The sequence below is a fragment of the Colias philodice genome, chromosome 2, assembly GCF_061535455.1.
Source record: "Colias philodice isolate Cphi_HAF_F1 chromosome 2, ilColPhil1 Martin Lab GWU primary, whole genome shotgun sequence".
NCBI lineage: Eukaryota > Metazoa > Arthropoda > Insecta > Lepidoptera > Pieridae > Colias > Colias philodice.
The window spans coordinates 7,615,910-7,728,453 of record NC_143087.1 but is presented as its reverse complement, the minus strand read 5'-3'; the positions used below and the strand labels follow the sequence as shown (position 1 = coordinate 7,728,453).

Sequence of the window (112,544 nt, the reverse complement as noted above, 5' to 3'; positions counted from 1 at the left end):
TGGTAACTTTAAAATTATGCTTTTATTTTCTTTAATATCTGTGATGTATGACGTTGCTTTTTACCGAATTTACAGATGCTTATAGATAAATCTAAAGATAATCTTATCCAATAATAATTCAATTCAGAGAAGAGTAGAAGGAAAATAATAAAATTACGAAGTCCATGGTTCTCTACTTTCGGATCGCAGAAAAAAAAGAGTCCAAGCACGGGTTCGAGAAGGACCACAGGCCACGGCAGTGGCAACAAATGAAGGAGTGCGCCAAAGTTCTCAACTCTGATAATTGGAACTCCGTCTTTCATAACATTTTTCATTCTAACAATCACTCTTCTTACTTTATTTCTTATATTCATCATTATGAATGCTTCAACACAAAATATTTAAAAAAACAACAGTACAGATGTTTAAATATTTTTTCCATAGTGATATGATATTTTTCGTAACCCAGACTGTTATGAACATCTTTGGTAGAAGGTACTATAATTTTTACATTTGAATGCAAAGTTTAGGAAGTAAAATTTCAGGAAGAGTCATTGGGATAAAAGTTGTAGTCGAGCCACTATAGTACCCAAATATGGGATAATGGCGATGATGATGAATTTTTCGAAATAGTCTCAGGCTTTGATTGAAAAACAACAGTTACAAAAACCTAAGATCAACTCACTAAAGAGTTACGTTAGGTTTCTGGAAATAGAGGAAACATCCATATTATAAAATACATACCTATATGAATCATGCAATAATTTTATCTCTACTTTGATAGGCAATTTGATATTAATTATGAGCGCTTAAAAATGTTGTATTAATATATCATCAAAGACATACCTATCTTGTTGGTTCAAACAGGCTCATAATGAACCAGTAAATATAAACCCACCCCAAGCAAATGGTTCGTTTAATTGATCTTCCTTCGTATTGCATGTTTTTACGAGTAGGTAATATAAGCATTATGCCCTCAATCTTCACCCATCATATTTTATATAAATGATTCTTTAAGAATATTACCAATGTTTACGTAATCCACTTTAAACAGACGGGAACTCGGCCCATATTGTAAACACATGCAATGTAAACAATTCTTGAATATTTGATTGTAGCAAAACTGATTACAATAATGAAACATAAAATAGATAATGCAAATATATGCGTAATAAAAAAAACTAAAGAATTCCATTGACAATATATTTATTTTAATGTTTATAAATATCATAATATTATTACATTTCATAATGTATTTAGAAAATTACATATCATACACCGTAAATACTCTTCAATAATGGTGATAGGTTATAAATTTGTTCTGATATTTTGGATCATTTAAGTACTTACCTACTTAAGAAAAATAAAAAAAATAGTATCATGCTTATCTGTTGAGCTTTTCCTCTTATTGTGCAGAAACTAAGAACTATTTTGCGTATTCATAAAAATTGTATGCTGCGTTGAATAGATACAGTACCGTACATAATATTTATCTACAATCACAGTCAAATATATAGTAAGTATAATTATATAAGTAGATAACAAACAAGCTCCAAATTAAGCTGCACTAAAAAAAATTTGCTTTAAAAAATAAAAGTTTACCCAAAAATTATAATAATTTCAACGAATTTGTTTTACACACTAAATTTTTTAGAAAATGTATTTAATCGTCAACTCTGGAGGTTTTTATAAGATTGTCTGATACACACTATAATGGAAATATTGTGCAAATCTTTTAATTTGCAACTTGTTAAGTTCTTTTCATAACCTATTTCTAGGTTTTATAGCAAAAGAACACTTCTTAAACTATAGGTACTCTTATATAACTTAACTCTATGTGTCATTTTTTATATATTTGACTTAAAATAAGTACGTATAAACGTTTAATATTTAGTTGATAGTATACTATTAAACAAAATCATTTCATGAATCTAAGGAGCGACAAAATAGAAACTACACTACTAGATACTAACAACATTCAAATCAAGTACATAAAAATAAAACTTACTTAAACTATCTAAAAAATACAGTTGATATCATACACACGATGACGCAGTTAAAATTGTATCGATTACAAACATCTAACATACGTGGAACTAAATAGCTAAAAATGACTAGAGCCATAACCTAAATTGTATGGAACAACGCTTTATTCACAGTAAAATTTATAATTAATTACATACGTAACTTGATCCGTTTGAGATTAATACAAATCGGATTTTTCTATATTTAAAGAGTCATTAGGCACATTTTTGTACACTTTTGTCTCGCTGAGTCATTGCCACAACAAATGATAACATTATTCAAATAGGTATTGTATCTGTGATTTTATGATATCTATAAATAACTACTAATAGGATTTTGTACAAACATATTTTATATGAAAGCTGCATTTTAAATGAAAAAAGAAGCTCAAACTCGCTCTTTACAAAGTATAAAGTAAGAAAGCAAAAATCAAAACACTGAATTAATAATTGTCGCTGCACATTAATACATCAACTTTTATTACCTATATTTTATAGGTACCTATATTTTATACTTAGACAATGTTACTGAATTTTTCAATAAGTTCACAAGCAAAGAATTGGGCATCATGGAGTTTATTTCCGATCTGTTCATTAATTAACGAAACATAAATTGCAATTTCCATATGAATAAGAATACCTGCTCTAATATTTATAATAATTTCTATAATTGGATGCAGATTCATTTCAGAACCACAAGTATTATTCTAATAGGAGATAAACAAGTATTTGATTTTTATTTTTATGTGTCTGAATAACAAGCCTTTTATTTTTAAGCGAACAATCCTCTCCATTTTTAGATGACAAATGTCGGTTATAAAAATCTTATATATTATGAAGAAGATTTTAACGGCCATAATGCTAATTCAAATTTAATGAATGTGTATTAGCATTATGGCCTTATTAGCATATTATATGATTATACTGAAGTATTTTTAGACATTTAAAACTTATTAATAAAAGATTTTAAACGTGATTTATAAATATTATTCATCATGGCAAGCTGTCCCTTTGACCACGCTCCCTATAAAGTATAAGTGTCGAACACACAACGTCGGATTAAATACCAAATTTCTGAATTTGAATGGACTTTAATAACGTCATGAAAACGGTGGTTCAATACTGACTAGTTTTTTGGTTGCATTTGAGTTGTTAAAAGCAATTACAAAAACTAAGTAAACTGTAACAATAATACCTAATAGCTTAATATGATGCTATTTTAATTTTAATTATTACACATTCCTACATCTTAACTATATCTTCTTATATATAAAAATGAATCGCAAAATGTGTTGGTAAGCGCATAACTCGAGAACGGCTGAACCGATTTCGATAATTCTTTTTTTATTATATTCCTTGAAGTACGAAGATGGTTTTTATGTAGATAAAACGTAAATTTATTTGCCACGGGCGAAGCCGGGGTGGACCGCTAGTTGTACATAAAATTTAATCGGTCCATAACATAATATTTAATTTATTCTATTTAATACTCTGCGGTGCACTTATCCTAAGGTTAGCTCTTTCGTCGGAACTTATTGTTCTTGAGAGGAAGGTGGATGATGTTCGTCCCGAAGATGATGTGGCATTTTTCTGAGCATCCGGTTTCTCCAACCCTGTTCATATTAGTTCAAGTTAGTCAACATTCAATAAACCAATCGATGCCATTATGAAAATAAAATAAATGTTCTAAAAACCATTAATCACTCTGATATTAAGTAGTATGTATATGAGGTTAACGCACAAATGTACATATTATTGCTGTAATCTATTGCGAAAGACCCTTTTCACACGGACGTAATTAGTAATTTGTTAAAATATAAATATATAAGCCATCAATCACACCGATAACGTTAGTATATAGATTAGGGCATTATCACTAAACATTGTTATGAAAAAGTTGTAACCAATTATTACTATCTTGAGTGCTTTAAGTGCTAATGTGCGTATAAAATTCGTTACAATTTGCGAAATGCGAAGAGGAAAAGATGTAAAAATAATAACATCAAAAGTCAGCAAATTAAAAACAAAGCTACGCCAAATGTAGCGTTAACAAAATGACTACGACAAATGTAGTGTTAAGGGTTAACTGAATTATACAACATCTAAAAACATCAACATGTACTTGTATTTATTGGAGTCCGTGATAAACCTGTAAAAGATGAGGTAACACACTTTTATTGTGAAAATTAGTTTTGTTTGCAAACCAGTTAAAAATACTTTTGGTTTAAAAATATCAGTTTTAATTTATTTTTGTATCAGCTTCAAGGACTAATGCACCGCTTGTTTCATTTGTAGACAGAAGTCTAAATATTTACTTAACACAAACAGTTTTTTAAAGATTTCCTTGCAATTACAAGGAAAATATAAAATAATGTACCACATAATTCTTAAATTAATAGCTTTCAATGTCTTATTGGTAGCTCAATAATGAAAAAATAAAAAAAGCTCTTACCTAATCGTTTCCTTATGACGTAGTACAGCTTCGGTTTAACCACAAGTATTAAGAAAATAAACACTCCTTGCAATTGATTTATGAGATCTACGATGTTCCAAAGCCACTGGGGATCAGACACAATCGTGGAGAGCAACTCGGACACCCATCCCGCTCCCATTACAACCCACAGCTTTCCGGTCAAAATGTACCTAAAATTGTAACACATTTTTATTTCACTGGAACTCAGTGAAAGTCATTCTTTATAGTAATGAATTAAAGGAGGAAGCATTTAATTAACTTTTGACAATTGAAGTGACCTCAAATGCAATTTAATGCAATAATTATTGCATGACCTCTGTAAACTATAACCTAATGTTTTAGTCGCATAAAGCTACATAGTCTACAACTAGTAATGCATGGTTAAGTTTATTTGATACAATTATGCATACCGAAACATCAATGTGATTGATTTTTCATTAAAGCCAACGAAGTAGTACCTAGTTACCCAACATAAGCAAATAAATTTCGCATCCGAACCCGGAAATGGCATATAGTATACGAATTACTACATTGTATACAAAAGTGCTCCACATTCATGTCGCAAAACACAAATGCACACCAATACTTTAAGTACGCTCTAGTAAACAAACGCCCCAATACGAGGAAAACTCAAATCGTTACATGTTTCACTCCCACGACTGATGGGTATATTTAAAGATTCGCTGATAAATCTTTACAAAAAATAATCGCTGTTATAGTAGGCATGTGTACGTACTTAGCTCTGTCTATACGGAATCGTTTCTTTACTCGTTCACCAACTGATCCCGCTTGTAGGCGATGAACTTCCGACTTCACTTTGGCGCAGTATCGAGCCGTCAGCATCCAGAGTATGAAGTTTGTACATGTCACAATGCCCATAGGTACGACGAAGAAGATATAGTGAGGCCAGTCCGTCTCCGTATTTTGAACTATAAGAAATAATCAAATTTTTCATCGAAATACTCAATACTAAAATAATACAGCAGTAGCGATCACATATAATTTACACAAGTCTTCCTGAAAACCGGTAAGCTTTTCCGACCGGATGATTCACGATTCATTCAAAAAAAATAATCTCATTGAAGATTCCGCGAGGAATGATTTACAGAACAGTTTATTACTTTTACAGTTACTTTATTAATAGTCGACAAGTAAGCCGACAACTATATTTTAATTGTGTTAGATACCAATTTGCATGAACGATGGTAAGTATAATTTATTTTAATCGAAACCATTACGATACAATGGTAATAAAACTGAAACAATATTAGATTTAATCAAAAATAACATGTTAATGAAATATTAATGTAATGAAAGTTATTCTTTTATGAGTTCTAGCTCAATAAGTTTTCTTTGGAAATTGTTAAAGTTTTATTGTATTTTTTCATGTATTTGAAGTAATTTTTATTCTTAAGGCTGCAGTCTAGCAAAATTGCGTTTTCAGCAAGTTATTTGACAATTTTTTCCCGGCTAATGAAATGATAAACTGAATTTTTTTTTCTTGTTTATCAATTAGTGTTATATACGCAATGCGCGTGAATTTTTTCACATTTGTAAAGTTACTTTGTGTTACCTTAATCAGGCCTTCAAGATAAGTCTCTTTCCCCCAAAGACATTTCGAGCTAAGTTTGTGCACTCACTACGTTGCAACCGATTACAATTTACACAATCTGATCAGCGCATTATTATCCTTATATAGTCGTTATTAAAAACTGCTGAATACAATTGCCGAAAAACTTATGATTTTCTTAATTAGAACGTTATAAATTCATTAAATTTCCCATTTTTTGCCTTACAAAATCTATTGATAAATACTGCTAAAAGTTATTTTTTCCATTAATTTATTCGAGTTGGTTGAAGACCAATGAGTATTAATCCTTTAAAAAAAATTTTTTTTTAATTTTGATAATTCTTTAAATATTAAAAAAATATTTAAAATAATTAGGAAAAATCCTAGCGAATTTCTTTAGTCGCGCTCCTTGGGCCGGAGCGTTCTGACGTGTGCTCTACGCTCGATTTTCCTTCATACCGAAGTGAAAGTTGCTCTACTTCATTAAATTTAATATTTTTGTTAATTGATTATTTTTATCTTAGTTTTGTGCAAATATTCGTATTTTAAACATTTGATTTCGATATGGAAAATAAACGAAAAAAATACGCGTGTAACTACTAGAAAAAAAAAATTATCTTCGAACATAAAGTTAATGAAACCAAATAGATTGCAAAGGTGGTTGGCAACAATTTCTTTATTTTACGGGGTGTCAGTAAAGGGATGTATATTTCTTTAAAACTAAAGTAAGCTCATAAATTTTCTTATAATATAATTTTTTTGAAGTTCCAAAAATGTTTATTTTTCGTTTGAGAAATACGAAATATAATATAAACTTGTATTGAGAACTTGAACTTCCCAAGTTCATCCGGGGAAATCCCCATACGGGGAAAATGATTTGTTTACTCCAAAATTTTTTAATTTTATCTTCTAGTCATTTTCAACGTTAATAAAGTTACAAAATTAATAATCAAACAACATGCCGCTAATGTTGTTTGATTATTAATTTTGTAACTTAAATACAGGATGTTGGTTTTATATTCTGATCTTACAGACGCGCTGACAAATTTAGTCCGCCATTTCTAGTTTAGTCTACCAACTCTAAGTACCAATATTAAAACGAATGGATTATCATCACATCATCAAAACTCAGATGTAATGGAAGATCACAATAACATAGAAAATTCAGTGGGTGTTGAGAACTAAACAAACAGAAGTAACAGAGACGCGAAGAATAAAAAAAGAGGACGAAAACGATAATTCGTTGATACTTTCCCTTTTCGACGTATTGTTAGGGTACATCACCAATTTGCAAAAAACAAAACTGATGATTCCCAATTGCTGATTAAAAATGAAAACAAATAATCGACAACAGGGGTGAAAATTTGCTGATCACAATTAAACATCCTTCAGTGGTAGCAGATTTACTCATTTCAAATGTATCGGTGAACAGCGTAAAGGAGAGGAGGACAGGAAAACATTATGAATGTGGATGGTGGATTGTATACAGGGTGTAATCGATAAGTATGTGCAGGCGATTATGACGTTATTATTGCAGGTATCAAAAAACTTAAAACTGATATAGAAATTACTTTACCTAATGAGCAAAATGACAATAATAACTTTTTAAAAGTATAACGAGAAATATCTAAAAAATTTACTTTATACACTCCCATATCAAAAAGGGAAAATGGGACTAGTAGAAGTTAAATGTCTAATTCCGGCAAAAGACATGAATGCGGAAGATGCGGTTAAAAAAAATTTAATATTTGAAATACCATGCAAAAAATAACACTTTTGTCATAGATAAGATTTCTATTTTTTCTAAATTCAGGGACAACTAAACGTTGCAGAAGCAGAAGTCTGCTTATTTGCTGTTTGGACTGGAGTGAATAATTCGTTAAAAATAGAATATATAAAAAAGTATGTAACGTTTAGGCAAAATAATATGATGGACCATTATCAAGATTTTACATAAATTGCCTACTGTCAGAATTGATTGATTCGAGACTTCAGCATTCGATGCCCATCAAGGACCCATCCTATATCATTCAAGCGATTGAAAAAAAAGAGATAAATCCAGTGCAACCGATAAACCATTAGAATGCTAGCAAAAGATTTATTAGGTTTATCAATATAAATCTATATATTACACATAATATAATAAATCTGTAGAAGACGCGAAGACTGACATCCGCGCGGACGGAGTCGCGGGCGGAAGCTAGTCAGAAATAAATATCTTTTGTTTTCATTTAACACAAACATTACATTTTTTTTATTATATACAAAATTTGTTTATTCGTTTTATTAGTTAAACTGAACAACTTTCACTAAGAAACTTAGGTCGAAAAAAATGTATTGAGTTCTGCATTTTGTATGGAAAGCTTATTTTTTTTATATTTCGTCCAAATTTCTTTGTAAAAGTTGATCAGTTATATAAACATGAAGTTGAAGATATCAATAGAAAGTATTCGCAAATTTTGTGTACTGATAAAAAAAAATCACCCGGTGTAATTTTCACGAAAATTGTTTCAAATTGTCATTTTTGGTACTTATTACGAATATTAAATTATGCATACGAATGATTTAATTTTTAAAAATTAAGTGGAGCAACTTTCCCTTAGTACATTTGTATTATTTACATATAGGATGACAGGATGCATTTGTTTGCACTACTAGACCAAGCCCTTAATATACTAGCTTGATAGATATAAAGGCGAATCACTATACCCTGCAACTCTATATTATCGGACATATATTCAAGAAAAGTTGATGTCTCAACTACTTACCAGCGCCAAACCAACAGGCCCCACTCCCAATATTAGCGTCCAAATAGATCGACACAGGATATCTGTCCAGCAAGAACATGGTCAATGTAAGAAGAACTGTGATTCCCCATGCATATAACGAATACCAAATAAATCGGCGCCGCTCTGACGCTGATTTGCGCAACGGTTTCACTGTTCGGACACTCCTGCAACAAACAAATGTTATATTTACTTACACCTATGTAGTCATCCTCATAAGCACATATTGCAAACAAATTTTCGAGCACATATTTTAAATTGCATTATTGTCATCTATTAGCATATTATTTTCTGCATAAAGTCAATAAATTATGACGTATTATCGAATAGCTTGTAATGCTTGTATTTATAACGCTTAAGTTACAGTTCATATACACGATAATTAATTTCATAAAAGAACTGCCAGTCACACTTATAATTAACTTCACACCTATAATAATTGGTGTTCTGCTGCTCATTAGATACACCCATCTACATTTAAGTAATATGAACTCACGATATTGAATAGTTAGGTCAAATGTGTGATGTATATGAAAAAAAAAATCCCTAATAATTGGCATGTTCTCCGTATATAAATTGTAATTTTTAATGTGTAACGTACATGTTACGTGTTATGTAGAGTCAAATAAAATTAGTTCAAAGCTTGATCTTCGATTACCCATAATATGTTTTAATGTATCGACTTCGCATGTGGCGTACACTTCAATGTAATTACATTTTTCAACTTTGTAACCTTTTACAAAGTTGAATGAATACTGTATCAGTACCTGATACGAAAATTTGCAGAAATAACCAGAAAATTTAGTTATAATTTACTTATTATAAAAGCTCGACCGATTCGATGTAAAAGCTCCTTAATTTTTTCAAAGTTGATAAATTGCAAAGATCCTGTTATGTTTATAAATTAGCGATTATCTTAGAATTTGTTAGAGATTCTTGAAATCATAACATTGTGTTATTAATGAATCATAATATCTATTTTGACAGCGCGTATGTTGCTCGCCTCACGTAGACTGTTCAACGTTGGTTTTGTTCTTTTTAGTTAAAGTTAACAACAATGAACAATCTTTTTACCCAAAAATTTCTAGTCATTCGTATATACAGACTTGCTAAAAATAGCATTATTTAGGTAAATAATAACAAAGGAATAGTTCACATGGTATTTAACTGTAACTCATTTACCTAAGAAAAGCTATAGATCATATAGAAATTCGTGTTCCGGGGTTTGTATCAAACGCGACCTATTTAAGCTGATGCTAATGGTGCTTCTAATTCTATAGACTATAAAGTATATTATTTGGATTTGCAACACAATGTGTTCAGACGTAAACAAACTACCTATATGCTCGTATATGAACACTCCGCGAATGTAGCTATATGCAACTTAATATGAAAGTAATTAATTAAGTATAAAAATATTTACGCAATTATATTCACATGTTCTAGTTTATATTAGTTTAATTAAAATAAATACTGTTGCATGAATTAATTAATACTGATAGGATCGAAATATATTGGTATGAGTTGGCATGTCATGTGTTTAATGCCACGCAGCGGGCGATTAAACGCTAATAAACTTTTACTTAGCTGGCTGCGGTCACACTGATTGAGTCACCGACAACAAAAGCGCTAATAATATGATAACAAATATATACTCATTTTGGATAAGTTTAGCTTTTAGTTAAACAATCGTTCATTCCGCACGATTTAGGTCAAAGTACACGTAATGAAATAGGTGAACTGAGGTGTTTTTACTTTTTATACTATGCTAGTCGTAGGTTTGGATAAATTTGTTTGGGGGATTTAGTTAGGTTCCCTTTTTTTTATTACCCAAAAATATAATTATTAATAATGGCCGGTCCTTATTAATAAAGCCCTGTTAATCACGTTGCCCTTAACATACATGGAATATAAAACTAAAATTAATTGTATCAATTTTATAGTGTATAAATAAGTAATACAGGAACTATGACAGACTTTTTATATCCGGCTCGTCGACTTTTCAGCCTACACAAAGCACTATTAAGCTCCCCACAGACATTGAAGCTAGTTAATTACGGCCCCGCCTTTCATGACGCGTAATAAAAGAACATTTTGTGTCCTGTTAAATGTTATTAACATCAATCATGTATTGGGCTGTATTAAGTTATTGACAGATCCGGTAACGATGGTTATTTAATAATTATAGCTTCTGATTGTTTGTAGTAATAGACTTCACTTAATCTTTATGGGTTTTAAAACCTTTAAAAATTATGCTCTGTCTCTATTTCCTCTAACCCAAATTCCCCCTTCTACAGTTCTTATATTTTTTCAATTACATAAGTACATAGTAGTCTCTACTCATAAATAAAATAACGCTAATAAGCCAATAATACGAGTACCTACGGCTTACATAATTATCTAACATGTGTCATCCACACCCCTCAACATGGAATATAAATGTTTATTAAATGGAACTGATTAGTTGGCATTGCCTATTTCTATCACAATTATTTTTGGTCACTATTTAAAACTTAAAGTTAAAGTTAAATAATTTGGGATTAACTAATCATAAAATTGTTACATATTTAACTAATAATTTATTTTTCCGTTTGTGCTTAGGTACCTTCTTAGGTACTCATTATTTCTTCAAAAATTTAAAATGATACAGATCCTTATACTGAACGGTGTTTGATTTAAAAAGTTTAACATTTTCTGTATTTTTGATTATACATAATATGTAGATATATAGGTAATTAGCGAAAGAAATGGAATGAAGAAAATAAGTTTATCGGATTTTCCTTTATCGCTAACATTATATTAAGATATTTTTTTGTATTTAAATAGTAGTTAATGTTAATTTTTAGATTCAATAAATCATAATTTATTGAATTTAAATCAGTACAAGAATTTTGATCTTACCCAAATGTCCACCATATGTCGAAGCACATGACGTTAAGCCAAGCAAACGCTGCCACAAAGCCGAAGTAAATTCCATACCCTGAACAAACAATAAATATACTTTGACATACATCTTTTCTCATATTTTAACTCGCACTGATCGACACACGGTCAAACAATACACATTTGCTCTTAAATAATAATCTTTGTACCAAGTTAACATTGTTATCTTTTCCCATTTGCTCATAGCCATTTATATTCTTAAATAAATAAATATCCGTTTTAATATGTTGATATATTTGAGCACATGCAAATCTTGAGGTAACTCATATGTACCAAATACGTTTTTTCGAACATGTTTTTCCTATTTAATTTATTTACTGATAGTTATAGCATGTACACGTTACATGACGCAAGAGGATCAATTCTTCTTCTTCCTCATTTAAAATATTTCGTAGCGTAAATATTTGCTACGTATTCAAATTGTCTGGGAACGCTATTTAAAGATAAATTACTCATTAATTTTGAGCTTATTACAATTTATAAGAGTTGAGATGAAATCTCTAAAATTCGTAACTAAAGAAAATCCTGGTCCTTATTTATCGACTTGTCTTTATCAGATTACAGTTCTTAATACTTCTCTTCAATCTTCATGAACCAACAACAAATAATTTCAATACTTAAGTATACAAAATAACAGGATACAAATTTTATAATCCTTCCATTTAACCTATAAAATTACCATTTTAAAAATAAGCAGTTTCGGGAATGTTTAAAGTATACTCACCAAGGAAAGTGCAAAGGTGGAAGTTCGCAACCGCGCTGTGTTGTACCCGAGCGAGGCAAGAGAACGCTAACAGCATCATGCTAACATGGCAGATCAGGTTTCGGCCATTGAGGTTCCTCAGCTCGGGCAAAGCACAGTACACTATGAGAGTCAGCCCCAGGCAAACGCTCGATATCGTAATAATCTGCACAATACAATATATTCTATTGTACCTATAAATTTAATACATGGTGTACCTATTTGAATAACCACTAACCGCGCCGGTGTGTCGCCTTATTTTATTAGAATAGATTTCTAAATTACCATATATTAGAAGCAAAAGTTTTTATGATGTCATAAAATAAGAATAAAATAAAATGATAACACTTATCATACACGATTAAGTGTATTGAACAATGCAAAACAAATAGTCTGAGCGTGAAAGTATTATGTTTATTTTTAGACTAATCTTTTGTAAAACCAACTATTTATCATAAATGACGTATCAGATTAAGAACATCAGGGGCAGTCTTCTTCTCATAATTTCAGACATTTTCGTTTCCAAACACGCTATCTTACGAACGCTGAATCTTACTGAAAAGACTCGGATCTTCGTTTAGGAACGTAGTGACGATGTTGCAGATGTTTTTATTATCCCTATCCCATATTCACTGATGTCGGATGAACATTGTGTTCTGCTGACTTATTGAAAAGCTCTTAGCATAAAAGCTTTGAGCATAAACTCAGATCATACGGCTATGTACCTTAACTTGGACTAATATAAAGTGCACATATTTGTCACCTATTACACCTATTTTATGTAATGCTGTAACAAGCTACAGCAATACGGTTTCCATTTATCAATTCACTCAATTTTGATATTACCAAATATAATGTACCAACCTGTTATAGAAGAATGACTGATTTTAAATTCAATTGTGATATTTTTTTATTGTAACCGAATTGTAACAGCACTAATGGCTAGACTAAATATATTGTATTATTTATTGACACAAGAACATAGATTATTATCTGTGTATATCACTGACGTCAACAATAAATTGGTGAATATAAACAGATTTGCAGTATTATTTACCAAATGTATGCATTTACTCCAAACCTATTCCTAAGTACCTATATTTTGTATAAAATATAAATACTTATATATCATTGTTTTATACTCAATCATTATTTTCATTGAGTAATAAAATACCCGATACCGAGTCATCTTTTCTACGATATCAAAACTATGACACATAATTATTCGATCCAAAAACTTTAGAGGAATTAAATAGACGTTGTAATACAGATGTTATCGATGATCATATTTTCTTTAATTATTTGCATTCAACTAACGAGCCTCTCTCAAGATTGGTAGTAAGATTACATACCACAGACCTATCGAATGATACATAGATAGTATATACCCTTCGTCTGACCCATCGCAATAAGAAGATGAACTAATGAAATGTATTATTATTATTTGCACAAGATGTTAGGGGAAAAACCAATAACCTAAATCAAATTTGTTTTATGGCATCATATTCACACTTATCCGATTTGTTTGTAATCACTTTTGTATGTAAATAAAAGATAAAAAAAAATCTTACCACAGAGGAAATGCGATAATCTTTTCTTTGACTTTGGTCAGGCGCTGGTTGAAAACAAAGAACGGCAGTTATGGTGACGTCATTTGTCGGGCAATCCCGACGATCGAACATTTCAAGGCAATAAGTATTTGTTAGAATCCATCCAGATTCCAGGTGTGCGTCCGGCCTGAGTCGATGTTGATCTTGAGGTATGGACGTGTCCAGACCAAACCTTCCAGTTGGGCAAGTCAGGCCAATGCGGATACCCATGACATCTAAATCGTACATTAACAGTTGATACAAACTTTCATACAGAAGCATGCACTGTATTATTATCTTATCTATGCAAGTAGCCCACCTGAGTAACTATAAATTTACTCCTAGAAGCTCTATTTTCAAAATTCGAAACATATAAAATACCTAATCTATAAAGTAAAATATGTTTAATTGTCATCACTGTGTACAGGTTACTGTACACTTTTCACTTAGGGATATAATAAACTGCTAAACATATCATATTTCATAAAAATCGGTCAAGTCATTTCCGAGGAGTGTCCTCATTTTCTTGACATAAAATCTTGTATCTTTATGTAGGTAATAATGTAAAGATATAAATAATAATAAAAATATAGATGATTTCAATTAATTCAAGTTGTTTGACTCCTAAAGTGCTGAGCCGATTTTAATAAAATTTAACTGCAATTTTAACCAACTAGTGCGTTATATAATAGTCCATCGAATGAGTCCCTCCAAGGGGGGTCTAGAGTGCGTGAGTTAGTAACGTAAGATGTTTCTTCGGAAACATGTCAAGAGTCCCTAGGTAATAAACATACTAAAACCCCGGGACACTAGGAGGAGCCCCGGAGTGGGGGGAGGGGGGAAATGGGACCATTTTTTCATTTTTCGCTTAAATATCAAAAACGGTACATGTTAGAGAAAAACTTTCAAGGAAAAGTTGAAAGGCCATAAAATTATCTACAAGTTGTACCTCAATCATTGTTCCTATATCCTACCGTTTCTGAGTTATACGCAGTAAAAGATGATTTTGGCTCAAACAATTTCCCCATACTACACATCAATCGATCAAAAAATATTTATTTCTTCCAAAAAACACAAATGTGCAACTTGTGACCGGTACTGATAGATTGCTCATAATTAGGTCTATAATCGGTAAAATAAACACATTCCTCCATGGAAGCCTTTAGGAGGAATCGATTGTCAAAATATTATATTAGGGTAGTTTGAGTTACTGAACTTGATCTTTTTATTTTTTTCTTCCAAAAAACTCAAAAGTGCAACTTGTGACCGGTACAGATAAATTGCTCATAATTAGGTCTATCATTGATAAAAATACTAGATTCCACCACGGAGGCGTTTACGGGGAATTGAATTTTATTAGGGTAGTTACGATACTTGAACTTTTTTTTTTTTTTCTTCGAAAAAACTCAAAAGTGCAACTTGTGACCGACACCGATAGATTGCTCATAATTAGGTCTATCATTGATAAAAAAACCAGATTCCACCATGGAGGCGTTTAGGAGGTATTGAATTTTATTAGGGTAGTTACGATACTTGAACTTTTTAACTAACTACACTAATAAAATTCAATTCCCCGTAAACGCCTCCATGGTGGAATCTGGTTTTTTTATCAATGATAGACCTAATTATGAGCAATCTATCGGTACTGGTCACAAGTTGCACTTTTGAGTTGTTTGGAAGAAAAAAAATAAAAAGTTCAAGTATCGTAACTACCCTAATAAAATTCAATTCCCCGTAAACGCCTCCGTGGTGGAATCTAGTATTTTTATCAATGATAGACCTAATTATGGGCAATCTATCTGTAACGGTCACAAGTTGCACTTTTGAGTTTTTTGGAAGAAAAAAATAAACAGATCAAGTTCAGTAACTCAAACTGCCCTAATATAATATTTTGACAATCGATTCCTCCTAAAGGCTTCCATGGAGGAATATGTTTATTTTACCAATTATAGACCTAATTAAGAGCAATCTATCAGTACCGGTCACAAGTTGCACTTTTGAGTTTTTTGGAAGAAAAAAATAAAAAGATCAAGTTCAGTAACTCAAACTACCCTAATATAATATTTTAACCATCGATTCCTCCTAAAGGCTTCCATGGAGGAATGTGTTTATTTTACCAATTATAGACCTAATTAAGAGTAATCTATCAGTACCGGTCACAAGTTGCACTTTTGAGTTTTTTGGAAGAAAAAAATAAAAAGATCAAGTTCAGTAACTACCCTAATCAAAATTCAATTCCCCGTAAACGCCTCCGTTGTGGAATCTGGTATTTTTATCAATGATAGACCTAATTATGAGCAATCTATCTGTACCGGTCACAAGTTGCACTTTTGAGTTTTTTGGAAGAAAAAAATAAAAAGATCAAGTTCAGTAACTCAAACTACCCTAATATAATATTTTGACAATCGATTCCTCCTAAAGACTTCCATGGAGGAATGTGTTTATTTTACCAATTATAGACCTAATTAAAAGCAATCTATCAGTACTGGTCACAAGTTACACATTTGAGTTTTTTGGAAGAAAGAAATATTTTTTGATAGATTGATGTGTAGTATGGGGAAATTGTTTGAGCCAAAATCATTTTTTACTGCGTATAACTCAGAAACGGTAGGATATAGGAAAAAATGATTGAGGTACAACTTGTAGATAATTTTATGGCCTTTCAACTTTTCCTTGAAAGTTTTTCTCTAACATGTACCGTTTTTGAGATTTAAGTGAAAAATGAAAAAATGGTCCCATTTCCCCCCTCCCCCCACTCCGGGGCTCCTCCTAGTGTCCCGGGGTTTTAGTATGTTTATTACCTAGGGACTCTTGACATGTTTCCGAAAAAACATCTTACGTTACTAACTCACGCACTCTAGAACTTTTTATTCAATGGACTATAATAAGAAATAGGGAAAATCCGGGGCGACAAGCTGAAAGGGCTATATTGTTGTGTCTGTTTATGAACTTCAACAATATTCATGTTATTATTTAACAAATTAAGTAAATACATATATGTACATATATAACCGAGTGTAGGTTTATCTAAATTTCATTTAATATCAAGCGGAAGTATGTTATTATCTCATAAATTATAAATATACCATATATACCATAAATAATGAATAAACGCATCAGGCCAGTGATAAAAACAACGGATAAAACACTTGTCGTTTTTAGATAGGAATTGACGGATTAATATTTTATGTAAATTTTTAGCAAAATGTGATCAAAACTGGTTTAAATTTTGAATGTAGTGAAACACGGGAAATACCCATATGGTAAAGCAGCACAATATTTAGATTGTTGATCAAATTCATGTGAATGCAATATTACGCAAATCTTTATTCATATACATTCAAAAGCATAGAAACTCATCGCACCGAACATATGTAGGAAAATACACGTAAGTACCTACATCGGAAATAATTGTAATTAGTTTAGATGAGTGTTATATTTTGTTCTCTGCGTTCCAGGACATTTGAAAAGAGGATTTGAAAAATCTAAACCATAATCCTTAAAATGGTGATCTTTTTTTGTTTTGCGAAAAATATTTCACTTGTGTTAATATAAAATATATGATCAAATAAAAAATAAGCTACTTACCAAATAAATCATGATAATTACTTCGTAGAGGATCCGTGTAAGTAGAAATATTAAATAGGGTACTATCATCCTGATCTGGAACACATTCGCTTATGAAACTTCCACATCTGAGAACTCTGAAATGATGTCCTTGTGGACAGCATTTTCTTAAGCAATAAGCTCCAAAGCCTTTACAGTCTTGAGAGCACGTTTGAGCTATCAACCCCTTGCCATTATATTGTCGATCCACGCACCATTCTCCTGACAAGAATGTTTTTTCTTCTTTGTCACTCTTATTAACTACTAATAGGCTACTATTCATAACGGTCATTGAAAAGAAGTTTTCTGTTAGCTCCAAAGCATATTCATCGAATTTGCAACGTAATCCATATCCTACTTCATAAATATAATTCGCTTCACTTATATTTAAATCTTTAAAAAGCGAGTCGTCCTCATAATTTTCGAAACTCTCCCTACAAACGTGATATTCTGTATCGAACTGTTGTCCAATAGGGCAGCACTTTCTCAGTTGATTCAGTTTTAATGTAGATCGAGTAATATTAGCATCTTCGCTTTTATTACAACTTAATTCTATTGTCTTAGGAATGTTTTCTACAAAACTACCATTTACTATCTCAATAACAAGTCTATCATAACATGTATTCTCTGAGGAATAAAGCTCTGTTTCTGGATTACTTATTGTCCTAGCTGCAAAACTTTCGCAATCACTAGGCATACCATACTGCACAGCGACACCTTTATTCATGAAAAGCGGAGAAATAGAGACGTTATATTTTTCTTTTGCGTAGCCCAGTTCCACACACTCATAATATTCGAGCATTGTTAAATTTTGCTCCGTAATTTTTTTAAGAATTTGATTTCTGTCACAACATTTTCGGAAATGATCACTGTTATCACTATCGCTATTTATCCAAACTGCTGCACTGATATCCACACACAAAAGAATAAGTAGCCACATTTTGATAAGTTTCGTTCGAGAGCTTTATCGTCAATATAATAATATGTAAAAAATTATAACAGGTGTTGGACGTCGATCGTCATGGAATGCATTGTTTATTGTATAAGCCGCGTGAAGTGGTCTGCCGGCAGTGACTGAGTGCTGCCAATTGCCCACGCCGCGGCGGCTTCGCTCACTGCTATTCGCCTTAGCGTTTCGCAGCTCACTGGAGGCTGTTATGCCCTTGAAACTGTTAACGCGATTTTCCGCGATCTCACTGTGTTACTGAAATGTGGGTTTCGTTCACACTAATGTTCCGTTTTCACAATACATGTGTTTAAAAAATCCATCGCGTAACGCACGTAGGTGAGTAAAATTCCCGCGTCACTGGTATCATGTAAATAAAGTAGTGAACTAAATAACAAATAATACGATAGTGATAGAGAATATCTGATAGCGCTACAACGACGCTGATTGAAATCTATATCAAGAATTATTATTATTGATAAGTGTGATATGAATCATTCCTGATCCAATTCAAGGAATAAAATCTTTGCGATTGTAAATATTAACAAAAATATCTACAGTTGGTACAGTCAACAATATTGTAACGATCTGCATCTACGGATATTTCAAGATATCATAAAATAAATTACTATAAGTCAGACAATAGACATGTAACTCTACATACGTTCCTTACTGATTTACAACCGGTGCTTGTTAAAATATTTTGCACATAGTACAAGGCAAAACTGCTTTCGCATAACGCAATAAATTATTTTTAAATGGTTTTATACTCTCCTAATATTCATAATCGAAAGGACCGGACGACGCGACGCCCCCTTCCTTCTCTCGTTCGCTTCTTGTTTAGGTAGTTTTTAGGATGCGCGTAGAGTTTATAATATTCAAACGGAAAATTAAATGAATATGTATTTATTTTTGTATGAAAATAAAATCTACAAATTATCAAAAGTCGTAGAACAAATGTTGTAACAATTATGATGTTAACTATCTTGTCCTGCGAGGTTGCTGGTGTTTTAAAAGTACCTAACCCTGTAAGTTAAACTTTAAATCAGCGCCTGTTATATTATGTTACTGTAGATACTGTGTATGTTACTTAATATGCAACTTTTTACGGAAATCTTAACTTTTACCAAAGCATTTAAAGTTACTATAAAATCCGATCAAACTATACGTTTACAACAATTAGGTATTTAGGTGAGTTCGTCAAAATTTTAAATTTTACGTTATTTTCCTTATTTTTTAGTATACATATATTCAAACTTTTACTCGAGAAATATTGTAAAATACAGTTACATAGGACTCATACTACTTGTATGATATAACTAAATATTTATATTTTGTAACATTTTAATACAATCCTAGGAAAATGAAACAAATAGTTAAAAAATTATGTATATTTCACATTCTCTTCTAAATTATACTCGTAAAAATTAAAGCTAAAATTGTTTGACTGAATTAATTGGCACATAAATTATTAATTAAATTCGACGCTTACCTATAATATAATTACATTAAAATAATAATGATAATAACACTTGTATTTATATTCAAAGTAAGTATACAGAACAACAAATTAAGGCGCCAATTTTTTTTTTGCAATTTTGAAACGACCCAAACATTTTACAACATTTATTTTTCTTTTATTATATTACAACAAAAGTGTAGCATTAAATTTATTGAGATTCAATTTCATTCCTAAATATTCCATATTATCGTAAGCATTAGAAGAGTTCTATTGAATTCAATAAATTATTTGACATTCGGATTCATTACCACAAAATGTTACTTAAGTAAGATTACTGGATGGATTACAGACTAGTGTTTCATATAAGTGTTACGTATATTAATGGCAACCACAGCTTTTGACAACCATGTTTTTGTATTTGCGCAATATTACATTAGAATCGTCTGTGTAATACAACACGGATATTGGAGACAATTTGATCGGAGCACAGGACGGTTTCGGTACCTAAAACAAAACAAGTTAACGATAAAGATCACATCATTTTAAATGTTTTAAATTAATATTTGACATAAGGACTCTGTTAATAAAGGAATATTGTATGCGAATAAAGGTAGGTATCTAATATGTATTTTAATTCGCAGTAACGCGATATTATGCGAAAGTTAATTATGCTTTTTTAAAGTTTATTTTAACTCAAACCGCAAGATAAGATAGGTAATTAATTGAACTCCTATTACTCACTATAATAATAAAATAGTAATTTTTAAACGATTTCATTTGCTATGATAAAAACTATTTTCATACCTGAGTTGGATTAAGTAAGTGCACCAATGTCTGCACGATGGCATGATTCGTCGCGTTTTTATGTGCATTTAAGGGAAAATTACATTCCCCGCTACAGTAAAACGCACCGTATCCCTCGGGTGCTATGATCCAATCCTAAAACATTTGTTTTACTTAGTTAACGTAACACTTTTTATTAGTTATATGAACGTATTTATTACAACTGTAGAATAATTAAATTCATACATTGAATACTTAGCTATAATCTCTAGAGATATTCATTACAAACACAAGACATACAAAATCATTTTGCAATGAATGTTCGTCTGTTGTCCGGCTTTAACAAAAAACAAACTAGCCAGATTTTTTTTTTAAATATTTAATTATTATTCCTCGACAACACATCTCAACACATAGGTTATATTTTATTTTGAAGAATTTAATTTGAACTTAACGCACGCGCGAACGAAGTCGCTGACACAGCTACTCTAATATAAAAAACACTGCAAACAAATTTAAATGAAATATATTATGATATATAAGACATACCTGCCATTCCAAATCTTTGAAGCTAACGTACAAAGTTTGTATTTCGCAGCTTCGTGTCGTCCAATGTGATGTATCTAAAACAAAAGTTATTTATTTGATTAAAATAATATCTACATCTTTATAAAAGACCAAGTTTCTGTTCTTCTAGGTGACATGCACACGCTTCCATTACAGTAAGAAAACAGACAATAGACGAGTACCTAAATAAGATAAAAATGTTGTGTGGTTTTATGAAACCACGGTAAAAGTGAAACTGTTCGAACGGTTCCGAACACTGCTTTGTGTAGCGCATGTCGCGTGTATCGCGGCTGCAGAGTAGGTATACTTACCTACTCGGCAGCCGCGATACACGCGACATGCGCTACACAGACCAAAAAGTTTGAGACGATGTAATAAAAGTTTCACTTTAATAATAAATTATGAGCGTTACTTATTGGAATTAATAATATGTACCTCCCTTTTTACGATCCTCTAAGGGTGATCGTTGAATAACATAAAAAAGGGCTTTAATTATTAGAAATAACCGCAAACAGTTTTTTGAGGATTTATATAACCATTCGTAGGCTAGTTGTGGAAAACACAAAATACGCAGTATATATTTTTATTGTCTACTTTTGTATAAATCGCAAAATATTATTTAAATGAAGAATAGATTTTAATATGCATGTTAAATGGTGGTATTACTACGAAAAGAAAACGTAAGTATTTTACGACAAATAAATATAAATAATTACAATATCAAGATATGCACTGGGTCTTTTCCATAAAACACAAATCAGAATACCTATACTCGTATGGCGTAGTATATGCGTCGAAATGCTATTAATTATTCAATTACCGTCTAGACTTCTTGACCGTGTTAGTCATACCGCACGCACAGTGTGAACGAATCAAAAGAAACTGTAGATTACGACGATTCTGATAATTCTACAAGAATGTTCTATTCTCTTTGAAGTTTCATAAGCTCTTATAATAATTAATAACATCTCTAGATCAGATTTAATTATTTATTAAGTATAATACGAACAAAAAATCATTACGATAGATCTATAATTAATAAAATAGGACATATTGCATTAGATGCCATTAATATATCCACATTATTTTGATAAAAACTGCCTAAAAACTGATGACCAAAAATGACGGCAGATGCTGGTTCGAATCCCGCCTCATGATCGATTTTTTTTCTATAATATTGATATTATGTACAAAAACTATTAAGAAATATTACCGGTTAAAGGGTTCTTCAAATAATTTTCCGAGTACCCGTGTGTTCGCCACCGCCTCGCTTCTCGCTTTCGCCTCGCTCCGGCATCCGCGCTGCCAAGTTTAGGACCATTTTTGAAAAACGCTACCAAAAATGGTTGCTTTCCTTCTGAGTTCGGTGCGTGATTTTCTTCTAAACCTATCTCTTCAGGTTTCACATGTCGTTCTGTAATTAAGGTATTTGTATGAAATAGCTGCTCCTCCCGGCTCCACCCGCCTAGATGTTTTTCTAATTTTGACAGTTATTGTCCTGACAAATCCATTAAATTCCGTTCAGCCGTTCTTGAGTAATAAGTTGTGTAACTAACAAGACTTTCTTTTATATTTTAAGGTATCTCATTTTAACATACATCTGAATCATATTGGCAAAACATAAAGGTTCGGAATGAATTGTAGATCCATTATTGATTTACCATAAAGAGCTATAAATATATTTTACCGTGTACACTTTACTTAGTTGGTTCCTCATTCATATTTAATGATCGTTTATTTTGTAGAGCTGTTACAGGATGTGTACACAGCTTATTATTATTAATTATAATATACCCTTCTCAACAACAAAGCTTTTCCATTTTTAGATATATATTTTTTTTATTTTGAATACAAGAATAAATATAATTTGTTTGGCAGTAATTACAAAGAAAAGCTCTTAAAAGAACAATGAAAGGACAGAATATACAAAACATTGATGTTGTATGTATACTGTATAGGTAGTCAGATCAGGTAGGTGACATTGTTTCACGGTACTTGGTCATGGTTATTTGCACAGTATTTATATACAGTTACTTAGTATTCACTGTATTTATTTAAGAATCACAAATTCGATTTATAAACTTCTATAACAAAAGAAGAACACATTGTTTACGATTTTACAAAACTTTCATCCCGGGCGGGGCTTTTATTATGGGACAAGTGCCTAGTTAGGTATTATATATTATACCACATTCCTTATACATTCTGTCTAACTAAAAGAGTAAGTATTTTAAGGTATTTATTGAATTTATAAATAAGTTCGTAACCTACTTAGAACTTTACGTCGCGTCGTATCAAATCAAACTGTTCCAAACGTCATACCAAATCAAATAAGAAAAGTGCAGGCAGCACTTATGTATAAGACGCCTTTAAATATTAATCAAAAATGTTATTAACTGCCTATATTTTCATGTTAAATTTACCAGGTTGTGTATGAGGGTGTAAGGTGATGAAAAAGCCCCGGTTGTCCGCTGGTGCTCCAAGCCAAGTCGCCAAAGCGCCCGTCACATTGAGTTCCAACCAGCCCTCTGCACCAGCGCTAGTGTTAACAGCGGCTACTTGCTCCATTTGCATGCTTCTGTAAACAATACGAGTAGTGACTCAGTTATGTATTAATCTATAATGTAATTTTGTTATCTTTGTACACACATTATGCAAATAAAGATATTTATTTATTTATGTTTGAAAACAGTACCTAGACCTTTTTGAGACGTATAATGTGAATGAAAATAAAAATTATTATCTAATTGTTCATAAAAAATAAATTTATAGATTAAATGATCATTTTCATCCTGTGTTTTCGTCAATTTAAAAAAGTAACAGAAAAATATAGCTACATGTTGACGAAGATATAATTACGACGAAAAGGCCATGGGCTCAGCATGTAGCCACCAATTATGCTAATATTAATTGGTGAAAAATTATTGAGTACAAAGATCAAGAGTTATCAAGTTTTGGACAGTTCAAAATATACCTACGAAATTGGAGGAAAATATATAATACAAAAGTCTAAATGGTATATAACAAAAGTCTAAATGGTATATAACAAAATCTGCTACATATTTTCCTTCACTAACTGCAATTTTAAACACTGAAACGTATTTAAAAAGTGCTTAATTATTAATATTTTTTTGGGAATGAAGGCTGAAGTATGGAATACAAAAAAAATGGAATGAATTTCGTAATGAAGTCGTCAAATATAATGGATTCTATTAATCGACGACGATGACGATTAAAAGAATCCGACAACGAACGACAAGAGAAAAATATAGATCATAGGGTGTCATAGGAAAATAGATAGATATTCAATAGACATAAAAAAATATACACCGTGACTTGGTAATCTAATAAAGATACAGTACGCGATTTAATCTCTCGTCGCTACAATTACTAGATATTATTATAGTTTTACTAAGAAAAGTCAAATAGCAAACCTAATCCTACTAATATTATAAATGCGAAAGTTTGTATGGATGTTTGTTACTCTTTCACCTAAAAACTACTGAACCGATTACAATGAAATTTAGCACACATATAGAGGGCAACTTGGAATAACACATAGGATAGGTTTTATCCCGGAAATCCCACGGGAACGGGAATTATGCGAGTTTTTCTTTGAAAACGCGGGGGAAGTCGCGGGCGGAAATCTAGTACATAATATTGCAAATCAGTACGTAAAATAGTAGAATACCTTGCTGATTTTATATACATTTATTTGTATTATTACCCTTAACAACATACTTATACAAAAAACTCAACGGCATTATCTTTATATATATAAAATTCTCGTGTCACAATGTTAGTCTGCATACTCCTCCGAAACGGGTGGACCGATTCTCATGAAATTTTCTGTGCATATCGAATAAGTCTGAGAATCTCTTTATATATATAAAATTCTCGTGTCACAATGTTAGTCTGCATACTCCTCCGAAACGGGTGGACCGATTCTCATGAAATTTTCTGTGCATATCGGGTAAGTCTGAGAATCGGCCAACATCTATTTTTCATATGTACCACGGGCGAAGCCGGGGCGGGCCGCTAGTATTTTATAATATCAACCAAAGGAATGTCGTAGATACTACCACAAATCCTAAAAAATATTATTAATCGTCTTCAACAACATGAGTGGTCAAAAAGTTCCATCATGTTTTTCATTTGATTTTGCTAATTATATCAAAACAAACCGACCGCTCCTGTTATGGCAACATATTATTTTATTGGACACACACGTCACAGAGCTTGTAAATAACCGAAAAAAATAGGGGCCTGTCTATAAACAATTTATTAACGTAAGTACTTAAAATATATTAATAAAAATTTACGAAATACTGACCCCAAGTTATCGACGCTGATGACTCGATGGGCTACAACTGTATACAGTGCTGTGGGGTCTACTGTGTGGGATGCAGCCTGATGCAGTCTTAGTTCAGCGGTTAAAAGAGACGACGCATCACCTGGTGCTCCTGTGACTTCGAACCATATGTGCCTTCCGTGGCCGTGGCGCAAAACGCCTAAATGATGCTCTGAAATTATCATTCACCTAAATAAAAAATATAGCCGACATAATCTAAATTGTAGAAAAATTGTGAAACAATCCTTTTCTTGAATGATCACTTTTTTAACGAACCCTTAGAAACAAACAGAAATAGAAACGACGGACAAAATTATTTGATAAATTAAACGCATAGTAAGAACAAGGTAGTAATATAATACCTTAATTGATTAAATATAAAAAATAGAATGAATGATGGAACAGATAGTATTTGATATAGGTACTGTGAAGTACTTCATTCTGTAAGGGCCGCCGCGCCATATTGGTTAACGCGAGAGCTTAGAAGTTAGAACTGAGAAGTCCTGGATCTGGATTCGAGAACTGAACAGAAAAATTGCTTCAGACTGACAGGACACAGCTGATTACCTACATGTCAATAAGGAAAATCGATCAATGAAAAAGAATGGATCTACCGACAGCTCCTGCCTAATTCCAGGGGTGTAAAAAAATCGGTTAAGTCTCAGTTATAGGGTCCCGTTTTACTCTTTTGGTACGGAACCCTAATATGCTCGATGCAAAGAAATCCCAATAAAGTTAACGTCCTTTAAACGTTAACCAACTTATCGACAATACGAAGAATTTATAAATGAAATACCTAAATAGATATCCTTACATTATTAGTATGCAAATTGATTGTGTCATCTTAACAGATGACAACAGGTGTTGAGGATATTATCAAAACTTGATGTAACTAAACACGCACTGCACGTGTGTATTAATTAAACGAAGTAAATGCTAACAACACCATATTATATGAAAAAAATGTCTAATTAACTCTGAAATACTTAGTATGTTCCAGGGTTCAAGTACATTGTTCTGAAGTTTGCGCCACAATGCTTATCATCTTACAAAAATATATTATAAATGCGAATTATGTTTGTCACTTCTTCACGCAAAAACTGCTCAACCGATTTGGTTTAAATTTCGTACAGAGATAGCTTGAGGCCTGTGAAAAATATAGGATAAGTTTTGTCTCGGAAATCCCACGGGAACGGGAACTTTACGGATTTTTCTTTGAATACCGATAATTTTATTATCTTTAATTAAAATAAAAAGTCCCTTTAGTCAATAACTTATAAACAACAATATCCGGACGGATCCGTGGCAGATAACAGTGTATTAACTAAACTCAGTCACAATTAATTTTAAGCCTTCGAGGAGATACTCGAAGGATTAAAATATTTTTTTTATTGTAGCGAAAACTTGAAGGATACAGGGGAATTACATATTTTATATGAAGATAAAATATTTTAAGTGGACGAGAGCGAAACCGCGGCAGACGGTAACTAACAATTTTATTAGTATGTAATAATAAACTCTAGATTCCAAATTTACCAGTGTAAGTGTGTAACGTGCGTTTGCAGACAAAATTTGAATTAAAAAGTAAGATGTAAGAATTCGATTTGAGTCATGAAGACAAACGTACTTTAACATTAAATTTGTTTTTCTTAAGTATTTCTACTTAATAGACATTAAAAAATTGTCTGCTGAGTGCTGGATAAAGAGAAAGAAGGTAGGAGAAAGTAAGTAGAGCTACTCTTCCTATACTAGAAAAAGCCAAAGGGTAAGTATTCTTTTATTATATTTGACTGCATATTTGAGGCGCCACTGTAAACAAGACAAATAAAACAAAAGCTTTAGATGGACGTCAATGAATCATTGCTACCTGAGAATTGATAAGTTTTCTCCGAAAACCCGCCTCTGTCTGAGGGGACCGGTAATTTGGCAATCAAAAGGTAGAGCACTTTTTACCTGTTTAGTGAATTATTATTTATCACCAATAAAAGCACTTCCCACGATTTAGTGTAATTTAACTAGGTAGGTATACCTATGTACATTGTACAAATTATAAAACGATCCAATACAACAGTTTTAAAAAAAACTCAACTGATGAATACTACTAGGAATAATAACTATCGCATTATGTATACATTGTGGATAAAATGTTTTATTATAAATGAACTTACATTAACTAAAAATAGGTAACGTATTTGTTTACTGATAGCAATGCATGTATATTGTATATTTATACTTCTAGGAAAATAAGGAATTCAGAGAAATAACATGCATGCCTAACGATAACAGAGAAATTGCTATTGATTTCATATCACAATATGTACTTACTTTTGCTTTGAAAGGTCATAATAAGATCGCTTTCGTCTATAGCTTGCTGTTCCTCGCCGCTAAGAGCCATCTCAGAACTCCGAGTAGGACGGGCTTGTTCATGTTCTTCAGCTAGCTGTTTATACACATCTAGCAAAAAACTTGGCGCTGACCGATCCAGAGGCGGTGATTGAGAACGCCGCGGTCTTTCGCCGAGTCCCAAAAGCTCTAGAATTTCATGTTCAACAACTTGTCTTTCGTGACGTGTCATAGAATGATGTATGATCGTTTGATCTATTCCATTATCGATGTAAAGTCCAGAGAGCGCAGCTTCAGTTATAACAGTAAACAAAAACAAACAAGCGCACTGCCACACCGTTTTCGATCCAGCCATTTTACGGTGCCTCGTTGTGCACGCTATCATAGCGCTCACACGACTGGCGAATGCCGAGTAGCAACTGGCAACTCCGACGCACGATAGGAACACCGAACGCAGACGCTGATGACTGAACCTGCCAACTCAAGGTGGGCCGCTACGCCGACCGCGCTCGCCACAACTTCCCTTCCCGCGACCGCATCTCATCGTAATCATGTAAACATTATACGCCGCACTCCGCAGTCCTAACAGCATTCCACTGCGCATACATATTACGTTATTCAATCAGCGAGAATATCGACTGTTCTTAAAATTTACGGCTTCATTTCCTAATTTGAAAATTATCCGTTTGTATAAAATTTTATGTAAGCAAAAGGTATGTAGGCATTTTATCACTTAATCCAAATTGAATATCTAATATAATTCACACGCGAGACGGTGCAAATGAGATGTTTGTAGTTTGTTATTATTATAATATATATATTTGTTGATTTGCTGATTACCCAAATGATACCTCCGCAGTCTGCGTTACATAAAGTAAGTTTATTAGATGAAGTCGCCACTGGGAGTCGCATAATATGAATATGAGTTAAAGCACTGCTCTCTAACGAAATTAATTCTGATGATAAATTTATAGAAGCAAAAGATAAAAGAGGTCTCTAGTACCCTTCCAAAGAACTATTTACTTATCTGAAAAAATACCGAAGCGAATACAGATTCACACCGACAATCTTCTGAATAAGATAATAAAAATATTGTTGACCACAAATATTTTGCACTACTCTGTCGGAGTGACCGCTTCCTTGGTACAGTGGTTGACGCGTGAGCGTAGAACCGAGGGTTCGATTCCCGGTGGAGACGAAAAATGGTTTGGTCTGGCAGGACACAGAAGGCTGATCACCTACTTGTCCCTAAAGAAAGTCGATCAGTGAAACAGATGTATAACGCATCTGCCCCTTATCTACTAGGGGTCGAGACGGGACTTCACACACTCTTCACAACTCTGTCGGAGTCGGAAAAGAAAAATTTAAGGACATTAGTGATCATCAGTTTGGATACCTAATGTCCTCCTGCAAGCGATGTTTTAGGCCTAACTAAATCCATTAACGGAAAATATATTAATGCCTAATAGATATACCCACCCAGTGGCGGATTTACCAGCAGGCTGAGTAGGCTGGAGCCTAGGGCGGCAAATTTTAAGGGGCGGCAAATTTAGTTCATACATTTATTATTTCGGTTTAGAAATTAAAAAAAAAATATTATACACACACATAATACGAATTTAGAAAATTGGAGAGAAATTAAAATATGTATTTAACAAAAATGTAAATATTCTCATTTACAGTGCTAATTAATAAATATTTCAACATCTGCATGAACAATTCCTAAACGCTTTATAGTCCACTCATTTCGTAGGAAAAAAAGGCAAATAAAAGAAAGTGAATTTGTGCATCTAATTTTTTTATATGTTGTAGGGGATACCTAGAAAAGCTTAACTTGAGTTTTTCGACCAAGATTTCCTATCAGCTTTCGTCGCCATCTTGAAAAAAGGGGAAAAATTTGTTTTTCGGCAATAACCCGGCTATCCGATGAAATTCGGAAATCACATAAAAGACACTTTTTGTTCCTTTTTTTATGCTCTACAATAAAGTCTCGACCATTTTTTCCGTATCATGCATCGTTATCGAGATATTGATCGATAATGTAAAAAAATCAGGACACATTTTTCGTCGTGTTTTTCTCGAAAACTGTAAATTTTATAAAAAAAGACCTCAGACCAAAGTTATAGATCTTATAATTCTCCACAAAAAAGGTTTCTATGATTTCTTTACCAAGAGTTACTATTTCTGAGATATCGCGATTTGAAGAGATACATTATACATTTTGGTGACGACGACGATGATAGGGAACGTACCCATACTACGTGACCTAGTTTGTAAGATTTTTCAACCCCTACCTCCCCTCGGTAACCACTTGTTGTATATGCAAGGACCCCCCCTCTCAAGTTTTTAACGTAGTAGTGACAAGTATGATTTTCAATCATTTCACAGGCAGAAAGTGTAACAAAAAAAAAATAATTTGAGTCAAATTTGCGTTTATTAATACACCGTCTATCACATAAGACTGCTTCATGCTTATAGTAATATGTCAGCGCCACTAGCTGTGAGTTTGAGAAGCACGCAAAATTGCGAGCCATATTCGACTATAGTCCGAAATTTCTAGTGACGAAATCGACTACCACAAAAATTCCCTCCACAAAATATGAAGTGAGACAATTTGCTCATTAGAAAATTGATACATTTTAATAGTTAATTATTTTATTTGCATTAAGAAAAAGTTTGGAAAATCCAAATGAGCAGGCCTTAAGCGCTCATGTACACGAATTATTTAAATTAAATGTTTACATCAGTAGATTTGATAACTTGTTGATTTGAGAACAGATAACTTTTTCGCAAAGCCAACTTTTTCAGAAAATGCCAATCGGAATGAATTAATTATAATAAGATAAAACAATACTCAGCTGCAATTTTTTATTCAACGGCTTCTCTCCAGTTAAACAAGTATACTTATTAAAAAAAAATTGAAGTGAAAAATTATTTTTTCGAAAGTTACTTATCGTGTTTACTGTGAACACGATCATCCAAAATCCATACGATATGGCATTAAAATTATTTCCTTTTAAATAAAAAATAATTTATCATAACCGAAAAAATGATTTTTATAAGCTCAGCGATCATTTTTCTTTCCGATAAGTTGCTTTTTAAATAATATTCATGTAGGTACATCATATCTGTTAGTTACGGTTTCATGTGAGAAAACATCGGATTTCGATTTTTAGGCAAGAGTAAAGCATACCTACTACGCGCTTCGCACTTAAGGCATGCATGTGGTATACGATTGAGATATTTTTTCCTTAAAATAATGTTTTTTGTTAATTCTTTGCTGTAAAAATAATCAAGGATCTAACACGGTAGGTACCATAATTCTCAATAATAATAACTATTTGGGAAAAGTTGATGTAACGAGGATGATGGAGCACAAATTATAAAGTTGAAATTTTATTGATAGAAAATTGATATGATTGTGGACTAAGATATAAAAATTTAGAGGCGGCAAAAATTTAATAGCCTACGGGCGGCAAATCTATAAATCCGCCACTGTACCTACCTACATTTTCTTTCAAGAACCATATAATATATTATTTTCAATCAGGGATGTTATGGGTGGTAGGGTTCTGAATACGAATACGGATATTGTAATACAAAAAAAACGGCCAATCGTGAGTAGCACTTGCGCACCGAGGGTTCCGTACAAACCTGTATTTTTTATACGTTGTAAGTTGTAACTGTAAAATATTTTTCACAGTTTTTCCTATATCTGTTCTATATGTCGTTGAAACCGTGATACGTACCAAATTTCAAAATTATTTGTTGATTATAACTTTGATTTTTCACAGCTTTACCCCTAAAGATCCACCGTTACAGGTATGTACATTGTACAGGCACGCATTTTGTAAAAATCGAGATACATATCGATACCAAACAAAAATTGTCTCTATTGCGCGAGGACATCCAATCTTAACCAATATTAATCATGACTTCAATGATTACAATATTGTATGGAAGGAACGCGGCCATTGTCGAATTGTAGGATAAAATAGAAAAAGTTGAAGAAATTCGATTGATGCTAGGCGGTATGATGGGAAGACTAGGCCCTGCCTAATGCCCTGGTTTGACAAAAAAACGCGGGTTCGATTTCCGACTCGTGATGGATTTTTTCCATTCTTTAAAATTGTCTGTGTCTGCGAAATTTTACAATAACAAAATAGATGACGAGAATGTTAATTAGTATCAAATAAAACGTTAATTGTGGATACAAAACAAATCTTTATTAGCCTTTTACATTAATTTAGATATACACTATTCAAATTACTTAACATATTTTTCCATAAACTTTTTATGAAACTCTGATCTGAGGGAATCATTTATAAAGGTGATACCCTTCTTGTCAGGTTCGGATCGAGCACAGTTTTTGAATACCACATCGTCATCCCAACGCCGTTTTACCTGAAATAAATAATTTACAATATTGTCATACAAAATAATCACTGAAGATTATATTCTATACATTGAATGATAATAGTTATTAACATAATATTTATATGTATACGAACAGAATTACACCTTTAAAGTAACAGTAAATAAATATATTCAGTAATTAATCTTGATAATAAGGCATTTAAATGCTTTATAAATACAATTTTTTTAAAGAATAGAAAAATCGAAAAGAATATATATTTTCTATTCTTTAAAATGTATAACTAAATAATTGTGTAAATATTTTATATTATTAATTTTTTTAATTTTTTTGTCAAAACATATCCAGGACTCACCTTCAGATCATTTTTTTGACCTGCCGCAGAATAATTTAACAATGGGTTTCCTGATAAAATATTTTCCATTCTAATTCTCTCTTCTTCTTGTTTCTTTTCAGCATCCTAAAATAAATGTTTGAATGGTAATTAGTGGGTAAATAAAGGGTTGATCAAAATAACAAAAGTAGAAAGAAATTAAAAATCATGAACTAACGCTAACACAGCCATAATAAAGTTGAATATCGCGTGCGCTCTTTGATCGCTTTTGATTGTATGTGTGACTGTTTCAGAATATTAATGCAAATTCACATAAAATTTAGGGATCATCCTCTTAAACAATTCTCTTGTCTTTCTTTTTGTATAATTACAATATCTTCTTGCATTTCATTGCATATTATGGTGTTATTAAAATGTAGTACCCATAAAATGGAATTGTTTTAACTTTAAGAATTTCCATAATATATCACATACATATTTTTTATATCACTACATAGTACATAGTATAAAACAAAGTCGCTTTCTCTGTCCCTATGTCCCTTTGTACGCTTAAATCTTTAAAACTACGCAACGGATTTTGATGCGGTTTTTTTTAATAGATAGAGTGATTCAAGAGGAAGGTTTTAGTATATAATTTATTAGGTTTTAGAAAAAGCGGGCGAAGCCGCGGGCGGTAAGCTAGTTAAATATATATTTCGGTTTTGAAGTAAGTACCATAGTCAAGAGCTTTCTTTAATGTATAGTGCAAGTTCTACCACAAATAAAAAAAAAAACTTTGACAAATAAATCGTAAAAATAATTAAGTAAATTCTAAAAATAACAATTTTATTTTTTATGCACTTGTCCACATTGTTACATTGTCCCTTGTGAGGAATGGTACAGATGCACTTGCCATATTATCCTTATAGACCTACTTACTAAAATCACACTTCATTCAAAAAAAATTTAAGTTTTAGTCTATGGGCGGCGCACTTAGCTTACCACCAAGCAAGGCGTCGGCTAGTTTGCCTTCTTATTCCATTAAAAAAATCGAAGTGTCTAGTCGTCCGCTAAACGGATGAATAAAATAAATTAGTCGTCCGATTACCGGATGAATAAAATAATTTAATCGTCCGATTACCGGATGAATAAAATAATTTAATCGTCCGATTATTCGGATTAATAGATAACCTTTTAACACTAAAGCTAGTTGGGTTGGTCTAAAGCAAAGGGGGCGCAGGACTTAGAAAATTTTTGATGGAGTTGGTGTCATTATAACACCTATTTATTATTGTTTTATCGTAAAGATTACGCTAATATAAGCATGTTTTATAGGAACAACTTTTCTCTAAAATCAAAAATGGCCGAGATATTCGCCCTTAATTCGTTAGGTTAGGTTTAGGTTAGGTTAGCCTTTAGGTTAGGTTAGGTTAGGTTTCTTAAAAAAAAACTACACAGAAATAGGAGCCCCGCTTCGCGGGGCTCCGTCGACGCGCAAAAAAAAAATCAAGTTTAGGTTAGGTTAGCCGTTAGGTTAGGTTAGGTTAGGTTTCTTAAAATAAAAACTACACAGAAATAGGAGACCCGCGAAGCGGGGCTCCGTTGACGCGCAAAAAAATAATCAAGTTTAGGTTAGGTTAGCCGTTAGGTTACGTTAGGTTAGGTTTCTTAAAAAAAAAACTAAACAGAAATAGGAGCCCCGCGAAGCGGGGCTCCGTCGACGCGCAAAAAAAAATCAAGTTTAGGTTAGGTTAGGTTTCTTAAAAAAAAACTACACAGAAATAGGAGCCCCGCGAAGCGGGGCTCCGTTGACGCGCAAAAAAAAAATCAAGTTTAGGTTAGGTTAGCCGTTAGGTTAGGTTAGGTTAGGTTTCTTAAAAAAAAAACTACACAGAAATAGGAGCCCCGCGAAGCGGGGCTCCGTCGACGCGCAAAAAAAAAATCAAATACCAACGTGTGCCCTCCTCCCCCCTCCTCCCCCCACAAAAAACCTATAATACGTGCGGCAGTTCTCTAAAGAAACCCCAATAACCTAACTATATAGATAAATAGATGTTATCGGACGATTAAATTATTTTATTCATCCGGTAATCGGACAACTAATTTATTTTATTCATCCGTTTAGCGGACGACTAGCTTTGTCCTAAAAAAATAAATAAATAAATTTAGTATAAATGGTGCCAGCTTTCATTAGTCCTAAACAAGTCTCTTTGATTAAAGCTTTCAAAAGATATATTTCATATGTAAAAAAGATATATTTCAAAATGAAGTATTTCACTAGCAACCAAGTCAGAAATTAAGCAATTTCTTGACTTTAATCCTATGTTGTTGTAGTGAGTTCAAGTTGTGTGGGACCAAAACCGTTGTAAATCAAAATGTAACATATAGTTTTCAATGTGCAATATTTTCATATAATCAAGTTGTTGTATTTCATGAATATCATGATAAACTAGAAATTACATTTTATAAATAGCAATGAACTACCTTCTTAGCTTGCTCAATAGCTCGCTCTTTCTTTATTTTATTCAATTCAGCCAATAAGGCTGCAGTGTCATCGTCCGAGTCATCTGAATCAGATGAGTCTCCTTCTAGAGGGTCATCAGCATCTAAACTTGCAGCAGGCACCTGATCTGCTTTTGTCTTCTTTGCGGGAGGCTCATTTTGGCGTCTAGCTGGAACCTTAACCTCCTTTTCTCTCTCATCTAATTCTTTACGGAAATCTCTTGAACGAAGTTCATCTGTTGTGCTTTGTCCCTGCTCTCTATAATATAAAATTGTTATTTGTTAATAAAACATACGTGATACGTCTTAAACTTAAATCATAATCATCACAAGTTAAAAACACTCCTTACCTGTACTTAAGTTTCGTATGTCCTGGTAAATCTCGACTAGAGTACTGTCGTGATATAGCGCTTAAATCTTTCTCACCGCGGCCTTGGCCACCTCTAGCAGGATCAAACGTTGGCCTTGCGGCCGTAGTCATTATTAATTCGTGTTGGTAGTTGGTGCAGACTTAAATTTCTCAACTGTTTATGTACGGACAAATACAAAATAGGATAGACAATGAAAATACGAGGATTTTACCGTAGATACTATACTAAATTACGATTGTATGAAACAGGAATAGCTGTAGATAGTCCACTTTTGTAAGGAAATGTTTCTGTTTTTTGAGGTCGTATTGAAAAATGAAAAGTGAAAACATGGATAGGACAGATAGGTACTTTGAAGCACTCAAGCCACAGACATATAAAAAAAAGGTACTCTGTGGCCAGTGGCCACAGACTCAAGGCTCAAGCCAAGCACCTTTGAAAGTTTGATCGATCCATAGACTAAATAAGACAGACTTGTGCACAAAGATAATTTTAACGATTGGGAAAAAATCTGAATATTTGATTGAAAAATTGAATAATAATTATATAATAGGTATTTATTGTATCTGAATTAATGTTATGAATATTTAAAGCAGCTATTTTTTTCAGAATATAATAAAATTTTATCATAAGAATAACTTTCCCGTTTTCTTTTAATTTTTATTTAATACGAAGAAAAAGGAGTTCATTGATTTAATACCACGACATATTATATTTATTTATTATATAATATCTTAGAGTATATATATTACAATAGTATAGAGCGCGTGTATTGCACAAATTGCTTAGTGCGCATCGTAGGCAGACTCAGAACAAAGAATCCTATGGAACTGCCGTAATTGTTCAATTTGACGCGGAAATAATAATGATATACCCATCTCTTTCTCACAACAGTGGTTTTACCTTAGAAAAAGCATCTACACTCTTTTTATTAGCGCCCTCTTCATTGGCATCGATGTACCTTTGCTGCCACGGACGCCATCTTAGTATACGGTTTTGTTTACATGTGAGAAGATGTCATTGTGAAATTTTTATGATTTTCCAGTGTTTTTCGACCATAATCGAGTGTAATAAGTATAATTGAAAATAATAATAGGTACCATGAAGTGTTCTATAGTAGGTTGTGGCCTATGCCAAAGCAAAAACAGGCCGAATCTAACCTTTCAACGGTAAGTGGCTAACATTTTGTTAAATTGTTGCTTATATTAAAGTGTATTTATTATCAAGTGTATAGAACTCTTTTAATCATTTTACATTTAATCATCTTAGTTATTATGAGCTGTAGAAACAACAAGTGAACTGTAGAACTGTAGAACTGTAGAACAAGTGAACGTCCCTAGCCCGCCATGTTTGTACCCCGATTTGTTTACTTAGGTATGCAGGAAAAGTACATGCATATGGCAGTTCCATATGATCGTTGTTCAGAGTAGGCAGATGAGCTATAGATACTATATATATGTGTGTGTGACAAATAGGGATGGATAGGTATCAATTGCGTGTTGAACTATCGATAAGTTATGTAAATTATAAATATGTATCATAAGTAAATTTTATTTTCAATATTATACAGGGTTACAGGTTAAGTCGACCTATTCCTTTTAAGAGCGTGTAGTAGGGGTCAAAACAAACTGATTTGATCTTATAACCCCGATTTCTTGGAATCTACGAATGCTACCTGAGGTTATCATACCTTTTTACATAGCTAAGAACATGCACATGTTTTTAAAAACATCTGCAGACACATTTTCATAGAGATTTTTTTCAATATCTTTGTTTAAAACGAGTTAACTTAATTATTTTAATGTTATTATTTTTAGTTTAAAAGCCATTTCTTTGAATTGTTTGCAGCGATATGGATTTTTATTGCTGAGAATTATTGTTTAACTTAACCTTTACTTAAAAACTCAAAAAAACCCAGACCAAATAAGTAAAATAAAAAATTAAACGCTAAATGCGAAGATAAAGTGGCATTTTAAAGAAAAAAATTAAAATTGCAATAACTCTTCAACGGCTAACTTTTGGATATGGTATTATATGATCAAATCAGTTTGTTTTGACCCCTACTACACGCTCTTAACAGGAATAGGTCGACTTAACCTGTAACCCTGTATATTAAAGGAAAAATATATGAATAAAGTATAAATATGTAATTTTAAATTTGTTTACCAACTGAATAAAGTTTGTTTATTCCATTTGAATATTTCTTGTATTAATTATAAGTACTGTAAAAAAATATGTTTAATTGGAATATCAGAAAAACGTGAGTACTTTTTAAATAATAATGTTAATAAAATAAAAGATCGGGTTTAGTGCTATTTCTTTAATAATAAATCAAACAATAAAAATAATGTTTTAAAAATGTTAAATAACAATAAGAAATAATTAATAATTTAAAATGATAATATAATAAATATTAATAATTTTTTTATTTAATTTTATTCATTCTACTATCAAAATCTTCAAAATCAACTTAGTGGTTCAGAAAATATATCGTAACATTACATACTTTACATTTACACGATAATACATTCGCATTCATAATATGAGAAAGTGTATCGTACAAAACACACCACAAATTTATTTATAATACATTTTTAAAAGAGGAAAACTCTTTTTAAAGTTAAATAAATAATTTGTTAAAATATAGTTCTTCTAGTAAACTTTATATCGAGTACAGCGTTGGTCAGGTCACATCACTACGATCACGTGGAAGCAGTGAGGCGCGCGAGCGAGCCTGCGCGTGTCCGCCTTCCACCTCCCCCACAGAGTACCTTTTTATATACTGGACCTCCCCTTCACCACCGCGATGCTAGATTTATTTTCATAAAAATAAGTATAACAATCGACTTACTGATGAAATGTGATACTGGATTTCAATTTTGTGCATTTTCTAGTATCGTTTTTGCAAGATAGAACTGCACATTTCACCATGTTTATTTGTAAATATGAAAAAAATTCCAGAGCAACGCACTTCGACAGCACTCAACCACGACTACAAGCGCTCGCGGCGGGAACGTCGTGTTGTTCCCACCTGAGCGTACTGTTCCCACTTGGTTGTTATCACTCTATAGATAGTATATATACTCTAAGTATAATATAATATATTATATTCTCTTGAACAAGTTAAAAAAAAAGCACTGTATTCTCTGGTTATTGTGAATATAATGTAATCTGTGAATGTAACCTACCGATTGGCAACACTGACCATAAATCCAAATTACCTATTCACATCATTGAGATAATATTACTACGTATGGAGGAGACACCACGAACAAAATCTGTGCGCCATTTTTTTGCTCTAACTAAGTTTTAAAAATTATTATTTAGTTAGGTAATTAACGATGAAAGTTATTCCTTTGCACTTTTCCGTATTATTTGTATTATTTGTGCAATATCGTAACACACACGAAGGCATGTTTGATGCGTTTCACTTTAAAACCATTAAAAAATACCGCTCAACATACGTCACATGACGTATGTTGAGTGGAACATAAGTGATGTAGGCGGTGTCGTCTCCTATTAATATTATCTCAATGATTCACATTTCGATTTTATGATTCCGGAAACAGAAAGAGTGACATGAGACATCAACTATCAAGATTCAAGTGACATCAATGTAAGGTAGCTGAAGCTTACAAAATATTATAGTGGTGAAAAAAAGGTTCAACGCTTACAAGCTAAAAATATCATCATTATTCATTGTTATTTGCAAACTCCCATCAAAAGGTAAATATTTTTTTAGATCAACATTTCTTTTTCTACTTAACCCACTTGTAAAACGACAGAAAAATCTAGTGTTCGCCATTTTGTTACAGTATTTGAGTAATGCATGCTATTTAAATCGCTGTTATTTCTATAGTACCTACATTATATTATATTAATTGTCTGCCGAGTACTCGTGTTATTTATTTTTCTTCATGTAATTCACCAATATTTTTGTTACAACCTTTTTAGTCTGATATAAAAGTATTAATAGTGTCATAATGGAAGCGCCCATTTAAGTCATAAAGACTTGAGTAATTTAGGTACTTATGTGGATTGTGGTCACGCTTATAATACCCATCGCGTTTAAACCGTACAATATAAGAGTATTTAGGCGTGCTTAATATAATAAGTATGCTGTATGATAAGTTACTGTTGTATCTTATAACCTAAGACATACTTACAAGCTAGGTCACTTATATTTTTGAAGTGGTACCCGTATTTAATTCATTACAAATTACTAGGTTTATGCCTGAGGCTTCGCGCACAAAGTGAATTCATTTTTATATACAGACAGATATCTATGTAAAATTGTATGATAAATTTTGTTTTGGTTGAGCATTCTGTTGTTTGTATGAGTGAATTAAAATTAATATAACTACTTACTAATAATTTTAGCTTTGTTAGAGTTCAAAAAAATATATGTCAATAGCTTAATAACTTGACTTTTTACTTTGTTCAGGATGGCAGAAGATTTAGACGTTGAAGCTATGCTTGAAGCCCCTTACATAAAATCGGTAAGTTTTATGTTATATTGTTTTTCATTTGTTATTGTGATATAGTTAAAATCATGCTCACTGACTACAATTTTTTTATCAATCAGTCATTTAATTCAATAATCTTATGGCTTTAAATGCCTAATGCTCCTATGGTTTAAATCTTAGAAAACCATTTGAATGCTTTGCATTGTAGCAAAATACATAAATTTATAGTACAAACTAAATTAATAGAGAATATCACTTATAATTTAATTATAGAGTAAATATATTTATATTCACTTTATCATTCATAATATTGTATTGTTACAATAGAAAAAAATCAAATACTCCCTCCAAGAACTGAAATTGTATTTGTATATAATGAACATGTTAATGTGGTCCTCATATTATATGAGAATACTGTTTAAAGATGTTTTAACATTTTTTTGTTAAATAAATTAAAATTACATGTAATACTGTTTTATTAGTATTTGAATTCTGTTTTATAAGCACATCTTTGGACAGTACAACAAGATATGGAACAAAATTACATTTGAGAATCATTTCTTGTATTTATAGAACTTTGTGGTAATTGTCGAGCATACTTCACCGACCTGAACGCTATGAGGTATCCACTACTATACTTAATTATTTTTCTTTTACGCATCCTGTTAATAAATGGTGTCAATTTGTTTTTTAAAAATATTTAAAGTATACATATTTAGAAACATTTTCAACAAGACCATGAGTTTATGGGTCATAAATCTTTTGCAGAAGTATCCGTGTGTGATGTTAGCGCTGTGTACAACTTTAGTCAGTGGTTATCGCAACGGTAAGTGTAGAACTGGAGAAAGCTCAACCACCAGCATTGGACAAATGGTCCTGAAACAGACTGCTGTAGTATAGGAATTTGCGAAAACCAGTATCTTGTGCATTTCCTTGGTACTGCATCGAAATTCGTTGTATCAATGGAATGTCACAAATTGTGCCAAATAATCAATTCTCTTTAACTAATGCATATCTTATTTATTCACTCGGCGTGTGTTGCTGTGGCGCTGCTTCTACCTTGTGCTTTGTGTGACAGGATAACACGTCTTCGAAGCATCGGTCGGACAAGCATAACGATAAGCACAGAGACAGAGAAAAGGAAAGCAGTAGAAGGTGGGTTGCATATGAAAATAAATAAAAATTAAATGCTTTTTTTATAACTTTCAAATACTTTACTATTATATTTTTTATATAGACGCAGCCGATCAAGAGAAAAGAGAAAATCACGCGATAGGGATGTTCGACGGTCTAAAGACAAAGATGACAAAAGGGACAGAGATCGAGATAAGGATCGTAGGGATCGGGACCGGGACCGAGATCGGGATAAAGAACGTGGAGGTCACAGGGAAAAGGATCGAGAGAGGGAACGCGACAGAGACAAGGAACGCGATAGAGATAGGGGACGTGAAAGGGATAAAGAAAAAAGGCGTAGCAAGGAAAGGGAAAGGAGTCGCGATAGAGAAAGAAGTGCACACCCTGATAAGAGGGAGAAAAGTCGAGATAAGGAACCCAGAACTGAATATCGTTCCAAATCAAGAGGAGTAGAACCGAAACTCGAAGATTTGCCGCCTGAAGAACGCGATTTGCGAACTGTATTTTGTATGCAATTATCACAACGTATTAGGGCTAAAGATTTAGAAGAGTTCTTCTCATCTGTAGGAAAAGTTAGAGATGTTAGATTAATAACATGCAATAAAACGCGACGATTTAAAGGGATTGCATACATAGAGTTCAAAGATGCTGAATCAGTACCACTGGTAAGTATTTACATATAAAATATTTGATAAATAATAGTTCATTCTTAGATATGTTTGTAATTTCATCAACATCAATTTTGTTTTTTAGGCATTAGGATTGACTGGGCAAAAATTACTTGGTGTTCCCATTATTGTGCAGCACACACAAGCAGAAAAGAATAGAGTTGGAAATACACTGCCTAATTTAGCACCAAAGACATGCAATGGACCAACAAGATTATATGTGGGTTCATTACATTTTAATATAACGGAAGATATGTTACGAGGGATATTTGAACCATTTGGAAAAATTGATCACATACAACTTATGACCGATCCAGATACAGGAAAAAGTAAAGGATATGGATTCCTTACAGTAAGTATTATTAGTCATTTGATTCAAATTGTTTAACCTTGATACCATACTAGAAGTTGTCAAAATGATTTACTAAAGTAACATTTTAAGGGGTTCTTTTCGAATTTATGTTTTAAAATGTAAATTGTTGGAAATTTTCCCTTGTTTAGTATTAGACTCGAAAGGTAATATCGTCAAAGAAATATTATGTGACGGAATTTTTCTGATATAGCGAAAAAGATACAAAAATAGAATCACTCATTTTGAAAACCAGATTACTGCACTATAGTTTTAATCTCTTATTTATTATCGCTATACGATTTCCAGTCTTCTTCAATATTATTTGTTATTTTGTGCGGTTATTCGTAACTAATTCCCGCTGACTTCCAGTTCCTTTTTGATGGCGGGTTATAAACAAACTAGCGACCCGCCCCGGCTTCGCACGGGTGCAATGCTGATACTAAATACACTACAGAAAAACTGTGAAGGTTGTATATAAAAACATAGCGGCCCGCTTCGGCTTCGCACGGGTATAAAATACTAGCTGCTCCGCGCGGTTTCACCCCCGTGGCTCCACTCCTGTTGGTCGTAACGTGATGATATATAGCCTATTACCTTCCTCGATAAATGAGCTATCTAACACCGAAAGAATTTTTCAAATCGGACCAGTAGTTCCCGAGATTAGCGCGTTCAAACAAACAAACAAACAAACTCTTCAGCTTTATAATATAAGTAAACAAATAAAAACGTTGCAGTTCCACCACGCGACGGACGCGAAGAAGGCGATGGAGCAGCTGAACGGGTTCGAGCTGGCGGGGCGGCCGATGAAGGTGGGCAACGTGACGGAGCGCGCGGACGGCGGCGCCAACACGCGCTTCGACGCGGACGAGCTGGACCGCGCGGGCGTCGACCTCGGCGCTACCGGCCGCCTGCAGCTTATGTTCAAGCTCGCTGAGGGCACCGGCTTGCAGGTACATATTTACTTAATACCCGACCCGACAGACATTGTCTTGTCCTCGCGAAATTGTGAAACCCGTAAAGCTGTTGGCTGTAATTTTTTTTTGCATTTTCTACATATATTTTTTTCTTTTTAATAAGATCCTTCTCCTGCCAATAACAAACACATTAAAATAAGAATTATGTGATGCTGTGACCAACGGAAACAGGAATTCATTTTTTAAATAGAGATATAAAATGCTCCTGTTGCAACTTGACCGAGTCTTATGAATTTTTTTAACAACATCTATTTTTCATATCCCTAAGTGATAAGAGTAAGGCAAAATAATGCTTGCCAGGACAACTTGTTTTATGTATAGTTACCATAACGCAAGTTGAGAAGATATTGACAGAGGAGCAACAACATTAAAAAAAATTCAGTTGTAGATATATCAACTTTTGCTCTAAATAATTATTATAAATACGATTGTCGAATGTATTTTAGATCCTTTGTGAAGAGAAAATTATGAAACTAGTTGCTCCCACAGGCTTAAACTGCGATCAATATAAAAATGTCACTATTTCATGCAGAAATAATTCAGCGTTCTGAGCTTTCTGAATTAGATTAAAATCTATTTTTTAATTTTTACTTTTCATACTGTAGACTAGCTGTTCCGCGTGGTTTAACCCAAGAACGATCAAAAAATAATGTATTATTCCCGTATATAAGTGCTGTAGCACTGCCCAGCATCATCAAAATTAATTTATTGGTTAAAAAATTAAATTGATAATAAAAGTAAGAATTTAATTTTACACCTTATTTCACAGTACTTATTAATAGTGTTTTTCAGTCTTGGCTGACTCCAAATAATGAGGTAATTATTGAAACAGACAAACTCAGATCGAATTTACATCTAAGAGTCATAAGGGCTTATGCATTTAAAAATTATGATGAATTAATAAGAACTCATATTCATTAGAACATATTCAAGTATATAATTTCATATTCATACACATGAAAGAGAGTTTTTTATATGATTTTTCTGAAAACTTTAATAACTAGTGGTTTGCCTCAGCTTTGCTTGTGGTACATATCACTCAGGGATTGTGTACATATCCTATGTTGAAAGAATTTTTAGAAATCGGTCCAGAAGTTTCTTAGATTAGCGTGTGAAACACTCTTCAGCTTTCTATTATGTATTAAGTTTAGAAATATAGCGCAGTTACGAAACAATATATTCCATGTTATGAATTGTATAAAAAAATTATCCAATTGATTGAGACACTTACACATTACCTTATTTTTTAAGCTTTCTTTTAATTGTTAATGCCTAGTAATTGTTATGGAAGAGAAGCGCCTTCTAACACAAGTGAAATTTATCACTTAAATGAAGGCACTTGCCTCCAACCCAAGATGAAAACTTGTTTAAAAGAAATAAACAATTTTTATTTATTTATTTAACTCTAGCAAAAAATATTTTCAGATTCCCCCGGCGGCAGCATCGGTTCTAATGGGAGCTGGATCAACGTTAACGGCTCAACCCCAAGTTGCGCCACCGATCGCAACGCAATGCTTTATGCTAAATAACATGTTCGACCCAGCCACGTGAGTTTATCGAAATATTTTATCTTATGTCATATTTTGTTTTAGTAACAACGCCTCTCAATTTTTGTTATTTAATGTGCAATAAGAATAAGTCTTAAATTCATTTACACTATTTTTTTACTCCTCTTTATTTATTAAATACAATAAGGCCTCGCTCCGATAAACTTAGTAGGTGACAATAGTAATAACGTCAATATTTGCCTCTCATAATCACCGCTCTTATCTGTTACAGAGAAACGAATCCGAGCTGGGACATTGAGATTCGCGATGACGTTATCGGCGAATGCAACAAACACGGCGGCGTTTTGCACGTCTACGTCGATAAAGCTTCACCTCAAGGGAACGTGTACTGCAAGTGCCCCACGATAGCCACGGCGGTGGCGTCAGTGAACTCGCTGCACGGCCGCTGGTTCGCGGGGCGCGTGATCACGGCGGCCTACGTGCCCCTCGTCAATTATCATTCCTTGTTCCCCGACGCCATGACGGCGCTTACACTGCTCCTGCCCACGCGCCAGAAATAGAACGCGAGAACGATTACTCGATCAAATGCCCCGATTTATATATAAATATAGTGTGTTGGCTTAATTATTTAGAATAAAATATTAATTTTAATTTTTGTTTTACTGGTTTTACAACACCCTATAACAGTTTATACTGCTATCAATTTTTTACATTATTTTAAGGTCAATAGTTAATCGCGATAAGTCACCTCTGGGATAACGATTTCTGACTTATAAATTAATCTAGATCGATTTTTACACAAACAAAAGTTTATTATAACGATAAGACAACTATGACAAATGAACCAATAATTAAATCCGTCCTCAGTAAATAAAAATATTAGTTTTTTTTTTTTTTTTTTTTATTATTATATCTGCGATCAGTCGCTAGACTATAAGCGGATATGTTGAAGGCGCGTATGGCAGGAAGGATGCTGCTCCCATTGGAGTCCACCCTTTATTTTATCGGGCTTGGTAGCCGGCAGTGTTGACTAGTCAAAAATGTCTCGTCGCTTTTTGAGTCGACGCACGTTTTCAGGGTCAAGCAGTTTTGTAGCAAGTGGGTTTGGATGTTTTCCCAATCGCACTTTGTATGAAAAATGTTGCGTACATATTTCCTCTTTGATGGTTGGTATATTCAATAGAGTGTGGACCTCTTCTGTTCTGATGAACCAGGGAGCACCTGATAATTGCTTGAGAATATAGTTTTGAACTCGTTGCATTATCATTATATTAGAGTTACAGCTTGCACCCCAAAGTTGCAGTCCGTATGTCCATATTGGTTTAAGAACTGTTTTATAAATGAGGAGTTTGTTGTTCATGGACAATTTTGAGTTTCGACCTAGAAGCCAGTGGAGTCCTCTGTATTTTAAATTTATTTCGTCCCTTTTTTTTTTTAATGTGTTCTTTCCAGGTAAGCCGACGATCTAGATGCATGCCCAAGTACTTGACAGTATCACAGTGGGGAAGTTGAGTACCGTTTAGTGTTACAGGAGCACAGTTATCTTTGCGAAGAGTAAAGGTCACGTGTACTGATTTAGTGACACTGGCAGTAATTTTCCATTTTTTCATCCAGGATTCTATTTCATTCAGTGCCTTTTGTAGATTTTGGGATGCTTGCATCGGACATTTGTGTGATGCAAGTAACGCTGTATCGTCTGCAAACGTCGCAACTACTATATCTGAGTTTCTTGGAATATCGGATGTGTATAGGGTGTACAAAACTGGTCCAAGTACTGATCCCTGTGGTACTCCAGCAAGGATATTGTAGAAGCCTGATGTACATTCGTTTTCTGTTACTTGAAATATTCTATTGGATATATAAGATGCCAAAACTCCATAGAAGGTATGTGGTAATAAATTTTTGATTTTGTACAATAGACCTTTATGCCAAACTTTGTCAAAAGCCTGCTGTATGTCAAGAAATGCAGATGAACAATATTCTTTCTTTTCAAAGGACTTTCTTATGCTTCTACAAACTCTGTGGACCTGTTCCAATGTGGCATGTTCACTACGGAATCCAAATTGATGGTCAGGGATAATTGATTTTTGTTTAAGGATGTCATTAAGTCTATGGAGCAGAGATTTCTCGAATAATTTAGATGTAGTTGGCAGAAGACTGATCGGTCGGTATGAGGTTAATTCATGAGCAGGCTTTCCAGGTTTAAGTATCATTATGACCTGCGAGACTTTCCATAAATCAGGAAAGTGCCCTATTCGCAGTATAGCATTAAATAATGAGGTAAGAAATACTATTCCCTTTCGTGGCAATTCCTTCAGGACCTTTCCATCAATGAGGTCAAACCCTGGTGCTTTGTTACCGTCCATGATTGTAATGTTCCTACGGATTTCTTTAGGAGTTACTAGTTTTAGAGGAAGATCGAGTTGGTAGTCCTGCATGAGAACTGAATCAATATACGTTTCATCATCGTCATATTCTGTTCGGTTTGACTGGAAAACTTGACTAAGATGATTTGCGAAAGCTGTAGCTTTGTCTTGCGGGGATTTAGCCCAGTTCCCGCCTTGAGTTCGAATTGGTGGTTTGTGATGAAGTGGCCGGTCAAAGTTTTTGCATGCCTTCCAAAGTGAGTAATTTGTGGCTTTGGTGTTTGTTAGATTTTCCAGATAAGCTTGCATCGATGCATCATTGGCTTCGGATAAAAGAGCTTTCAGGTCCTTGGCGGCTTTATTCAGTTTCTTTTTATCGTTTGGGTGTCTACTTGTATGCCATACTCGCCTCAGTCTCCTTTTTTCCAATATTTTTGTATTTATGGATTCTGAGATAAGCTTGTCCTGAGGTAGGCGGTTCGGTAAGTTGGGAGTACATGTCCAGCAGCATTCCTGTATTGTTGTGGTAAAAATTCTTGTAGCTTCATCTATATCTGTCTCAGTCTTCAGGGGTATTTTCAGATCAAGCCTATCGTTAACCAGTTTGTGGAACCTTTTCCAATTAGTGCGTGTATTATAAAGTTTTATACTTTTTGAAACTTTAATAGCATTTATGCCAATGGTTAGTATAACTGGGACATGATTCGAGTCAACGTCCAGGCATGTTTGTATGTGATGGAATAGGCTTGATAAACCCTTCATTATAAAAAAGTCAATAACATCAGGCAATCTTTTCGAATCACTTGGCCAGTTGGTAGGATCTGATGTAGAGATGGTTCCTAACATATTTTTGTCAATACTCTTCTTGAGTTCTCTCCCCCTAGTGTTAGTGAGTCTTGAAGCCCAATGAACATTTTTTGCATTCCAGTCCCCGCCGGCAAAAAAATATTAGTAACTACAATATATTATTATAGTCAAAAATATGTTTCAATTTTATTTTAAGATTACAAAGGGATATTAGAAACATATATCCTAATACCATATTCAGAAAAATTATCTCTAGACCTACCAGAAAAAAGGAATTCATTTCAAGTACTAAAAGTCTGTAAAATGAAGAGGTGCTATCAGGTTGAATAAAATAACGTCATTGACCCATAATATTTTTTTATTAAACAGCTCTTATCCAATCCACTTCTAAAGTAGCCGGACCTTTTTGTTTCACCGGTTGGTAAACACCTCCATACATTTGAATGCCAATACTTGTTATTTGTGAAACATCTAGGGTCTCGTTGTTGTTCACTCTTTTACCTCTGTAATATGCTTTGAATTCTGAAAACGGTAGACTTCGCACAGCGAATTCATCTTTGGGCGCCTGAAATTAATTGTTGTTAGAAAATTATCATTATTATTTAAAAAAATATTAGTTTTAGATACGATTTTAAAATAATTAACATATTTTAGCAACATCATTAACAAAAAGAAGTCTTGGATAAACAATTAGTACAAACAAACAAATAACAAATTCTGATGTAAGTCAAGTTGAACGATTTTATTATAAACTAGCGGTCCGCCCCGGCTTCGCCCGTGGTACATGTTGACGTTTTCTCTCCATAAGAACGATCCTCGTACTTCATGGAATATTATAAAAAAAGAATTAACGAAATCGGATCAACCGTTCTCGAGTTATGCGCTTACCAACACATTTTGCGATTCATTTTTATAGTATAGATGAAACCTATCGATTCGAGTTGATTGTGCTAGGCTGTGCTAGGTAATTTAATACATCAACAATTTTTAAGGGTAATATATTAAATGTTAAGTATACAATGTACCTACCTGGAAATATTGTTCAAATGAATAATTAGGCTCATCGTTTAAATCTTTATGCCTCAGGACTATTTTAAATCCATTAAACTGCCCTTGACCCCGACACATGATTTGAAGTTTAGTATGGCCAGAAAGATCATAAAATCCAAGCGCACGTATTCCAGCAAATCCAGCTCCATTCAATTGAGGATTCAACAGTGCGAAAAATATAGCTCTTCTAAACTGAGTATTCTGGTGTAATACAAAAACAGCCTTAGACATCCCCACACTTCGAACTGTGTCCGATTGTTCTTGCCAGTCGTATACATCGTCATGTTTTGTGAAGTCGAATAAATATTGTCCTTCATCTGGTGACGTGATATTGCTGGAAATAAGAGTGGATTTAATGAATTTAATATGAAATAACTTATGTTTCGTATGATTACCTACATGAATTCATCGAGATAGGAAAAGTAGAAACTATACACATAACACAATGTTTTGTATATTAATACAAGTAATAGGTATTGAACAACGATCGATCAAATCGCTAGACGTATTATGTATAATTTAGAATTTGATGAGTGATTTGGGCAATGTGAAGAATCAATTAACAATTTATTCCACCGTGCATGATCTACAGTCTCGAAAAGTCAAGGAACTTTTCCGGTCCTAACCACTATACCAACACTGTCTCTTTATTAAAGCGAAAAAGTTTGAATATTATGTAGTTCGTTTATCAATTAATATTATTGGTATGGTTATGGAATTGTAGGTATCCATTACCATTTACCACCTCAGATGATCGCCCTTCACGTTCTTTTTCAATGGATACGAAATCAAATAAAAAAGACCACACTAAACATGACACTACCCACTAGTAGTTAGTAAAAGGAATAGTTAAAAGCATTCAAATATGATCAAGCAAAAATGATTTATTTGTTTAAAAAAAATACCAAATGTGGTGCAGGAAATGAATTCTTAACAAATTATTTCTTATAAAATCAATAGATATTATATTATTAATATGAGTTTTCAAAATATACGATCTATACTTTATTTATACATAACATACCATAAGTATATAACGCGAAATACCTATAAAACATCTAAAAAAATAAAGGTCATGAAGACATTTAACATACATATTATGGACTTGTTTACTTTCAAGTTTCATTTAATTGCACAACGAGAAGTCATACGTATAGGAAATAGGTAGGTAGGTACAGGTATTGAACTAACCATTCTAGTAGGTAGTAGGTACATAAGTGCCTATTTATTCTCTCTATGGCATCAACGTTATTCATTTTAATTTAAAATAAGGATTTAAATTAAAATGTATATCAACATATTTCGAATAGCTACTGGAGCTATTGCTATGGCAGTAATTGATACTTAGCCTTATTGATTAAACACAGGATGATAGTAAGTAGTTAGGTACTGTAACAACTAACAAGTAGGTAATATAAGTTTATAACCAATTGTAATCGCACAGTAGGTATTACAAATATATTGTAATACTGTGCAGTGTGCTAATAGTCCTAATTTTAATTAATAATAGAACGCGCCTGTGCACAATTGATTTGAGAATTAGACTGAAATTTTCAGTATAATTTCAGTATAATCATCAGTAGTCAGTAGGTAGTTATTATAATAATTATCTGACATCTGTGCCTACATTAATAATTTACGTTGGTTCTATGACCTACAATCTATATCTATTATATTCTTTGTCTCACTAATAGAGCCATTTCTCGTTTGTCATATTATTTTAGGCTCACGGTACTATTTCATAACTTACTAGTTACTAGCTTTCGGCCAACGGCTTCGCTCGCGTATTCGCAGAAAAACCCGCATAGTTCCCGTTCCCGTGGGATTTCCAGGTCTCAAGCGTCTCTATCTCTGTACGTTTGAAGTAAATCCATGCAGTACTTTTTGAGTTAAGCCCGGACATACATCCAGACCAACAGACAAAAATTCTAAAATCTATATTGTTTGTTTCGATATCGAGTGTATTCTTAAATATTCAATGTAAGTACCATGTAAGTACTTAACTACAGTTTTGACTTTCCTACGATTTTATTATATACCGTATGTACAGTTTATAGCAATCTATAGGTACCGTCTCAGTATTAACTATATTTTAATAAGAGTTTTCTATATATACATAGATATTAAAATAAAAAAATAATAATTAATAATACAAAATAACATACCTTGTGTCACACAAAACACTCACACCCTTATGAAAAACCAGGGCATATAATAAGTAGACAATATATTTATACATGATTTAATGATAAAAAGTTAACTGACAACTATCACATTAATAATACGCAACTACACTGAACCGATGTAAAAATTATCCGTTTATCTACACAAAACACATGAGATGAAAGACATTTACTTTACAAATATTTTGTTACTCAAGTTGTATTGCTTATCTATAATTATTATTGTGTTGACGTCTTACGATATCACATACTAACTTGGCACCGAACATGAATATCAAATTCATTTAATTAGGTACGTTAGCGCACATAATATAGAGTACTCCACATGTGGGTTACAAAGATACGCAACTAGCAGCCAGTGACCCGGCAATCGGCGAACAAAGGATCGAAATTAGCTTATTTGATGTTGTTATATTATTACGCGATTAAATAGAAATCTTTGTTTCTATCGCTTTATATATGGTTTTAATTGGTGGTCAAGTAATTATATCATAAATGTAAAAAACATGTAAGTAACTAACTATGATGAAGTTGTATAAAAACAGAATAATATAAAAAGTATACCGATGTGCTAAAAGGTAGCAATAACTGCCTACGTAATATTTTTATTAATATCAAATCAACATATTTTTTTTTTTTAAATGAGATAACGTTGTAACTAGTGTGTAGATTGTTCGCTATCATATAAACATACATATTATTATGGATTTATATCATAACTCACGTACTTAATACCTTCAACCTAGATGTTGCCCGCAGTTTCGCCCACTTGGGCATAATAAATTTCATATAAATTTATAAGGAATAGACAAAAATTGATCACGAGGCGGGATTCGAAATCGCACCCTTCATGCAAATCCAATTACTTTTGACTAATTTGCAGTACTTACTTACTTACCTAAATCATTATCTTACTAGAGCTATCTAGGTATGTAATTAGTTCTATGCTTTCACTTTTATGTTCATTAGGGACACACCGATTATAATAATTTATAAATTTATATTTATAAAGCATTTAAATGCCATAAAGGCCATAAAAAATTTCGTCCCTATGTTTTTCTCTTGGGGGTTGAATTTATCAAAATCTTTACTGAGTGAATGACTACATCATATTGACTCTCAACTCCTCTGTACTATAATAATAAAAATCATCAATATCGGTTCACCCTGTCTAGAACCCTGTCTAGGTATGTAGTGACAAAGTTTCTTCTTGTGTTTTTGTAGTTCAGAATCCATCGCCCATTTTTGCACTTGATTACTATCAAGCTAATTTGCGACGGATCCAGAACTATTGTATTTACGCGAGTATTATTGTATTATACTAGCTGAGCTCCGCGGTTTCACCCGCGTGGCTCCGCTCCTGTTGGTCTTAGCGCGATCGTTATGATATATAGCCTAGGTAGTTAGGTACTAGATTTCCGCCAGCGGCTTCGCCCGCGTTTTCAAAGGAAAACCCGCATTGTTCCCGTTCCCGTGGGATTTCCGGGATGAAACCTATCCTATGTGTTAATCCAAGTTACCCTCTATATGTGTGCTAAATTTCATTGTAATCGGTTCAGTAGTTTTTGCGTGAAAGAGTAACAAACATCCATACAAACTTTAACTAACACCGAAATAATTTTTCAAATCGGACCTGAGATTAGCGACAAACAAACAAACTCATCAGCTTTATAATATTAAAATATAGATTCACGGGCTGGTCAAGTGGTCAGTGGTCACCCTGTGGTGTGGTACGCGACGCTCAATGTAAGATCGAAACGCCTGCGTCGGCGTCGGGTTAAATTATACATAAGTAATATAAAGGTGAATAAATCGCGTTTAAAATCCGTAAAAGTTCTAAATGGTGAAAAACATACAAAAATATAGAGATGAGAAGTTGCTCCTTTATTAGAAGTCTTTAATTAAGCTAGTTATTGAAACACACTGCGTAGTTTATGGTTTAATAAATTGCATTGGAGTCCCGTCAGTTTATTGAACTCTACCTACTTTAATCATTTGAGGAACTGACTGAACCTAGGTACACCTCACCACTGTTTATATACTATAATGGATACAGTATATAGCCTACCTCTTTAGCCGTATAGGTACTAGCCACTACTCACTAGGCACTATAAGATATTTAATACCTATCTCACAGTTCATAGCATAGGTATAATACAATGTAAAGTACCTATGTACTTAATCATTCGACTTGAAATATTTATACGCGTTTATTATTGCACGCCTCATAAGCGAAGCGTTGAGGTGGGTACTACTGTCACTTCGCGCAAAACATCTGATTTTTCAAACTTAAAATGTCTTTATGTATCATACATTGCACTTGTAAGATAATACATACACACACATATTAAGAAAAAACACTATTTTTAACGTTCATGATATTTTTGATGTCATTTTTGTTATTTAAACTAGTTAAAAAACAGTTTAAAAAAGTTCTGTCTTGGACGTCCGTGTGTCTGTATGTGCGGATCCTTTTTCTTGTTAACACGATAGCGACCGAAATACTTTACTAATCGAGTCTTTTTTTTTCTCTTACGCTTGAGTATGCTCAGGAATAGAACCCTTTCATTTTTCAGGGTCTGATTCGATGTGGTTTAATTGCTATTAAATAAACAAAAATAATAATTAATAAATATTTATTAAAAAAAAATTATGAGGCGTGCACTTTTGGATTTTCCAAATTATTTATGTCTGTGGACTTTAACATTACTAACTATAGTATTTATTTACAATGCCACGTACCTAGATTATAAGTATACTTTCTTGCGCATTGGGCCTATTGGAATACGATGAGTAAACTTACCAGTCGTTTAAACAGGAAGCCAGTACTTGCTGATCTTGATCAACGTTTGTTAATGCTGCCATACTTATTTTATGTATATCTATAACAATAATTTACATTGTGCATTACAAAATACGTAGGTCGTAGAGATAATTACTAGTAGAAACCTAGTCGTATTATAACAACCAAGGCTGTATTATTCAAATGGATGTATGCTCGCGTTTTTTTCATCCTTCTATAACTATTATTCTCTAATAAAATAATTATTGATAGGTAATCTAAGATATGCAGTATGTCACAAATTAAGATGTTAAATCAATGTTATTTTCCTATGTATGTTCTTCTTACAATTATTAGAGTTAAAAATTGAAAAGTAGTTTTATATTATTTCGTATTCTCAAAGTATTTCATGGGAATGACCTTTAGACTCTAGCCAAATAGAAGGCAGACCTGTTTCTTACTTGTTTACCTACTATCCAATGTCCAGTTATAAAATACACCACATATACATAATACATATATGCAAATTTACTAGATGACGAATTTAAAGAAACAGTTACAGTTATTTGGCCTATAAAATAATATTTTACAGCTATACATTAGATTAAAATTAAGAATACCTATCTACTTAATCTGAGGTTAAAACTTAAAACTATGTTTTTTACTAAAAGTTTCAGAGATGTTAAAAAAAATTACTATGAGGGCACTTGCTTATAGAAGTTTATAAAGTATGTAGGCTGTAAACTTCACTACTGTGATAGGTATATAAGAAAATATATTTTTGTTTCTTCTGAAAGCTTGTGATCATATTGTAAGTGTAAGTAAAAACATTTGTAGGTTTGAATAGAAATGGGCAATTATGGTTTGAATAGAAAAGCAAGTTAAATTAAATATTTTTATTAAATATTCAAAATGAAAAATATGTAAGTATGTATACAAAAAATATATCCTAAGATTTAAACTACATCTATACATAGAAATAAAGAATATCTTGTACACTGTTTACAGTAATAACATGTGTATGATCATACATTTAAGTTATAAAGTAACCCATAACTTTCCCCTCTATAATCTAAAATATTAAAACATAAAATCACAATTAATTTCCACCACCTGAATTGATATTATGTTTCAAAATGCCTTTGTTCCTTAAGTATCTCACTATGAATGGGGTTGCAGTTAGTGTGATTCCTATTCGAGCTGGTGCTAAAACTTTATGAATAGCATACGCTATCACAAAAGTCCCAGCATTAGATGTGATCATGTTAGATAGTTTCCCCTCTCCAAAATTAAAATATTTCAGAACTGCTACAAGATCTACCCCACTGAAAAAAATGGTAAATAATTATAGCTTGTTATATGCATGAATGATAAAATTATCTTACACAATTTATTTTTCCATACCTTGATACAAGTACATAACAGATTCCCAGAGACATGATTGAGATGGAAACATGAAATACAATGACAGTTGCACCATAATCTTTCACAGCTTTTTTTAATTTTTCTTTTGCACTCATGGGATTATTAGCAGTATCTGTACTCATGTTTCTTGTTCCAATGGCTATGCTTTGTAAAAATAATGATTAAATATGAATAAAGATAATATTAAAATAACTTTCATAAAATAACATAAATTGTAATAAATAACCATTTAATTTTTCATACCTCCTGTAAATAACCTATCACGGTATTCGTTTCTTAGCGTAAGATAATGAGCTCCTTGAAGATGGTCAGATAAGTATTTGTATCCTTGGCCCCACTGTGAGCCTGGCATATTCAAATGTGTGTGATTTCCACTGAAGGGGCTGGGCACATTGCTCTGCATAGATGAAGACAAACTTACAGCACCACGACAATCATATTTATGAGCATATGGATCTGATTGAACGGTTATATCTATTTTCATAACATTCTTATCATGATAAGCATTGATAACTGGTCCAGATATGTCTCTTTCTCTCATTGGTGAAAATCTTCCCATTTCAGTTGCATAAATATTAACAACATTAGTTGGTAACTTCAGAGCAGTGGCTTGAGGAAACTTTAGTATCGGCGAATTATGAAGAGATATACCAAATTTATCTCTACCGCCTATATAATAAAATGAAAGATGTTATTTTTAATACTCCAATAATTAATTATATTGAAATCTATCTATTTACAAATATACTTACCGAAATGAACATTTGTCAATTGCTTTTGACAACAATAATTATTGAATCTGGAGTAAACTTTATGCATTTTTGTAGAAAATAATTGTGACCTTTAAAAAAAATAAACTCAAATAAAAAAAACATTCATGGCATTATAGTAAAACACTTAATATTGTTTAGCGAACAAACCTACGTTCTTTTTATTCACTACGTTATAAGTTAGTCACTTGCCGAAGTCTCTGATATAGCTCCATCAGAATCTATTACACTTACAAGTTACACCTTACTTATTCGATATGTCACTTTCATAACTGGTTCATAGTCACAAAAGTACGATTGGTATATAATACGAAACAATAGATGGGTATTTATCAATAGATGTTATGAATATAGATCAGTAAATACATACATACCTTTACAATAACAATGTACTATTTGTAATTTGACTATAATTCCTAAAATAGATCACTGACTGGTGACATCAATGACAAATGACAATTATTGACAATCGTATGATGTGTGACCACCACAGATCTACTACCCTATATATATAAAAGTACTCTGTGTCTACTACGTGACCACAGATTAAGAGAGTTTTCACATTATCCGATCCGATATCGGATATCGGACGCCGATAGCCGATATCGGAGGTAAGTAAAATGTATGAAAGATGATATAATATATTATGTCGCAGGCAAATTGTCCCACTGCCCACTCTAGTTAATAAATAATAGTTTTTCGTCTCAGTCTATTTAGTTAAATAATATTGACCTCAAGAAGTGAATTAATAGGAAAACCACAGATTGTATTATTTTGCCGTTTACAAACGCTCAGCATATTGTAATAAGAAGAAGACAAGAAGTCGGTCGCGAGCCGATGGAGTACTGCTTTGCGGGGCTCCTATTTCTGTTTAGTAAAAAAAAACCCGAACCTAACCTAGCCCACCCCCTACTTAACCCCCTAATATCCAAACCAAAAAATTTCTGAATACGAATTTTCGACATAATATCATAACAACATGCCGAGCGTTTGTAAACGGCGAAATAATACAATTTGCCTGCGTTAAGATACATAAAGACCATTATACTATTTAGCATGTATTTAGCAATCTGTGGTTATCCTATTAATTCACTTCTTGAGGTCAATATTATTTAACTAAATAGACTGAGACGAAAAACTATTATTTATTAACTAGAGTGGGCAGTGGGCACCATCAACCATTCAACCATGGCACAAAAACCGGTCCGAGAGCGTTTTTCGTTTCAACTTGTTTCTTTCTAAATAGGTGATAATCGTACAACAAAATAAGAGACAAATTCCTTAAAAAGCGATCGGGTAAATGACATTACGATAAAAAAGTAGTATTCAGCTATGTATGAAAATAATAACTTATTGTGTTTGCACTTTTACGTACTTACTTAAACTATGGTTCAGCTTATTTTTTAATACATTAAATTAGGTAGTGTATCATCAATATAATATGTACAGGACATTTATTCGCTCGCTTTTCAAGCAATTTGTTCCTTATTTTGCTAAGCGATGGTCACCTAATTAGAAAGAGACAAGTGTTTCTATTTCTATTTCTTTTAGGAAAATAAATGAAGTATAAAGTAAAAAAGTTGAATATTTACATCTACATACTTTATTTCTCATCTACAATATTTTTTTATATCTTAAAGATTTTATAGTGGTTTAAATTTTATATCAGAAACAACAGCTATATGATCTGATGGGAACACTATGCTAGGTAAGGCTGTATGCGCTTTCAATTCTTCCACACTTGGAAAAGGCACTACCTGTAAATAAAATAATTCATTTTAATAATACAGACACATACTTGTTTGACCCACGAATATGTTGCAATATTCCATGAAGGCGGAACACGAATTAATCTAACGAATGGTTTGAAACATGAAATCTATTAAAATTTGCATCAACCAATATTCATTTGAATGGATATTGGTTGATGCAAATTTTAATCTACGATATGGCCACGACTGATATAAAATACACTTGCCACTTTATATTCTTTATACATGAATACTACTGACCTGTTCTACTTCAAGATTACTTTTATCGTAATAAATGTAATCTAGGCAATCTGCAAATCCCTCTGTAAAATTTGTATACTGAGGTGTTCCACAAGCACTACCTAGCTGAATATCTTGTGAGAGACTTAAATCACTAACAGCTTCCTCAGGATCTGTAAATTATTAACAGTATATAAAATATTTATTAAAATTATATTGTGATAAGAAAATATCAGGATAAGTGCAAAAAACTTCTTACTTGATTTCCAGTCTGGTAAAGTACTAGGAGCTTTGCCAGTTGTATATAACTTGTAAATGCCAGAAGATGGGTCACTGTTAAAGTCACCACATAGAATGATGGATATTCGTTTGTCCGTATACTGAAAATGTATGAAATATTTTTTTATCAACCTCTACCTTTACCTATGTTACCTCTACACTACTATAATATGTTACTTCCAGTTCTATAATTTAAATATTTTTATATATTATAGTAATTTTTTTTTTCGGCAGGGGTTTGATATTAATTTTTTTAATTGTGTAACTATTAAATTGTAGATCAATACTGTTTCCATTTCAAAAGCAATATAAAAATTTACCTCTGCTTGTAATAATTTAAGAATATTTTGCAGCCAATGTATAACAATCCCTCCTTGAATGAGTCGAATGTGATCTGCGTCAGGATGAAAGTATAAATGTGTGTTACCAACAATAAGAATTTCCTTTTCATTTTCCAAAGAATGTAAAATTGTTGCACTTGCAACTGAAGATCTATTTAGCAATCTTTCTTTTAATCGTTCACATTTTTCTATAGCATCCCAAATTGGTTTTAAATATGATTCAGTTTTAATTGCATCTGCTAATAATATTTTCTCATCCCCAATGCACCTACAAAAATAAAAATGTTTACTTAAGTATTTTTAATAACAAGTATGTACTCACTTGTGAATGTTTTTATTATACCTAAATCTGTTTTCTCTGTAGAAACATGACAAGCCCTCTGCTACAGTTTTTCCTTTCTTGTAAAATAATCCTTTTAAGCCTTCATTTTCTAAAAAGCAGCTGAGTGAATAATCAAAAACTTTTTTATCAACCTCTTGCAGACATATTATATCAGCATTGTATCCTAAAATTAAAATAAATATTTTTTTTATTTTCACTCTATAATAGGAAAATAATCAATTATAAACAGCATGGAAATAGGTATTAAAAATTACAAAAATAGACTTTTAATTTAATAACTGTTTATGCTAGTTAGCTGTGACATTTGTATTATAAAATACTAGCGACCCGCCCCGGCTTCGCACAGGTGCAATACTGGTACTAAATACACTACAGAAAAACTGTGAACGTTGTATATAAAAACACTAGCTTTCCGCCCGCGGCTCCGCCCGCGTTTTCAAAGAAAATCCCGTTCCCGTAGGATTTCCGGGATAAAACCTATCCTATGTCCTTTCTCGGTTAACAAAATATCTCTGTACCAAATTTCATGCAAATTGGTTCAGTAGTTAAGGCGTGATTTAGTAACAGACAGACAGACAGAGTTACTTTCGCATTTATAATATTAAGTATGGATTTAAAATACATACTTACCCAATAACTCTTTTAGTATAAGTTGCTTTCTGTAGTCTATTTCTAAGGCATAAGGAGGACAATATGGATGCAGAACTGCCCTTGTATAATCTGAATCACAATATAAATCTGCCAATATATTGTATGTCACACATCGAAAACTGAAATACTTTAAAAATATTAGCAATTATTTAATAAAAGTAATATATAAGCAAAAGTAATATACATATAAGCTAAATTCATATATTTCATCTCTTTTACAGTCAAATATTAGAATATTATTATTAGGACAATTTAACTATTTTTTTAATTGCTATTTCAATAATGCGAAGTCCTATGTCCCCTAGTGGAGTAAGGGGCAAATGCATCAGTTTCACCCATTGATTTTCTTTAAGGACAAGTAGGTGATCAACCTTGCCCTGCCAGACCAAGACATGTTTTTTTTCTTCATCTCCACCGGGAATGGAACCAAGGACCACTAGGTGCTATGCTCAAGAGTTAATGACTGTACCAAGGAGGTGGTCAATTGTTATTTCAATATGTTTCTTTAAATTTTTGTAAGAAATTCCTGTTGTTTTCCAATCAACTTCAATATAAATATTATAAAACAAACCTTTCATTTTTCAACTTATTTTTAGTAAACAGATGTCTAGTTTCAAATGGGCAAGGGCCTGGACCTGCTTCAACACAACTTTTTGATATCACTTCAACACTAGGTCCTGTGGTGTTAATATTTTCTAAAAAAATAAGAACAAAATTAATAGGGGTATTCCTATAAGCACACAAAGCTAAGAGATTAGAAATAAATTGATAGAGAAGGTGACAAAATGACAAAAAAAAAAAAAAATTTTCTATAAAGCATAGAATAAAAATAACAATTATTTATTTAATTATTTAAACAACTTTTACATTACCTATGTAAACATATAACAAACATAACAGTACTGTATAGTAAAAAACAAAGTCACTTTCAGCTGTTGTCTGTAGATATGTATGCTTAGATCTTTAAACGTATGCATTGGATTTTGACACATTTTTGTAAAGATTCCTGAGGAAAGTTTCAGTATATAATTTACAAGTTTAAGACAAAGTGGCCAGAGCTGCAGGCGGACAGCTATTTTAATAATAAAATAAAGAAATCAAATATTTGTATATTATAAAAAAAAATACTTACTTGGAATACATTCTAGTTTCAGTTTCATTCCTATATCTTTTAGGGTAGGGGTATAGTAAAATGTGTTCGCAACAAATTCCCAGTTAATATGATTTTCCATAATAGGATTCCCATTTTCATTGACATCTTTGGCTCGATACCAATTAAATATACTTATAGACTTATCTGCATATTTTGTTTCTAAATTCTCAGGATAAACGGGAAATCCGATCAAAATACACTTGGGTAAATTGAAATTTATAACCCAAGGCGCATTAAATACTAAATCATAGAATTGGTCTGAAATTTTTATTTTTAATGGACCTAACTGGAATAGTTGAATGCAAGTATACATATCAGGAACAGCATTATGCTTTTCATCTAAAATTTGTACAGGTATATTTGATTCTTCGCTTTGAGTTTTCTTTTTAACCTTCTTGTTAACCACTTTTTGTACATTCGTTCCAATACGCGTACATAAACTTTGAACACCTTCACTTGATTTTCTGCTTAAATTGAATTGTCTAAGTGTATTTTTAACATTGAATAGAAACGCAATATCAACTTTGTCTTCATTTTCAATGTGCCTAAAATAGCATTTATTTATATTCATAGTTTTTGTTTTAGATAGACTTAATATAGAATGGACGAAACGAATGCATTGATTAAATCCATATATCATAGCGATATCACATTAATAAAATATAGCATGTGATTAACTCAAACAATAGGGAAAAGTAATATTTATTCTTGTAAATTAAAATTAAAATTTAAAAAATAGGTTATGATAAACGTTAATATTTTGCAAAATGTCAATTCAATTGTCAAATGTCATGTTAGTCGAACAAGGTAGATAATACAAAATTTCCTAATTTTGTAAGAAACTTCATTTTTTAGAAAAATAAATATTTAGATAGTTAAAAAAAGGACAATACACAGGTGAGCTCATGAATTTTGATTGTTTTGTCACCGATCCTTAATAACTGATAAGTGTACATAAATGTTTAAAGCGAGTCAAAATCGAGCCATATAGGAGTCGATTGTACAGCATACTTTTTCTTACTTGTGAGCAGGTTCAGAAGCGTATAAGCTAATTAAATATTTAATTTGCTGATAAATATAGTAACAGGTGAAGCTAATAAAAGTGTCATACAAAATAGTAGTACTCTTTATTTTATTATTTTTTAGTGTTCTCAAGACGTGGTTTCTACTTTCTGGCAAGAATATTGACAACGCAATGACAACGTGTCAAGTTTTGTGTACGTGTAGCACAATTCCCGTTCGCCCAGTTGACGTATATTGGTAGTCCAAGATATTTCATTGCAGATATCTCTGTAAAATATACCGTGTAACGTGTAAAAAGTGAATTAAAACTAATTTTTCTAAAATGGTATACATCACAAACATAAAATTGCGATACATAAGAGTTAAATTAATTGTATAAATAATTATAAAACCTATTTATTTCAGCCAGCTGCTCCGAGTTCTACATCGGTGGGATCAGGGAGTCGGTCTCCAAGTAAAGCATCGATTGCTCCTAGAGCATCTAGCGGCGGTACTGTAAGGCAACGTAAATCAACAACCACGACAACAGCTGCAAGAAGCCGTACTACTGGCGCTGGCTCTGGTGGCATGTGGCGTTTCTACACCGATGACTCCCCTGGTGTTAAAGTGTGAGTAGCTTAAATACTGATTCATTCAAAACATTAAATGTTGGTAAAGTAATTTTTAAATATTGTTTTATTTTTCAGAGGTCCTGTACCAGTGTTAGTGATGTCTCTTCTCTTCATTGCCTCTGTTTTTATGCTGCACATCTGGGGAAAATACACTAGGGCTTAGAGATCGTAATGAGACTGTTTAAGGAACTTTCAATTAATGGGGAGAGAGTGAATATTTAAGTTATGAGTGATTAAATATTTGGTGAATTTACTATAAATATTTTTATGTTGTATGTTACTTTGATCTTAACTTTTATTCTAGATTTAAGATTATGTCATAAATGAATAAATACATTTTAAATATGAGTCTTTTTCAATTTTTGCATGAATAAATTTAAACTAAATGTCAACAGTACATTTAAATGGAAAGGAACTAGAAAAATTTTCTTTCAATTATTTTAAAGCACTAAGGTTTACAAAACTATGATACAAAAAGGTCTTCAGATCTTTAAATTTTGTATATGAAATTAATGCAGTTTTAATTTTGGAATTATTGTGATTTGATACTTTCCCAGTTTTTTCATTCTTTAGTATTAAACAATATGATCATATTTAGTTATCATATTGCTATGGTTGTATTATGATTTATTCTTGAATAACACAGTATTTTCAACTTGGTTGGGGTACCCCTATAACCAAAGCTGCATTAGGTGATTATTTGTATATTTCATACTAGCTGTGCTTTCACCCGCACTGCTCTGCTCCTGTTAGTCTTAGCGTGATGATATAGCCTTCCTCTGTAATTTGTCAATGGGCTATCTAACAAAATCGGACAAGTAGTTCCTGAGATGATGAGCACATTCATACAAACAAATTCTTCAGCTTTACAATATAAGTATAGATTAATTAATTAGGTGTGTACATATTAAAACATGTATAAAAATAAAATAAAGTACATTTGAAAAAATATTTTTCTTTATTTAGAGGTAAGTACATTTAGCACTGGTTCATAAGTTTAAAAATACATGTAAAAATAATAGAAAATAATATTTACATACACTAAACATCAGCCTTATATTTAATCTCAACTTATTCTAAGTAGTTGCCTGTTATGAACAAATCCATATTTAAATTAAAAAGCTAAAAATATTAATTAAAAATAATACTTCATATTACTAAATACTTTCATCAAAAATAGCAGTTATTAAAATAGAGAGCGACAATCTTTTTTATTTTAAGATTCTGTATGTAAATACAACAACATTATTAGGTGAACACCATGTTAGATTAAAAACTTATATAAAAGAAAATAATGGACCATTTTAAGTACACAGATAATTAAATAAACAATCACTGTCTCTTGCTAAAAGCTGTGTCATGAATACCTTAGTTTGACCATTACATAATTATTAATTATTATTAATAAAGAATTGCTACATTCCTTTCCTAAAATATCCTATATATTTAACTTAAAAGTAATTTGTAAAACAGGTAAAAAGATATGATTCAGTTAGTAAGGTACAGAAAATTAATCAAACATATGCTTCAACATGTCTTCCTCTAATTCTATCAAAAAATTGGTGCCATGACACTAATGTTTTACTGGACCAAATCCAAAAACTTGAAGTAATGCCAACAATCATAGTCATGAGGTACTTAATAATGAACATTTCAAACTTGGGTCTATCTGTTTCTTGACTTGAGAAAGGACATGGAATTGAGTATTGTGGAGAGGAACACATGTCACGATGCCATGTTAGCATCCAAGAATCAAAATGTGCCTGTTCGTAAAACAAACAAGCAATAACAATTAGGGCTGGAACTGTATAAAGTACTCCAAAAATACCAATACGAATCATTAGCTTTTCCAATTTGTCCGTTTTAGTTCCATCATGCTTCATTACAGTCCTTATTCTGAATAGAGACACAAATCCTGCTAGCAGAAATATTGTGCCAAGAACCAAATACGCACACAATGGCACCAGCACAAAACCTCGTAGAGCTTCCGCATCCCATAAACCAACATAACATACTCCTGATAAAACATCACCTGTAAATAAATAATTTAAATGTTAATTTATCACATAGTCATATACAAATAAAAAATTATACAGGTCTATTAAATATTAATAACATGTAAATGAAAAGGTACTAACCATCAACATTTCCCATGGCTAAAATTGATATAGTTTTAACTGCTGGCACTGCCCAAGCAGCCAAATGAAAATACTGGGAATTTGCTTCAATAGCCTCATGTCCCCATTTAAGCCCAGCTGCTAAGAACCATGTCAAAGTAAGTATTACCCACCAAATACTGGAAGCCATACTGAAGAAATATACAATCATAAACAATATGGTGCATGGTTCATGTTTAGTGCCTTGTGTAATAACTGTGATATTAGGTAATCTTGTACCACTCACAGTCATAGGGAATGGACCTTGACAACTCACACTATCTCCCGCACCCCAACCCATGATGTATGCTGCTGCAACCATTAGATAACATACTGACAAAAATATTATTGGTCTTTCTGGGTATCGGAAACGATCAGTATCAATTAAGAATGTGAGCACAGTAAAGAGACAACTTGTAGCACAGAGTGTCGCCCATATGCCGATCCACAATCTGGCAAAATTTTTCTCATCTTTACTAAAAAACATGCCATTACATGGTGCACCACAATCATATTCAACTTTGTCTCCTACTTTGAGAGAGTATTCTAAATCTAAATTTTTAGGAATTTTAAATTGAACTGGGCATACAAATCCATAATTCTTAGCACCACGAAGCTTAGACGGATCTCTATCAATGTTTGATTTGTATTCCACTTTAGGAAGCCTTGTTTCTGATTTTTTCCGAGATACTTGCGTTACATTGTGGTCGCCAAAACATATAAAATTGTCATCTGTAACTACAGGAAATCTAGAACAATTGAGATGTTCCGGCCATAGAAATCCATATCGTGTCATGGATACATTGCAATCCATTTGAACTGTTTCACACAAATGACGACATGGTGGTATCGGAGTATCTAGTATAGTACATACGGGAGCATACACTGAACATAAAAAGGATTTCAAATCAGGTGAACAGTTGCTTTTTAAGAAAGGCGTAAATAGACTATATACTTCAGAGCCCGCATCTTCTTGTTTCGTGTGGTCTAGTAAATTCGGGAAGATTGTTTGATTGTATCGTATTTGCTGACAGAAAGAAATTGTTATTGGTTCACAACGTCCATGATGAGGCAGAGTATCTCCTTGATAAACTGTTACACGTGAACTTTCAGAAATAACAAACAATAGAAATAATGCATGTATAAACAACATCCATATTCTGCCCATATTCAACGAATTTTTTAACCGTAGCGTGTATTACTTTTGCACATTAACTTATATTTTTTCACTCATTTTTACTCAATCTTTTGTTTTTTGTTATAGACAGTAACATTTTTTATAAAAAAAACCGTGTATAGATATAATTTTATTTCAATACAATCATCATGTTATCACAAATTGACGCCCTTTGCAATGTTTTTTTTACTGAACCTGTGAACCATAGATTTGGCATAGACTGTGGTTAATGCTCGGGGTCTTAAATATAGTCAAAGAGCCGTGGCCCATGTTCAAGTTATAGTATAGGACAGAACTTTGGGGACTCCATACACTTGAGTGAACGGTGAGTTCTTTAATTGATTTCTATACCTATTAATTTAATTTTTTATTTACGAGACTACGAGGAACTAAATTAAATAGGCGGCACGTACCTAATACTTTATTTTTGACTTCTGGTACGCTAGGACTAGCGCCAAAGAATCTTGATGAAAATATTATAAGTACGTAAAAGTATTTTGTGAGTATTTTATATGTGATTTTATCTAAGGATTTTATAGATTATTATGTTTCCATGTATGACTGAAGATTTTTTTCTCATAGCAAGAACTACAGAGTTTACAAATGTCAAATTTTAAAAAAAACAACATGTCAAACTTTTGAATAATTTAAAAAAAACATCAATATTTTCAACAGGTGTGTATTTAAGGGCCCTTAGTAGGTGAAAACGGAAAAATGGACTGTTTTCTATGAGCTATAATTGAAAATATTGAAGTTTTTTCGCACTGAAATTTCTAATATGTATTACAGAACGTATGTGTGATGGGATGACTGTTTCCAAAACACGATTGGAAAAATTTTGCTCGATAAAAAAAAATCCTGAAGTTACCTCTAAAATATCATATAAATTCTCATAACAACTGTATTTTACGATAATAATTCGTATAAAATCACAAATACATAGGTATTTACCTTCTTGATTTCGTGACTGTTTTAGATTTAGAAAATACTAAATATTTTCATTCACTTTTTGATAAAAATGTGAATGGCGCTTACGATTTTTAGTTTCGAGCACGTTGATTCCATACTAAACGCGGACCCCCTCACCGCTTACCTCAGGCCCGAATAGCTGAATTTTCGCTGACCGCCTAACCCCCCTTAATAATTAATTTTACGTTTTATTAATTAAACATGCATAAGATTTGATAAATAATACACAAATATATGCAACAATAATAAGACAAGTTAAAATAAATCAAATTTACTATACGTTTTTTCATGAGTGTTTTGTGATTAAATTTCTTATTAATTTCAGTATTTAAATCGAAATAAATTCTCTAAAACCTACAACAAGATTGCCGGACAATTATGGATCCAGATAATGAAAATCTGGATTTCATTAAGCTAATTAATATCAAGGGAAATGTTGATAATATTACTCCTCATAAAATAGCAGTTGTTGCGTTTATCCGAGAGTATGGATTGTTAAAGATAGAAGGTAAGGAATTATGATTAAAAATAAATAATTTTTGTTGTAACTTGTAATACATTTTACAGTGTTTCATTAAATTTTCAGCAAAAGAGATGACCGAGCGGACTATGGCTCCTAAATATAGAAAAGATTTCTGTATTCTAGCTTTAAAATTAATACAGGTGAGAATGACTAATAAGTTTATGTAAAACCAAACAATATTGAATTTCGATTTTAATAACATATTATATTGATTGTAGTGTCCTGATATGGAGTTTAAGGAGTTGGAGGCATTACTAACAAATGGAAAATATAATTTGTTGAGTGTACATTTACAAAACTTTTGTGTTCGATTGCAAAATATTTATGTCAATGGAGTAAATGCATTAATGGACTGTGTCACTTCAACTATAGATAAACTTATGGTTTCACCGTTGGTTGACCAGCCTGAGTTGCCCACATGTACAATAACAAGATGTAGTGTATTAGGTAATTGATTAATGATTTCACCCTACATATTTTTTGTCATACTAGACACCTTTAAACCTCAGCCACATAATGGGTAAGAATGTAAATTATTATATTTTTGAAATTGCTCCTTGAATATCACTGAGGAGAAATATCATTATTATAAAATTGTAAATTGTCCACATTCAGTCCAGTTTATAATTACAATTTATTGTATAAGTATATCAAATTATGCTAATAAATAAGATTCTTTCTACAAAATTTAATTCTTCTTTTACAGGATTTTATTTGAGAAGAATAATGCTTCATTTTGATAAACTCACATTTGTGCAACTGGGTTCATTATACAAATCTTTTTGCCAATATTATCAAAAAGGACGACCTGGACTCATGATGAGATCTTTGAGCAAAGAGGTTTTAACTTTGATATAAAAAAATGATATTAATCATACTATAAAAGTTTTCTTTTAATAATAGTAAATAAATACTTTTTTACAGAAACTGAACAATACTGAATCACAGAATTTGTCTGCATCTGTTGTGGTAGATGAATCAAGACCTCAAGAAATAATATCCAGAATTAATATAATAGATAGAGATAAAATTGATAAGTAAGTAATTTTTAATTTCAAGGCTTAATGGTGTTCAATGGCAGCTAAATGATTGGCAAGTAAATGTTTGTAGTAGCAAATCTCAACTTAAATTGCAATTGAATAGATTAGATCAAACATTTTTTTTTGACTTTGTATATGTAGATTTTCACTTTTGTAATATTTTTAGCGGTTTTGAAGAATGTCAATGGTCACGTAAACAGGCGGAGCTTTTCACAGCTCAACAAGCAAATCTGTTGCAAATCAACCCAAAAATGGCTTTACCACCAAAGCAACTGCAAAAGATGATAATGCAAATCATAAATGATATACCAGAGTATCCAGATATTGTAAGTGCACAATTATTAAACTGTTCTTAAAGTAAAAAAATAGTAGTCAAAGTAATAAATTTGCTAATGATCTCAACATTTTCAGCATTTTCTCAGTTTCTTGAACTGCATAAGGATGAAAGAATTTTGTGGTGCCCAAGAATCGATGTACAATTGTTTCGATCGAGCTGTATTTAGTGTTTGTAGCAGTAACACAAATAACGACAGAAACAAAAATTTTCGCTATGCAGCACTCAATAGAGCTGCAATGCACACCCAATTTGGACACAAGTAAGACCACATTTTATTACATTTCATTTTATGTTTATTACTGTTTATCTGATTTTTACTGTAACTGCACCACGCATGTAGGATTGAATGAACATTATTTCATATGCCAATAGTTTTGTAATGAATTCCTTGGTACTCTGAATAGGAGAAAAAGTCGGTCAAGTGCGAGTCGGACTCGCGATAATAAGAGTTTCGTACAAATAAGCTTAAGAAAAAATGTGGAAAAATATCTATCCTATTAATGATGTGCTCATCTGTTGCAGTTTATTTGCTATAATGACGGCAATAAAAATAAAAATACATCAAATCTAAAAATTTATACAGGTGACAGGTAGACAGCGAAATCTCAATAATAGTGTCCTGTTTTATCCTTTGGATATGGAACCTTAAAAAATAATTGGAAATTAGAATTTATTTACTAAGCAAATCCCCGGCATCCTCAGTTCGCTAGCCATGGAGGCGGTGCGTGAAGCCCTAGCGACCGCACAGGAAGCGGGCGACACCGCTTGCCTGGCGCACGCGGCGGCGTGGGGCGCGCTGGCGGGCGGGCGCGCGCGGCGCGCGGCGCTGCTGGCCCGCGTGCCGCGCGCGCCCCGCTCCGCCGCCGCCGCCGCGCAGCTCATGGCGCAGCACGCGGCGCTCAACGCTGCCACGCCAAGGGAAGTTTTTCAGGTAAGTGAGATATACACTATATGCCTGGAAGAAATCGCTTCAAAGCGATAAGGCCGCCAATTTGTACGGTGAAGATTCATTTTGTATATTATTGTATTTTATATCTGTGCATTGTACAATAGTGTTTTTTATTTTATTTACTAGTTTGTACTATTGTAGAGGGGGCTAGCGCTAATGAAATTTGCACCTAGATATATATTTAACTAGCGGTCCGCCCCGGCTTCGCCCGTGGTACATGTTTACGTTTTCTCTACATAAGAACCATCCTCGTACTTCAAGGAATATAATAAAAAAAGAATTATCGAAATCGGTTCAGCCGTTCTCGAGTTATGCGCTTACCAACACATTTTGCGATTCATTTTTATATTTATAATATTTAATTATACTTTACTTGAGAGTAACTTTAGATATTTGATGTCTTATAACTAATATAAAAAATACAACCCATGTAAATGTAATAATACTTAAAACTAATAATTTTAAACTATTTTGGATAAATTATTAACAAACAAAAACATTATTAGGCATTACTTGTGGCTTGTGCCGGCTTTGCCCCGATCAAAAAATATAGCTACTTTTGATAACAAAATTAAAAAGTACATCTATCTCTTATTGGGCTTTTATGTTGTACACTGAGAAGTGCTTTGAATATTTTTATAATAAGTTGAACTTATAAAAAAAATCTATTTATATTCTGTTTCACAAGTGACAATATATATTTTTTTTATTTCAGATTATATTCAAAGGAGAATCAATAAATTACCTGCATTCAATGACAGACTTGACTATGGCAGGCTTAGCAAATACAGCAGCACTGTGGGGTCTCTATGGAAAAACTGAAATGGCATCTATGAATTGTCAACTTTTACTAAACTTAAATACCAGTAAGAACATACTACTCAGTTTATTCAAAATCACAATTATGTATAGGCAGATTTTAATGCTTCTAGTGTTCGCTTTTCAAAGTAAATGTTATCAGATTATATAATACTAGCTTCCGCTCACGACTTTGTACGTGCATCCCCGTTTTTCCCCGTTCTCGCAAGAATTTCGGGAAATCCTTTCTTAGCGGATGCCTACGTCCTAGTATCTACCTGCATGCCAAATTTCAGCCCGATATGTCCAGTGGTTTGGTCTGTGCGTTGATAGATCACTATATCAGTCACCAAAAAATAGCATCAAGGTAGGTATTTTTATCTTACAGCACTTGGACACATTTAAATTTGTGTTAAAGTATTATCTAAACAATTACTATGTAGTATATAACCTAATGACCGCCTCCTTGGTACAGTGGTTGACGCGTGAGCGTAGAACCGAGGGGTCCTGGGTTCGATTCCCGGTGGAGACGAAGAAAAAAAAATGTCTCGGTCTGGCAGGACACAGAAGGCTGATCACCTACTTGTCCCTAAAGAAAATCGATCAGTGAAACAGATGTATGAATAATGCATCTGCCCCTTACCCCACTACGGGGACACGGGACTTCACTATAACGTAATATGTTGTGTTGGGTTTGATTTTCTTCTCGTTATCGTTTCTTGTCTATCTTCTAAAAATCAATATTTATAAAACATTTGAATGCTTTAAAAAACTAAGGTAACAAACAACTTGCAGAGTGCAAGGTGGGCGTGGGCAGCGCGTGGCAGTGGGGCGAGACGAGCGCGACGGCGGGCGCGGGCGCGGTGTGCGCGGCGGCGTGGCGCGGCCGCGTGCCGCTCGCCGCCGCGCTCGCCAGCCACTTCGTGTCGCCGCCCGCGCGCGCGCTCTCGCTGCGACATCATGCGTCCTTCGCGCTGAGAGCTGGTATGATAACATTATTAAGTTCTTTATAACGCGAATCATGTAAAAAGAACGCTGGATGAAAGTGATGGGGTGTGTTTTGGCATGTATCGAGTTTAGCACGAAAGTTATTTGCTGCTTATTTTATTTTTGAAGTAGACTCTCGAGTCGTGGCTTCGCAACTACATATTTGTTATTCTTATACCACCTCATAACACCAAATAGACCAATAAATCGCCAATGCGCAGCTTAACCGTCAGCGTTCTTTTTACATGACGCGACCTATACTTAAGTGCTGAATGTTTAAATTAAATCGACGACGCGGTTGGCGCAGTGGTAAAGTAACTGCCTACTGAGCCGACGGTGCCGGGTTCGATCCCCGGTCAGGGCAAATATTTGTGTGATGAACTCAATTATTTGTTCTTGGGTCTGGGTGTTATATCTATATATGTATTTATAAAATATTATATTTATCGTCGCCTATACCCGGCGCGGCCTAAGATGATCCCTATGACAGTTCGTCTTAGTGATTGCTCGTATGATGGATCGTGTCGATACTTTACTATTTTATAGGCTAAGGCGTGGTTTGCATTCAGCCACGTCGGTAAACATGTTTTTACAAATATTATAAAATGAATTTTTAACGTCTATTATGTAAACGAAACGGTAAGTAAAACGAAAGTTTTCCAAAACATAAAAATGCACCTTATCATTTTCTCGTAATCTTTAACCCGTTTAACACAGTGTATATTATTTTATCATGAAAATGGAATCCCCCATTTAATTTTTCTAAAAAACTTGTATTATCATAGGTAAGTAAATTAACGCGAACGGTAATTAATTAATTAATTATGCTGCGATCTTCTGTTCCATTCAATAGAGAATGAACTATAGCTTAAGCATGGAAAAAATGTGAACTCGTTTCCATTATCGAAATTTGTTTATCGATACTTTCCGCACTAGTCGATAAATGCCAACGATGTAAGTTTTGAAGGACGTAAACGTAAAGTCAGATTGATATAATTTCTCGTAAATGTTAAGAATTGTTATAATTCCAACGGAATATCATTGTAATGGCATAAAGCTACGTAAAAATTAATAAATGCCATTTTTAGACGCCTCCAATACGTTTCTAATTTAATGGTGACGCCATTACAAGTTTGTCTCTTGAGAATAACTGTCAGTGTCATAGGGATCATTTTAGGCCGCGCCGGGTATAGTACCCACAACACAAGCCTTAATTGAGCTTACTGTGGGACTAGGTCGATTTTTGTAATAATGTCCTTTAATATTTATTATATATTTATATAAATTATGGTTCACGGTACTAAAAGCTAATGACAAGAAATGGTGCCTTTTTTATTTCGGGTGGCCATTGACCAAACTTTTGAAACCGCCCGGCACGGCTAGTTCTCCATAAATATTTATTATAACTTAACATAAATAATCTTTCAATAGAGGATAAGCCAACTGTAGTTTACAGTATGCTTTCACATTGGTCCTCCGAGACGGATTTGAACCCATGACATTTAGAAATACATTATTGATTTTGTTAAAAAAAAATATTCATACTTAGTTAATATTCTTTTACAGGTAAATGGGAAGAGGCAGAGCAAAGTATAGGGGAATTGGCATCTTTTGACAGATGGGAGAGTCAATTGTTGAAAGCTGAAATGTACTTCTTGAAAGGAGATCCCACAAATGCTTTGGAAACACTTCACGATATATTAGATAATTGTAAAACAGAAGATGATAGTGTTCATTATATATCCCTTCGACTGAAAGCAATGATATTGACCTCTGAAGTGCAACACGCTTATAGCAGGATTCAGTCAACGAATATTATGTTGCTAAACGAGGCTTTGTGTCTTGCGAAAAAATATCATATGCATTTCTTAGCGGCTACAATAGAAATGCATATAGCAAACGTACAACTACACATGGGCTGTTCTAAAAATGCTTTGATTCTCGTTCGAAAAGTATTGCCCTCGATAATGGAGCATGGCAGTGCGTATGATGTAGCTAGAGGTCGGTATTATTTTTACACATCATGGTTCTGTTGTTGTGCCTTAAATATGATTTTCATATAATGACTTGCAATTTCTTTACGATTATTTTATTTCATAGGTATGTTACTATATACAAAATGTCGAGTAGCTACAGTATCACCTTCCGGAGATGCGAGGGTACAAGTATTGCAATCATGTTGTGAATCTCTAGATATTGCTAAGGATAATTTTGGTAAAGTTGGCGCTCAAGGTCGTCTTTTACTCACGTGGTATTTGCAGGTATTTCATTATTATAAATATCTAAAATGCAAACAATGATAATTCATCTTCATATTTTTATAAGTTGATAATGTGAAAAAATTACTATACAAATGTATAGTAATTTTTTTTTAATAAATGGGGCATTTCACGCCAAGCGGACACAGATTTCAGGGTCAGGTTTCAGATTTCGGTTATATTTTAGTATGTTACACCTGTATATATTCTCGGTATGTTTACGATAAATTTTTGCATTTAGAAGCTTAGTTTTCAAAATACAGGTCTTTGAAGATGTCAGTAAGCGCGAGGTATGGGGGACTTTGAATGTAATTATCAGTTCAAGAAAAGTAATTTTTAAATAAATTGATGACTGAATAATATACCCCATGAAATAAACTTTTTATGCTCATATTTCGAATTTTGAATTTATATTAAAATTCCTTAGAAAAATAAAAATATATTTTTCTTTGTCATTTTTTACAAACTTTGCGTATTTTTAATTTTTTTAAAGATCATTAAATAAATAGCTTATATTATGCTTAAACTTCATGCAAAGTTCTAGAGTGGTCATCGCAGAAGTTTAGAAGCTACATGTATTATAATGTCGAAGCGCGGCAATATCCCCATACTAGCGCCTAGCGCGACGCACTGCAATATTCATAGAAACGGGGACAAAAAATAAATTCTAGAAATTTGAATTAAATGAAGTGTCAACAGATAGGTCTTTAAAAATTGATTAGAGATTGATAAATAAGTTTTATGCTAAAATAAATAATTGACGAGATATACGTATTCAAAGTCGTAAAAATGTCATATTACTTTACTGAATATTTTTTTTTTAAGAAAACTAAAGTAATATTTTCTTGCTTGTTATTTACCACTATAAAATCTCATTAAAACCTGAAACGGTGTTATTAACTAACTATAATGAGATAAATACTGCAGTACGGTGCGCTAACCAACTAAGCGCTAGTATGGGGATATTGCCGCGCTTCGACATTATAATACATGTAGCTTCTAAACTTCTGCGATGACCACTCTAGAACTTTGCATGAAGTTTAAGCATAATATAAGCTATTTATTTAATGATCTTTAAAAAAATTAAAAATACGCAAAGTTTGTAAAAAATGACAAAGAAAAATATATTTTTATTTTTCTAAGGAATTTTAATATAAAATCAAAATTCGAAATATGAGCATAAAAAGTTTATTTCATGGGGTATATTATTCAGTCATCAATTTATTTAAAAATTACTTTTCTTGAACTGATAATTACATTCAAAGTCCCCCATACCTCGCGCTTACTGACATCTTCAAAGACCTGTATTTTGAAAACTAAGCTTCTAAATGCAAAAATTTATCGTATACATACCGAGGATATATACAGATGTAACATACTAAAATATAACCGAAATCTGAAACCTGACCCTGAAATCTGTGTCCGCTTGGCGTGAAATGCCCCAAATATTAAACATAGGAATATTTTGGTATAAAAATGTGGAGAATATAATGTTGTATATATTTTTTTGTTTCAGGCGCAGCTCTATCATGATATAGGTAATATAGTAATGCGCAATCAGTGTGCTTGGATGTTTAGACAACTGGAAAAGAATCTCCCCTTAGAGCCTATGCAGATATCTCACATTATATATTAATAATACCTAGCAACGCGGCTTTTTAAGGTCTTGCGAAATTATCTACCTTGTAATTTTAACCATAACTACAAACAGAGCAAATAAAAAGGTTTAAAAGGAATTATTTCGAGATTTGTATTATACTGTTAAACTCCATTACAACAAAAGAACACATGTGTACGTTTATTACGCACACAAACAAACTACACACATAGATCGCGAGCTAGCTATTGGTCGTAACAGTAACGCAAACACGTGCTTGAGTGCACTCATACACCCACCAATGCAGTGGCTCGACTTTCGCAAGGAATGCACTACTATGCGCGATCGCGTAGTACCATTGAAAGATAGAAATGTATTATTTTTTACAAGGCCCTCCATACCCCTTTTATCTGTTCTGTGACTAAAAAACCTTGTAATTAGAACTATAAGTATTTAACTTTTCACATACATATGTATGACATGAAGTTTTGTAAATAATTCATACAATTAATCATTTTTAAGTTTTAACTGAAAATAGTTTGACCGTTTTAAACTGGCATGGCGCCACATTCCGATTTTGTTTTTATGGCTAAAATTATGTTTATATGTATAATATCCTTACACATCTACTAAGACAGCGTTTCCCAATCTGGGGACCACGAGCATATCCCGGGGGGTCCGCAGACAAATCAAGAAAATTACGAAAGCCTTAGTGATCAGACTATTCCGTCTACCGGACTTTGTATTTTTCAGTTTTAAGATGGAATAATCTGTCAAGTGATGGGTGGCTATGCTATTTCATACAAATAACGGAAGAAATCAATCAATTTTTAAAATAATATAGATTCACTTATGTGAATAAGTTTTTTTGGGGTCTGCGGATCATGATAAGGTGGCGCTAGGGGTCCGCGGATCGTGGTAATGTAGTAGACCTTCTATCTGTCTGGGCTTCAACGGAATTAGATTTTAATTCGAATTTTAACGTAATAATCACTAAAACTACAATGTATCCTTCAAATATAATAATACAATCCAACAAAATTCAAGTGGTTTTATTTTTTTTGAACCACGACAAATTAATTCTTGGAACATATCTAAATCAATTTTTGGCGTTAAATAGAGACAAATTATAGCGATATTTTTATTCAAAAGTTACCTTATACTTATAGGTTAAGTTCTCTTATAATTAAAAACAAATTGGTTATGATTTAATTATTTATTTTCATAAAAAAAAAAACTAATACAGCTTATCATTCAATAATGCTTTTTGTACAATTTCAGACATTGTTGTTTTAATATCTCTGCAGAGTACTTCAGCAACTAATACTTTAGTATCACTTTGAACATCAGATTGCACGTATGCACCTTCGCCCAAAATGTATGTGTCATTCCAACAGTGACCAAGTGACGCTTGAGATTCGCATATTCGACCTAATTGTAATAACAATGATGTGATATCTTCTAAAAGTGATGGAAAAGCGGTACAAATTCTGACAAGGGATTTAAGCACTGGTTGGAAAAGTTCCAAACGCAAGTCACTTGGCAATACTGATAGTAATGTAGAAAGGGTATTTACGCACAATCTTGCAATGGACATTGCTTTGGGCAGAGCATACTGTATAGACAAATGTGAAACTAAATCGACTGCAAAAATTTGCTTTTCGAGAGATGCTTGGCTCAAGAGTTCCGGGATAAAATCTAGACAAATATGCATTGAAGGTATACCTTGAACGGTAATCGGCAACAATTCTTTTGGATAACCTTGAAAATGTACGAGTTTCGCTAATGATGGTTCTGAAATAAATATTTGGTGGAGGAAAGAACATATGATACTTCTGACCTCCCTTAACGACCACATTAATTCAGGCTTTGACTGATCTTCAGATGTCTCTAGACATGCTTCTAATAAAATTTGAAGAGCAGCACTTTCTTGCGCCGCTACTAAAGCGTTTTTTAGTTCTTCTCTTTCTGAATCAGATGTAAGTTGTCCACTTTTTTCTAGAAGTGGTTTATCCAGCAAATGCCGACTAAGTTGACATCTAGATGCCGCCAAACTGGCTTCTAATATTCTTAAAATGATTTTTAAAATCGGACCACATCTGAATACTCTAATATCGCATCGTAACACTTGAAGTGGATCAACTAATACATTCTCTTGTGTAACTGTGACTGTCTTCGCATTGCTATTTATGTCCAAGAGAGCGTTGATCGTCATTATCCAAAGACATCGAGGTAAAACGGTATTGAGGCGGAGCCACACTTCTCTGTAGAGTTCTTGAATATGACGCGGTACTTCTTCGCCTAACACACTTTTAACGTGTTTAACAAATATTTCTGCAAATGGCCAAATCTCAGTCGGATTTTTACTAAGCATAGCTTTTAAAATTTTACCAGTTTTATATGGATTTACCTCAATGCTTTCAAATGCTTCATTTATGAATGCTTCAGACAGATTAACGTTAATTTGATGGCGACATGCGTCCCCAAATACCTGATCATCCATCCAATCATCTACAAGTGAAAGCTGAGGGAAATGGGTTGCTAATAAACGTAAAAGAGGACTGAAAAGACCGCCATAGCTTAATTGATCCTTTTGGGCTTGATGTAATAAATATTTAATAGGCAACTCGGAAAGAAATGCAGTAGTGTAGCTTTTAATTTTTCGTCCATTGGCAATAAGCATAGCTGCATTAGCTAGTCTAACATCTTCATAAAGTAAAAGATAGTAAATAAGAAGTAATTGCGATGCTAAAGTTGGTTTTTCAATGTTTATTTCTACCGATGTCTCGCCATCAATCTCCATTGAACTAAAGGATTTATTTTGTGCATCAAAGTTGACTCCGAAAATAGAGTTTCTAAACACTCTTTTTATCTCTTCTTCAGTTATAGGTTGGTTGAAGTACTCATTGGATCCCTTGTTATTCACAACTAAAATTGAATTCACATATACTTCTACAAGAGCAGGCATTACTGGATGTAAAGGTGCAGAACAGTTGCAAATTTGTCGATATATCCAATTTTTTATAGGCACCTTGTGTTTTGAAAATGCTCGCGATTTTAATAGCTGATGAATGCAATGGACTGGTAAATATCCCACTATATTGCTGTTGAGATTAGCCGTCACAGGAACTTTAACAGCATGAGCGGTTACAACCTAGAAATTAAATATTAATATTTTAATGCTTGGTTAACAAGTCAATGTATTGTATAATTTTAATTTATACTGGGTTTTATACCTGTTCTGTAAATATTTCCTGAGTAAAGGCTTGTTTAATGCGCGTTAGACCATTAGGGCGCACAGGCACGCGCATTCCTAAGGTGGCGCAAACAAGTTCACCCACAGCAGTTAATTGACCAGAGTGAAAGTGGATGGCAATTAAGAGAAGCATTTCACCAAATGATGCAGTGAAACCAGAGTTGCTGAAATTTTAAAAACAGTTTTATATTATTATGCATTTGCATTTTATTTATTTGCTCAAGCAAAGTATCGTATGTATTTAATTCAAACATAATATACTCCTGAATTCTTTCTAACCAAGTTTTAAACAATTTCTGCAATTCAATAAATAACATAAAATTGTATTTACCTTTCAAAGTATGCTTCCTCCTTAACTAACCATTGAACCCATTCTATAGCTTTCTTTTCATGTTCCGGTGCAGCTGTAATATTAATTTACATATAATATACAATTACAAGTGACAGAGACAGAGTGAAAAATAATAATAATTACCCATAAGAGATGGACAGGCCAGTATCATACAGAGACTTAAAGATACAAATCTGACCCCAGCTGCTGTTGGTGGGGGTTTTTGTGTAACAAGTCTCAATAGTCCAGAAACTTCATCATCCTGAAATTTGATTCCAGCAATACCACGCAGAGCACAATACAGACGTAGTAAAGCAGACGCATCTACTCCTGCTGATGCCTCTTTCAGTCTATTCAGTAATTCCTGACGAAGTTTTATAAGAGCTGCATGACCATCCCCTTTTCCCCTCTTATGAGAATTCCGCAAAAATGGTGCAAACCATGATCTTGTACTTTGATCTGATCCCAATAAAAGGCTTGACATGAATGATACCTAAAAATATAGGAAGTAAGTGCCTTGTTGTTTTTTATAAATATTCACAGTTAATTAAACATAATGAAAAAAAAATGTTGTGTGGTTTTATGAAACCACGGTAAAAGTGAAACTGTTCGAACGGTTCCGAACACTGCTTTGTGTAGCGCATGTCGCGTGACGGTCGGCTGCCGAGTAGGTATACCTACTCGGCAGCCGCGATAAACGCGACTTGCGCTACACAGACCAAAAAGTTTGAGACGATGTAATAAAAGTTTCACTTTAATAAATGGATAAGTATTAAAAAATATAATTTTACCAGATCATCTTGATGATGGGTCAGAGTGAGATTGATAAGGAGTGATGGTAGACGGGATGCAGATGCTGCTTTAGACCGAATAGAAGCAGCCATGTATGGGCACATTGCACACAAAGTTGAAAGAGCTTTTGCTCTGATGCCACCCTCTTCACCCCTTTCAGCGTTCATTACAAGAGATTCAGCAACTGCAAAAATACAGGAAAAAAATTGTTGTTGTAAGTTTATTTGGTAAGTATGGTATTTATTTGCAAGGTATAATATGTTCATGTTATATTAAATTTGTTTTTCTTGAATAATAACTTAATATTAATTATTGAGATACATACCATCTTGTAATGTGTCGGGCATATTTGCAACCACCCATGATATAATTGTTGGACCTTTGTTCACATAGAGAAGAACTTCAACAATATCACAAATATTCAATAAATTTGGTAATTCTGCAAGACTTATACAAATAACATCAGTAATTTCTTCAAGGTATACATCATTATCAAATAACTCTGAAGGTTTAACAGAACATTCTGTACTGGAACTGCGGTTTTGGTTATATTCCGTCAGCTGAGCTTGCATTTGTAGTAATTCTGATAAAACAAGCCTGACTCTTCTTGCTGAATCTGACTGTTCAAAATCATTTGCAATTCCATTCACAATATTTTGTATTAAAAATGATTCTGTATTTTGTGAACCATTTTTTTGTCTGAAAAATATTAAAACCCATAATAACAAAGTTTATAAACTTGTACATTATAATTATAAATTATTAAGTGAGCTTTACCTCATTTGTTGTTCTTTTTTAAGATCCACTTCTAAAGCATGAAATTCAATAGAAAGCAATGAAACAATGAAGTTCACTAAGTCAATGCCAGACAATAATGTTAGTATATCTTTTTTAGCTTCGGCACAATATCTTGTTACATCCAATGGTGATATTAGGGCCATTCTTACAAGGCATGGTATGATGGGTCTTATTTCTTCTGATGAACATTTTGTTAGTGTTTCCACATCTACATCTTTTAAAGCTTTGAATACGTGCGGCTGCACGGGCTTCATAAACATGCTCTCCATTTCTTATTGTTCAAAACATACTATAACTTGGCATTGAATAATTCATGAAAGCTTTAACCTAAATCCTGGAAACATGAATAATGCAAAAATAGGTTACCATTATTCATATAAAAAACACTTAACTACTTAGATTTTTTTGGAAAAGTGAAATAAGAAAAAATAACCATAAAGGGTAAAAATTACAATTTTGTTTTAATATCCTGCATTACTTGCACTGCTATGTAGAGATCAATCTTTAAAAGTTTATTAAAAGTTGAGAAGATTATGTATTTCCTAATTATTTTTTATTTATTTTTTACCGCTTTAATCAACAAAATCAAAATGGGACGTCAGATTTCTGCTCTATTTCTGATACTTGCTTTGACATTTGACATTAGAATGACATTTGTTATTTTTAATAAATTAATAGCTATCATTTGGGTAGGTATTTTGGTTACAAGTTGGTCACTTTGCAAATCTTCTTTTTTTTACTATATAAAAATAAGTCGGATTTTCCTTCCTGACACTATAACTCCAGAACGTACGAACCGATTTCCACGGTTTTGCATTCGTTGGAAAGGTCTCGGGCTCCGTGAGGTTTACCTATAGCAAATAAAAGGTGTCTCTGGTGGCGAAACGGAGTTCGCCCGGTTTGCTAGTATAATATAATAAATTATGTTTTTTATTATTATTTATTTATGTGTATATCAACAAGTATGTATACTTTAAGTATGCATATTATAATTGTAGTGTTGCGCACCATCAACGTCCGCGGTCCGCGAAAAACTTGATTCTCATAATCCTCGACCTGAGGTTGACTGGAAGAGATGTTCTTGTGATAAGGCCGCTGTTCTGGTGATAAGGCCGCCTTTTTGTGCTTATATGAATAACTAGCTTTCGCCCACGATCCTTTGTACGAGCATCCCCGTTTTTCCCCGTTCCCGCAAGAATTACGGGAAATCCTTTCTTAGCGGATGCCTACGTCCTAACCTGCATGCCAAATTTCAGGCCGATACGTCCAGTGGTTTGGGCTGTGCGTTGATAAATCACTGATATAGTGTACCTTTGAGTTTTATCTTCTTATATGTATATAAAAACTAGCTTTCCGCCCGCGGCTTCGCCCGCGTTTTCAAGGAAAAACCCGCATAGTTCCCGTTCCCGTGGGATTTCCGGGATTGCGTCATTTTCCCGGGATAAAAAGTAGCCTATGTCCTTTCTCGGGTATCAAAATATCTCCATACCAAATTTCATGAAAATTGGTTCAGTAGTTTAGGCGTGATTGAGTAACAGACAGACAGACAGAGTTACTTTCGCATTTATAATATTAGTATGGATGAATCGCAAAATGTGTTGGTAAGCGCATAACTCGAGAACGGCTGAACCGATTTCGATAATTCTTTTTTTATTATATTCCTTGAAGTAGTTACGAGGATGGTTCTTATGTAGAGAAAACGTAAACATGTACCACGGGCGAAGCCGGGGCGGACCGCTAGTATATTTATATAGATAGATTTTGTAAGTGTTTGTGTCTTTTAGCGTTGTTTCCTATGTATTGTTTAGTAAATAAAGTGTTCCCTTCGTTCTCATTTATTCATTCAACTAGATTAACGGGCTTCGCCCGCTTTGTCTAAAAACTAATTAATTATATACTAAAACCTTCCTCTTGAATCACTATTACAAAAAACCGCATTAAAATCCGTTGCGTAGTTTTAAAGATTTAAGCATACATAGTGACAGAGAAAGCGACTGTTTTATAGGTACTATGTAGTGAAGGTATTGCGATTTTTTTCTGTTCTTCTACCATTTAGCCTTTTTCTGTCCACTGCTAGACGAAGAAACATATCATCCCTGTAAATTTCAACTGTACAACTATTACGGTTCGGACCACAGACATGTATCAAGATAGACTAAGCGAGTGTATGTACTTCCCGTGTCCAAACTAAGTTTATGAAACTTACTTGACGCTGGCCTACACTCAGTCCGCTCTTGCAGTTCGCCAAGGAAAGACGTGAAGCTGAATAAAGTAAAATGCCGAATTGCGCCGTTATAAACTGTAGAAACTCCACAGCTGTGAGTGGCCGAGTTAGCAGAGATGTTTCCTTCCACCGGTAAGTAATTTTCTAATCAGAATATGCACTATTTATTTTAAAATCAAATAAAGAATATCTGTGGAAAACGATCGTGACAAACACTTGGCTTTTACTTGGCACGGTAAAGATCGCGTCGTATGATAGCAAGCAATGAATAGCGTCTTCTCATTTTTCTGTTCTCATTTTTCTGTCCAATTTTGTGGTTAGTGATGTTCATTTGATGCAACAGTTCTCGATTCTAATCGATTTTATAATCGAACAGAAAAATGATAATTTGAAGGAGCAATTTTTCAGAAAAAAAGGCATAGATTTTTTTTGTCATTTAATACGACTTGACCTAGAACTTTTAAGTATTTTAATACAAAGGTACTAAAAATAAATATTATGACATGGACGCCATTAGTTAAAGTGTCATCTTGGGAGTTTTTTAAGAAAACTCCTTATTGCTTAGACTATGTTTGTTTTTTCAGTTTTCCAAGTAACCCGAACATAAAAGAAAAATGGATCGATGCAACGGGACATAAAGATTGATTGATTGACAGTTTCATTACTTTCTTTCGATGGCCTCTCTAGTACGTAGTACATGGTAACTCAATGGGCATATGTAAGAAAAAGCTTAAACACATTAGTTTACTTGTTAGAATATTAAAAGGTTTATAACTTTATTTTATCATTCCTCTGTCTATGGTAATTATTATTTTTCTGTCTTGAATCGATTAAGTAATCGATTACGATTCATTTATTTAACTACCTCTTAGACATAGATCTAGTTTGATCTGATTTCTTTCGATTTACTTCGATGGGATAGGACGATACTAGAATCGCCGCGCGAGTGGCGTCCTAATCGATTTAGCGTAAAATGAAACTACCATCACTAAAAAGCGCTCATGACGTCATAACGCGTCAAGGTCAGCACAAAAAATATGACACGCTTGGTTTTCATACAGATCGCGGTACATGCGTTGTCTACTTAATATACATGTCTGTGGTTCGGACAGACGGATGGACAGACAGACATACAGCGAAGTCTCATTATTAGGGTCCCATTGTAGCGTTTCGATACGGAACCCTAAAAAAATATAAAATTTCAATGAACTATCGTGTCATAATGGGATTGATAAATTGCAATAGTAAAGATAGGTATAAACTTTGAGCCTTTGTAGTCACAAACGACTTTCTGACCGGAAAGGCTTCCGATACCAACCTACTGGTAATATTTCAAATATCAAAACATTATTTCTATATGTGAGATATCAATTAGTTAGTAGTAGTAGAGCTACTATAGTTATTATATGGTATTCTATGGTAGTAGTTAGGTAGGTAAATTGATTTTTTCAGTATGGAATACGTTTGTGAATCACCTACGTGAGGAAATAAAATTAAAATATAAGTATATTCAAGGTAATGTGACTAACTAAAAGTAGTAGAATTCACTCATTCATTTGATTTCACCTTCAATTGGAATTATGGTATAGTGACAATATGTATTTCCTATATTATTAATGGTCTATAGATTTATATGACAAATATTTTTGTATGTTTTATTGTTAGAAATAAATCATTAAAAATTATCTGTAGTTAAATTTGCATAAAAACCAATGACATTTCAATATTATAAATATTTAGATAAACTCCTAAAACCTCATGTTAAAACAATCATTATTATTTAATTCAGAATATAGACTTCAAAAAATTGTAAAAAGAAATTAATTCAATTAGTTCCAAATTCCCTAATTATTAGGTACATAATATCACAGACTAATAATAATATATACTACGTATACAAATAATATAATGAACGCGCTAGTCATTTAATCAAATAGCAAATTCAACCAGATGACGGTGACATATTATACATCTATACTAATATTATAAAGAGGAAAGGTTTGTATGTATGTATGTATGTATGGTTTTCACGCATAAACTACTGGACCGATTTTGATGAAATTTGGCACAGATAATCTTTAGACCCTGAGAAAGAACATAGGCTACCTTTTATTGCGAAATATGTACCACGGGCGAAGCCGGGGCGGACCGCTAGTAATTTATATTTGTAAACAGATGCCATACCATATTCTATAGAAAATAGACATTCCACAGAAAGCACAGTTGTATTGTATATTACGTATAACTACGGATCCTCATTACAGTTGCGGCCTAGCCTAGGTGAGCAGAGTAATTGTTGAATAACAAGGTCCTAGCCTCGGGTCCCAACGTACATTTATGTTTTTTCAGCTTACAACCGACATATTTTATTTTTATTTTTATGTTATTTTACACTTTTATGGAAGCATTCGCAACAAATATAATATGTTATGTGTTTATTTTCACATTCCTATAAAATAAATAATGTTGCAGCAATATTCTAGCACTCAAAGATATAATGTAATGTCTGTTTGTTTGTTTTCGTCACCGAAAAGGCTGAACGCATTTTGAATTATTTTCACTGGGCTTTCATAGAAAAATTTATACGGTCACCAGCTGTGCATTATATTATACAAAATCTGAGTAAAGTCATGTCCCGATTCGATCATAGTCCGATGAAACGGAAAATTCAATGAGATCGGAGAGAATACCTGTTCAAGACAGCTTTGCTTGCACTCCACGGGAGATGCTCCTGGTTGGTTATGGTCTATCAATGAAATTCGAAAATATCTATTTTTTTTGTTCCCCTGGGCCCGTAGACAAAGTAACAATTAAAAAACGATAACGAAGTTAGAAAAGGAAAAATGTATGGAATTGACATTAGATAGACCACGTGATCTAACGCGGCGTATGTCAATCCCATACATTTTTGCCTTTTCTAACTTCGTTATCGTTTTTTAATTGTTACTTTGTCTAAGGCCCCTGGTTCGAGAAGATTTCCATCTGCAGTCGAATATATGCAAACTACACCAATACCAATTACCTAGTAATTTTAAAATCAAAACATATTTTTTGCAGAATATGCAAAATACTACCGCTTACTAGTACATACAACCTTTATTATTCGAATGCCTTCTCGGTACAGTGGTTAAGAAATAAGAAGTCCTGGATTTGATTATATCTGTGGAGACTAGGTACAATTATTCCGGGCAAGGCATAGAACTTGTCTGATTACTTGTATAAAAAGATCGTTTAATGCAACAGATGTATAATGTTTTGTTCCTTATCCCAGAAAGGGTCACGGAGAACTATTTATGTATATTTAAAATAGTTTTAATTCCTAATGGATCGATAATGTCTGATGTATAAATAGATGCAAAACTACAAATATATAAAATATGCATAGAATATGAAATTACGGTATCTATATATTCAAATCTATCTTTGATAAAAAACATCATTAACATATATTAATAGCAATTACATTTAATTAGAAAATTTATCATTAACGATGATCGTGTACTGCTTTAAATAATGCTTTCGTTGGAGTGGCGTAGTTCTGCTAACGTTTACGGAATAGAATCGATGTAATGAATCGGGGCGAAGAGGTGGCTGGGGCGGGTGAAGGCAGGGCGAGCCGCGCACCCGGCGGTCAGGCTCGGGGCTCGTTGGCTGCGGAGGGCGGCGGCTGGCGCGGCAGTCGCGCGCGAGCACGTGCGCGCACCGCTTTGCGCCGTCTCGACCTAATATTCGCGCCCTCTCAACCCTTGTCGCTCAATATTCTTTAACATAATAAAACACCAACCCGTCACCCCCTTCATTAATCATTTAAAATATAGACCAGACGGCCGACGACAAAACAAATACATGTTATGTGAAATCAAAGTCAGTGGGTCAATGGCAAAATCTTTGCAGAGATTGCTTACATCATTGTTACAATAAATTCGGCGGGAAACATACATATGACATAAAGTACGTGAATTATATTGTATTATAATATTATCTTTAATAGATATAAATATTGTAAATGTCTCTATCGCATGTTCATATTATTATACTTAAACCTAACAGAACATCTAAATTAATTACCAAATAAAATAAATATTTGATTTAATTGTAAGAATCCCTTTATAAAATCCCTATTGTAACAACATCGTAAGTTAAAAGTTTTATAGATTATTTATGAATAAAGAAGTTTACAGTGAATGGAGTCCGCATTATGCTGTAAACTGTAAAGTCTTTAGTACATCTAAATATAAGTATGGTGTGGTAGTGTTGAAGTAAAATTATATAGTAGTAAATTTAGATACAAAGCACAGATTACACATTGAACAAATATATACATATATTGAAATTAGAATAGTATATTACAAAACGTTAGTACTAAATAAACATTACAGTAACATTTTTACTATTCCTTGGTAGGGTATAATTTAATTCTACTGTTGCTCTTCATAAATCTGTATCTGTTCATTAAATTTGTTTAATAACGAGATAATTTGGGTCCTATTAAAATTTTATAATATACAACTGCTATAATAGTAAATACTGTGATAAGTAGTTAGCAAAAAGTAAGATTCTATTCATCTATTCAATAATAATTAGTCCATAGAGTAGAATAAAATGTTATTATATACGTATTAAGTGGATATTATACACATTTGTATAAACCATTAAAGATTATTGGAACGCAATAAAAACAAATAAATGAACCACTTCACTCTCTAAGTATAACACTAACTAATAAACTATTTTACTTGTAACAACAAATTTCGGCTCATGTGGGGGGCAATAACCCATTTTGTAGTTTAAAGCAAAATGCTGTTAGTTAGACTTTAGAGCTAAAGGTATGTAAGTATAGTTGAGCCAATTTAATAGGTAACATTTGACGTCTATCAATTTTATCTTCGAAGAGAGGTAACCTGCTTAAAAACATCGATTAAAGTGAATTAATCGATACGGATTTGAAACATTTGTCAATCGAATTTATTAATTTATGGTGATTTTTATTCACAAGTAATCAATGCATTCGATTCTAGATGTCAGTTTTCGATTTTTAGAGTAACGTCTCTGGTATTTAAAAAGAAAAAAGGTTTATTGACACAAAATTGTAGCGACGTCAGTTCTTCAATTCAGAAATTGTTTATTATGTTTAGAATGGTTTATCAGTAAAATGAAATCTTAAAATTACTTGTATCGGTCATTATTATTATAAATATGTGGTCGTAATTGAAAAAAGTTAAGCAAATGTGCAGTTCTAACAAAAGGAAATATCATGTTATTCTATGTTGTCGTTACTAGGTTACGTTGTTGAATTTTGTTGAACTGTCAAATGTTGCCTATTAAAATGGCTCTACTATGTCACATTGATTTACAAATATTTTTCGCGTCTTTGCTGCTTTTATTGACTTTACAAATTTAAATATATAACAACTACCTATATAAAATCATGACGTCCGGTGGGCAAATATAATTTTATTTTTATAAATGGTTCAGACCTGAAATAATTTGAAAATATAATCATACACCTTAACAATGTTCAACAATTTAACTTGAAAATATGTAAATATTTAAAAATAAAACATGAATAACTATTTCTTAGTGACGATTTCCATGGTCACTCGCTTTAGCCGCGTCGGTCACAACGATTGTCAATATTGAAATTAGAATAGTATATTACAAAACGTTAGTACGAGTCATGTGTGGTTGGACATCGAAGCTAATGAACGGATATCAGAACAATGTTTCAGCGTGTAATTTATTCATTACACGGCCGTCCTCCGCCGGCTGATGCTTATGTCGGATCCTCTCCAGACATTGTATTTTTTAGTTCATTCGCAATACCTACCTACTGTAAACACAAACTACGCGTGTAACAATTTTTAATATATGTATAATTATGCAAAAGGATCTGTCCAAGTAATCAGTGCTCTTTTTTTATTTTGCGAAATTTATTTTCAATTTGTAATGTATTTGTTTTAGATTAATGAAAACAAAGATGGCAATGAAAAGGTTTTAATTTGTCCTCTATTTATTTATAAAATTCGAAGACCTTTTTTAAAATGAATAATGCGAATGAAATGCTTTTGGATATATCATGAAAACTGACTGAAAACATGGATAAAACACAGCGAGGGCGTTTGACAAAAATTTGTATATGTTTAGTCCCACCATGGCGATTTGTGGATTTATCAGACGAAAAATTGTACCTGGCGTACACTCAGAGACAGAGGCAAGGAGCAGTTTTACGTTGGATTGCGCTGGGTTTACTGCTGCAAATATTTATTGCGTTGGTGCCGGGAGAATCTAATTTAGAATTTGCTTATGCATCCGTGGTTATAGCAATATTAATAAACGTAAGCCTGGCTATTGTGTATGCTCTCATTCGCAGAGCGAGACCGGCTCTCAATCACATTGCATGGTTTGTGCTTTGGGTGCAATTGTTAATAAGTGCCTCGCGAAGGGTTGGAGATTCTTACAACGAGTTACTAGGATGGGCTATCGTGTTACAGTATTTCACCCTAACAACCCTCCCATTCCATCACTTGTTGCTCACCGTTTATAGTACAATTTCTTTCTCAGCTTACTTATTGATACAGTACTACAATGCGTCTATTTGGGATGATAGAGTCGAAGGCAATTTACTGTCACAGGTACGGGATAGTACATTTATTTAGAAGAAATCTAAAATATTTACTCACTATAAACATTTAATACATTTTTAATTTTTCTAAAGCAATTAGCAAATGGATGTTTATTATTTGGAGCCACACTACTCGGCGGCACAGCCTATGTTATAAATGAGCGAAAACAGCGTCAATCTTTTCAAGAAACGAAAAGGAGCTTAGGTGATAAACTGACTATTGAGCAACAGAGTAAAGAACAGGTAAACGTTATGTAAGATCGCATACAATACCTATGGAAGTATGACAATGTAAATACAATATTACGATTCCTTTATTCTACTTGTAATTTTTGGCTTGAAAGGAGGCCATTAATTATTGTATTCTAAAACGTATACTATGAATACGAGATTTTCACTTTACATCTTCTCTACATTGATGTAGAGTCATAAATAAATTTGCAAATATTTTCATCCTAATATATAATTCTTTCTTAAAATTACTGCACAGTTTTATATCATATTACCTACTCGTTCCTAAATCGTAATATACATCGGTGTATAAAAAAATAAGTTTTGTACACAGGTATGTAGGTATAAAAAAACTTAATTATTTACGAAATTAATTAAAATTGAGTCCAATTTCAATTAACCTATCTATCTGTAAACTGGTAAATTAAAATTTACTTATGCAACACATTTTACCTATGAGATAAAATTTTATGATATTATGTTTTTAGGAAAGATTGCTATTATCAGTGCTACCGGAACATGTAGCTGTGAAAATGAGAGCCGATTTGGGACTCATTGATACACAATTTAAAAAAATTTACATGTCAAGGCATGAAAATGTAAGGTAGGAATGAAATTACGTACAAAATCAATGTTTACAGAATTTAAATGTACTTATGTCCTAACACTTATTTCCGTTTACAGCATTTTATATGCAGACATTGTAGGATTTACGGCTATCTCTTCCACATACTCAGCTCAAGATCTTGTGGCAATACTTAATGAGCTATTTGCTCGATTTGATCGGCTTGCAGAGGTAAATAGACAATAACAATAAAATAAAAATATATTTTCATAAAAATTTTAAGTATTTACCACAATTCTTTTGTTTAGAAATATCAACAGTTGCGTATAAAAATTCTCGGTGATTGCTACTATTGTATCAGCGGTGCTCCCGTGGAAAGACCGGACCATGCAGTGCTATGTGTGCACATGGGTTTATCTATGGTTAAAGCTATAAAGTGAGTTCTCATACATACATTATAATATAAATTATAAAAAAAGTTTGTAGGCAATGGTTTTTAGTTCAAAAAATGGTAACTATACTTGCATTGTATTTATTAAAAAGGTACGTACAACGAATAACGAATTCCCCCGTGGATATGCGAGTCGGCATTCATACTGGGGCAGTGCTTGCCGGAGTACTGGGTCAGCGACAATGGCAGTTCGATGTGTATTCCCGGGATGTAGAATTGGCAAATAAAATGGAAAGCAGTGGAATGGCCGGGTAAGTTTAGTACACACACGTACACGTTACTATTTAGTAATCTGGGGTATTACGTTATGTTGTCAATTAGTTCAACATTGCGGGTTTTGTTTTCGTTACAAATAGTGATTGATTTATCATGTAATTAATCTTGCTTCATCAGTACAACACTTATAACATAAAACAATTTAACGGAGACCTGCCTTTATTATGCGAAACAGGCGAGAAATAAATTAATAATCATTCCTGAATGAAATTTAAACGCGTGAAACTGTAGAATAATTGGGATAATTACGTTTTAATGAGTATCCATTCAATTTTAAAAATCGGAATGTCAATCTAATTAAATAGATTTGTACCTATATAAATAAAAGTAATGGTAACTATTGTTTTTTCATCCTCAACCACATTTAACATTATTATCTACTGTTACATAGCACAATACATAAACAAGGAATAAAATAAATCAGGTTTTAATACTTTCAAACCCCAGTTCGAAATAAATTATCATACAATATCACGTGCATTCTATCAGATAATCAATTTCACTATTTCGTGAAAGCTGACCTCCCCTTATTCATTAGTGGAAGATTGTTAGATATACGTATGTCAGCTGATATTTTCAACCGATAGCTTAAGCTTTCTCTGTGAAAACGTGAGCTGTTATTGATTGAAAAGTAAAATTAAATGCTGCAGTTGATTTAAAATTTACAAAAAGTGTTTATTTTTTACATTTAGGTAATTGCATTTAGTAAATTGAAAGTATGATAATTTATTACTAATTCTATATTAAGTGCAATAAGAAATGTATAACATCATTTTCTAGTTCAATACAATTTTAAGTACATCGTTAAGCAGAGATAGTACATTCTTCCGTGTTCTGTTATGCGGAAGAATTTAATGAAATTCTATGGAGATAATTTGGTGTCTCCATAATGTACCCGGAATGAGGGCGTATGAAAAAGATGGCTCTCATATTGGCAAATTGACCGCGGCTGTACATCGACCTTGACCTCATCTTGCGGGACTCTCCGCTATAAGTAGCGTAAGCTGTCAATAACAGATGTATTGAAGGGAAGTAGGTACATCAACGCTCGGAAATTATCTATCAGGCGCATACCTGTAGCGTTCATTTCCATTTGCAATTTTAACCGGTGGCAGAGCAGTAACGTTCAATGTGCTCGTTACTTTTTCATAAGTGAAGCATTAATATTGGTCGTTTTATTGCAAAATAAAACAAACTTACGCCATTTACATTCCCTTTTTTTACTTGACGATAAGTTATAGGTACTAATCTTGAATAGTATTAGGATAAAGCGAGATCAGAAAGAGAAAGAGACCTTTTTTGCAATGAAATAGAGAGAACTATCACTATCACTACATAGTATAAAACAAAGTCGCTTTCCCTGTCCCTATGTCCCTATGTCCCTTTGTACGCTTAAATCTTTGAAACTACGCAACGGATTTTGATGCGGTTTTTTTAAATAGATAGAGTGATTCAAGAGGAAGGTTTATATGTATAATAAATCCATTAAATAGTGGAGAAGTACTGTTATTTTTGAGGTTTCTAATGTGATGTCGTAAAAAATTACATTTTTTCCGCTTACATTGCAATCGCAGGCTGAACCCTACGAGTTTTATCAAAATAATGTACTAAGTATTATACACATTTAAAAGGTCTACAGAAAAGTCCGCGATGGTATATGTCTATCTCTTATGGATAACCCACAATAACTTTTTTTTGTCATTTACTTTTTACGACAAATAATGGCTAATTTTCGATGCGATTTTAACCAATACAGCATTAATCCTTAACCAATTAAATACCTTGGATACATTGTTCATTTAATATAGATCTATATGGCCCTTTACATCGTATGTTTTAAGTGAATATTTTCGAAGATATTACAGATTTAAAAATTGCGGGACGTAGCGTTTGCGGCGGTACCGGCCGGCCGCCCGGCTATCTACCTATTTTATACCCGTGCGAAGCCGGAGCGGGCCGCTATGTTTTTATATACAACGTTCACAGTTTTTCTGTAGTGTATTTAGTATCAGCATTGCACCCGTGCGAAGCCGGGGCGGGTCGCTAGTACTATCTAATTCATTGCAAAAAAAGAAAAACAATTTTGAATAAGTGTTAACGTGTGAAAATTTCCCAGTTGCACTGTGCACATGTTAATAAACAATCTTGCTTTAGATTGATTTATCTTCTTATAAAATATCTATTAAGTACATTTTTGTTTATTTATATTTTGAATAAATTAAGTATTCTTGTTTATCTCTACAAATGGAATTTTCTAGATGACTATTAATTTGACCATAATATCAATCCAACTTTCAAGCGTCCTCATCTTCACTTCTAATTAGATATTTATTTTTATCACGATTTTTATCTGTTTCAACAAGCCAGAAATGCACTTGTCCCTCTTTTGTATGTACTTACATAACAAAGAGGGACAAGTGGGGCCTTTATAATGAACTAATTGAAACCGCGAGTCAATACTTTTGTAATATAAATTATTACAAAAATAGATACAAAGGCATCAACAATCTCTCTGACAATTGTGCTTGAAATTTGAATTCATCTCTAACAATGTAGTTACATTTGGAAGTTCTAATCCAGATGGTATTAAAAGTGAAAGTTTCGTAGACGCGTGCACGTGTCGGAAGTGACGCTCAGTTTCCTGAACGACGAGTTTGAAGTAGAGCCCGCACATGGCGAGCGCCGCGAGGAGATGCTGCGGCAAGCGGGGATCAAGACTTACTTCATTGTTCGGGTACTTCTAACTTAATCCTATCAGCTATTATTGACTCCTTATAAAGCACAGTGATAATAAATTAATTCTATATATGTACTACTATTTAAGTGTTCATTTTTGTATGCCTACAAATTTATCAAGACTGAACTTCCTTGTAAACAGGATAAGCACTTTTAATAAAATGATTATATTAATTAGCTAATCACTAATTAGTATAAGTAGGTTGCTACATTTGAAGGCCTACTCCGTACCTGTCCTACCTATTTTTCAATAGGTGAATGCGACAAGATAATATTAAACAGATGCATAATACAACGTTACAGATTATTGTGTAAATACAATTATTAATATTACACATGGTTCTACTTGATCATTTGTAGGTATATTTGAGTATAACCCGTAAAAAATAACCGTTCGGAGCGATTGAAAATTGTTTTTACAGTAACGATCCTGATGTTATCTACTTGACAAACAGACGCTAATGATGGTAAAACATTTACAGTTCAAGGGGAGCGAAGAAAAATGTATCGAAGGCGAGGCGGGTGGAGGCGACTGGCCCGACGTTCTCTCCGACCTCAAAGACGACGATGAGGACTCGGTAAGTGCACTCGTACCGTCCCCGCCCCTCTCCAGATCGGCTATATGGGACACTGGGGCACTAGGCTCCGGCCCTTATTAGCCTACTTAGTGCTAGTTTACTTGCTGTAATCGAAATATCATTTTTCACTAATATAGCTAGCAGGCTCCTATCTATTAGTGAGACCATTCGACCGTCGCGCGTCGCTTGTAAAACATTATGTAGATGCTTCGTTCATTATTCGTAGGTTCTTTCCCCGCAAGATGAAACACAGGTCAGCGAAGAGATGAAAATCCACGCTATGTTGCAAGAGGAACTGGTTAACCGCGATGACGACAAGTACGTTGATCTTATTAACACTTTCATGACTATTTGTTTTCATTATTATGAGTTTAGCGAAAAAAAATATATTATGTGGTTATAGACTTAAAATAGTTTGGAAAATCCAAAAGTGCACGCCTCATAATTTTTTTTAATAATTATTTATTAATTATTATTTTTGTTTATTTAATTACAATTAAACCACATCGAATCAGACCCTGAAAAATGAAAGGGTTCTATTCCTGAGCATACTCAAGCGTAAGAGAAAAAAAAAAGACTCGATTAGTAAAGTATTTCGGTCGCTATCGTGTTAACAAGAAAATCCTCCGCACATACAGACACACGGACGTCCAAGACAGAACTTTTTTAAACTGTTTTTTAACTAGTTTAAATAACAAAAATGACATCAAAAATATCATGAATGTTAAAAATAGTGTTTTTTCTTAATATGTGTGTGTATGTATTATCTTACAAGTGCAATGTATGATACATAAAGACATTTTAAGTTTGAAAAATCAGATGTTTTGCGCGAAGTGACAGTAGTACCCACCTCAACGCTTCGCTTATGAGGCGTGCAATAAAATCAACACTCATAAATCTACTGGTAATTACCAGATTTCCAGTAGATTTATGAGTGCCTTTGCACATTAATCGAACTCAATTATTATTACCACAGGGAGCTCGCGGACGGGACGACCCTCTGTTTAACTTTCAAAGACAACGAGGTCGAAAGTGGTTACGCGCAGCGCGGCAACTCGTACCCGCAGGCGATCGGAGCCCCGCCGATGATAATCCTGCCCGCTTTAACGCCTATTATCACATTCGCTGTTCCCAGCACTTTGACTTTCCAAGCCTTTTACATCGCACTTATTATAGAAGCCTGCGCTCTCAATATATTGTATCTCGTCGTTTTCCGATGCGCCCAGTATAAGGTTCCGTTGAATTTTATTACTGTTTCGTAATATTTTTGTTAATTTTGAATAATTATGTATCACGTGAATTTATTATTTTTTAGAATAAGAAGATTCCTACTTATTGGAAGTTAGCATGCGGATTGTTAAATATCGCCGTATTCGTTTCTCTAAACATTATCCCTTTGGTAAGTTTTGAGCCCTATATTAAAGACTAGCGGTCCGCCCCGGCTTCGCCCGTGGTACATATTTACGTTTTCTCTACATAAGAACCATCCTCGTACTTCAAGGAATATAATAGAAAAGAATAATCGAAATCGGTTCAGCCATTCACACGTGATGCCGTGACAATGCGAAACGGGTGCAGACCCGCCGCCTTTTTAATTTTTATAGCTCCCGCCGCGCAGCGCGTCGAACGCGGCAACTGATACACAAAAATAATCCTTATGGCATGATTCTGTATTCACGCGCGATGACTTATAACGTATTTCATGTATAACTTTGGTGTTTCTACACCGATTTACATGATTCTTTTATTATAACCTGCCCAGGAGTATGAAGAATAATTGTGCCAAATTTAGTTAAAATCCGTCGGGTAGTTTTTGTTTCTATAACGAATATACAGACATACAGACAGACAGACAGACAGACAGACAGACAAAAATTTTACTGATTGCATTTTTGGCATCAGTAGCGATCCCTTATCACCCCTTCATAGTTTTTTTTAAAATATATTTCATGTACAGAATTGGCCTCTCTACAGATTTATTATAAGTATAGATATATAATATTAAAGATATATAAATTCGTACTAATTCACGGAAACTGATATTTGAATGAAATTTTACGTTATGTGCATTCTCACTCTACTTGATTGGGCATAATAAAATATTGTCGGTTATCTGTACCGCTATAGGCTCTATTGCGCGTGATAGTGCAGTAAACCTTTCTAATGTTGTTGTCTGAAGCTGTTATTAAAGCACCAATGTAATAATCAAAATTATCATCTATCTCGGTGTCAAATATTATTCATTCATTCATTATTCATTCATCGACTTTTAAGTTTTATATTAGTAGGTAGGTAATATGAATTACGTGATAACGTTCTATTTGCATTTGGTTTAAGCGTTATATTGAAATTATTCGTGTTTTACATACTTTTCTAGTTCAAGGAAATAAATCGTTAAAATTATAGGTGTTGAGGGATTTTAAATAAGCAAGTAAAGCATTTATAAACCAATGCATTTTATCGTAATTACTACTCGATTTACATATAATAAGCTGCCGAATGGATTTCTGGCAAGTCTACGTTTACTTTAAATAATTAAATATAGTTAGGAGGTTTTGTATGTTGCGGATAAAAATCGTAAGAAATTCGTTATCTAACCACAACACAGAACAATTTAACACGATTACATTAGTTCTACACATAACTTTCAATGTATTTTTTTATAACTTTAAATGCTTTATTAAGTACCTATCTATAAAAAAATCAATCATTAACTTGGGAGAATATAATTTATAATCAAATATGTAATTTATAACTTGCTTTCGCTTTTAACTTATGCATGTCTTATCAAAAGTCACATTCATTATTACATCGGGATCCTATTTTTAATTTAAGAATATGGTAATTATTTCTAATTAAATATTTAACAACATATATATCGCTTATTTAAATTAACTTCTTTATCAACGTTGTCAGACAGCTGTGAAATATTATTTATCTATGCAGATTCTTTGCGGCCATATCGAGAGCAACCTAGAAGACGAACAATTGAGCCCCAAAAATGTGGAAATGGTGAAAAATCAGCGTTGCTTACACTCCTCGTATTATTATCATGTAAGTATTCTATTTTATTTTTATATTTTATTTAATTTTATTATTAAACCTAATAAAATATAATGGAAATTATATAATAGTTCGGTATACACTACAACTGACTTTTTTTTAGTTCAAAGCAAAAATTCTGAAATAAAATATTAAATGATACAAATTTTTCAATGTTACGTGGCATGTTAGCATTCAAAAAGCATTGTTGTCGTAGTGGTTCTATTGTTTACGACGTAGGTATTATTTCAAGTTGTATTCGTTATAAATATGGCACTGGCAATTTTTATACCGGGATAGAAATGTATGAGTTTTATTTATATGTATTATGAATGAATAACACCACCCCTCGACTTCAGACTGATACTAGTTTCTACCGGTGGTTTCTCTCTTTCAATAAATACACGTTTCAGGCTAAATCTACTATTTGTCTACCAAAACACAGCCAATTCGGATCAGCAGTTTTATAAATGCTAACTCATACATATAGATCGGCTTTATAGTACTCGAATGAGTATAATTTTTACTGCATAATTAATCAGTGGTTGTTAATTTGACGCAAACTTATCACCAAAATTATATATGTATGTATTTATCATGTACTGCGTTAGCAGGTAGCTAACTTTCTTCACGGGTCATTCATTAGCACTCTTTCACTTTAACTTCAATGTGAATACCATATGAATATAAAATTTTATTTTTTATTAAACATCTTTTAACCAACTATATACAATGTTGTATTGAATATTTGGCCTTTTTAACCGACGACGCAGACGTTCCCAAAAACACGAAAGATTCTCATTTGAATATATTTTTTTTTCTATAATATTTCAATGCCATGATTGTCAAGGCTTCGCTACGGTATAGCGAATGTGGCGAGGCAAATTGTTCCATTCGTTAAAATGACAAAGATACATCCATACTTTCTTAAAACTTTCTCATTTATTATTATACATGTGCGGCAAATCCGCAAAATAAAGTTTTTCTGTAGCTCACCTATGTATACTTCTGGTACAGAAGCTGCATTACGGCCAAGTATGTAGTTTTTTTTCGTGAAAGAGTAACAGCCATAGCTTTCGCGTTTATATTAGTATGACTGCACATAAAAGCAGTTTGTTTTCCGTGTCAGAGTAACAGACATAAGTAGATACCATCTTTGGTATACTATTATAAACTTTCGCGTTTATAATAGTAGGATTGCACTTGACTCTATAAAACAACCATATAAATATAATTCACTGGTGACTGGCCAGTTGGCTTGGTTGGAAGTGACCCTGCCTTCCAAGCCACTGTTCGTGGGTTCGATTCCCAACCGGGGCAAATATTTGTGTGATGAACATAGATGTTTGCTCTGTGTCTAGGTGTTAATTATCTATATTAGTATTTATTTATAATTACATATATACAGGGTGTCCCAGCAAAGGTATACTAAGCCCCAAGAAGGTTATAGTTTTGCATACGCTAAGTACGTAAAAAATACTTATAAAATTCCAGACGAATTTTTTTGACAAATAGATGAATTCTTAAAACTCTATGTGTACACCCATAACATTAAGCAACGCTGCTCAACTTTGCCACCCGCACGTGAGCTATCGTTTAAGATTATGTTTTCATAGACAAAATGCTCACATTAACGAAGCGGTATATGCCGGCTGCGCGAAGCTAGAGACGAAAACATGGATTTTATGGAAAAATTAAGCAAAAAATTTTTGGCGTAATTTTGTTGTTTAAGTATTTTTTACGTGATCAGTGTATGCAAAAGTACAAGTCCCTTCGCGCTTAGTATACCAATAGTGGGACACCCTGTATATGTATGTTTATCAGCCATCTGGTTTCCGGTTAAGGTGATGAATTAATTTTTCTAACATTTACGGCCCTTTTTAAACCTTCGTAATTTTTATATTATTAAAGTTGTCGTGATGAAAATTCTTGACAAGAAAGTTCAATAGTAACACAATACGTCTACCGTTTTAGAAACATGATTCCATGATATTTTCTCGATAGAAAAAAAATACAAAGTTCTCATTGTTATTTTTTTTTAATCTCTGGCATCTTCAAAATAACAAACGTAAAGTTACGACTTTTTGGATATTAACTATAAAATATACAACCTATACGTCTACCGTGTTAGAATTTTGAAATATGCGATGGTTTTGAAATAAACAAGAAATACTTGAAATTAGCGCCTGACCAGCCAATATAGCGAGAGCCGCCCTGTACCTTCCTACCCCGATCGCTGCACGAGTCATTCCCGCTACGGCCGTCACACGGGGAACTTGTGTCGCTTGCGCAATCGTAAAAAAGGGTGACAACACGATAAGACAAAATGAGACAAATGGGGACAATAAAGAAAATAAGAAGAAGAAACATAAAGGTTGGAGGAAAAAGAATGCTTACAATTGGAACAAATTAATGAAGTAAGTTGGTTTTATTTTAAATTTGATGATAATTGTATTATAGACGATGTTTGATATGTACCCCTGTTTTAAGTACATAACGAATGTGTAAGATTTTTTCATTTATAGCATAAATAATCTTTTCAGAAATCCGGAATCCAGAAGGAAAATAAACCCACTGATTGTTCACAATGTGAACCCACTCCTTCGTAAGTACCTTTATTCAGTCAAAAATGTATGTTATCAACGCTCTACTGGTTTTATCGCATGATTCCATTTTTAGCAAAAAGCAACAAAGTGCAAAGAAATAAAAAATCATGGTGAACTTAGTGGAAGTATGGTGGACGTAATATGGAATTATGGAACAGGAGCTCGTTGGAGTAGTATTATATTTTAAAAAAATACGAAAAAATTTCAAGAATTTCTTAGTAGGTGGTAGATAAGTATGTTGTATAAAGAATTTGATGTTGATATTTATTTCATTTATACTTACTACACCTGTGCGGGAAATTGCTTAGTACTAAAACCGGTTTATATTCATATTTACATAGTAATGTGAGTTTTCATTTCGAAAAATTTTGTGTAAGTATATTAAATTGAGTTCCTGGGTGATCTGGAAACACAATTGGGCCCGGAGGATGGCGCTGCAGTCACTCCTCCTAATCACATGAACCGATTTGGATGAATATTTGTGTGCACATTTCATTGTTGTGGGATGATTGGTTGATTCGTTTTCACATTAGCTAATATTATGTATTTTTGTTGTTAGAAAGTAAACTTAATTTAATGTTTATAATACATTATTATTGGTATAAATAAGCCAGTGTTCGTCTCACATTGCTGTACCTGCCTACCTATCCTACCAGGGCCTAACTTTGTTCTGGCTATTTTATTTTGATTATTTGTAATGAATAATTACAATTATAATAGAGTGCAAAAAATAAATACATGCGTCAATATATTTTGTGTTTTTTTTAAACAATTTTTTTATTTAAAAAAATATCATTCCGACCGCGGCTTTGCCCGCGTGGAATTAGGTTATATCGTGAATCCTGTTTTATCCCACAGAAGTGTTCAGTTCGGATAAAAAGTATCCTATGTGTAAATCCAGGCAATTAGCTATATTTCATCAAAATTGGTAATGTAGTCTTGACGTGATTAAGTAACAACTAACAAAAAAATATACAAATTAACATCCAAAGTTTCGCATCAGTTTTACTGTATTAGCGATATCTTCCACTCTTGACTTTGACTGAGAAGAATTAGGGTTTCTGGGCATGATGTAATATCTACGTCAGCATCAAATTCTATCTAAATCAATTCAGTAGTCCGCGTAATTAGGTACCATTTCATTTTTTCAGAGTAACAATATTTTTTGTTATTTTAAAGATTATTTATAACCTGTATTATTTTGTAATAAAGTAAACATTACGAAATAATAATAATTAATAATTATTAATAATGTCTAAGTAGTTGTTAAAAAGAAGATAATTTTGTGTTTATAAGCAAGAAAATAAAACCAATAAATCAACAATTAAATATATGTAGGTATAACAATATTATAACTGTATGACGACTCCATACATGTTTGTCCCGAGTCGGCCAGCGGCAGCGCGGCGAGTATGCAAGAATGACTTCGCGCACACCCGCGTTCGCGATAGCGAGCTATTAGACTCCGCCCGCCAAGCAGTGGATTTTTTTTTGTGTATCGTCTTAAGCGAAAGCTTAGTATGGAATCAGATCGTGCCGTGTGTGAAATTGTCCCGAAATATTTATTTATTTATTTATTCAGATGGGTGTCGGAGTAGCGTGCAGCGTGCTATGGGTGCGTCCGCTGCGCGAGGGCTACCGCGTGTTCATGCTGCTATGTGTGGCGGTCGCGTACACGCTGCCAGCGGTGTTGTACCCGGCGTTGCTCACCCGATACCACCTGCCTTATGATCCCTTTGAACATCTTAATGTGACGGCCTTCAATGATACTATGGTGCTCGATTTCATGTTAGTGAGATTTTTTTTTATTTATTTAATCGGGTACCTGTTTAATGTACTTTACGTAACATTGCATTTGTTTTAACACATTGTGAGGTTTGAAACCTTATAATTTTCTTATAAGTTTGTTAGAATCTGAAGTCTAAACAATTGGATATAAGTTTATTAGTCTTATAAGTTTGTTAGAATCTGAAGTCTAAACAATTGGATACATATAATGAAGATCTTTACCTGACTGAAATGTTTTTTTCGTAAATTTAATAGAATTTACATGGAATATTTAATTTATTTCAGGTCCCAGGTTCACGCTACACGACACATATTAATGCTGTTTATTGTAATCATCGGGTTGATTATTTATCACAGATATGTAAGTATTACTTATTTCATGTAAAATTAACTTTCCGCCCAAATCCAATGAACTCATTTTTTCTAAAAATTTTCAATTGTTTCCTAATTGTTACAATTAGTATATTGAACTGCGGCCAATGAATCAATTAGAGTGTTTCAGTCTTATAGGTTTTTTATATGAAAGGTATGGACAGATTCAATACATAATTGGATTGCAATCATATATAAAATTGACCCTTGTACCTAAGGTACCTTCGAGTTATTTCCCTTACTGACAACTAAAATTGTTCAGTGAAAATTATAATTCAATTTATGTGCATAAATCATATCTATGCAGCCACCGAAATATTACCAAATTATAGTATGTATTATATTAGGTATATCTGTGCCTTAATACTGACGCTTTACGTTAATAAGCTCTTCCACATAGTTCGTAGAATGTGCTATAATTGATGTAGACGTGAACCACTTCAGGGAATAAACTTGCAATAATGACTTACTTGGCGTTGTGGCTTGTGGGTACTTATCTAATAGGATTTATAGCAGCACTTTTGTATTATCCAGTTAATAATACGAGCTTTATTGATCTTGAGTAGTGATATACTTTTGTTATACAATTAAAAATATCTGTATTCATTTATATTTTATATTAATCCACATGCCAATATACAGCATTTAAAAGATCTGAATAATAGTTAAACATCCAAATATACAAACGACCAACAATCGAAATATTTAAGCTTCTAGAGACCATCATGATCGGTACCTATTTACACACAAAGACCAAACTATCCATTATATTGATTAAACATAACCATCAAACATCAATTATCTTTCTGTTATATTGAATAACATCAATCTTCATATATTTTGCCTTCTGGGTTCTGGCAGTATCGACAGCGACATCTTGAGCCATATCATAGCATAACACATAACTAATATCAGCTTCACCTAGAATTATCGCATCTGTTTTTATTGAAGTGAAACTTCTTTATCGGGGTTTTAAGAAAATTGAGTGTAACATTTTTTCGTTACGCGTGACATTTTTCCGTTACGCGCCATCTTTTTCTTATCCCTACCACGTGTGATTCGACGTATTTCTGTAAAGTTGCATATAGTAAATTATTTTTTGAAAAATAAGGTCATAAAGAAGTTTCACTTCGTACGTGTGTAGGTACACCAGTACACGCACACATTTTTTCGTTTTCTTATTTTTTTCTTTGCAATGTTCTGTGTGTTTCTCATTAAATTTTGTCAGTTGTTTTAATGAAGTGAAACTTCTTTATCGGGGTTGGACAAAAATTTAGTGTAACATTTTTTCGTTACGCCGTACGCGTGACATTTTTGCGTTACGCCATACTCGTGACATTTTTAAGGTCATAAAGAAGTTTCACTTCTTACGTGTGTACTCTAGTACACGCATACATTTTTGAAGTGAAACTTCTGTATCGGGGTTGGACAAAAATTTAGTGTAACATTTTTGCGTTACGCCGTACGCGTGACATTTTTGCGTTACGCCGTGCGCGTGACTTTTTTGCTTTACGCCATACTCGTGACATTTTTAAGGTCATAAAGAAGTTTCACTTCTTACGTGTGTACTCTAATACACGCATACATTTTTTTTTATTGTACTTATGTCTATCGCTATGTCTAAACTCCGAACCCACCAAATATTGCACTAATTCCACTTAGTGGGAGTCGTTAGAACGCGCGCGGTATTCCCGCGGCGCTCGCATGCGCGGGCAGGCGGAGCAGGCGCGCGAGCTGCGGCGCCGCAACGAGGCGCTCGTGCACAACGTGCTGCCGCCGCACGTGGCCACGCACTTCATGGGCTCCCGACATCACCACCGCGATTTGTATAGCCAGAGCTACGCGGAGGTCGGCGTGCTGTTCGCGTCTATGCCCAATTTTACAGGTATTGGAATTGATATATTTTAGTTCTGTAGAATTCAAATTTTAACTTTAAACTTATATAAATTTTTTAAGAATAGCAAAAATATTGAAATATTACGGTTTATTACTCATCGAGCTCTGCTTCACTGACGCCATGGTATCCAAGTAGGAAAATGTCTAAATTGGCGACGTTGGTAACCCAAATAGCCAAGTGAGTTAAATTCAAAATATATTTATTTGCAAGAATGTAGTTACAAATTATAGATGTTTTAATTACAATATTATGTGGCTAATACATTCTACCCAAAGTTAGATGCAAACTACTTGAATATGTAGCCAGTTAAGTCGCCATGGCGTCTTAATGAGACAGACCCCTAAGAGAAAGAATTTATATGTTACTTTTTATAATAGTTTTGTCGTCTTGATACCGTAGTACTACCTACAATACTGTAGCGCCTGAAAAATTAAAGCACATAAACAACGTTCGCGTTAGGTTTTCATTTGTAGGGCTACCATTAATTTACATACATAAATATTATGTCTTCGTGAGGCTAGAATTAAATTATGAATCATAATTGACGACAGATTGATATCTCGTGTTCGTGTTTTACATCACGCGTGAGCTTTTGAGTTCCTTGTTCAAAGAATGCGCACAGATTTACAAATGGACTACTTATGTCATTTTAGTAATTTGTAAAACTATTTCATTTTTTTTAATTATGTCTCTATTCAGAACTTATTCTTATTTACAATATTGATTCTTTTAACTAACAATATTTTGATTTTCAAAATTTTATTCATAGATATTCACGACATATGACATAAAATAAAGTTATTTGTTTATTTGATTTTCTAATAAAATAGTTAAATACAAATAATATTTACCTACAATATATCCACATTGAATAATTATACGAGATACCTTCCCTATCCGACTAATTTATTCGAACTGGAACTATACAGTTCTTTTATGTGAACCTGGAAGTAAACAAAAAACATATTATAACAATGAGCTTACGCACCAAAGTTTACATATGTATATGCTATTTAAAAATATATAAGGAAACTACACCATTATAGTTACACATTTTTCAATACACTATAATATAGCCCAAATTAATTAAAAAAACAAGTAAATTTAACCCTGATGTTTTCGGAAAAAAAAGCTCAAAATTATTCACTATTATTAACTCCGAAACGCTTTACCTGTTACAGAGTTTTACTCAGAAGAAACGGTCAACAATCAAGGCCTAGAATGTTTACGGTTTCTCAACGAAGTTATATCGGATTTTGATCTCGTAAGTATCTGTTTTTAATAAACACATCTAAAAATACTTCAATAGTCTCACTTTAGAGACGTACGTAAGCCGTATAAAATGCTGTTCATTTTGACTAAATATAGATACTACGATGTATGTATCACAATGAACTTACTGGGCTGTGTTACTGGGCTGTTTTAATGAATGACGTTCCTGAGGTAATCTATATTTGCACAGAATGCAGATTAAATATAGAAACTATCTAAATGTTTGTAGGTTTGCTTGTTGTTAGCATACACAAACTAGGTACCTGCTTAAATTATTTTGCAAATTGTTTAACCAGTAGAAGCAGTATGAGACTTATGTGGTAAATAGGTACATACAATTGATACTGTACGAAAATCTATCTAGATATCTATCTATCTTTAAAAGTCTATTAAATTAAAAAAAAATAACAATTAAAATATACGCATAGGCATCTTCACCCTGACTTTCAATATGCAATAACTAATAAGTTAACTAATGTGGAATGTCAAAAGCTTATACACATATGTAAATGTGACTTGTGAGAATGGAAGTTGTTTATGTGTAATTATTATGCGTTATCGACGACAGTAGTTGTGTGCTGCATGAATCAATTAAATGAGAAACAAATTCCACGAAAGTTTCCAATGCCTGTCCAATGTAGGTACGTGAGCAATATAATTTTCCTATGACCTCATTAAAATTATAATAAAAAAATATTTATTTACTTATTTAACACATAACATATATAAGAAAATGTAATATAAAAATAACACGCAAGCACATACGTACGAAAAAGCGGCCTTATTGCTCAAAAGCAATATCTTCCAGGCGTCAATTTCTTCCGATTAAGAAGTTATTGCAAAATCGTATAGATTTTTATATAATGTTTATGTGCTTTTTAAATCTTCTATTTATATTTTCTTTCAGTTGCTCGAAGATTCAAAATTCAGCAAGGACATAATTAAAATAAAAACGATTAGTTCCACCTACATGGCGGCATCCGGCCTAAACCCTTCGCGACAAATGCAGGTTTGATTTTTGCTTTATTAAACATATATAATGAATCGAATATTCCCATTCTGAATGTAAGTAGATTCATGTATCACAAGAATAAATTTTTTTAAGAAAGAATGCGTATGTTTGTTCTGTTCATCAGACTTAAAAGAAAAATGATTAGGATAGGATTGATACTTCCACTGAAAATAATAATAAAAAGTACAAAACAATAATCATATTTCACAAAATCTTTGTTTAGGTCAACGTCCGATTTCGATTCAGTAATTATTCAGAATTCGTTTTGCCATTTTAGGCAACTTTCAACAATCTTTTGTTTTATATAAAGTGCTGTAATTATTTTTGCATTAGTGACGAGCGAAACTAAGAATAAATCGTTCCATGTGTTCTCTAGAACGCGTCGATAGACAACCTACACATTATTATTTTGCTTTTATTAAAATATGTAAAGTAGCGGCCGATTGAGTTTGTTTGTGCCAAAATTGGCACAATAAAGCAAGATTAGGTACCTATTCGATTTTGATAATTCTTTTTATTCTATATAATATTAATTTTAGTATATGTTAGTTGTTTGGAATACAAATTACAATAGGTGGCTATTGCTCAAAATACATTAGTTAGGAAACGAATTTTATAACTGTGAAACATTATATGACTGAGCTTTTTTAATAGGTAGATAGGTATGTCGTAAATTACAAATTTAAAATTTAACCTATTCCAACAAATATTTGAAACAAGAATATTTTTTATTGAAACGATCGTTCTACATGAATATTAATTTATTTTAATGTCACAAAATAAATGTTTCTACCAGCTAATTTCTGTTTTGTAAAATACATTTGCCATGCGTACGAAAAGTTTTTTTTGTTTAAAGCCATCTGACGGTATTCTGGTACGTTGGGCGCACTTGGCTTGTCTGGTGGAGTTTGCGTTAGAGCTGCAGCGTGTACTGGCTGCTATTAATGAGCAATCGTTCAACCATTTCGTGCTTCGTATGGGAGTGAACCACGGGCCCATCACAGCTGGGGTCATTGGCGCTAGGAAACCACATTACGATATATGGGGCAATACCGTTAATGTCGCATCTCGGATGGAAAGCACGGGCAAGGCTGGCTGCATACAGGTATTTTTTTATCGAACTTTTATGTTAGTCGATTTATTACTGTATTGTTTTGAAGTAACCTTTACTTTACGTGTCTACAAAGTTGTTTTTTGCATTTAATATAATGGATTACGTGATAATTACTAAACATACCTAACGATTTCATTATGATTTAAACTAAAAGGCCACTTGAAAGTGATAATAATAAAAAGGAAGAGTATAACAGTGTAGTACAATAACAATATTATGTATATTAGGATCGTCCGGTTGAAATTCGACCTTCTAACGACTCTCACCTGCGTTCCACTGCATATACTTATCACAAGTAAATTACATTCGACCAAACAGTGTAATACGAAAACAACGACATGTGTATACCTAATCGCTGTATTATATGCATAATGGAGTGTAAATGTTAATTCATACAACAATTTTATATGATCTATCTTAACTGTTATATATAATTATGATTATGCATATCTTTACGTGTACATCGGTGGTAATTGTTAAAAATATGTAACGACGATTCGAAAGTGCTTCTAAAAGAAGTCTAATTGAATAAATAAATGTTTGAGTTTGAGTTTACATCGTGGTATAATTAACGTGGAGTAAAATATTACGACAATCGTAGGTGACCGAAGAAACATGTGAGATCCTACAAAAGTTTGGCTACTATTTCGAACAACGTGGTCTGGTGGCTGTAAAGGGCAAAGGGCAGCTGATGACTTACTACTTACAAGGCAAACATGACGCACCCCCGCCGCATACTGAATGCCCAACGGTAAAGTATTCTATTATTATGAAGCACTATAATTATAATGCATGTCTTTTTAATAACGTTCTCTTCAATTTTATATCAAGAAAATATAAATTTATTTCAGATTTTTTGTATTTATTTGAGCTAACCAACTTCTGAATATCAATAGATCGTAAATTAACTATAATAGAATACGGGATGTTAAATTATTATAATTTTATGGAATTAACTTACTGATAATAATCTACCTACTATTGTTTTAATATGTATCTCTTCTAATCTAATCTTTTATATTTTATATTCCATACTTTTTAAATTTTAGTTCAAAATATCGATAGTTTGATATGTAATTGCATATCGCAGTCGATCAAATTACAACATTTTACTTGCAAAACGAAATCAGCGGCATAATTTATATTGTCACGCGCTCTTTAGCAAAGCAACAAGCGTTATAACTATTATGTTCATTATAATTTTCTTTACAACACCATCAAAGTCTGGTAGATAGCTATCACATGTTAAGATCAAATTTCACACTTGCGTCAACTCCAATTTATTTCACCAAAGCGTTTAATAATTCTCGCGTTCAACATTAATTGATAAATGTTGCTAGCTTGGCCACACTCAGCGTGTTGGAGCATCCCTTTATTATTTCCAGATCAACACACAAACAAATCAAATCAAAATGATTATTTGCATGAATTGCGGTGGATCATGAATGAGCATGTTATTAATATAGCGTCTATCTGTGGCTTCTACTTTTAAATAATATTAATTCTATTTCAATTTGACCCTCACATTGGAAAGCATTGAGCTCGTTTGCCTTCTTGATATTAAAAAATAAAAACTTAAGAATATGTGTTATTGAAGTGTCATCCTTTAAGTAGGCAATAACATGATATTAGAAACGTATTAAATGAAAAGGATACATAAGCAATCAAGTGAAGTATTACTGCACATTAGATGTTATTGAAGGTATCGTCAGTAATTCAATATCTAGACTGCAGTTGTGTCATGGCCGTAAGACCTTGTCTGATGCGCTTAATCTATGAAATTGTTTTTCAGATATCAATATTAGATACCTATTGAACGAAAAAGTGAAAACATTTTATTTTATCTGAACAAACAAAAAAAATTATTCAAACTAATATCTAGACATCCTAGCCAAATTAATAAAGGCAATGGTAATAATAATCTAAAACGTATCATGGAGATGATAAAAAATGTCTTTGAACCAAAAATATGTAGCTATTTTATTTCACGACCTTAAGAACCAGTATACGATTACAAACAAACAATTGCGCAAGTTTTAGTTATGAAGTTAATTGAGTTTGATTCGCAGTGATTTCACGGACGACAGAGGAATACAAGAAGATTACACGTTGGATTCGATCTTGACAGTCTACCCGGACAGGCCGACCTGTTATGTCGCCCTGTCTGGATAGATAGTCGTGATCGATTTCCATATTCTTCCAGCCAGACTCATACAGAAGACTTATAAGATATATGTTCTAGATTAAGACAAAACATTTCATAATCTATATATGACATGAGCAGTGTTTTTATTTTTTATTTATACCTACTTAAGTTTAATGTATTAAGGGGGCGCATAAAGCAAAATAACCAATCTTCTATTAGATGATACGTGTAATATGCAAGACCAAATCTAAAAAATAAAATATATATCAAACTAGATGATATGTTCAACGATTCTGTTTAATCAAAAACATAAAATATTAAAATTTACTCGATAAAAAAAATCACCAAGTTAGCTCTAATTTTCACACTTTTACGTTTTCTACTTGACATGGTAATACTTATTATGATTTTTTTTTCATAAACAATTATATTAAAACATTTGCAAGATATTTGTCAGAGCATTTTGTGTAATTACTTTTAGTTTTGGTTTTATCTGCGATCAACCACTTTTGGCGCTCTTTTTTTCTCGAGATAAACGTTTGATTTTGTCACGATAAAAGTGGTTTATCGCAGATAAAACCAAAACTAAAAGTAATTACACAAAATGCTCTGACAAATATCTTGCAAATGTTTTAATATAATTGTTTATGAAAAAAAAATCATAATAAGTATTACCATGTCAAGTAGAAAACGTAAAAGTGTGAAAATTAGAGCTAACTTGGTGATTTTTTTTTATCGAGTAAATTTTAATATTTTATGTTTTTGATTAAACAGAATCGTTGAACATATCATCTAGTTTGATATATATTTTATTTTTTAGATTTGGTCTTGCATATTACACGTATCATCTAATAGAAGATTGGTTATTTTGCTTTATGCGCCCCCTTAACAACTTCAGCTACTGATAAGTGTGTCCCATAAAAACACATGGCCTCGTTCATTTGTTTGCAATAAACATATACAGCCGTACAAATAAACGAGTTATAACATTTTATGCAAAGAATAAACTAAGAATAAGGAAAAATCATACAAATAAACACGAAATAAATGTAACCTAGTATAACTTCGTAATAAGTATTCATACTAATGCTATTCCGTCCTTATTACGGCTACCACCCTAGTATAAGTCTGACATAACCGAGTTATAACATATCTTTTAGTACATTGTGCTGTGTTTTACAAGTTTTAGAAACAATTTTCAATCTAAATTTGAGATAATAGCACTGAGAGTAATACGAGAAGTAGAAAAAGTTGAGCAAATTAATAATTTCATTACGTACCTATTGAAATGGAAAATTTTGTATGAAATGTCAAAATATACGAAATTATGAAAAACCCTTTTGATATTTATAATGATTTATTTATTTACAACATGCGCCAAACCATACATACATAAAACTTATTTCTAAACTTATCACAATAATATACACTTTCGTTGAAAATATAAATCTTCTAAGCCTGGAGTTGTATGTTTTGAGTACCAGTTATTTGGCAACTCTCTATCTCAAGGTGGGTTTATCTTCTGTTCTCCAGATATTGGATAGCGTTATCTATCATTTGCTTGCATATTTAATGATATATTTAAATTATTTCCAATAAATATTTAAAAAATAAATAAACAGAACATCGTATGATGAAACTTCACAACAAATTCGACGAAGTCAAACGAGCGTCAGCAAAATGACAGCACCAAGGGGTAACCGTAGACAATTTCAATGTTTTTCATAATTTTGTGAATGAATTGCGACGTTGCCGCTTCGCGCCTATTGCATAGCGTGAGCATAGATACATCGACGTTATTCCAAATTTATTTGTAAGAAATTATGACATCCTTATTCTTTATTTATTCTTATCATATCTATGCATTGCATAAGGTTTGAATAAGCAAGTTTTTATTTGTACGGCTGATAAAATTTTGTGTTGAATTTATTTTCATATAGGTATCCAAAAACAAACATTTATATATTTTATATTGTCAGTACTTATCCCTTTATATTATTATTTATTTATATATATTTGTATTGGTATAGATCGATGAAACACCAGAGGCTAACGCCAGCGATGCGCTGTTAGCAAACGGAAGCGCTTCCGCGGCGCCGCAGACGCTCGACGAGGGAGATGCACAAAGACCGTTACTGCCTTAAACATTATTTGTATGAACCGAATACTCAAACAATACTTAATTTTAAACACTTTTATTATCCAAACAAATCACAATAATACATTTTATTAGTGTTGTCCTGTATTAAAATACTGAGTTAAATTCACTTTACAGTGAATTAATAAAAAAAATCATATATTTTAAATGATTTTAATTAAAAATAAAATTACAAGTACGTGTTATCATGAGCACGATGCTTCACAATATATTTTAATTCTAATATTATAATCTATAGGAATAAGACGTTCTCACGATCGAAAGCACATCGTCAGCGCTTCACATTACATATAGCGTAGGGTTGTCACATAACTCCTCCCCCCGCAGATCCGCAACTATTTGAGGACATTGAGTGAAAATGTTGCGGCAGGATCAACTTCTAGGGCTGATGTATTATTCGATCTCTGAATGTTCATTCTCTTTGATCTGTAGCGACGATAGCACAGGAACATTGAAGTGGCCGCTGCGCACAGTAGAAAGATGTAAAGTGGTATTGTCGTATGGTAGATGGCGAACTCTCTCTCAGGGGCGACCGTCGTATATACTTCTATTTGCTTCTGTAGGTTGTGTAATCCCTGTAGGTTGATGGAGTGCAGTCCCAAGGTTTTTAGCGGTCTCGTCGGGATATTATTGATTGGTGCAATTAAAATTTTTGTAGGTGTCCCTTTAATTTCATTATTTACAATAGTGAGGTCGTCAGTACGTAGAGAACAGTTTGTCGGCAACGTTGCTATGAAACTGCCTTTGAGATGAAGGTATTCCTTATGATTGCAGGATAATTCAACTTTTGTGAGATGTGGGAAAATAATGGTGTAGTGACTGTCGTCCAATTTCTCCATTGCTGGCTTAGTTAATGTTAGGCAGGTGGATTCGCAGTCGCTGGATAT

General features: G+C 32.9%; 12 protein-coding genes and 1 long non-coding RNA gene across 26 annotated transcripts; 5 read left to right on the top strand and 8 right to left on the bottom strand.

The window, feature by feature from the left end:
- Positions 1-2,501: 2,501 nt before the first annotated feature.
- On the bottom strand, positions 2,502-19,069 carry LOC149490589 (G protein-coupled receptor Mth2-like). Of its 2 annotated transcripts, XM_089706433.1 has the most exons (10): positions 17,695-19,069; positions 14,089-14,342; positions 12,500-12,683; positions 11,734-11,812; positions 8,815-8,999; positions 5,213-5,405; positions 4,456-4,646; positions 4,126-4,152; positions 3,431-3,616; positions 2,502-3,251 (listed from the first exon to the last, which is right to left on the bottom strand). In XM_089706433.1, the coding sequence occupies exons 1-9, from the start codon at positions 18,650-18,652 to the stop codon at positions 3,483-3,485; spliced, it is 2,205 nt and encodes a 734-aa protein (XP_089562559.1). In that variant the 5' UTR covers positions 18,653-19,069; the 3' UTR covers positions 2,502-3,251; positions 3,431-3,482. The 2 variants fall into 2 exon arrangements, with proteins under 2 accessions (XP_089562559.1, XP_089562567.1); XM_089706441.1 differs by lacking the exon at positions 4,126-4,152.
- Positions 19,070-20,034: 965 nt separating this feature from the next.
- Positions 20,035-28,672, bottom strand: gbb (TGF-beta family member glass bottom boat). Its single transcript, XM_089706451.1, has 7 exons — positions 28,147-28,672; positions 25,804-25,993; positions 23,894-24,048; positions 22,684-22,884; positions 21,453-21,526; positions 20,925-21,059; positions 20,035-20,624 (listed from the first exon to the last, which is right to left on the bottom strand). Exons 1-7 carry the CDS (start codon positions 28,547-28,549, stop codon positions 20,499-20,501), a joined length of 1,284 nt encoding a protein of 427 aa, XP_089562577.1. The 5' UTR covers positions 28,550-28,672; the 3' UTR covers positions 20,035-20,498.
- Positions 28,673-32,368: 3,696 nt separating this feature from the next.
- On the bottom strand, positions 32,369-36,075 carry c12.1 (spliceosome-associated protein CWC15). The gene is made up of 4 exons (XM_089706423.1): positions 35,705-36,075; positions 35,337-35,613; positions 32,895-32,999; positions 32,369-32,568 (listed from the first exon to the last, which is right to left on the bottom strand). The coding sequence occupies exons 1-4, from the start codon at positions 35,833-35,835 to the stop codon at positions 32,431-32,433; spliced, it is 651 nt and encodes a 216-aa protein (XP_089562549.1). The 5' UTR covers positions 35,836-36,075; the 3' UTR covers positions 32,369-32,430.
- Positions 36,076-39,281: 3,206 nt separating this feature from the next.
- Positions 39,282-45,475, top strand: Caper (RNA-binding protein 39-like protein Caper). 3 transcript variants are annotated; one of them, XM_089706398.1, is made up of 9 exons: positions 39,282-39,448; positions 40,167-40,221; positions 41,267-41,343; positions 41,426-41,987; positions 42,076-42,342; positions 43,077-43,292; positions 44,109-44,132; positions 44,742-44,863; positions 45,096-45,475. In XM_089706398.1, the coding sequence occupies exons 2-9, from the start codon at positions 40,168-40,170 to the stop codon at positions 45,382-45,384; spliced, it is 1,611 nt and encodes a 536-aa protein (XP_089562524.1). In that variant the 5' UTR covers positions 39,282-39,448; position 40,167; the 3' UTR covers positions 45,385-45,475. The 3 variants fall into 3 exon arrangements, with proteins under 3 accessions (XP_089562524.1, XP_089562540.1, XP_089562531.1); XM_089706405.1 differs by lacking the exon at positions 39,282-39,448 and adding an exon at positions 39,525-39,747; XM_089706414.1 differs by lacking the exon at positions 44,109-44,132.
- A 2,862-nt stretch (positions 45,476-48,337) lies between these two features.
- On the bottom strand, positions 48,338-56,654 carry LOC149490585 (uncharacterized). 2 transcript variants are annotated; one of them, XM_089706389.1, is made up of 4 exons: positions 56,582-56,654; positions 54,034-54,112; positions 49,027-49,381; positions 48,338-48,562 (listed from the first exon to the last, which is right to left on the bottom strand). In XM_089706389.1, the coding sequence occupies exons 2-4, from the start codon at positions 54,093-54,095 to the stop codon at positions 48,359-48,361; spliced, it is 621 nt and encodes a 206-aa protein (XP_089562515.1). In that variant the 5' UTR covers positions 54,096-54,112; positions 56,582-56,654; the 3' UTR covers positions 48,338-48,358. The 2 variants fall into 2 exon arrangements, with proteins under 2 accessions (XP_089562515.1, XP_089562508.1); XM_089706382.1 differs by lacking the exons at positions 54,034-54,112; positions 56,582-56,654 and adding an exon at positions 51,213-51,645.
- On the bottom strand, positions 54,894-56,695 carry LOC149490584 (uncharacterized). Of its 3 annotated transcripts, none has more exons than XM_089706356.1 (5): positions 56,582-56,695; positions 56,190-56,278; positions 55,681-56,106; positions 55,417-55,576; positions 54,894-55,337 (listed from the first exon to the last, which is right to left on the bottom strand). In XM_089706356.1, the coding sequence occupies exons 2-5, from the start codon at positions 56,254-56,256 to the stop codon at positions 55,112-55,114; spliced, it is 879 nt and encodes a 292-aa protein (XP_089562482.1). In that variant the 5' UTR covers positions 56,257-56,278; positions 56,582-56,695; the 3' UTR covers positions 54,894-55,111. The 3 variants fall into 3 exon arrangements, with proteins under 3 accessions (XP_089562482.1, XP_089562496.1, XP_089562488.1); XM_089706370.1 differs by lacking the exon at positions 56,582-56,695 and adding an exon at positions 56,358-56,567; XM_089706362.1 differs by lacking the exon at positions 56,582-56,695 and adding an exon at positions 56,362-56,566.
- A 1,097-nt stretch (positions 56,696-57,792) lies between these two features.
- LOC149490583 (2',5'-phosphodiesterase 12) lies at positions 57,793-61,714 on the bottom strand. Of its 2 annotated transcripts, XM_089706341.1 has the most exons (9): positions 61,617-61,709; positions 60,945-61,510; positions 60,384-60,507; positions 59,792-59,931; positions 59,162-59,324; positions 58,798-59,086; positions 58,458-58,578; positions 58,220-58,371; positions 57,793-57,964 (listed from the first exon to the last, which is right to left on the bottom strand). In XM_089706341.1, coding segments are annotated over exons 1-9 (1,671 nt in total). In that variant the 5' UTR covers positions 61,619-61,709; the 3' UTR covers positions 57,793-57,850. The 2 variants fall into 2 exon arrangements, with proteins under 2 accessions (XP_089562467.1, XP_089562460.1); XM_089706334.1 differs by having other exon boundaries at positions 60,945-61,714.
- A 438-nt stretch (positions 61,715-62,152) lies between these two features.
- Sec61beta (Sec61 translocon subunit beta) lies at positions 62,153-62,944 on the top strand. Its single transcript, XM_089706322.1, has 3 exons — positions 62,153-62,313; positions 62,394-62,596; positions 62,675-62,944. The coding sequence occupies exons 1-3, from the start codon at positions 62,311-62,313 to the stop codon at positions 62,760-62,762; spliced, it is 294 nt and encodes a 97-aa protein (XP_089562448.1). The 5' UTR covers positions 62,153-62,310; the 3' UTR covers positions 62,763-62,944.
- Positions 62,945-63,963: 1,019 nt separating this feature from the next.
- fz (frizzled class receptor) lies at positions 63,964-66,134 on the bottom strand. The gene is made up of 2 exons (XM_089706310.1): positions 64,738-66,134; positions 63,964-64,631 (listed from the first exon to the last, which is right to left on the bottom strand). The coding sequence occupies exons 1-2, from the start codon at positions 65,921-65,923 to the stop codon at positions 64,114-64,116; spliced, it is 1,704 nt and encodes a 567-aa protein (XP_089562436.1). The 5' UTR covers positions 65,924-66,134; the 3' UTR covers positions 63,964-64,113.
- Positions 66,135-66,182: 48 nt separating this feature from the next.
- On the top strand, positions 66,183-76,436 carry ida (anaphase promoting complex subunit 5 ida). 3 transcript variants are annotated; one of them, XM_089705995.1, is made up of 14 exons: positions 66,183-66,257; positions 67,227-67,409; positions 67,488-67,564; positions 67,643-67,871; positions 68,131-68,264; positions 68,349-68,461; positions 68,631-68,790; positions 68,876-69,060; positions 69,504-69,732; positions 70,466-70,616; positions 71,344-71,532; positions 73,102-73,536; positions 73,636-73,796; positions 75,310-76,436. In XM_089705995.1, the coding sequence occupies exons 2-14, from the start codon at positions 67,280-67,282 to the stop codon at positions 75,427-75,429; spliced, it is 2,313 nt and encodes a 770-aa protein (XP_089562121.1). In that variant the 5' UTR covers positions 66,183-66,257; positions 67,227-67,279; the 3' UTR covers positions 75,430-76,436. The 3 variants fall into 3 exon arrangements, with proteins under 3 accessions (XP_089562121.1, XP_089562114.1, XP_089562129.1); XM_089705988.1 differs by lacking the exon at positions 66,183-66,257 and adding an exon at positions 66,560-66,609; XM_089706003.1 differs by lacking the exon at positions 66,183-66,257 and adding an exon at positions 67,096-67,155.
- Positions 76,437-76,586: 150 nt separating this feature from the next.
- Positions 76,587-81,201, bottom strand: IntS2 (integrator complex subunit 2). Of its 3 annotated transcripts, none has more exons than XM_089705918.1 (8): positions 81,136-81,201; positions 80,547-80,901; positions 80,095-80,468; positions 79,769-79,953; positions 79,122-79,470; positions 78,978-79,050; positions 78,627-78,810; positions 76,587-78,544 (listed from the first exon to the last, which is right to left on the bottom strand). In XM_089705918.1, the coding sequence occupies exons 2-8, from the start codon at positions 80,834-80,836 to the stop codon at positions 76,628-76,630; spliced, it is 3,372 nt and encodes a 1,123-aa protein (XP_089562044.1). In that variant the 5' UTR covers positions 80,837-80,901; positions 81,136-81,201; the 3' UTR covers positions 76,587-76,627. The 3 variants fall into 3 exon arrangements, with proteins under 3 accessions (XP_089562044.1, XP_089562037.1, XP_089562029.1); XM_089705911.1 differs by having other exon boundaries at positions 81,001-81,192; XM_089705903.1 differs by having other exon boundaries at positions 81,020-81,192.
- Ac3 (Adenylate cyclase 3) lies at positions 79,885-111,749 on the top strand. 3 transcript variants are annotated; one of them, XM_089705936.1, is made up of 21 exons: positions 79,885-79,996; positions 88,753-89,423; positions 89,507-89,656; positions 90,133-90,248; positions 90,329-90,440; positions 90,518-90,645; positions 90,753-90,911; positions 93,544-93,670; positions 94,155-94,250; positions 94,477-94,568; positions 95,227-95,482; positions 95,566-95,649; positions 97,197-97,304; positions 101,481-101,686; positions 101,972-102,047; positions 103,721-103,943; positions 105,137-105,219; positions 106,135-106,236; positions 107,096-107,344; positions 107,955-108,104; positions 111,530-111,749. In XM_089705936.1, the coding sequence occupies exons 2-21, from the start codon at positions 88,887-88,889 to the stop codon at positions 111,641-111,643; spliced, it is 3,168 nt and encodes a 1,055-aa protein (XP_089562062.1). In that variant the 5' UTR covers positions 79,885-79,996; positions 88,753-88,886; the 3' UTR covers positions 111,644-111,749. The 3 variants fall into 3 exon arrangements, with proteins under 3 accessions (XP_089562062.1, XP_089562055.1, XP_089562068.1); XM_089705929.1 differs by lacking the exon at positions 79,885-79,996 and adding an exon at positions 86,491-86,742; XM_089705942.1 differs by lacking the exon at positions 79,885-79,996 and having other exon boundaries at positions 88,698-89,423.
- LOC149490578 (uncharacterized) lies at positions 98,872-100,794 on the top strand. Its single transcript, XR_016316982.1, has 3 exons — positions 98,872-99,709; positions 99,836-99,897; positions 99,972-100,794. It is a non-coding gene; the product is annotated as an uncharacterized LOC149490578 (long non-coding RNA).
- Positions 111,750-112,544: the final 795 nt, after the last annotated feature.

What these genes read in the sequence shown, in the direction of transcription:
- gbb (XM_089706451.1), bottom strand. Translation starts at nt 28,549, where the DNA reads ATGATAGCGTGCACAACGAGGCACCGTAAAATGGCTGGATCGAAAACG. An exon ending in TATGACCTTTCAAAGCAAAA is followed by an intron (nt 25,994 to 28,146) that starts GTAAGTACATAT and finishes TGATAATTTCAG; the next exon opens with AGCATCATTTAGGCGTTTTG. An exon ending in ACTTACTTAATCCAACTCAG is followed by an intron (nt 20,625 to 20,924) that starts GTATGAAAATAG and finishes GTTTTGTTTTAG; the next exon opens with GTACCGAAACCGTCCTGTGC.
- LOC149490589 (XM_089706433.1), bottom strand. Translation starts at nt 18,652, where the DNA reads ATGTGGCTACTTATTCTTTTGTGTGTGGATATCAGTGCAGCAGTTTGG. An exon ending in ATTATCGCATTTCCTCTGTG is followed by an intron (nt 12,684 to 14,088) that starts GTAAGATTTTTT and finishes TGTATTGTGCAG; the next exon opens with ATTATTACGATATCGAGCGT. An exon ending in CCACCTTTGCACTTTCCTTG is followed by an intron (nt 11,813 to 12,499) that starts GTGAGTATACTT and finishes TTGTTTGTTCAG; the next exon opens with GGTATGGAATTTACTTCGGC.
- LOC149490583 (XM_089706334.1), bottom strand. Translation starts at nt 61,605, where the DNA reads ATGATATATGGATTTAATCAATGCATTCGTTTCGTCCATTCTATATTA. An exon ending in TATACTAAAAGAGTTATTGG is followed by an intron (nt 59,325 to 59,791) that starts GTAAGTATGTAT and finishes TTTTAATTTTAG; the next exon opens with GATACAATGCTGATATAATA. An exon ending in TTTACCAGACTGGAAATCAA is followed by an intron (nt 58,372 to 58,457) that starts GTAAGAAGTTTT and finishes AATAATTTACAG; the next exon opens with ATCCTGAGGAAGCTGTTAGT.
- fz (XM_089706310.1), bottom strand. Translation starts at nt 65,923, where the DNA reads ATGGGCAGAATATGGATGTTGTTTATACATGCATTATTTCTATTGTTT. An exon ending in AGCCATGGGAAATGTTGATG is followed by an intron (nt 64,632 to 64,737) that starts GTTAGTACCTTT and finishes ATTTATTTACAG; the next exon opens with GTGATGTTTTATCAGGAGTA.
- LOC149490585 (XM_089706382.1), bottom strand. Translation starts at nt 51,286, where the DNA reads ATGTATAAATATATTGTCTACTTATTATATGCCCTGGTTTTTCATAAG. An exon ending in AGTGTTTTGTGTGACACAAG is followed by an intron (nt 49,382 to 51,212) that starts GTATGTTATTTT and finishes TCTTATTTCCAG; the next exon opens with CAATATCACGTCACCAGATG. An exon ending in CATTTGAACAATATTTCCAG is followed by an intron (nt 48,563 to 49,026) that starts GTAGGTACATTG and finishes AATTAATTTCAG; the next exon opens with GCGCCCAAAGATGAATTCGC.
- Ac3 (XM_089705936.1), top strand. Translation starts at nt 88,887, where the DNA reads ATGGATAAAACACAGCGAGGGCGTTTGACAAAAATTTGTATATGTTTA. An exon ending in GTCTATGCCCAATTTTACAG is followed by an intron (nt 103,944 to 105,136) that starts GTATTGGAATTG and finishes TACCTGTTACAG; the next exon opens with AGTTTTACTCAGAAGAAACG. An exon ending in ACCCTTCGCGACAAATGCAG is followed by an intron (nt 106,237 to 107,095) that starts GTTTGATTTTTG and finishes TTTTGTTTAAAG; the next exon opens with CCATCTGACGGTATTCTGGT.
- LOC149490584 (XM_089706356.1), bottom strand. Translation starts at nt 56,256, where the DNA reads ATGCATAAAGTTTACTCCAGATTCAATAATTATTGTTGTCAAAAGCAA. An exon ending in ATTGACAAATGTTCATTTCG is followed by an intron (nt 56,107 to 56,189) that starts GTAAGTATATTT and finishes TTTATTATATAG; the next exon opens with GCGGTAGAGATAAATTTGGT. An exon ending in TGATAGGTTATTTACAGGAG is followed by an intron (nt 55,577 to 55,680) that starts GTATGAAAAATT and finishes TACAAAGCATAG; the next exon opens with CCATTGGAACAAGAAACATG.
- c12.1 (XM_089706423.1), bottom strand. Translation starts at nt 35,835, where the DNA reads ATGACTACGGCCGCAAGGCCAACGTTTGATCCTGCTAGAGGTGGCCAA. An exon ending in CATACGAAACTTAAGTACAG is followed by an intron (nt 35,614 to 35,704) that starts GTAAGGAGTGTT and finishes TTTATATTATAG; the next exon opens with AGAGCAGGGACAAAGCACAA. An exon ending in CTATTGAGCAAGCTAAGAAG is followed by an intron (nt 33,000 to 35,336) that starts GTAGTTCATTGC and finishes CATTTATTTTAG; the next exon opens with GATGCTGAAAAGAAACAAGA.
- IntS2 (XM_089705918.1), bottom strand. Translation starts at nt 80,836, where the DNA reads ATGGAGAGCATGTTTATGAAGCCCGTGCAGCCGCACGTATTCAAAGCT. An exon ending in GGCCTGTCCATCTCTTATGG is followed by an intron (nt 79,051 to 79,121) that starts GTAATTATTATT and finishes TTAATATTACAG; the next exon opens with CTGCACCGGAACATGAAAAG. An exon ending in AGGAAATATTTACAGAACAG is followed by an intron (nt 78,545 to 78,626) that starts GTATAAAACCCA and finishes TTTAATTTCTAG; the next exon opens with GTTGTAACCGCTCATGCTGT.
- Sec61beta (XM_089706322.1), top strand. An exon ending in GACTCCCCTGGTGTTAAAGT is followed by an intron (nt 62,597 to 62,674) that starts GTGAGTAGCTTA and finishes TTTATTTTTCAG; the next exon opens with AGGTCCTGTACCAGTGTTAG.
- ida (XM_089705995.1), top strand. Translation starts at nt 67,280, where the DNA reads ATGGATCCAGATAATGAAAATCTGGATTTCATTAAGCTAATTAATATC. An exon ending in GATAGAGATAAAATTGATAA is followed by an intron (nt 68,462 to 68,630) that starts GTAAGTAATTTT and finishes TAATATTTTTAG; the next exon opens with CGGTTTTGAAGAATGTCAAT. An exon ending in TGCGTATGATGTAGCTAGAG is followed by an intron (nt 73,537 to 73,635) that starts GTCGGTATTATT and finishes TTTATTTCATAG; the next exon opens with GTATGTTACTATATACAAAA.
- Caper (XM_089706398.1), top strand. Translation starts at nt 40,168, where the DNA reads ATGGCAGAAGATTTAGACGTTGAAGCTATGCTTGAAGCCCCTTACATA. An exon ending in CTGAGGGCACCGGCTTGCAG is followed by an intron (nt 43,293 to 44,108) that starts GTACATATTTAC and finishes AGTGTTTTTCAG; the next exon opens with TCTTGGCTGACTCCAAATAA. An exon ending in AACATGTTCGACCCAGCCAC is followed by an intron (nt 44,864 to 45,095) that starts GTGAGTTTATCG and finishes TATCTGTTACAG; the next exon opens with AGAAACGAATCCGAGCTGGG.